Source organism: Salmo salar, chromosome 15, assembly GCF_965601325.2.
Source record: "Salmo salar chromosome 15, fSalSal1, whole genome shotgun sequence".
Lineage (NCBI taxonomy): Eukaryota > Metazoa > Chordata > Actinopteri > Salmoniformes > Salmonidae > Salmo > Salmo salar.
In genome coordinates, this window is record NC_138305.1 from 50898424 (window position 1) to 51022196 (window position 123773).

At 42.0% G+C, this 123773-nt stretch overlaps 5 protein-coding genes and 1 long non-coding RNA gene across 10 annotated transcripts; 2 read left to right on the top strand and 4 right to left on the bottom strand.

The window, feature by feature from the left end:
• Positions 1-2634: 2634 nt before the first annotated feature.
• si:dkey-177p2.18 (phospholipase B1, membrane-associated) lies at positions 2635-29519 on the bottom strand. Its single transcript, XM_014145136.3, has 15 exons — positions 29124-29519; positions 27853-27943; positions 26372-26430; positions 21411-21478; positions 21123-21166; positions 20348-20468; positions 18734-18785; positions 18159-18239; positions 17989-18054; positions 14948-15039; positions 12643-12724; positions 10991-11092; positions 9140-9235; positions 8595-8666; positions 2635-3862 (listed from the first exon to the last, which is right to left on the bottom strand). Exons 2-15 carry the CDS (start codon positions 27881-27883, stop codon positions 3701-3703), a joined length of 1128 nt encoding a protein of 375 aa, XP_014000611.2. The 5' UTR covers positions 27884-27943; positions 29124-29519; the 3' UTR covers positions 2635-3700.
• A 582-nt stretch (positions 29520-30101) lies between these two features.
• LOC106571722 (protein sel-1 homolog 1-like) lies at positions 30102-31515 on the top strand. The gene is made up of 4 exons (XM_014145125.3): positions 30102-30108; positions 30306-30478; positions 30563-30691; positions 30968-31515. The coding sequence occupies exons 1-4, from the start codon at positions 30102-30104 to the stop codon at positions 31202-31204; spliced, it is 546 nt and encodes a 181-aa protein (XP_014000600.1). The 3' UTR covers positions 31205-31515.
• A 19550-nt stretch (positions 31516-51065) lies between these two features.
• On the bottom strand, positions 51066-71491 carry sel1l (SEL1L adaptor subunit of SYVN1 ubiquitin ligase). 2 transcript variants are annotated; one of them, XM_014145051.3, is made up of 21 exons: positions 71062-71491; positions 70759-70802; positions 70244-70448; positions 69450-69617; positions 68583-68688; positions 66640-66802; positions 64594-64647; positions 64057-64116; positions 63857-63938; positions 62842-62996; positions 61957-62013; positions 61532-61600; positions 61301-61378; positions 60829-60891; positions 57886-57973; positions 56728-56876; positions 54207-54372; positions 53499-53573; positions 52273-52445; positions 52060-52188; positions 51066-51785 (listed from the first exon to the last, which is right to left on the bottom strand). In XM_014145051.3, the coding sequence occupies exons 1-21, from the start codon at positions 71114-71116 to the stop codon at positions 51531-51533; spliced, it is 2394 nt and encodes a 797-aa protein (XP_014000526.2). In that variant the 5' UTR covers positions 71117-71491; the 3' UTR covers positions 51066-51530. The 2 variants fall into 2 exon arrangements, with proteins under 2 accessions (XP_014000526.2, XP_014000525.2); XM_014145050.3 differs by having other exon boundaries at positions 53499-53576.
• Positions 71492-77344: 5853 nt separating this feature from the next.
• ahsa1a (activator of HSP90 ATPase activity 1a) lies at positions 77345-88165 on the bottom strand. The gene is made up of 9 exons (XM_014145049.3): positions 87336-88165; positions 82712-82902; positions 81008-81090; positions 80709-80826; positions 80508-80599; positions 79839-79964; positions 78375-78476; positions 78227-78278; positions 77345-77830 (listed from the first exon to the last, which is right to left on the bottom strand). Exons 1-9 carry the CDS (start codon positions 87413-87415, stop codon positions 77658-77660), a joined length of 1017 nt encoding a protein of 338 aa, XP_014000524.1. The 5' UTR covers positions 87416-88165; the 3' UTR covers positions 77345-77657.
• Positions 84152-87329, bottom strand: LOC106571687 (uncharacterized). 2 transcript variants are annotated; one of them, XR_001320978.3, is made up of 5 exons: positions 86227-87329; positions 85578-85617; positions 85357-85468; positions 85049-85172; positions 84152-84895 (listed from the first exon to the last, which is right to left on the bottom strand). It is a non-coding gene; the product is annotated as an uncharacterized LOC106571687 (long non-coding RNA). The 2 variants fall into 2 exon arrangements; XR_014380632.1 differs by having other exon boundaries at positions 85357-85617.
• Positions 88166-88482: 317 nt separating the features above from the next.
• On the top strand, positions 88483-113800 carry vipas39 (VPS33B interacting protein, apical-basolateral polarity regulator, spe-39 homolog). 3 transcript variants are annotated; one of them, XM_014145047.3, is made up of 19 exons: positions 88483-88565; positions 93294-93386; positions 100190-100295; positions 101072-101212; positions 101541-101579; positions 101683-101747; positions 101902-101958; positions 102218-102310; positions 103763-103796; positions 104124-104226; positions 107406-107433; positions 107796-107869; positions 108284-108359; positions 108761-108895; positions 109426-109467; positions 109829-110005; positions 110362-110451; positions 110911-111015; positions 113210-113800. In XM_014145047.3, exons 2-19 carry the CDS (start codon positions 93294-93296, stop codon positions 113228-113230), a joined length of 1479 nt encoding a protein of 492 aa, XP_014000522.1. In that variant the 5' UTR covers positions 88483-88565; the 3' UTR covers positions 113231-113800. The 3 variants fall into 3 exon arrangements, with proteins under 3 accessions (XP_014000522.1, XP_014000523.1, XP_045551745.1); XM_014145048.3 differs by lacking the exon at positions 88483-88565 and adding an exon at positions 89093-89161; XM_045695789.2 differs by lacking the exon at positions 88483-88565 and adding an exon at positions 93068-93214.
• The last annotated feature ends 9973 nt before the right edge of the window (positions 113801-123773 follow it).

Here is a 123773-nt window from a genome sequence, read left to right on the forward strand (position 1 = left end):
AGACATCTCATTGTGTTAGGAGATGGCACTGTCATAAGATTTATTGTTGGTTATTAGTAGCAGACACTCTTATCCAGAGCAATTTACAATCAGAAGTCTGTAATACAACACACAGAGTATAGTAGATTTACTACAACAATAAACAGGAGGTCAAAGGTCATTCTCCAATCTCCATGGTAAATCATCAAGAATCTGATGCATCCTTCTGGAGTATAAATGCGTGATTATGTTTTCATCCTGTTTAGTAAGTATAATCATCTTTTTGTTCCTTACTTAAAGATACACTTAATTATATTATTTAAATAATGTTTCATATTACAGTGGGAGGGGAAGTTGTCAAAAGTCCTTTATGAAATGACAGCAGATATTTTCAGAACAATCATTTTTATGGATGTATATTTTAATGTATTGTTGGTGGCTGCTGTGTTAGGTAGGTACAATACACTATATCATTTGGAGGAAGAACAAACCTGATGAAACAACAACTTTTCTCCTTGTCTCGGCTTCCGCCGAAGTTGGTTCCTCTCCTTGTTCGGGCGGCGTTTGGTGGTTGGCGTCGCCGGTCTTCTAGCCATCATCAATCCACTTTTCATTTTCCATTTGTTTTGTCTTGTCTTCCCACACAGCTCGTTTCAATTCCATCATTACATGTTGTGTATTTAACCCTCTGTTCCCCCCATGTCCTTGTCCGGAATTGTTTGTTGTAAGTGCTTGCGCACGTTAGTTATGGTGTGCGACGGGTTTTGTTCCCATTGTTTGATTGTTCTGTTTCCTGTGGTTTTTGATTATTAAACTGCGCCGTTGTAAACACAGTTTTTGCTCTCCTGCGCCTGACTTCTCTGCCGCCAGTACGCACCCCTTACACTCCTGTCTTCTTCAATCTTAGAATGGATTTTAAATTTGCTTTAATGATTTTTAAAGCAGTTCCTGGCCTTGCACCTAAATATGTGCCTGGTCGGTCCGTCAGATCCTCTGGCACTGACCTTTTAGTTGTTCCAAAGGTCAGAACCAAAACGTTTGAGGCTGTATTCAGCCACGATGGTGGTCCTGGCCTTTGGAAAAGCCTGCCGGAGGACCTGAGGGCCTAGGTAACTGTAGACATTTTTAAGAAAGATCTTAAGACGCACCTTTTTATCCATGCTTTTACTTATGGTGCAATACTATACAGATAGTATTACTATCTGCTTTTACCGGAAACTATTTTCTGTACATGGGACATTGCCCCGAGGCCTGTAATGCATTTTATGTTCTGAAGGAAGTAGGTCTACCTAATTTTTGAAATAACTCAGCTAACGCCCCCTTCTGGCTCAGCAGCCTGGTCTCATAGACTAGACGTAGCATAGTAAAATAAATACGGACACTCAAATTAATATAATATGTTATGTTTGGTATGGTATGGTAACATCAGACAGATGGTTACATAAGGCAAAATTGAAAGTAGGTTGGTTGGTCAGGGTGGATGGGTAGGTGTATAATGTAAATGTATAGCAACCAAAAGGTTGCGAGTTCAAATCTCATCACGCACAATTTTGGCTAATTAGCAACTTTTCAACGACTTACTATTTTTAGCTACATTGCAACTACTTAGCATGTTAGCTAACCCTTCCCCTAATCTTAACCCTTTTAGCTAACCCTTCCTCTGTCCCTAACCTTAACCCTTTAACCTTACTCCTAAACTTAACCCTAACCCTAACTCCTAGACTTGCTAAAGTTAGCCAGCTAGCTAACGTTTGCCACCTATCAAGAATTTCTAACATATCATACATTTAGCAAATTCATAACATATTGTATGTTTTGCAAGTTCGTAACATATAATGCAAATTGTAATTCATAACATATCATTGGAAATAGGTGATGGACATCCGCAAATGAATACATACCATACGAAAGTAACATATCACACTAAATGGAGTGTCTCGGGATCTACATACAGAATAATACAAAATGCTCTGAGACCAGGTTGGGCTCACTGGCAGTATTTTTAAGAGTGGGAAGGGGATAATGAAGTGCATTTTATATAGGCCTCCAACATACGGTATACAAGTCCATACATCAATTACAAATATTTTGCACTGTTTCGACCTCTTCACCGTTCCTGCTGCATGACTAAAATCTTTGATGATCTGGGTGCTCAGATTGTGAATCCTGTTACTCTTTCCACCTCTTTCACCAGAAAAGAAGGACAATTTCATGAGAAGCGAGAAATAGACGTACGGACATTCAGCAGTATTTGCAGGCTCAAATTTCCTATTGCACAGCACTCTGAGAGCTCAATCGGGGTGCTTTCTTAGAACTAATAAAGGCAGTTTTGCGTCAGAGGTGGACCTGTGTTTGTCCTGTATCAAATGATTGTAAGGTTGTGTTTGCACAAAAACAGGGTTTACAATGAACGCAATGACAAAGTCATTATTAAATCCACTGAAACACTTACGCTGATGGCAATGACAGTTACGTAGAACCAACCAAGATAAATTGTCAAAAAGGTCAGTTACAAAGAAGGCTATTAGGCCTAATAATCATGGAAAATATGAGAAATACATCAACCTTTATTCATTTTACCAAATTAAATGTAGTATTTGTTATACTAATGTTATAGAAATGACCAATAAGACACTTTCTATGAGTTTAATTGCCAAACTGTTTATTGTCCTTTAAAACAGATACACAAAGTTAAGTTTGAATATGTATGAATATGTCTCAGTCAGGAAATAGGAAAAATATCATTAATTAAATTCACTGTGCACGGTCAAAAGCAGTGACTGCAAACTGTCCTTCTGTAAAAGGCTTTTTGGGGGGGGGGGACAAAAAGTGTTTCTCAGGTTTCCCGTCGAAAAACCAATTATCTCATGCCTATAGTCTATGGAAGACCTCACAGTTCACATGTTCACCTAAATACGCTATTTTCAAAGCCAGCCCATTATACTCTCAATGCAACTCAATGTTTATTATGCGGTTCTTGCTATTCTAGTCTAAAGGAACCAGAAAATGCTAAAATAATTCGCCTCAGAGCAAACCCATTGAAACAACATGAGATGAGCTAAATTTAGCCATCACCTGGTCTTTTTGTTTGGTGTGGATTGTTATTGTAGAAGGGGTTCACAATTAGATGAATGATGAACAGGCTCTGCCAAAGCACAGGGGAAAAGCACAATGCCTATTGACAGTCCCATCCCCCTCTCAATGATAGATAGATTTGTAAAGCAGCTTGTGTCATTCTGTGTGTATCGGACGTCACCAACACGCACACATTACACTGACATATCGAGTCCATCTCCAAGATCCGATTTCAATTGTTGGTCTTTTTGTTTTCTCAGTCACAGCCATAGAGATAGATAGAGAACTTATATTTGTATCTGTGCCATTATAGTGTCTGTGACAGCATGGGCATCTCCATTTTGAAGTAGTCAATTTTCTTCTTCACAATTAGCTTATTCCTCCTGATGACCCGGTTGGACATGACTCCAACAGGGTCACCAGGAGGGATCAGCCAGTTGTCTACATGAAAATGGTAGAAGACCTCAATGGCGCTGCCCATGCTTATAAGGCCTTTTGGCCACTAGAGGCCTCTATCATTCTCTATGGTCACAGAACACAGGGGTTGGTAGAGGCCCAGGTTCAGTGGGCCCTCTTGTGTTCAATACTTGACAATATTGCCTATATTCACCCCACATAGAAGTTTATTACAGTATTATAGAGAGTGTTATAGAGAGGCTAAAGCAGTGATGGCCCAGGACAGAATACCAGCCAGGACAACAAGAGGAGACAGAAGAAGGGTTTCCCGCGTTGGAATAGCCGACCTGGGGACAACGGGTTTGGTGGACTGGCCTCTTTTGGCAGGTCGAGTGTAGATGTAGGGGTGATCCTAAACATCCAAAACAGCTTTAGTCACGAAAGAAACTGGTCAACAATAAATTTGAGGTTACTGATAAACAGCTTCTATCTCCAGGCCATCAGACTGTTAAACAGTCATGACTAGCCGGCCTCCTCCCAGTAGCCTGCCCTGAACCTTAGACACTGTCACTAGCCGGCTACCACCCGGTACTCAACTCTGCACCTTAGAGACTGCTGCCCTATGTACATATAGTCATTGAACACTGGTCACTTTAAACATCTTTACATGTTATTTTACCCACTTTATACAGTGCATTCGGAGAGTATTCAAACCCCTTGACTTTTTCCACATTTTGTTGCGTTACAGCCGTATTCTAAAATGTATTAAATATACACAACCGTTCAAAAATTTGGGGTCACTTAGACATTTCCATGTTTTTGAAAGAGTTGCAAAGAAAAAAGCCATATTTCATACTGGCTAATAAAAATAAAAGATTAAGATGGGCAAAAGAACACAGACACTGGCAGAGGAACTCTACCTAGAAGGCCAGCATCCACGGAGCTGCCTCTTCACTGTTGACATTGAGAATAGTGTTTTGCAGGTACTATTAAACGAAGCTGCCAGTTGAGGACTTGTGTGGTGTCTGTTTCTCAAACTAGACACTCTAATATACTTGTCCTCTTACTCAGTTGTGCACTGGGGCCTCCCACTCCTCTTTCTATTCTGGTTATAGCCAGTTTGCGCTGTTCTGTGAAGGGAGTAGTACACAGCGTTGTATGAGATCTTCAGTTTCTTGGCAATTTCTCACATGGAATAGCCTTCATTTCTCAGAACAAGAATAGACTGACGAGTTTCAGAAGAAAGTCCTTTTTTTTTGGCCATTTTGAGCCTTTAATCGAACACACAAATGCTGATGCTCCAGATACTCAACTAGTCTAAAGAGGGCCAGTTTTATTGCTTCTTTAATCAGGACAACAGTTTTCAGCTGTGCTAACATAATTGCAAAAGGCTTTCTAATGATCGATTAGCCTTTTAAAATGATAAACTTGGATTAGCTAACATAACGTGCCATTGGAACACAGGAGTGATGGTTGCTGACAATAGGCCTCTGTACGCCTATGTAGATGTTCCATTACAATTCAGCCGTTTCCAGCTACAATAGTCATTTACAACATTAACAATGTCTACACTGTATTTCTGATCAATTTGATGTTATTTTAATGGACAAAAAAAATGCTTTTCTTTCAAAAACAAGGAAAATTCTAAGTGACCACCATTTTGTTAACGGTAGTGTATATTTTTCTACACACAATACCCCATAAAGACAAAGCAAAAGTTTTGCAAATGTATACAAAATAAAAATCGTATTTATATAAGTGTGCAGACCCTTTGCTATGAGACTCGAAATTGAGCTCAGGTGCATCCTGTTTCCATTGATCATCCTTGAGATGTTTCTACAACTTGATTGGAGTCCACCTGTGGTAAATTCAATTGATTGAACATGATTTGGAAAGGCACACAACTGTCTATATAAGGTCCCACAGTTGACAGTGCATATCAGAGCAAATGCCAAGCCACGAGGTCAAAGGAATTGTCCGTAGATCTTAGAGACAGGAGTGTGTCAAGGCACAGATCTGGGGAAGAATACCAAAAAATGTCTGCAGCATTGAAGGTCCCCAAGAACACAGTAGCCTCATCATTCTTAAATGGAACCACCAAGACTCATCCTAGAGCTGGCCACCTGACCCAATGGAGCAATCGGGGAGACGGGCCTTGGTCAGGGAGGTGACCAAGAACCCGATGGGCACTCGGACAGACCTCCAGAGTTCCTCTGTGGAGATGGGAGAACCTTCCAGAAGGACAACTATCTCTGCAGCACTCCACCAATCAGGCCTTTCTGGTAGAATGGCCAAACGGAAGCCACTCAGTGGAAGGCACATGACAGCCCTCTTCAAGTTTGCCAAAAGGCACCTAAAGACTCTCAGAGCATGAGAAACAAGATTCTCTTGTCTGATGAAACCAAGATTGAACTCTTTGACCTGAATGCCAAGAGTCACGTCTGGAGGAAACCTGTCACCGTCCCTACGGTGAAGCATGGTGGTGGCAGCATCATGCTGTGGGGATGGATTTCAGAGGCAGGGACTGGGAGACTAGTCAGGATCGAGAGAAAGATGAATGGCGCGAAGTACAGGGAGATCTTTGAAGAAAACCTGCTCCAGAGTGGTCAGGACCTCAGACTGGGGGTGAAAGTTCACCTTCCAACAGAACAACGACCCTAAGCAAGTCTTTGAATGTCCTTGAGTGGCCCAGCCAGAGCCTGGACATCGAACATCTCTGGAGAGACTTGAAAATAGTTGTGCTGCGATGCTCCCCATCCAACCTGACAGTTTGAGAGGATCTGCAGAGAAGAAATGGGAGAAACTACCCAAATACAGGTGTGTCAAGTTCTAAAACCCTTTTTTTTGCTTTGTAATTATGGGGTATTGGGTGTATATTGATGAGGAAAATGTTTTCTTTAATCCATTTTAGAATAAGGCTGTAACGTAACAAAGTCAAGGGGTCTGAATACTTTCTGAATGCACTGTATGTATATACTGTATTCTTGTCATGGCTCATCCTATGCAACTACTACTGTACACACCTTTCTATTCAAAAAACTATCCATACTGTCTATGCACGCCATTCACATACATATGCAGTGGCAAGAAAATGTATGTGAACCCTTTGGAAATACCTGGATTTCTGCATAAATTGGTCAAAATGTTATCTGATCTTCATCTACGTCACAACAAACACAGTCTGCTTAAACTAATAACGCACTAACAATTATACGTTTTCATGTCTTTATTGAACACACCGTGTAAGCATTCACAGTGCAGGGTGGGAAAAGTATGTGAACCCTTGGATTTAATAACTGGTTGACCCTCCATTGGCAACAATAACCTCAACCAAATGTTTTCTGTAGTTGCGAATCAGACCTGCACAACAGTCAGGAGGAATTTTAGACCATTCCTCTTTACAAAACTGTTTCATTTCAGCTATATTCCTGGGATGTCTGGTGTGAACTGCTCTCTTGAGGTCATGCCACAGCATCTCAATCAGGTTGAGGTCAGGACTCCATAAGGTGTATTTTCTTCTGTTGAAGCCATTCTGTTGTTAATTTACTTCTGTGCTTTGGGTCGTTGTCCTGTTGCATCACCCAACTTCTGTTGAGCTTCAATTGGTAGACAACCTTCTCCTGCAAAATGTCTTGATAAACTTGAATTCCTTTTTCTGTCGATGATAGCAAGCTGTCCAGCAAAGCAGCCCCAAATCATGATGCTCCCTCCACCATAATTTACAGTTGGGATGAGGTTTTGATGTTGGTGTGCTGTGCCTTTTTTTCTCCACACAGTGTTGTGTGTTCCTTCCAAACAACTCAACTGTAGTTTCATCTGTCCACAGAATATTTTGCCAGTAGCGCTGTGGAACATCCAGATGCATTTTTGCAAACTTCAGACGTGCAACAATGTTTTTTTTTTGGACAGCAGTGGCTTCTTCCGTGTTGTCCTCCCATGAACACCATTCTTGATTAGTATTTTACGTATCGTAGACTCGTCAACAGAGATGTTAGCATTTCTGTAAGTCTTTAGCTGACACTCTAGGATTCTTCTTAACCTCATTGAGCATTCTGCGCTGTGCTCTTCCAGTCATCTTTGTAGGACCGCCACTCCTAGGGAGAGTAGCAACAATGCTGGACTTTCTCCATTTATAGACAATTTGTCTTACCGTGGACTGATGCACATCAAGGCTCTTAGAGATACTTTTGCAGAACTCTGGAAAGGGTTACAAGTCAACAATTCTTAATCTTAGGTCTTCTGAGATCTCTTTTGTTCGAGGCATGGTTCACATCAGGCAATGCTTCTTGTGAATAGCAAACACATTTTTATGAGTTTTTTATAGGGCAAGGCAGCTCTAACCAACATCTCTAATCTCGTCTCATTGATTGGACTCCAGGTTAGCTGACCACTAGGGGTTAACATACTTTTTCCAACCGACACTGTGAATGTTTAAATGATGTATTCAATATAGACAAGAAAAATACAATACTTTGTTATTAGTTTAAGCACACCATGTTTGTTTGTCTATTGTTGTGACTCAGATGAAGATCAAATTTGATAACCAATTTATGCAGAAATCCAGGTAATTCCAAAGGGTTCACATACTTTTTCTTGACACTATATATTTATATTCTCTGGTCTGGAAGCTAAATCCCTACAATTCTATCCATTTTGCCATGGGGTTTTGTACTGTGTATTTAAATGCTGTATTCTCGACATGCTCATTCTATTTCTACTACTGTACATTGCATTTTAGTTACACTACATTTGTGTATATACTGTACTCATTTATATACTGGATACCTCAATCTAATATATCTACTATTGTACATATCATTCTTAATATATCTTGTGTAAATTAATCCGGTGTATATACATATAGATTGCATTTGGCTTACTGTTACAGTGCTACAGTATTTTGGTTAATTGGATTCATTCCGAAATTTCTCTTTTTTTTGCATTATTATTAGTGTAATTGACATTTCACTGCATTTTTAAGAGCTAGTAACATCTGCTAAACTGTGTACGTGACCAATAAACTTTGATTTGAGTTGTATCCTATTCCTACATCCATTCCCCTATCATAATATATAGTCTGTTATATTTATATGTAATAGTATCAAATACAAAGAAAGGACACTCAGTCACAGCTCAAGTCTTACCATGGGTGGGCAGATGAGCTCGATGGGGTCAGAAAAGCTTGACACCATAAACTTCCCTCCCTCTGGCTGGAACTGGGGAAATTAGATAAGAAACATCGCTAATGTTTAAACTATTGTACCTTTCTGTTATTTCTTGTCATGCTCACTTCCAAATACTCCATGAACAATTACAACATTCCTCACATATGCAGTGTATGGAGTTACAATCAGCATGTATATAAAAGGGTGTTGGGATAATTCTGACCTTTCAAAAGAAAGGCTCACAATTCAGAATCTGCTACTGTCCCTCTTTTTTGATGTGTCATGGTTTTGGATAGTAGTATGTTTGACAACAGGATCATGGCATCTTTCATTTTTACACCTTTCCAGGAGTGAAACATCTGCAGTAGGACTAATAACCAGCCTTCACTCAGCCAAAGTGACATAACAGTCATTAGCGGCAGACTGAATGGAGAAATTGAATTAGCAATGCTCATGACCTTTGACCCTGCTAGCTAGATATTAGCATCTTGTTAGCATCCTGTTTAGCATTATGTAGCGCTCACCATGTTGTTCCACAGCCCCTTAGCTAGCTCCTCATGGCCCTTTATGGTGAAGTGAAAGCAGTCATGGGTGAAAAAGGTCATGTCGATCTTGCCATTCTGTACGGAGAGACACAAACATCACAACAGTGACAGGTCATGAAATGATTCCCAACTATTCACACATAAATGTCTCTGTGAGTGTGTTACCATGCATGATTATCTCACATAGTCTTATATACAGTATCAGTCAAAAGTTTGGACACACCTACTCATTCCAGGGTTTTTCTTTATTTTTTACTATTTTCTACATTGTAGAATAATAGTGAAGACATCAAAACTATGAAATAACACATATGGAAGTATCCAAAAAAGTGTTAAACAAATCAAAATATATTTTATATTTGAGATTCTTCAAAGTAGCCACCCTTTGCCTTGATGACAACTTTGCACACTCTTGGCTTTCTCTCAACCAGCTTCATGAGGTAGTCACCTGGAATGCATTTCAGTTAACAGGTGTGCCTTGTTAAAAGTTAATTTCTGGATTTTTTACACAAATTAGTTGTTGTGACAAGGTAGGGGTGGTATATAGAAGATAGCTCTATTTGGTAAAATACCAAGTCCATATTATGGCAAGAACAGCTCAAATAAGCAAAGAGAAATTACAGTCCGTAATTTATTTAAGACATGAAGGTCAGTCAATGCAGAAAACTTCAAGAACTTCTTAAAGTGCAGTCGCAAAAACCATCAAGCGCTATGATGAAACTGGCTCTCATGAGGACCACCACAGGAAAGGAAGACCCAGTGCAGATTATAAGTTAATTAGAGTTAACTGCACCTCAGATTGCATCTCAAATAAATAGCTTCACAGAGTTCAAGTAACAGACATATCTCAACATCAACTGTTCAGAGGAGACTGCATTAATCAGGCATTCATGGTCAAATTGCTGCAAAGAAACCACTACTAAAGGACACCAATAATAAGAAGACTTGCTTGGGCCAAGAAACACGAGCAATGGACATTAGACTGGTGGAAATCTGTCCTTTGGCCTGATTAGTCCAAATGTGACATTTTTGGTTCCAACCGCCATGTCTTTGTGAGACACAGAGTAGGTGAACGGATGATCTCCTTATGTGTGGTTCCCACCGTGAAGCATGGAGGAGGTGTGATGATGTGGTGGTGTTTTGCTGGTGACACTGTCTGTGATTTATTTAGAATTCAAGGCACACTTAACCAGCATGGATACCACAGCATTTTGCAGCGATACGCCATCCCATTTGGTTTGCGCTCAGTGGGACTATCATTTCTTTTCAACAGGAAAATTACCTATCACACCTCCAGGCAGTGTAAGGGCTATTTGACCAAGAAGGAGGGTGATGAAGTGCTGCATTAGATTACCTGGCCTCCACAATCACCCGACCTCAACCCAATTGAGAGGTTTGGGAAAGCAGCCAATGAAAAGCAGCCACAAGTGGTCAGCATATGTGGGAGCTCCTTCAAGATGGTTGGAAAAGCATTCAAGGTGAAGCTGGTTGAGAGAATGCCAAGATTGTGCAAAGCTGTCATCAAGGCAAAGGGTTTCTACTTTGAAGAATCTAAAATCTAAAATATATTTTGAAATGTTTAACACTTTTTTGGTTACAAAATGATTCCATATGTGTTATTTCATAGTTTTGATGTCTTCACTATTATTCTATAATGTAGAAAATAGTAAAAATAAAGAAAAACCCTGGAATAGTAGGTATGTCCAAACTATTAACTGGTACTGTATATATAAACTATGTGAGATAATCACACATAGCTCATAAATAAAAATATATTGAAACATGCTTGAAACAGCAAAAGGATTCCAGGTAAAAGTCAAGAGACTTTACCGGGAGGCGAGGAGGGTCTGCTTGTTTCATGAAGGGCTGGAGAACAACGGCAAAGTCCTCCCTGAAGAAGCTATCGCTGTGGAGGAGCTGCTCCAGCCGTTTCTGGATAGTTAATGAGGTGTGTGTTAGTGTAGGGCTAGAACAGAAATATGCACACTGCTGTGAGGTCAGACATTGTAAAGACGTCTTTTCCAGACGTTGAAAATAAGTTTTTTCCGGACATTCAAAATAAGTATTTTCCGGAAGTTGACATTGATAAAACTACATGTCAATGAAGAAATCATTATTTCACATTCCAAAATGTTCATTCAAATTTAAATAGGAATATGGAGCCAACTGAAGATTGCAGTACAGAATATTTATTATTGCTCCCATCTGTCACATGTATCTATGTTCGCTTTTTCAAAAGCTTAAGAACTGGCAGTGGTCATGTTTAAAGTTTCCAGACCAACAGAAAGAAACAACAGAAGAACACTTCAACTACATTAACAATCTCAGTAACGGTTTCAGAAACATTTTTCTTCTTATGACTGTGATATGTGGTTGTTTAACTACCTTAGTAGAATGTCACTCTGGATAAGAGTGTCTGCTAAATGACAAATGTAAATGCAAAAATTAACACTGGGTATTATTTTAATGAGGTCCGCTCTCCAAACAAGACCAAATTTGGTCAGTCCGGACCTTATCTGAACCAATCATAGACGTCTACGTTTCACAAGTTTGGACAGCATAGCACAGTACAGTAGAGCACAGTAGAGTACAGTAGGGTATAGTCAGGTACAATACATTACATTATACTGTACTATACTCTATTGAACTATACTACTTTTCTTTACTGTCCTGTACTCTGCTGTGGTCTACTGTTTTGTACTATAGAATACTGTCCTGTACTCTGCTGTGGTCTAGTGTTTTGTACTATAGAATACTGTCCTGTACTCTGCTGTGGTCTACTGTTTTGTACTATAGAATACTGTCCTGTACTCTGCTGTGGTCTACTGTTTTGTACTATAGAATACTGTCCTGTACTCTGCTGTGGTCTACTGTTTTGTAATATAGAATACTGTCCTGTACTATGCTGTCCAAACTTGTTTATGTTTGGTCAAAATCAAGTCCAGTCCGAACAAATCTGAACCAATTATGGACTTCTATGTTTGGGCCAAATCAAGGCCAGTCCGGACCAAATCTTAAACAACTATAGATGTCTGTTTGGGCCAAATCAAGTCTGGTCCATCCCAGACATCTGTAGATGGTGGAATTAAATTGGATCAGATTTGGTCCGGTCCGAATCGGACCAGAAATGAACGGCTGGGGATGTTGAAAACACGCCTGTGAATGGGGTGGAAATCAAGGCCAGGGCAGACAAAGCAAATTTACACGACTTTTCAACGTCCATGGACATCGGTCAGTGCCCTTGGGGTAGGTTTCAAATACTCAAAAAAACTGTTAAAATACTTTTAACGAGTCTGCCTGGAGTGCCAGATAGGAGGGTTTTGCAGGTTTGGGTCTTTTCTATGAGTTTATTAAGCCAGACAGGTTCAAACAGGCACAGATAAAGTACATTAATAGATTTTTTTCGTTTTTGAAACCCAGGTCTGCCGACACTGATTGGTTTGTGTGCTGTAGGTGGTGGCATTAACTGCTAGGCCACCCACCTGAAACTCTAGGTTGATCTCCACTAGCTCCTTCAGTTCAGGGGAACCAGCCCCGGGCTTAATCAGGCAGGAACAGAATGATCTGGAACAAATTATGGGTCAAGAATCAAGGTCATGTTCAATAGGCCCGAAATGTGGTACCTTCTAAACTTCTACCAATAAGAAACGCTGTGAAACATTTTGCTACAGTGTGTTCTAATGAGGACGACCCTAGGATCCAACTCAGTTACATAACAATTCAGGGCATCCTACGGAGATTTAAAATTTTAACGTGGGGTTCCACATTTTTATTTATTTTTTCACCTTTATTTAACCAGGTAGGCAAGTTGAGAACAAGTTCTCATTTACAATTGCGACCTGGCCAAGATAAAGCAAAGCAGTTCGACAACATACAAAAACACAGAGTTACACATGGAGTAAAACAACATACAATCAATGATGCAGTAGAAAAAGAAATAAATAATAATAATAATAAAAAATAAATAAATAAATAAGATTATATACAATGTGAGCAAATTATGTGAGATAAGGGAGGTAAAGGCAAAAAAATGCCATGGTGGCAAAGTAAATAAAGTATAGCAAGAAAAACACTGGAATGGTAGATTTGTAGTTTGAAGAAAGTTCAGAGATAAAATATAAATAATATGGTGCAAAGGAGCAAAATAAATAAAATAAATAAATACAGTAGGGGAAGAGGTAGTAGTTTGGGCTAAATTATAGATGGGCTATGTACAGATGCAGTGATCTGTGAGCTGCTCTGACAGCTGGTGCTTAAAGCTAGTGAGGGAGATAAGTGTTTCCAGTTTCAGAGATTTTTGTAGTTCGTTCCAGTCATTGGCAGCAGAGAACTGGAAGGAGAGATGACCAAAGGAGGAGTTGGCTTTAGGGGTGACCAGAGAGATATACCTGCTGGAGCGCGTGCTACAGGTGGGTGCTGCTATGGTGACCAGTGAGCGGAGATAAGGGGGGACTTTACCTAGCAGGGTCTTGTAGATGACCTGGAGCCAATGTGTTTGGCGACGATTATGAAGCGAAGGCCAGCCAACGAGAGCGTACAGGTCGCAGTGGTGGGTAGTATATGGGGCTTTGGTGACAAAACGGATGGCACTGTGATAGACTGCATCCAGCTTGTTGAGTAGGGTATTGGAAGCTATTTTGTAAATGACATCGCCGAAGTCGAGGATTGGTAGGATGGTCAGTTTTACGAGGGTATGTTTGGCAGCATGAGTGAAGGATGCTTTGTTGCGAAATAGGAAGCCGATTCGAGATTTCACTTTGGATTGGAGATGATTGATGTGAGTCTGGAAGGAGAGTTTACAGTCTAACCAGACACCTAGGTATTTGTAGTTGTCCACAAATTCTAAGTTAGAATCGTCCAGAGAAGTGATGCTGGACAGGCGGGCAGGTGCAGGCAGCGATCGGTTGAAGAGCATGCATTTAGTTTTACTTGTATTTAGGAGCAGTTGGAGACCACGGAAGGAGAGTTGAATGGCATTGAAGCTCGTCTGGAGGGTTGTTAACACAGTGTCCAAAGAAGGGCCAGAAGTGTACAGAATGGTGTCGTCTGCGTAGAGGTGGATCAGAGATTCACCAGCAGCAAGAGCGACATCATTTATGTATACAGAGAAAAGAGTTGGCCCAAGAATTGAACCCTGTGGTACCCCCATAGAGACTGCCAGAGACATAAGCGACATCATCATACCCAATAGAGCGAGTTGATCACACCAATATTTAAAATCTGCCACGATTGTCATTATTGGCTCGTCTTAATTTGTGCGCTCCTTAGAGGAACATAAACATTGGGAAGAGACAATAATATCATCAGAAGTTGCCCTGCCATAACCTGACAATGCCATATTGCGTAGTCTACCTTTGATGCTTATTCCCCATAAGCCCCTAGAGCCCTCAAACTCAACTCTGGACCTCGAAGCCAGTCCCACTCCATTATGTTTGTTGTTGCCCTCTAATCAGGGACTGATTTAGACCTGGGACACCAGGTGGGTGCAATTAATTATCAGGTAGAACAGAAAACCAGTAGTCTCCAGACCTAATAGGGAAAGAGTTGAATACCCCTGCCCTAGAAAATATTTTCAAGATGATGTAGGTGCAAGGGAAGAGTGACTGTGTTCATTATGGTTTACATTTCAAGGAGATTTGACAATTGGCTCAAGGAGGGGTGAGGCGAGAGGCTTGAGGGTGCTGAGGGTGTCCTAAATTTACACCGTAATAGGCTGAGGGTGTCCTAAAATGTACACCATAGTGCGTAGTGGTTGCAAGGTCAAAGGGTCAAAGCCAGGTCACTCACCGTTGGAGCAGGCAGCCTGGGGTGGGCCTCTGGACCTGCCTCAAGGTTTCCATGGGCAGGATTTGAACTACATTCACAATCATACGTGGAACCTAGACCGCAACCATAGAATTAGAATCATTCTATTTCTATGACCGCAACAAAGAGAAATGCAAATGTTGCCATGGTAACACACACTATAATGCATTACACAACGGGTGGGTCTAATCCTGAATGCTGAATGCTGGTTAAAACCACATTCCAGCCAGTTACAGAACAAAAAGACTGAACGACTGGGTCGCGTCTCTGGCAACCGAACCAATAGAACGAACGACCAGCCGGCTTGGGTAGCAACCCTAGATTTGTGTCGGGATAATTTATTGTGGAAGGATGAAATAGTATGAATAAATTAATCCAAATAACGTATTTAATGAAAATATGTCAATCATTATTTGAATATGTTGTATAAAAATGATAATGCCCTCAAAGCCGGTGTTTGGAGGAGATATTGGCACAGTTTAGTCATGGACTTAACAACACCCGTGCCAATATATCCTCCAAACACCGGCTTCGAGGGCATTAGCACTTAATTGTACCATGGCATTGTTGAATACTTGTTTCTGATTGGCTTGAAGGGCATTATAGAGCGTGAATTATTTAAGTGATAATGTCCGAGAAGCCAGTGTTTGGAGGATATATTGGCTTTGTCTCGGGCCGGCAAAGAGTGCCAATATATCTTCCAAACACCAGCTTCGAGGGCATTATCAGTTATTAATAAAAAATAAAAAAGGTATCCTTTTTTCTCCCCAATTTTGTGGTATCCAATTGGTAGTTACAGTCTTGTCCCATTGCTGCAACTCCCGTACGGACTCGGGAGATGCAAAGGTTGAGAGCCGTGCATCCTCCGCACCAATGTGTCAGAGGAAAGTACACCTGGCGACCGTGTCAGCGTGCATTGCGCCCAGCCCGCCACAGGAGTCGCTAAAGCGCGATGGGACAAGGATATCTCTGCCGGCCAAACCCTCCCCTAACCCAGACAACGCTGGGCCAATTGTGCGCCACCCCATGGGTCTCCTGGTCGCGGCCAGCTGCGACAGAGCCTGGACTAGAACCAGGATCTCTAGTGGCATAGCTAGCACTGCGATGCAGTGCCTTAGACCACCGTGCCACTCGGGAGGTGTTATCACTTTTATACAATGGTTTACCAACATATTCAAATAGTGATTGATATGTTTTCATTAAAAATGTTATATTCTTATCCCTTGCTTGCTAGCTAGCCAACTACGACTAATTTACAGTCACATCAAATAGTGCAGCCAGAATAACAGCAAAGTAGCTGCATTTGCAGCTGTTTAAGCTGTTTTCTAGTGACATTTATTTGGATAAATCCATAACAATGAGCTAATGAGGCACAATTTTACCTGGCACAGAAAATGTGCTCACTCGTCAGGACACTGTTGTTCAGTGTCCAAGCCAACAACACACTAACACAATCACTTCAAACTGAAGCTGGAAAGACTGCAAATTAGCTGTGTTTAGTTTTTACCTTTTTTCAAGTAATTCTTTTTTGTATCCATAAAAATTATGCCAGCTGATTCATGAAATCGATTGGCTGAGAAAAGCTGCCTGCCTGACTGTCTCATCCTGACTCCCGACACATTCATTACTATGGTACAGCAGGAGATCGAATTAGAATATTGTAACAATGTTGCAAATGTCGGAGTGACAGACTGCAAGGTTTAAACAAATCTCCACTGTTGAAAACAAAATGTTAGTCTAAAAGAAATGTGAGATGACATCTAGACGCTTTTTATAGTGGAGATCAAGTTAATAATTTGCCTGGCTGGGCTGATGAGACAGTGGATTGCGCAGTCAGATGGAACAGCGTAAATAGGCATTTTAACCTCATAGATTTAGCCGGTGGCAACTTGTGGAATAAACACAGACTAGAATGTGGTTTTAACCAATCAGCATTCAGGATTAGACCCACCCATTGTATAATTCCCTTTATAAACTGGGTGGTTCGAGCCCTGAATGCTGATTGATTGACAGCTGTGATATATCAGACCGTATACCATGGGAATGACAAAACATTTATTTTTACTGCTCTAATTACGTTGGTAACCAGTTTATAATAGCACCTCGGGGGTTTGTGGTATATGGCTGATATACCACGGCTAAGGGCTGTATCCAGGCACTGCGCATTTATAGCAAGCTAGGACTGATGGTTTGGTTAGCTAAACTAGCAAGTCTGTTTGTTTAGCTATCAAGGCAACTAATGTAGTTATCTAGTAAACTTGCCAGCTACTTCAGTGGATGTTGAACAAATTTCTACCTGCAAATCAACACATTTCTAGCCGTACATGTGCTAAATTATAGCCATGGTATAAAACGGATAATGCTTTCTCTGGAAAATAATGCAACTCTGTGGAAGGTTAGTTCCACTCCGCTAGTGCATCTTGGAACACACCTTCCACGTCATTCATTATTTTCCAGAGAACGCATAGCCCCTCGTTGATTATCCCTTACCTATACTCTACCATTCTGAGTGTTAAGTGTTGTAAATCGTAGTTCATAATGTGATAAAACAGTATTCTATGTATTTTCCCTATTTATTCAGGGAAGACCCATTGAGAAGTATACTTTAAAGGGGCAATCTGCAGTTGCTACGTCCAATTAATGATATGTACCCATTTATTCTTGAAGAATATAACTTATAAATGCCTCATGAGCTTAGTTCAACTGTCACACCCCATCAGAAGCCAAAAAATGAGCTTGTTTATAAACGTTGGAGAAAAACAAAGTAAATGTAAACAAACACTATAGCCTCAAAACATCGTTAAAACTATCATTTTTATATCATAGATGGTCAGTACTGGCATCCATAGCTCTTGTCTATGAATTTGAGAGTGATGCCATTTCTCCACCGCCATCCCTCATCTTTTTACCAAAACAGGGGCGGGGAGTAAGCTTTGTTTGTTGTTTCAACTGCCGATTGCAGCTTTAAGGGATTATTTAAAAAAATATGAATAGAAAATATTTGTGAGCTCTCCCGATGTTACCTCATTCATTAGCATTTCCAAGGAGTTCGTCATGTAGTGAATGTAATTGTCCACTGAGAAAAGAACCTGGGAAGGAGAGTGTTGAAACAAGCGCCAAAGTAAACACCTTTGCTCTTTCTTTATGATATACACATGAAGTTGCATAGCCTGCATATTATAATGACACAGACCTTATCCTTGCAGTAATCACAGATGTCGTTCATGCCTATGAGAATGGTCAGTAGCTTCCAGTCCGCATCAAAGTTCAGGCCCTGGGTAAAGAAAGGGATGAAAGAGGGGATACAGTAGTCAGTCAGTACTTAATTTACCACTGTAATAAAATTGCTCTTCAAATCAATAAAGCATTCTTAGACATTGGTTTGAAAAGAGAGTTGCTGATCTCAAACGTAATCATAATCAAATCCCGGGTGGGTGCCAGTCTGTTTGTCTAGCTGTTTTATTTTGGCAAGATAATGATTCCCCAAAGCTTTGGTTTGGTATTGAAATGTATTTATTACCAATTTCACATGTGTTTATGGTATTTCCAAATGTAGTACTACCATAATCTCCATAACCACATAGAGCACTGATGAGATCGAGTGGTACACACTTCCAAACACCTGATGTCATTTTTGAGTTCTACACTCACCTATGCTACCCTTTTTTCAGTGATAAGGTCTAAATAGCATATGTTCTTATCAGACGAGTTTGAACATGACAGGGTTTTATCCTATACAGTATGTTGGAAACCTAGTGGGGTTCTTACCTCATAGTTTCTCAGTGTGTCGATGAGATGTCTGGTCTGCCCTGGTAGATTACTAAGGGACAGTTACGCAACATTACAATACACATCATAACACTGAGGCAAAAAGCACCAGCTACGGTCTGCAATTGGTACATTCATTTTTGGACTTTAAATTGATGATAGCCATTGATTCTTGCGGGAATGTAACTTATAAACACTCATGAGTTTAGTTTAACTGTCTTACCCCATCCGAACACCAAATAGAAGCTTGTTTTAACGTTATTGTATGCAAACACTGTATAGTTTCAAAACTAGGTAAACTATCATTTTGAACTCAAGGATGGTCAGTCTTGGCATTCATAACTCCAACTCCATGAGTTTCAGAGTGGTTACATATCTCCAGCCCCATCCCTCAGCTGTTAACCAAAACAAAGGGCAGAGTGGTCAGTTTGTTGTTGTTTTTTTAATCCCAGACTGTAGCTTTAAGCATGTTAAATGTGAAATACGTCTCCAATAGTATTAATGACGTGAATTAACATTTGCACATTTTATTGAATACCAGAAATACTGAATTTACAAGTGGCTGAATCAGACAAAATGTGTTTGTTTGTAAAATGTGTTTGTTTTTTAAAATTACCAGCATTTTGTTATTTCGTGAGTTGTGCAGAACATAAAAATAATATTGAGTGTGTCATAAAATAATTTTGATTCTGATATTATTGAAGCTCAAAACGGTGACATCTTAGCATGGAATAGGCAGATAATATTATCAGGAGGAACACTGGGAAATATGAGTCTTTCAGAACATTATCAGAGAAGGGTTAGTCAAGGCTAGTGTCACCATAGAGTTGGATAGAGAGTAACCCTGGACAGTGCCTTAATTCCAATCAGGTCAGCAGGAGGGGTCAGCCAATTAATTATACTCCTGAGCAAACATTCCATAAATGCAGGTGGCAGTAAATCACCAACCTTGGCTTTATACCGGTTCAGACAATACACAATCCAGCACAACAGGTGGTGATATGCACCTTTTCAGTTTATTTACAAACTGCCAATACACTGTCTCTGTCAATGTCTCTGTCCATGCCATCACAGAAGACACCATTGCAAGGATAGGAGGTGTGGCATCTTTCCATATCTAGGATTGTCACATTCATTACTTATTTTCAAAAGTCTAAATAAAAAACTTTAAAACGAACAGCCCAAATATCAGATTATTTTGAGCTGTTACAGAATGAAATGAACAATAAGTACACAGACAGAAATTAGTCATGAAACAAAATAAATGAGTGTAGCACAGGCAGCTACACATAATATCGTTGAAATCGTCAGATTGTGTATGCAACTCTGGCCTCATGGAGAAACGAGGTGTGACAACAACGTGATTTCGAGGTATGGCTACACGAGACAAGTGTAACTCAAATGTGCAGTGTCATTTAACTCAAATCTGCAGTCACTTAAAAGTTAGTTTAGATATGCTATGAGACATCAGACCACTGTGTTATACAAGCATTGTGCCAGTAGCATGGCACAAACTAGCTTTTTAGTGCACGCAACTCTATGCATCACTTTCATTGGTTAAATCTCTGGCAGACAGACAGTATATTTGCATATTTCACCATTGTGGTTTCTTACAAGGTGTTGTGTCCGGTCACGGCCAGGTTGAATCCTGTTTCGCTGAGGGGGGCTGAGGTTCCATGGACAGTCTTGGCCGGTGCAGCACCAAGCACATTGGGATTGAAAAGCCTTACGATATCTAGAGCACATGCCAAGGAGGGTTCACACAGGGAAAAAATATCAAATATGTATATATAAGTGAGTGCTGGCCTTTTTTATTTGATTGATTTTTGGTTCCAAGCACCCTTTCTATTGGGTTACACAAGAGGATTTAGAGCTGAGCACATTCTCTTCCTTTGTCTCCATCTCTGGGGTGAAGTTTACCCTACATACAGATCTAGGATAAGCTTTCCCTCGCCAATTCTAACCTTAACCATTAGTGGGGGAAATGAAAAACTGACCCCAGATCAGCATCTAGGGGCAACTTCCCCCTACACCTTACGCTCACACAGGTAGAACATGAAGGATGATAGGTCACTGTGCATTCTATCGTCAAGGTAGATGTTGCCTCTAACCATTGATCAAGGATCTGCTATTACTTCAAACCTAACCATAACCAGGCAAAAACAATGCAAGATAAAGCCTGAGTGCCAGTATTGCTGTTCTATTATGACCACTCCTTGTCACTCATTGCCATCTATGGCTTTACAATTATCGAAATTAAGTTGGCAAGAGCACAAACAGATCTGGGACCAGGCTGCCCAAGATCAGTCTGGTTAGAATTAATTTGTGCCAATGAATGACTAATGTTCCTACAAAGCTCAAGGTGCTATTTGAGTCAAAAGACACTTACTTGCCAGTGTAATGACATCTTGGTATGATCCATGGCCCCCGATGCTGCAAGGTACAAGACATTTTCCACTATAGTGTCAGTGTCATTAGGTCGTCATTCAAAAACAATTGCATTACTTCCAAATTATGACAATAATTGACTGATTATTATTAGACAGAGAACTATCATTCAGAATACCCAAATAACGGACAAGAAAGCATACATTACTATGTAAAGTTGTCATCTTGATACAATTCTTATTCTCATCATTCTTGTCATATTCTCATCTAAAGACAATTAATTGGGTACCTCCATGACACGTGACGGAACTCGATAGGAATCCCAAGGACGTTGGTGGCATTGGCACCAATGGCGGTCTGAATAGAGAGGGCAAGACGGTCCATGTAGCAATTCATCAAACAATCAACCAAAAGGTGAGTCATATGTATTAGTAACAATTTCCTTTCCAGTGAGACAGTAACCACAAAACTGTTAATAGCAAACCACAGTATGTTAATCGAAACAGTATAATAGAGCCATGACTGCGATGAATGGTCAAAGATTATTCAACTATGACATTGACATACAGTCCCTTGGGAGAGTACTCAGAACCCTTATTCTAAAATGGATTAAGAAAAATCTGCAATCTACACACAATACCCCATAATGACAAAGCGAAAACAGGTTTTTCAAATTTTGGGGAAATGCTTTAAAAATAAAAACCAGAAATACCTTATTTGAATAAGTATTCAGACCCTTTGCTATGAGACTCGAAATTGAGCTCAAGTGCATCCTGTTTCCGTTGATCATCCTTGAGATGTTTCTACAATTTGATTGGAATCTACTTCTGGTAAATTAAATTGATTGGACATGATTTGGAAAGGCACACACCTGTCTAAATAAGGTCCGACAGTTGACAGTGCATGTCAGAGCAAAAACCAAGCCATGAGGTTGAAGGAATTGTCCGAAGAGCTCCGAGACAGGATTGTGTCGAGGGACAGATCTGGGGAAGGGTACCAAAAAATGTCTCCAGCATTGAAGGTCCCCAAGAACACAGTGGCCTCCATCATTCTTAAATGGAAGAAGTTTGGAACCACCAAGACTCTTCCAAGAGTTGGCCACCCGGCCAAACTGAGCAATCGGGGGAAAAGGGCCTTGGTCAGGGAGGTGACCAAGAACCTGATGGTCACTCTGACAGAGCTCTAGAGGTCCTCTGTGGAGAAGGGAGAACCTTCCACAAACATCTCTGCAGCACTCCACCAATTAGGCCTTTATGGTAGAGTGGCCAGACGGAAGCCACTCTTCAGTAAAAGGGACATGACAGCCCACTTGGAGTTTGCCAAAAGGCACCTAAAGACTCTCAGACCATGAGAAACAAGATTCTCTTGTCTGATGAAACCAAGAGTGAACTCTTTGGCCTGAATGCCAAGCGTCACGTCTGGAGGAAACCTGGCACCATCCCTACGGTGAAGCATGGGGGTGGCAGCATCTTGCTGTGGGGATGTTTTTCAGCGGCAGGGCCTGGGAGACTAGTCAGGATGGAGGAAAAGATTAAAGGAACAAAGTACAGAGAGATCCTTGATGAAACCCTGCTCCAGAGAGCTCAGGATCTCAGACTGGGGAGAAGGTTCACCTTCCAACCAAACAGCAATCCTAAGCACACAGTCAAGACAGCGCAGGAGTGGCTTTGGGTCAAGTCTCTGAATGTCCTTGAGTGGCCCAGGCAGAGCCCGGACTTAAACCCGATCTAACATCTCTTGAGATACCTGAAATAGCTGTGGAGCAACACTCCCCATCCAACTTGACAGAATTTGAGAGGATCTGCAGAGAAGAATGGAAGAAACTCCCCAAAAACGGGTGTGCCAAGCTTGTAGCATCATACGCAAGAAGACTCGATGGCTGTAATCGCTGCCAAAGGTGCATCAACAAAGTACTGAGTAAAGGGTCTGAATACTTATGTAAATGTGATATTGTATTTTTTCATAAATTAGCAACAATTTCTAAAAACCTGTTTTTGCTTTGTCATTATTTTAGGTTGTGTGTAGATTGAGGGGAAAAAACGATTAAATCCATTTTAGAATAAGGCTGTAACGTAACAAAATGTGGAAAAAGTCAAGGACTCTGATTATTTCCGAAGGCACTATACGTGCCAAAGATTAGCAAATTCAACTATTATGATTAAAGCAATCTGCCATTCTGAGTTCAATGTTAACTTTTTTTCTCTCACTGGCCTGAACAGAATTTCTAATGGCCCTGACCTGTGGTGGTTTAATGGTTTAAATGCATTGAGGTCTTGAGCCCACAATAGCTTTAAATTAATTGGTTAGTTGATTTGGTCCAGTCCAGACAGTTCAGTTAAACTCATTACAGTAACTACTTCCCATATATTTCCATGCAGCATTGAGTGAAACTGCTCCAAAATGCTAGACGTGGATGCATGTGTCACGGTTGCAGCGGATGTTGAGTTCCACATATTTATTACAAAGTGAAACTTTAAGCAAAAACAATAAATCAATAAACGAACAACGAAACATGACTACGTGGTGCACATGTACAAACACAAAACAATATCCCACAAACACAGGTGGGAAAAATAGCTACTTAAATATGATCCCCAATAAGAGACAACAATTACCAGCTGCCTCTAAATTGGGAACCATACAAAACACCAACATAGAAAATAAAACCAGAACACAACATAGACATTTTAAACTAGAATACCCCCTAGTCACACCCTGACCGCCTACACCATAGAGAAACAAGGGCTCTCTATGGTAAGGGCGTGACAGTACCCCCCCCCCCCCCCCCCCCCAAAGGTGCGGACTCCAGCTGCAAAACCTTAAAGCAAATGGGAGGGTAGGGGGGGTGATTAGTGTCGGTGGCGGCTCCGGTGTAGGTCGTAGCCCCCGCCCAGACCCCGGATCCGGCCATCGCGCCGGGCTGAACGCCATGCCAGGACTGGGCACCGGCACAAAGAAAGGCTCCGGCTTTGGAGCTGGGTTGGACGCCGTGCCTGGACTGAGCACCGGTGCAGAAGAAGGCTTTGGCGATGGAGCGGGACTGGACGCCGTGCCTGGACTGGGCACCGGCACAGAGGAAGGCGCCGGCTTTGGAGCTGGACTGGACGCCGTGCCTGGACTCTCCAGACCGTTGACCGTCGCCAGAGGTTCCGGACCGTGGAACCGTCGCCGGAGGCTCCGGACCGTGGAACCGTCGCCGGAGGCTCCGGACCGTGGAACCATCGCCGGAGGCTCCGGACAGTGGAACTGTCGCTGGAAGCTCCGGACTGTGAATGCGCACTGGAGGCCTGATGCGTGGGGCCGGTACAGGTTGCACCGGACTGGTGACACGCTCTTCAGGACGAGTGCGAGGAGCAGGCACATGACGTACCGGACTGGGGACACGCACTTCAGGGCGAGTGCGAGGAGGAGACACAGGACGTACCGGACTAGGGAGGCGCACTGGAGGCCAGAAGTGTGGAGCCGGCCCAGGTTGCACCAGACTGCTAACCGAATCATCTGGTCGGATGTTGAGCAGAACACACTTGCACAACATCTCTCTCATCTCTCTCTCCCAACTTCCCCATTGCCTCCCTGACAGTCTCTGGCTCTTCAGGGCGAGTGCAGGGAGCAGGCACAGAACGTACAGAGCTGGAGAGGCGCACTGGAGATCTGATGTGTGGAGCCGGCACAGGTTTCACCGGACTGATGACACGCTCCTCCAAACGCCTGCGTTGCCGCATACTCCTAGCTAACTCCATTCTCCGGTATCCTTCCTCACACTGTTCCATCGATTCCCAGGCGGGCTCTGGCAATCTCCTTGGGTCGACCGACCACTTCTCTATCGCCTCCCTGACGGTCTCTGGCTCTTCCCTCTGCTCAGCCGCCAGCTCCATGTGCCCCCCCCAAAAAAAATCTTGGGGTTTCTGTGGCCGCCGACACCGGCGTTGTCGCTGTCCCCCTATGCTCCTTGGCGACTCCCGCCAAGGAAGCGTCTCATGTCCTCTCATGTCCTCCCAAGTCCAAAACTCCCTTACCTCATTTTCACGCTGCTTGGCCCTTTGTTGGTGGGATATTCTGTCACGGTTGTCGTAAGAACGGGACCAAGGTGCAGCGGATGTTGAGTTCCACATATTTATTACAAAGTGAAACTTTAAGCAAAAACAATAAATCAATAAACGAACAACGAAACCTGACATGCACAAACACAAAACAATATCCCACAAACACAGGTGGGAAAAATAGCTACTTAAATATGATCCCCAATTAGAGACAACAATTACCAGCTGCCTCCAATTGGGAACCATACAAAACACCAACATAGAAAATAAAACTAGAACAAAACATAGAAATGTTAAACTAGAATACCCCCTAGTCACGCCCTGACCTACTACACCATAGAGAAACAAGGGCTCTCTATGGTCAGGGCGTGACAGCATGGTTTTGCATTTACTAGTTTCAGTTTTGAAAAGGTGACACACCAGTTGCTTTAAAGGGGAAATATAAGATTTGAAGAACAACAAAGCAGCCACCCCATCACTTGTTTTGGTAAACAGCTGAGGGATAGGGCTGGAGAAATGTAACCACTCTTTAAATTCATAGACTGTGCTGTGGATGCAATGACTGACCATCCATGACATCAACGTTATAGTTTTAAAGGCCCAGTACAGTCAAAAACGTGATTTGCCTGTATTTCATATACATTTCCACACTATGAGGTTGGAATAATACTGTGAAATTGTGAAAATGATGATAATGTAAGTAACTAGTGTAAGATAAAATAATGGTTTTGTTGAGATGGAGTTTTTCCACACCTCTGCCAATAACAGCTAGTTTTCAGTTTTCCCGTCCTCACTCAGACCACTCTCAGACAGTACTAGCAACATTTTTATTACATTCAAAACCATCACAGTAAAGTACAGAAATGGTACCCAGAAATGATTTGATATTGAGATAAAAATGTCTGCATTGGACCTTTAACCGTGGTTTGAAGCTATACAACGTTTGTTTATCATTTCATTGTTTAGAAACAATGAAGCAAAATGAGCTTATATTATGGGTTTTGATGGGGCACGGCTGTTAAACTAAGCTCATGAAGCACTTGTAAATTATATTCTTAAAGAATCAATGGCTATTTATCATTAATTGCAAAGTCCAAAATGGGATATACCAATCACGTCCCCCTTTAACTTACACCCACAGCCCCAAAAACTCTGGTCAAGAGTCAAGTGTAAAGTGTTTGTGTTAAGACAAACTCAACGTTGAACTCACCGTCAGAGAATCCCCAAGGGCAGCAATGACTTTAATGTCCGCTGCCTTTACCAACTCAACTAAAGAGCAAGAAGAGAGACAAAGTCAAGAGAAAGGACACATTGGTGGATATTGAGAGAGAGAGAGAGAGAGAGAGAGAGAGAGAGAAAGAGAGAGAGATTTATAATGACCAGCCATAATGCACACATTGCTGACCAAGGTGGCCTCCTACACTGTCCACATATCATATTAGGTTGTAGAGGGCTAATATAAGAGGTGTGTCACTGTGCTTGCTTCCTTTTTTGTCCCTCACTGGGCTTGGACCAGGAACCATCTGCCTGGCAAACATACGTGACTGCCTGCTTGACAGGCGGTCACATCTTTATTTATTACACTAGAAAAGCTAGCAATACAATAGCGTGATTCGATTTCAAGCTAGCAATACAATAGCGTGATTCGATTTCAAGCTAGCGATTCGATTTATAGCTGGGGAAGGAGGTTACGAATCCAACACCATTAGACTAACAACATTGATTCAATTGTTCAACTCCAACAAGGAAAACATACAACAGGGTTTCCCAACTGGCGGCCCGCGGATGATTTTATTTGGCGCCCGAAGTTTTCTGTGCAAAAACAATAATAATAATAAAAAAATATATATTCAAATATTGCTTTACACAAAAGACTAAAACTCCAGCAAATAAGCTCCAAGTGATAAAAATTTTGGAATCTGTTCCAAAGTATTTCCAAGTATACATACATAGCAGATAGATATACAGTGCATTCGGAAAGTATTCAGACCCTTTGAATTTTTCCACATTTTGTTACGTTACAGCCTTATTCTAAAATTGATTAAATCATTTTTTTCATCTCATCAATCTACACACAATACCCCTTAATGACAAAACAAAAACTGTTTTTATACATTTTTGCAAATGTATAAAAAAAAAAAATGAAATATTACATTTACATAAGTATTCAGACCCTTTACTCAGTACTTTGTTGAAGCACCTTTGGCAGTGATTACATCCGAGAGTCTTCTTGGCACACCTGTATTTGGTCTGAATACTTTCCGAATGCACTATAGGTGATCATATACAAATGCAAGCAAGGTTTGAAATTATTACGTTTTAGTCAAATATAATATCTGTTGGGCGTCTTGCAATCAATTTAGTCTACAAATTATTTGTAATTATGTTCCGGCCCCATGACCATCCGCTCAAGAAAATCTAGTTGATGATCTCTAACATACAGTATTTTCTCAGAGAGAAGGCAGTTGAAGATGTCTCTAAGGACTGGTCTAGGATCTACCCCCAAAACCCTGTTCCCAGGGCTGGACATTATGGTGCTGTTTCCTAGCCTTACAAAGCTGCCTGATTCCACAAGCTTACATTAATACCATGTCTGGGAAACCACACCTTTGCGTTAGAGAATAAGACTGGCCTGGAATCAGTTCACATATTGACTTTCTAAATCAACTCTCAAGGATGGTTCCATCTTACCTGATGCGGGGACAGTGGGCGAGCGACTCATGTCAGGACATTGGAAAGGAGAATGTGTGAAGTTCACCGGTCTGGTTTTCTCTGGAAACTCCTGAAACAAGAATGAGAGTGAAGGAGAGAAAAGAATAGATATACAGATAGAAGGTAAAACGCAGTAAATATGTCTGTACATATTTCTGATTATAATGGGGAAAACGATGGTCCCCTGGTACCAAGACGAGTTGCAAGGGAACAAGAATCCACATCAGACGAGAAAGATGTTCCAACCTCTAAGATACAACTGCGTGTGCGTGTACATGTGTGTGCGCGTGTGTGTGTGTGTGTGTGTGTGCGTGCGTCAATTGCTATCAATACCGAACAAACAGCTACAAACATTCAGATAACCTGACATGACACTGAAAATATTAACTTGAATAACAAACAACCAAGGTCATGTAGTCATAGCAGAATCAGTCAGTCATGTCATTAAAGAGACAGTTCACCCAAATTACAAATCTGGTTTTCCTAACCTGTAAGCAGTCTATGTACAAGTTATGACAGCAATCCATGCTTTGGTGTAGTTTCCCTGGCAGTGGCTGGCACTGTTTCCAAAATGCTAATGTTTTAGCATGTGGCAAAAATCCCATTCAAGTCATGGGACCAAAATGAGCATTTTTCACACATCAGGTTCTGCTAAAATGTAAGCACGTGGAAACAGTGCCAAGGAAACAAACCAAAGCATGGATTGCTGTCATACCTTGTCCATAGACCGCTTACAGGGCAAGGAAACCAATGTCATTTTGTAATTTGGATGAACTATCCCTTTAACTGTAGCATGCTGTACATCTACACATACCAATGTGTAAGTGATGTACACACAGACCAATGAAGTATCTTCAGGTAATTCAAGTCAGGTAACAAATGCTTAATTAACATAATGTAGATCAATATTTAGCATAGGTCCCCTTGATGTGAGACGACATAACACATTTATAAGCACTAAATAACCATTCAATAAAAATGCCATTGATGAAAGAGAATTTAAACTTGTTACTATCATTGCTATGAATGTGTTATGAAGGCCTCTACATTACCAATGGTTACCAAAGGCGCATACTGAAGATAAAAGCTCTGGGGTGAAGTTTCCCCTAGGTGCAAATCTAGGATCAGCTTCCCCACCCCCAATCCTAACCTTAACCATTAGTTAAGAAATGTAAAACTGCTCCAACATCAGCGTCTAGGGGCAACTTCACCCTACACCAAGATGATAAAAGGGTCAAAGGGGACAGTACCTTGTGGAGAGCCTCCTGGCTATAGTGTCGTATGCCTTCCTCATACTGCCACCACCACTTGTTGCCTTAGAAGGAGACAGTATCCATGAAGGGGTATCTTCCCAGCAGGCAAAACTGGTTGGAATGATGTCATTACAACAACCAGAAACTGGTTAAAATGACATCATTATGATGTCATTACAACCAGTTTTGCCTACTGAGTATGTCCTGGTGCTTACATAACCCAGCCAATACAAAAGACCAAGAGAAACTGAAGTCAGGTTATGCGGAAAGCATATTTTTTCTGTTGTGATTACGATCTACTTCTGTAGTCTTCATTATCATCGCTGCGGGCTGCCAAACTTTTATATGTCTAACTTTTGAAACCAAAAATCCCTGATGTTCCTTTGTGAACAGGTCCTCCATTATCTAAACCAACATCGACCTACCCAAGCCAGGCCCCTTTCAGAAAAAACTGCTCGCCCCAACAATGTGGCCACAGCAACTGACATGTGTGTGGAATGTGTGTGGAATGTGTGTGTGTGTGTGTGTGTGTAAAATGTGAAATATGCACAGATAGGGACTCTGTGCAGGCCGTTCTCCTGCTGGTTCCAGCACTTACCTTTGGCAGAGGAGGCTAGCGCACAGGTTGCCACGGCAATCAAAAGCCACCCCATAGTGGCGTGTGGTGTGTGGGGACAGCACAATGTGATGCACGGCCAGAGGGCACGGCCATTATATGAGGCCAACCTTATCTCCCCCACCCAAAACAGCTGAGTGACAAAGTCCGGGCCCAGTTATACAGAAAGCATAAAGGATCGGTCATAGAGCTAGTAGCACAAGGGAACTGACCTCCACACACAGCCAATTAGCCATTATTATAGACAGGACCGGCTTTAGTCTTTTGGGGGCCCTTAGCGCAATTTGGTTTCGAGGCCCCCCCACCAAGGGGATAACATTTTTTTTTGTGCATTTCCTGCAATTCTACACATTTTTGCCATGGAGTGTAAAGAAAATGTTGCACTGTTAAAGCAAGCTTTCTGCAGTTCTACACATTTTGCCATGGGGCACAGAGACATTTTTGCAGTTTTAAAGCAAATGTCGTGCAATTCTACACATTTTCCAACATATCCCATTATATAAGCTACAACAAAGATCATGTTATATGATCCCATGACATTTGGTTTGAAAAACTGGGCCCAGATTATACAGTGGCTAGGATAAAGCTGGGGGACTACCACTTCTACGGGTACAGTACTGACGTGGACTACGAGACCGCTGTCATCCACTATAGGCTGGCCTCGGAGCAGCAGCACAGCGCTCAAGCCATGTTCAACTTGGGTTACATGCACGAGAAAGGCCTGGGCATCAAACAGGTGGGCACACGCACATAAACAAACTCATTCATACACACATGCAACCCTATAAGTCTAACCCCTTACTCTTTCCCCGTCCTGTAGGATATCCACCTGGCTAAGCGTTTCTATGACATGGCTGCCGAGGCTAGTCCCGAAGCCCAGGTGCCTGTCTTCCTGGCTCTGTGTAAATTGGGCCTGGTCTACACTCTGCAATACCTGCACGACCTCAACGTGAGTGTACAGTACAGAGCGCTTCCTGGATCCGGTGCCTCTGGGAGTTTCATTTCCCTGGTCGTTTCCATTTCAACTCACGGGGGCCAGGCTCAATGTTTGAGGCTAACTTAATTTATTACATTTGTACAGGATTCATGGGATTGTACTATGTTTGTTCAATGTAGTCAATGCTCTCTCTCGCTCTTTCTGCTCCCTCCGACCTACCCTCTCTCTTTCTCACCTGCCACCCTGTATCATCTCGCTCCCTCTCCATCCTCCCTCCCCCTCCACCAGATGAGTGAGGTGGTCAGTCAGGTGGACCTGGACCAGCTCCTGGGCCCTGAGTGGGACCTCTACCTAATGACGGTAATCGCCCTGCTGCTAGGCACCGTCATCGCCTACCGCCAGAGACAACACCAGGCAATGCCCCCTCCTCCCCCAGCCAGGCCTCCTCAGGAGCAGGCCCAACCTGAGGCCCAGGCCCAACCTGAGGCCCAGGCCCAGCCCCAGGCCGAAGAGGCACAGCAGTGAGCGATAGAGATGGAGTGGGAAGAGAGGAAGGGAAGGCGATATCACGACCCATACCCTCTAACTCTTCTCTGGGGGGTTGGTGGGTAAAGGCAGACTAACTTGCTCCCATCTTGGGCACCACCTTTTCCCTCCTGACTCCGGCATGTTGACCACAGACTGTAGGCTACTGAATAGGCCAGACTCGCCCTACTTAACTCTCCGTCTCTGTCAATGCTCTCAGACCTCCCAAGTTGAAGAATGAAGAAAGGAATCGGTGAGGGGGCAGTGGAGCAGGTTGATGGACAAGGCCAATAAATAGAGGCTGTAGAAAAGACAGTATAGACTCAAAACCTCTTAGTGTGTGACTCAGGGTACCGGCAGCAGAATCACTTCTCAGAACTAGCCACGTGGGGCGATCGAGGCATCTTCTTAATTATCATCCGATCTGCGAATTAAACGGTCTTGTTTTGTGGGCTCTAGTAGTGATTGGGCTTTGGAAACAATGGCCAGATTTTTTTTCTGGTTTTATGTAAGTGTTTAAGGTTACAACTCTCCTTATCGGAAAATAAGATTCCAGATGTCTACATAAACCTTGCAATACCAACATATTCGTCAGGTGGCAGCAATCAGAACTGGGCATGTGAAGTCATCTTCATCTCCTTTTGTCTTTAGCAAAATATTTTTCACGAATACGCTTTGTTAGCAACATGTTTTGTAAGAATGTTCTGTTCATAAACAGTGATTCTTTATCAAGCTAGTTTTTTCCAGCATGCTTTTGTCAGCACATTTGCTTGATTAGCAAGCGTGAAAGCTTTTTATGAGCAAATATTTCTTTAGCAAACGTGTTGTCTTTCAATGCAGACATTTTCTTCAGGATTTATTTTGTTAGCGAATATGCTTTGTTAGCACATATGTTAAACTAAGGAAGTAAACATAAACCTGTCATTTATTTGAAGTCCAGTTCAAAACCTTTCACTACGTAACTGAGCGTTGGTCAACTTACTTGTTTAAGTGGACCAAGTAATGAAATATATTGTTGTCAGTCATTTCAGCTTTGCTATGCTATAGTCAAGCATCAGAATGAAGGATAAAGAATCCTTTGCTACCCCTTCACTAGCTCCCCCATTTCCTTCCTCAGTGCAGCGCATGATTTTGTGTCTCAGGTAAGGTTTGATTCTTGAGATATTATCCATATAGCCTAATACGGATAATATCCTTGAGATAATATTATAGGGATATTGTAGAATGCTTATCCCCACCGTAGATGCTCCCTTACACCAAAATCCCGAGTGAATGCTATGTTGAAGAAATCTGTTGAAGAAACCCTTCAGTCTCTACACTGTATGTGCCTGATGGTGGTGCACACTGCTAAACTCTTAAAGGTACACTTAGCAAGATGACATCATCAACAGAACAACATTAAACAACGGCAACAACAGAATTCAAATCTGCCAAGAATACAGTTATTAAACCTACGTAACAATTTGCATCTTCCCTTGTAGCACGCCCACATTGGGAATAGCCAATAATTTCATTCTTGGCAGATTTGTATTCTCTTGATGATGTTGGTCACGTTCCCCTGCTCTGACATTGCATGCCTCAACCAATGGTTGCGTACCACATCGTCGACTGTGCCGTTGGGCACCAAATTTCTATCCAGGCATTGTAAGATCTGGCATGTGTCAGAAACGTCTGAGTATAAGGAACACGACCGTCGGCTGTAAGTAATACGTTTCCCCATTTTGTATGGTGATGTCAACTTGCTGAGTGTAGCTTTAACCCTTTGTGGCATTTTATTTTATTTTACAATTCTCTGTGTTTGTTTGTAGTCGGTCTACATTGACAATTTATTATGTTATTGTAGGTACATTTTCGGGTGGTTCCATCTACTAGTAATTGGTAGTTTGTGGCACCATGGTTAATTTTCTCCTGTTTAAACTGTTTGATTTGATAAGTTGAACTGCAACAGGAAGAGAGATGGCGGCCTTTTTGTCAAGACTCATTAGAAGAAAGCAGTGACTTTTTCCAGACTATTTGACTTTGTTAGACGTGGTTCCACTCAGGGTCATAATCGGGGTGTGACTATAGGCCACACCCCCTCACCAATAGAGCAGGTCATTGCTTCTCCAGCTTCTGCTTGCCTCGGCTCAGGGGCTCTGTATCAAAGTTATCAGAGTAGGAGTGCCGATCTAGGATCAGTTTAGCCTTTTAGATCATAATGAATAAGACTATTATGAACAGGAGGGATCTGATCTGATCCTATATCAGCAATCCTACTCTAAGAATCTTAACACATATGGCCTCAGATCTTCGTATTTGAGTGTATGGTGGCAATGGGAAATGCTGTGTGCCAAGGTAAAAATCATTAGAGTACTTTCAGCAAGATGGGGTATAATACCACTGATAGAAAGATTTTTGTCACAGGTGTCGTAAAATGGAGACCAAGATGCAGCGTGGATAGTGCTCATTATCAAACTCTTTAATGAACACACTTGACAAAATAACAAACGACCAACACAGTCCCGTCAGGTACACAAGACTAGAACGAAAAACAACTACCCACAACCCCAAAGGAAAAACAGGCTGCCTAAGTATGGCTTCCAATCAGAGACAACGAAAGACACCTGCCTCTGATGGGAAACCATACCCGGCCGAACATGAAAACCAACACATAGAAAATGATAACTAGAACAAACCCACATAGAAACAGAAATCCCAAAATACCTACAAAACAAACCCCCCTGCCATGCCCTGACCAATCTACAATGGCAAATGACCTCTTTCACTGGTCAGGACGTGACAGTACCCCCCCCCCCCCCCCCCCGAAGGTGCAGACCCCGACTGCACACCAAACCAAAACCCCACAAAAACAACCCTAAACAAAAAGGGAGGGAAGGGAGGGTGGCCACTGTCCGTGACGGCTCCTGTGCTACACCCAGACCCTCCACCAATCCTCCAGCTTCGGAGGTGGCTCCGGCTCTGGGCGTAGCCCCCGTTCTGCCTGCAGATCCCTCTGCTTCTGGAACCCTGACCTGTGGATCATTACCAGAGGTTCTGCGCTACCGACCACCGCTGAAGGCTCTGGGTTGCAGACCACCGCTGAAGGGTCTGGGCTGCAGACCACCGCTGAAGGCTCTGGGTTGCAGACCACCGCTGCAGGCTCTGGGCTGCAGACCACCGCTGAAGGCTCCGGACTGAGAGGCGTCGCCGGAGTCTCCGGGCTGAGGGGAGTCGCCGGAGGCTCCGGGCTGAGGGGCGTCGCCGGAGGCTCCGGGCCGAGGGGCGTCGCCGGAGGCGGCGGGCTGAGGAGCGTCGCCGGAGGCTCCGGGCTGAGGAGCGTCGCCGGAGGCTCCGGACTGAGGAGCGTCGCCGGAGGCTCCGGACTGGAGAGCGTCTCTGTAGGTTCCGGACTGGAGACCTTCGCTGTAGGCTCTGTGCCATGGATCATCACTACTGGTTACGCGCCATGGATCATCACTGGAGGCTTCGTGTCATGGATCATCCCTACAGGCTCCGGGCCATGGGTCATCCCTACAGGCCCCGGGCCATGGATCATCACTGGAGGCTTCGTGCCATGGATTAACACTACAGGTTCTGGGCCATGGATCATCACTGGAGGCTTCGTGCCATGGATTAACACTACAGGTTCTGGGCCATGGATCATCACTGGAGGCTTCGTGCCATGGATTATCGCTGGAGGCTTCCTACGGGGAGCTGGAACAGGTCTCACCAGACTGGGGAGACACACTGAGGACCGCGTGCTCAAAGCAGGCACCGGCCGTACTGGGCTATGGAGGCGTACTGGAGGAAGAGTGCAAGAAGCAGGCACAGGACGTACTGGGCTATGGTGACACACTGGAGGGAGAGTGCGCGGAGCAGGCACAGGGTACACTGGGCCTTGGAGGCGCACTGGAGGTCTGGCGCTTAGGGCTGGCACAACCCGTCCTGGCTCGATGTTGATTATAGCCTGGCAAGGGCGGAGCGCTGGTACAGGACGAACTGGGCCGTGCTGGTGAATGGGGGGTACCGTGCGTAGAGCAGGTGCAGGATAACCTGGGCCGAAGAGACGCACTGGAGACCAGATACGTTGGACCGGTGCACTTCTCCCTGGCTGCCGGCCAACTCTAGCACGGCAATGGTGAGGAGCTTGTACCGAGCGCACTGGGCTGTGAGTGCGCATGGGCGACACCGTGCGCACCACCGCATAACACGGTGCTTCTACCGTCACTCGCTCCCCACGGTAAGCACGGGGAGTTGGCTCAGGTCTTAACCTCGCCTTCGCCAATCTACCCATGTGACCCCCCCCAAAAAATGTTGGCGCTGCCTCTCGGCCTCTTCTTGTCTGCCTAGCCGTTCCTCCCAGTATCGTCGTTCCACCTTCGCTGCCTCTATCTCCCACTGCGGACGGCGATACTCCCCAGGGCTTGTCCAGGGTCCTGCCCCATCTAAGATCTCCTCCCAGGTCCACTCCTCTGAACCACACTGCTTGGTCCTGTTCTTCCTCCTCGAGAATGCACGCTGCTTGGTCCGTTGTTGGTGGGTAGTTCTGTCACAGGGGTCGTAAAATGGAAACCAAGACGCAGCATGGATAGTGCTCATTATCAAACTCTTTAATGAACACACTTGACAAAATAACAAACGACCAACACAGTCCCGTCAGGTACACAAGACTAGAACGGAAAACAACTACCCACAACCCCAAAGAAAAAACAGTCTGCCTAAGTATGGCTTCCAATCAGAGACAACGAAAGACACCTGCCTCTGATTGGAAACCATACCCGGCCGAACATGAAAACCAACACATAGAAAATGATAACTAGAACAAACCCACATAGAAACAGAAAACCAAAAATACCTACAAAACCATCCCCCCTGCCACGCCCTGACCACTCTACAATGGCAAATGACCTCTTTCACTGGTCAGAACGGGACAATTTTCACCATGCATGTACTATTTCCAATGGAATATGACCCCTATTTTAATTGCCTATGGAGGATCTACCCTTTGCATAATGTACAGAGAAATACATGTTTATGTAGCAATACATAACATTCAATGTATGAACTTGTATAAGATGTAAAGAGAATGATTCCGATTTTTTATGAGATGTTTCAAATAAGATCACTCACCATAACATACCAGTGATGTTCTCCATGCTCAGTTTGGTTTGAATATTATATCAACACAAGGTACGATATAATAGGTTACACACTATTTCCTTCTCTGCAATGAAACATTGGCCCAGGTTGTCGAAAGACTACATTTGGCTAATGGGGATCTAATACATACCAAAACTCTCAGCTATACACTGAGTGTACAAAACATTAAGAACACCTGCTCTTTCATGACAGACTCAACAGGTTAAAGCTATGATGCTTTATTGATGTCACTTGTCAAATCCACTTCAATCAGTGTAGATGATGGGGAGGAGACAGGTTAAAGAAGGTTTTTTGAGCCTTGAGACAACTTAGACAAGGATTGTGTATTATATGCCATTCAGAGGGTAAAAAGATTTAAGTGCCTTTCAACGGGTATGGCAGCAGGTGCCAGGCGCACCGGTTTGTGTCAAGAACTGCAGCGCTGCTGGGTTTTGCACACTCAACAGTTTCCTGTGTGTATCAAGAATGGTCCACCACCGAAAGGACATCCAGCCAACTTGACACATCTCTGTGAAGCATTGTAGACAACATGGGCTTGTATCCCTGTGGAATGCTTTCGACACCTTGTAGAGTCCAAGCGAATTGAGGCTGTTCTGAGGGCAAAAGGGGGAGAACAACTCAATATTAGGAAGGTGTTTTTAATGTTTTGTACAATCAGTGTATGTTATGGTTATAGTGACTTTTAACTTGACTTTTCTGTCTTGGCTGACATAGCACTGTCATAATAATGACATTACAGGTTATAAACACATTGAGAAGTTGATGACAACTGACTATACAGCTGTTACAAAAACCAATTTAGGAAAATGTGTTTGCTTTTGGTATTCCTTAGCCATTTGCTTAAGTGTAATGTCCTGGGCTTGGGGTCATTTTTTTTCAACAAGGAGTTTTCTATTCCTGAATTAAATTCCAATCCACTCCCTGAATTGAAAGAAGTGAAATAAATTGAGCCCCCAACCCTAGTGGCTATGTCATGCTCATGATATTGCGGGTTAGACCTGAGGACATTGGTGTCAGGCAATTTATTTTTGGACAGTGTATAAGGAAGTTATTTACTTCATTTCATATCAATAATATTTGAATTTAGTATACATTTTTGTTTTGGGTTAAACAGTTGGGAATGAAATTGACATACTGTACTTCTTAAACGTATGGACTGAACAATGATTCAACCCCCCAGACATATGTACATTACTTTATAATCAGGCATAAGCGGTCACTTAGGGCCCCTAAATAGTCTGGGTGGCCATTTCATTAATTGTTCAGCAGTCTTATGGCTTGGGGTAGAAGCTGTTAAGGAGCCTTTTGGATCTAGACTTGGCACTCCAGTACCGCTTGCCGTACGGTAGCATAGAGAACAGTCTATGATTTGGGTGACTGGAGTCTTTGACCGTTTTTTTGGGCCTTCCTCTGACACTGCCTAGTATATAGGTCCTGGAAGGCAGGAAGCTTGGCCCCAGTGATGTACTGGGCCGTACGCACCACCCTCTGTAGCGCCTTACGGTCAGATGCCGAGCAGTTGCCATACCAGGCGGTGATGCAACCATTCAGGATGCTCTCGATGGTGCAGCTGTATAACTTTTTGAGGATCTGGGGACCCATGACAAATCTTTTTAGTCTCCTGAGGGGGAAAAGGTGTTGTCATGCCCTCTTCACGGCTGTCTTGGTGTGTTTGGACCATGATAGTTTGTTGGTGATATGGACACCAAGGAACTTAAAACTCTCGACCAGTACAGCACCGTCAATGTTAATGGGGGACCTGTTCGGACCTCCTTTTCCTGTTGTCCACGATCAGCTCCTTTGTCTTGCTCACATTGAGGGAGAGGTTGTTGTCCTGGCACCACACTGCCAGGTCTCTGACCTCCTCCCTATAGGCTGTCTCATCATTGTCGGTGATCAGGCCTACTGTTGTGTTGTCAGCTAACTTAATGATGGTGTTAGAGTTGTGTTTGGCCACGCAGTCGTGGGTGAACAGGGAGTACAGGAGATGACTAAGTATACACCCTGAGGTGCCCCAGTGATGAGGATCAGCGTGTCAGATGCGTTGTTGCCTACTCTTACCACCTGCGGGCGGCCCGTCAGGAAGTTCAGGATCCAGTTGCAGAGGGAGGGGTTTAGTCCAAGGGTCATTAGCTTAGTGATGAGCTTCGTGGGCATTATGGTGTTGAATGCTGAGCTGTAGTCAATGAACAGCATTCTCACATAGGTGTTAATTTTGTCCAGGTGGGAAAGGGCAGTATGGAGTGCGCTTGAGATTGCGTAATCTGTGGATCTGTTGGGGCGGTATGTGAATTGGGTCTAGGGTTTCCAGGATGATGGTGTTGATGTGAGCCATGACCAGCCTTTTAAAGCACTTCATGGCTACAGACATGAGTGCTGTTTTGGTAGGTTATCTTTGCTTTCTTGGGCACAGGGACTATGGTGATCTGCTTGAAACATGTTGGTATTACAGACTCGGTCAGGGAGAGGTTGAAAATGTCAGTGAAGACACTTGCCAGTTGGTCCTTGCATACTCTTGAGTACAAGCCCTGGTAATAGGTCTGGCCCCACGGTCTTGTGAATGTTGACCTGTTTAAAGGTCTTGACCTCATATGGAGGATCTACTCCAGGGATCATCATCTAGATTAAGCTGTGGGTACGGATGTTGATTTGATGGATTTTCAAGGGGACGGAACATTATTACAAATCATTTGTAGACTGCAAGAAGCCCAAAGACATATAATCACATGATCACATATCTCTCTCTATTATACATGGGAATACCTTGGAACAGATTTCCTCAAATAAAATCAGATTTACTAGTGGGAGGGTTTTTCTGAGAAAACTTGGGGGGGGGGGGCAAATAAAGTCACCCGCTGGCCGCGAGTTGAGGAACCCTGATCTACTCGTTGCTACCGAGTTTGTATGCTAGCTTGGTAGCTAGCTCAAGTTGGCTAACAATAGCCACACCTCATGAACAAGGTAAAATTACTTTTATATTGGATATTTGGTGGATATTCTGTTTTCAATCTTCAATAGCTCTTAAGCAAAGCGCGCCATAACTATGAAGACACTATACTCTGAATTAGGGGAGGATGGACAAAAATCCACAGCTTTCTTTTTTCTTATATACATTTTGATGTTTTGTTGTTGCTTTAAATCTTCAACAGCTCTTACACAGAGTGCCATCACTATGGAAATTATATATTCGGAGGGGGGGGCACTGGATTTTTGACCATCCTTATCTAATCAGCAGAAGACAATTAAGTGGTAATGCCTGAGAAGCCTGTGTTTGGAGGATATATTGGCATGGGTGTTGTTAGGCCCGAGAAGAAGTCGAGGGCCGGCAAACCGTGTCAAGATATCCTCGAAACACTGTCTTTGAGGGCATTATCACTTTTATACAACGGGTTACCAACATATTCAAATAATGATTGACATATTTTCATTAAAATGTTATTTTCATGAATTTATTCATACCATTTCATCCTTCCACAAGATATAGTCCCGACACAAATCTATGGTTGCTACCCAAGCCGGCTGGTCGTTCGTTCTACCGATTCAGTTGCCAGACGCGATCCAGTTGTTCAGTCTTTTTGTTCTGTATCTATGGACGCGACCCAGTTGTTCATTCGAAATGTTCATTTGCGATAATGGCTGGCAACTCACGCTGGTATAAATGATTCGGGAGACAGGCGCAGGAAAATCGTAATAGGGTTTTTTATTACGCCCAAAATTACAGCGTGCCGTGTAAAGGCACGGGGACAAAGACCAAACAAACACGTAACAAAAACACAGGGTTGAAACCCAAACAGAAGAGCGAGGAGTACCTTGAATAAATAACACACGCGCACAATGATTATCACATGGGACGAGACCCGTAATCATCTGCGCAATCCACAATGGCACGAAAGCCCAAAACACACAGCACAGGTACTCACACGCACCAAAGGACATAGTAACAATAATCGACAGCACCATGGTGAACAAAGGGCACATATATACAAATACAATCAGTGGGAATAGGGGCCAGGTGTGCGCAATGAAAGTTCCAGAGGGATACGTGACAGCAACGTTCATGTCCCTTGCTTACAGTCAGAATTACAAGTAGCTGCATTTGCATTTGTTTAAGCTGTTTTCTAGTGACATTTATTTGGATACATCCATAACAATGAGCTAATGAGGCGTGCTTTCGCCTGGTATAGAACATGTGCTCACTTGTCAGGACACTGTTGTTCAGAGAAGCTAGTCAACAACACAATCACTTCAAACTGAAGCTGGAAGACTGCAAACTAGCTGCACTTCCTTTCGTTTTACCTTTTTTCAATGATGCCAGCTGTTTCATGATTTCGACTGGCTGAGAAACGCTGCCTGTCTGTCTTGTCCCGATTCCCGACACGTTCGTTACTATGGGACAGCTGGAGATCGAATTTGAATATCGAAACAATGTTGAAAATGTCAGAGAAACAGACAGGTTTATACTAATCTTTGCTGTTGAAAAAAATTGTTAGTCTAAAAGAAATGTGAAATAATGTCTAGATGCTTTTTATAGTGGATATCAGGTGGAACAGAGTAAATAGGCATTTTAACTTCATGGATTTAGCGGGTGGTAACGGCTGAAATGCGGGTTTAACCAATCAACATTCAGGATTAGACCCACCCGTTGTATAATATTCAATAAACCATATTCTAGAATATCACACAATGTCTTGCAGACATACTGCTTGCAATTCCGAAAAATTCGTACATGTTTTCTATGTTGCTGCAGTCCTATGTAAATACAGTGAAATAACGTAACACACATTACATTACCATCCCAAGCCATTCCCTGGGAAAATCATTAAATTAGGTCATACATTACATGCACCCAGTCATTTATTCAGTTATTAACAATATACAGTTGAAGTCAGAAGTTTACATACAACTTAGCCAAATACATTTAAACTCAGTATTTCACAATTCCTGACATTTAATCCTAGTAAAAATTCCCTGTCTTAGGTCAGTTAGGATCACCACTTTATTTTAATAATGTGAAATGTCAGAATAATAGTAGAGAGAATGATTTATTTCAGCTTTTATTTATTTCATCACATTCCCAGTGGGTCAGAAGATTACATACACTCAATTGGTATTTGGTAGGATTGCTTTAAATTGTTTAACTTGGGTCAAACGTTTCGGGTAGCCTTCCACAAGCTTCCCACAATAAGTTGGGTGAATTTTGCCCATTCTTCCTCACAGAGTTGGTGTAACTGAGTCAGGTTTGTAGGCCTCCTTGCTCGCACATGCTTTTTCAGTTCTGCCCACAAATTTTCTGTAGGATTGAGGTCAGGGCTTTGTGATGGCCACTCCAATAACTTGACTTTGTTGTCCTTAAGCCATTTTGCCACAACTTTGGAAGTATTCTTGGGGTCATTGTCCATTTGGAAGACCCATTTGCATCTAAGCCTTAACTTCCTGACTGATGTCTTGAGATGTTGCTTCAATATATCCACATAATGTCCATCCTCATGATGCCATCTATTTTGTGAAGTGCACCAGTCCCTCCTGCAGCAAAGCACCCCCACAACATGATGCTGCCACCCCCGTGCTTCACGGTTGGAATTGTGTTCTTCGGCTTGCAAGCCTCCCCGTTTTTCCTCCAAACATAACGATGGTCATTATGGCCAAACAGCTCTATTTTTGTTTCAACAGACCAGAGGACATTTCTCCAAAAAGTACGATCTTTGTCCCCATGTGCAGTTGCCAACCGTAGTCTGGCTTTTTTATGGAGGTTTTGGAGCAGTGACTTCTTCCTTGCTGAGCAGATTTTCAGGTTATGTTGATATAGGACTCGTTTTACTGTGGATATAGATACTTTTGTACCTGTTTCCTCCAGCATCTTCTCAAGGTCCATTGCAGTTGTTCTGGGATTGATTTGCACTTTTTGCACCAAAGTATGTTCATCTCTAGGAGAGAGAACGTGTCTCCATCCTGAGCGGTATGACGGCTGTGTGGTCCCATTGTGTTTATACTTGCGTACTATTGTTTGTACAGATGAACGTAGTACCTTCAGGCGTTTGGAAAATGCTCCCAAGGATGAACCAGACTTGTGGAGGTCTACAATTGTTTTGGCTGTCTTGGCTAATTTCTTTTGATTTTCCCATGATGTCAAGCAGAGGCCCTGAGTTTGAAGGTAGGCCTTGAAATACATCCACAGGTACACCTCCAATTGACTCAAATCATGTCAATTAGTCTATCAGAAGCTTCTAGAGCCATGACATCATTTTCTGGATTTTTCCAAGCTGTTTAAAGGCACAGTCAACTTCGTGTATGTAAACTTCTGACCCACTGGAATTGTGTTACAGTGAATTATAAGTGAAATAATCTGTCTGTAAACAATTGTTGGAAAAATTACTTGTGTCATGGTCAAAGTAGATGTCCTAACCAACTTGCCAAAACTATAGTTTGTTAACAAGACATTTGTGGAGTGGTTGAAAAATGAGTTTTAATGACTCCAACCTAAGTGTATGTAAACTTCCGACTTCAACTGTATCTACCTCAATTGCCTCGTACCCCTGCACATCAACGTGTATACAGCCAAGTTATGGTTACCCATTGTGTATTTATTATTACTTTTACCATTCTTTTTTAAGTGTTCCATTATCTCCTTTATTTGATTTCTCTCACTGTTCAAATAAACCTACCATTAAAATGATAGACTGATCATTTCTTTGTCAGTGGGCAAATGTACAAAATCAGCAGGGGATCAAATACTTTTTTCCCTCACTGTAGGTATGGTCATCATTTATTTTAATTTATACCTTGATGAAGGCTGCTTGTCTGTCGAAATGTTGGACATAAATATTTTAGCATCTGAGCTCCTAGAGTGTGCTGCTCTCCTTTATTTTTTTTAGGGGTGGGGCCATGCGCCTTCTCCGATCGACTCTTCTGCCAGTTATCAGGAAAGCTGACCCCACCGCGCACACTGGCAGAGGTGGATGATGAGGAGCTGCGTGCAATCTTTATGGGTAGTGCCCACTGCTGTATGAAGTGTTGTACTAAAACATGCTCTTCATTGGCAGCCTCTAACTCTGTTGGTCATGCATTGTGTGATAGATGCCAAGCCCAGAAACGGCACCTTCAAGCTTAGCGTCAGTTTCATATCAACATGGCGCAAGCAGTGGTGGGGCAGCAATGTTTGTATTCTGTTAATTATGGATAGCAATTGGCTGTCAGTGGAACACAAAATTACCTTGCTGTCCTTGTATTGTAAAATGTCACACTTAACAGTGATTCTGCTTTGTTAACATGCAATATGATTGAGGTGGCCAAGTTCCATTTAGAATCACATTTTGAATAACAAATTCTTAATTGTACTTCTCAATCACAGTTAAAACTGACTAAATGACTCAATGGTGGATCATAGTGTAATCTCAGGTATTTGTGGAGAATTGCATTCTGCAATTTGTTTGTTATCTATGCTAATGATCACATTTGCTCTTTTTAAAAGGTTTAGAGGGACTAATGACCATTGGTGTCCTCGACATGTTACAGTCCAACACCGCCGCAATGAGAACCATGTTTGTTCGTGGGGCAAACAGACTGACTGTGAAGGACCTCTACAATCCGTTCGTGGTGATGTACGCAGAGGAAGGAAGTAACAGGAGGAACGAAGAGGAGTTGGTGGTGGGCTTCTGGAGGGACTGGCTGATCGATGTCGAAGGTGAGTTTACCTTGAAGAAGTAATAGTAGTAGGTTTTAATGGTAAGTTCGCTGTCAGACTTAATTGTATGCCAATTTACAATCATAGATAATAGTGAAAAAGTTAAATTCTACACTAGCACAAATCTTGTAAAGAGATGCTATGGGAGTTTGGCGACTACGTAAGTATTTTTTAAACTCCCGCTTTGGGCTGGATGTGTCAATGTGTAGTTCATACATGCATAATCTATGAGCATAATGACTGTTTTACCTCAGTTGGCCACAAAATCCCAAGTTTTAAAGGAACTACTTCCTGAAAGATGGGCAGCGCAATTTTCAGTACATTTTCCCCATCGTGGGCCAGCCCCCTAGCAATTCAAGTTCCTTCCAATGAGCTTCAGCCCCATGCCATTTGAGTGACAGTTAGTAAGATGCACACACACCAGAGCAATGACGTCTTGCACATATAAGACGTAATATGCCATTTTCGGGGACACATTTAGGCTCTTGGGCGCTACTTTCAGAACTACAGGCAAAAAAAGTATGCAAATCTGACAGAGAATGTCTTAATATAATGTAGTTTAAAATAAGCAATATATACAAAACAACAATAAAAGTTTGGAAAATGCAATAGTACTTGGGTAGACATTAACCTTACATTCTTGTCATTTAGCAGACACTCTTATCCAGAGCGATTTACAGGAGCAATTAGGTTTAACTGCTTTGCTCAAGGGCACCGATTCTATTTTTCACCTTGTCGGCTCAGGGAATTGAACCGACAACCTTTCTGTTACTGGCCCAATGCTCTAACCGCTCGGCTACCTGTAAGGCTTAAGCCCCTGTGGTAAATGGTGTGTGCATTGATTCGTTTAGTGATAGCAGCCTGTCCAGATACCTTCTGTCTGGTTGGAAGAAGCCAGTCTACAAACTAGGAACTATGCAGGGACATTGCTCACAAGGGACATGATTGGGTTTTGAGGGCTTCACGATAGCTGGTGTATGACACGCCCAGGATTATTATTCCACTCCCGTTGAGCAGTCACGGTTTGAGCGAGGCCAGAGTACCAGGCAGGGATTATGTATATTTAATTAAAACACAAATCTGGCTCACATTACGGTTTGAAGTTGTGTGTCTCAGCCATGCGGCATGTGATTATAATTGAGATACTGACTACAAGCAGAGTGTTTAAAAAATAAATACATCTCAGCACTTGAAAGTGTATGTTTTGTACCTCAAAAACACTTTGTACTTACACAGACTGAATGGTGGCTTTAAAACAGCTTTGTTTAAGACATGTATAGGCATTCATCTAGGTTGTTTAGTTGGAGCATTTAAAAAGTAAAAATGGCTTAATTTATCATTTTTATTTCGTAGGGAGAGATGCATTTATCAAGCCAGAGGAGGAGGGGGGAGAAACTATCCCTCTTTCTCTCTTGAAGATGTACTGGTTTTTGCCACTGGGGCATCAAAGTTTGGTTTTGATGACAAGCCAACCATCGAGTTCCTACACAAAACAGTGTTACAGGAACAAAAAAAGGATCTTCCCAGAGGCCAACACATGTGCGTTAAAGTTGTGGCTCCCTGTGCATGCCACTTATGAGGACTTTATGAAGTGGATGACCTCCGGTATCCAACAGTCACCAACTTTTGGAAAGGCCTGAAAGAGGCACAGACAATCTGGTGAGTAGTTGCTGTGTGTCTTTCAATATCTGGAAATGTTGTTCCAAAAACAGACAGCAGAGGGAGTTATTTGCTTGTATCTACATCTGTTGTTTTGTTGATGGGAAAAATAGCAGAGTGAACAATATGTGAATGCTTGGTCAAATAGAAAACGGGAAGAAAAATGCTCTAAGGAACATAATATACACTGTGTACAAATCAAGGACACCTTCCTAATATTGAGTTGCACACCCCCACCACCCTTTGCCCTCAGAACAGCCTTAACACTTTTCTTAAATGCTGTGTTTCCACAAAACAGCAACATCACGGACAGCAGAAGTCTTAGCATAGACCAATCTGTAATCACGCACCGAGAAGTCACTTGTTTTTCTTATCTGTCTTGAAGATATGTTGTATCATGTGGTTACGTTTTAACTGATTTGTGTCATTGTTGTGTCACTAAGATATCCTGGCATTTCCAACCTGTAGTGTGTGATCTTCTTTGAAATCGTAAAAAGAAACAGGATGTAAAAAACGTATTTGTTATTCCACAAAGAAATATGGGGTATGTTCAACCCGGTATGTTCAACCCATCATTTTACAAGATTGAAGGAGTTCAGCACTGATTATGTCAGTGTGGTTATGTTGACCCATATACCTACACTGCAGACAAGAATGTTTATGCTTGGTCATTTGTCTGCTTGGAGAGGAATAGAGATGTCTGCCAAGTGAATGTTGTTAAAGTAAGAAATATTGATGCCGTTTATCTTTAAGGGAGTCGATCAGTTTATCACCAGCCTCCTGTCCCTACACCCTTTACAGAACTGTTATGTAAACGGCCTTAAATTGTGTTTAGTCCTTGTTATTGCTATAAGGGATACATTTGAAGTTTACTGAGTTAGATCAAATGGTACAACGTTTATAATGAATGTAAACCACTACGGAATTTATGTATGTCCACAGAAGTGATATTTCCTTTTGCCAGAGATCTTTGCCTTGGCTTTTGTTGTTAAGCAGGACAATTCTTTTTAGCTCTGTCGTATCTGTAAATATAGTACAGATACAAGTTGTGTTTGAGGAGTTATCAAAATTTGCAAAAGCAAAAAAAATTGAACAAACATTGAAGTATTATTACAAAAGGTAAAATGTATGCAGTCAAATGTTTCCTTTGGTTTTTGTTCATACCACAAATGTCACTATTACAGTTGTAATGTTGTAAACATTATACTGTAATCCAGTCCTTGTATTTGTACAGAAATACTCAAATTGCATGTTTTACAAGGGACATGTAGTTGTGCTTGGAAGCCCTGTGAACAACCATGTAATGCCAGCATACTCAAAGTATTTCAACTTAAGTATGTCCGACCTCAGTTCTTATAAGCATAAGTAATCAAACATAAAGAGGGATGTTATAACAGTGAGGAATGATATTCAATGCACAAATGTGGAGAGCTACATTTCTAGAACATAGCTGAGGAAAGCCAATTCTTTGTCAGATTGGTGCCAGAGCTGACATGCCCACTAATCCCGAGCCAGGATCAATCTAATCCCAGATAATGAGTTCACGCCATTGCCAGAGCACTAGAAAACACACTAACCCTCATGAATTGTCACAGTACTGAACAAGGATGCTGTACTGTTATCTTTCCACTGTTTCTGCCCCCCCCATATCTAGTTTTCATTCTCTTCCCTCAGATTCCCTGTAGAGAGGAGGGAGAGAGGCAGCAGCTGGCAAATGTAATCCATTCCCATGTAATAAAAAGTGACCTTGGGGTCAGCGGTGCACTGAGGGTAGCTACGTGTTCTACTGAATGCATCACCCTCCACCCAGGTCACCGCTACATTATCCACTGTATTGTGTTTTGGCACTTTACCTTTTTCACTTTGACAATCTATTTTAATCTCTTTCTCTCCAACTGATGTCTGATGAATTCCATGGCTCCAAATGTCATTACATATTACCCAGGTGGGCGCTTCGCATTGGTGGTGAACGCGGAGAGTTTATGCTGCATGCGATGTAAAAGCCATTTGAGCACCTGGTGAAAGATCACTACGTAAATCCAATCCATTATTGTCTGAATGTTTAGGAAGTGTAACTCCAAGGTGCACTACAACACCACCACTTGGTCTACCGGTATATTGAGAAATTACAGAAAAACATTTTTTTTAATTAAATAATTCAGTTTTATTTAGTGGCTATTATTAGAGCATGCTTCTTGAATTAGTTTTTTACAGAAAATTGCTTCTTATAGGAAACACTGGCTCAACCTTTTACTGGTGAGAGCGTTTCAAAATTGTTGATGTAGTCCTGTGTGTGACTGTCAGATTATTTATGGCAGGGGTACTCAAGTACTATTTAAGAAGGTCCAGTCACAAACTTCCTAGGTCACAAAAAGGTGTCAATTAACGGCATAGTAACAACCCCCCACCTCGCAATTCATGCGACCCAAAACTTCACACCCCTCTTGTTGGCGAATAAAACATTTTGCAGTTGTAAAGCTAATTTCCAGAAATCGACACATCCATGTCTTGTGTGTTTATTTGATACCAGGGGTCGAAGCTCTACCGAGTTCCATATTGACCCCGTTCTGGGTCCGGACCACGGTCCGCCAGTTGGGTATGGGGGGGGAAATTTATGGTAGGTCTTATTTAGTTTAGATGATTCAATTATTATACTTATATGGAGGCTGTAAAACGGTCTGAGGCCCATTCATTGCCCTCTGTCACACATCCGAGTAATGCTCAGATGTAAAAATAAAACATTTAATCCAATACAAATGGATCTACTCCCTTCACAGCAGAAATAAGTGCCTCATGGAATTGTTTTCCAAACAAGGATAGACAGATTCCTCATCTCATAGAGCATCATTATTTTAATAGGAGCCTTGCTGGGGAGAGATAGTGGTGGAGTAGTTATTGTGATGGCCAAATACCGACCGGACACGTGCTATGATTACTACAAGTTTTAATAACTGGCTAGAATAATTTACCTAACAAAAATGTTTAGGCCGACATGGGTAATTGAGTGACTGACAGAGTAAACTGCTGATGCACAACCACATTTTGAACTTCCACCTCGTGTACTATTCTAACTTAAACAGTAAGTTGAGACCCCGACTGGTCGGGGCCCCTATAGCATGACATAACAGAATTCTCATGTCCAACAGCTGACTTTACCATTGTCCTTAACAGGGTTGGGTGGATTGGAACTCGATCAGGAATCTAAAAATACTTGTTGGAAAAAAATGTATCCCACCAAATCTGGTCATGGTCATTCCACTTAAGTAGATGGCTAAGGAATACCAAAAGCAAACACATTTAACTAAATTGGTTTCTGTAACAGCTGTATAGTCAGTTGTCATCAACTGCCCAATGTGTTTATAACCTGTTATGTCATTATTATGACAGAAAAGTCAAGAGTCACTATAACCATAACATACACCGAGTGTACAAAACATTAAGAACACCTTAATATTGAGTTGCACTCCCCCTTTTGCCCTCAGAACAGCCTCAATTCGCTTGGACTCTACAAGGTGTCGAAAGCTTTCCACAGGGATACTGGCTCATGTTGACAACAATGCGTCACAGAGTTGTGTCAAGTTGGCTGGATGTCGTTTCGGTGGTGGACCATTCTTGATACACACGGGAAACTGTTGAGCATGAAAAACCCAACACCGTGGCAGTTCTTGACACAAACCAGTATCTTGCCCATTTAACCTCTGAATGGCACAAATACACAATCTGTCCAGTACCGGCAATCCTTCCGAGAACTGAGAAATGTGTAAAACTTATTTGAAAATATAATAAATCAGATTTCACTTAACACCGTAGCTGACTGTACTGGAAATCCATAGAAATACTGGAAAAATTAAACCATTAAAAGGGTTGTACTTCCTCTACTCTTCCCTTACAAATGAATGTAGAGTCTGGCCCTATTACTGATAACATTGATAGAATGAATTTAACCACAATTTTATTTCTGCAGGTTCTCGGTCTCTCTCACTGTGACAATGTACTGGATGTTAATGGGGGAATTTTACAGAATCATTTTGAAAAACGTCAGTCAGGGTTTTTCCTTTCGACAATTGACAGACAATGAAGTCCTTGATGTGTTGTTGACATTAGACATGAAGAATTATACAAGAGCCCACTATTTGGATCCAGGTCTGCTCAAGTGTACAGCGTCCCTCATTGTTGGCTCAATAACCCACAACTTTAATTTAACACTTATCAGGAAATCTTCCTAAAGTGCGGAAATCAGCTTATGTGACGCCACTACATAAGCGAGGTGATTGCTGCGATCTTGACAACTTAAAGCCTGAGCCGAGGCAAGCAGAAGCTGGAGAAGCAACGACCTGCTCTATTGGTGAGGGGGTGTGGCCTATAGTCACACCCCGATTATGACCCTGAGTGGAACCACGTCTAACAAAGTCAAATAGTCTGAAAAAGTCACTGCTTTCTTCTAATGAGTCTTGACAAAAAGGCCGCCATCTCTCTTCCTGTTGCAGTTCAACTTATCAAATCAAACAGTTTAAACAGGAGAAAATTAACCATGGTGCCACAAACTACCAATTACTAGTAGATGGAACAATGCATTCACTCAGGATTTTGGTGTAAGGGAGCACCTACGGTGGGGATAAGCATTCTACAATATCCCTATAATATTATCTCAAGGATATTATCCGTATTAGGCTATATGGATAATATCTCAAGAATCAAACCTTACCTGAGACACAGAATCATGCGCTGCACTGAGCAAGGAAATGGGGGAGCTAGTGAAGGGGTAGCAAAGGATTCTTTATCCTTCATTCTGATGCTTGACTATAGCATAGCAAAGCTGAAATGACTGACAACAATATATTTCATTACTTGGTCCACTTAAACAAGTAAGTTGACCAACGCTCAGCTACGTAGTGAAAGGTTTTGAACTGGACTTCAAATAAATGACAGGTTTATGTTTACTTCCTTAGTTTAACATATGTGCTAACAAAGCATATTCGCTAACAAAATAAATCCTGAAGACGTCTGCATTGAAAGACAAACAATGCATGTTAGCTAAAGAAATATTTGCACACAAAACGCTTTAACACTCGCCAATCAAGCAAATGTGCTGACAAAAGCATGCTAGAAAAAACTAGCTCGATAAAGAATCACTGTTTATGAACAGAACATGCTTACAAAATGTGTTCTTAACAAAAACTTCTTTGTGAAAACATTTTGCTAAAGACAAGGAGATGAAGATGACTTCACATGCCCAGTTCTGATTGCTGCCACCTGACGAATATGTTGGTATTGCAAGGTTTATGTAGACATCTGGAATCTTAATTCGTAACCTTAAACTCGTACGTAAAATCTGAAAAGGAAAAGCAGAAAAAAAATCTGGCCATTGTTTCCAAAGCCCAATCACTACTAGAGCCCACAAAACAAGACCGTTTCATTCGCAGATCGGATGATAATTAAGAAGATGCCTCGATCGCCCCACGTGGCTACTTCTGAGAAGTGATTCTGCTGCCGGTACCCTGAGTCACACACTAAGAGGTTGAGAGTCTATACTGTCTTTTCTACAGCCTCTATTCATTGGCCTTGTCCATCAACCTGCTCCACTGCCCCCTCACCGATTCCTTTCTTCATTCTTCAACTTGGGAGGTCTGAGAGCATTGACAGAGACGGAGAGTTAAGTAGGGCGAGTCTGGCCTATTCAGTAGCCTACAGTCTGTGGTCAACATGCCGGAGTCAGGAGGGAAAAGGTGGTGCCCAAGATGGGAGCAAGTTAGTCTGCCTTTACCCACCAACCCCCCAGAGAAGAGTTAGAGGGTATGGGTCGTGATATCGCCTTCCCTTCCTCTCTTCCCACTCCATCTCTATTGCTCACTGCTGTGCCTCTTCGGCCTGGGGCTGGGCCTGGGCCTCAGGTTGGGCCTGGGCCTCAGGTTGGGCCTGGGCCTCAGGTTGGGCCTGCTCCTGAGGAGGCCTGGCTGGGGGAGGAGGGGGCATTGCCTGGTGTTGTCTCTGGCGGTAGGCGATGACGGTGCCTAGCAGCAGGGCGATTACCGTCATTAGGTAGAGGTCCCACTCAGGGCCCAGGAGCTGGTCCAGGTCCACCTGACTGACCACCTCACTCATCTGGTGGAGGGGGAGGGAGGATGGAGAGGGAGCGAGATGATACAGGGTGGGAGGGGAGAAAGAGAGAGGGTAGGTCGGAGGGAGCAGAAAGAGAGAGAGAGCATTGACTACATTGAACAAACATAGTACAATCCCATAATTTATTACATTTGTACAGGATTTAAGTTGGCCTCAAACATTGAGCCTGGCCCCCATGAGTTGATATGGAAACGACCAGGGAAATGAAACTCCCAGAGGCACCGGATCCAGGAAGCGCTCTGTACTGTACACTCACGTTGAGGTCGTGCAGGTATTGCAGGGTGTAGACCAGGCCCAATTTACACAGAGCCAGGAAGACAGGCACCTGGGCTTCGGGACTAGCCTCGGCAGCCATGTCGTAGAAACGCTTGGCCAGGTGGATATCCTACAGGACGGGGAAAGAGTAAGGGGTTAGACTTATAGGGTTGCATGTGTGTATGAATGAGTTTGTTTATGTGCGTGTGCCCACCTGTTTGATGCCCAGGCCTTTCTCGTGCATGTAACCCAAGTTGAACATGGCTTGAGCGCTGTGCTGCTGCTCCGAGGCCAGCCTATAGTGGATGACAGCGGTCTCGTAGTCCACGTCAGTACCGTACCCGTAGAAGTGGTAGTCCCCCAGCTTAATCCTAGCCACTGTATAACCTGGGTAACACAGTTGAACATGCAGTACACACAAGTCAGTACTGGAACCATACACATGTTAGTACCAGTGGTGTAAAGTACTTAAGTAGTACTTTAAAGTATTTTTACTTAAGTAGTTTTTTGGGGTATGTGTACTATTTATATTTTTTAACAACTTTTACTTTACTACATTCCTGAAGAAAATATTGTACTTTTTACTCCATAAATTTCCCCTGACAACCAAAAGTACTCATTACATTTTGAATGCTTAGCAGAACAGGAAAATTGTGAAATTCACACACTTATCAAGAGAACACGTGGTAATTCCTACTGCTTATGTTCTGGTAGACTCACTAAAGAAAAATGCATATTTTGTGAATCATGTCTGAGTGTTGGAGTGTGCACATGGCTATCCTTACATTTTTTAAAGAAGAAAAGGGCACCGTCTATATTAAACCCTTTGCTTAATAAGGAATTTGAAATGATTTATACATTTTACTTTTGATACTGAAGTATATTATAGCAATTACATTTACTTTTGATACTTAAGTATATTTAAAACCAAATACTTTTACTCAAGTAGTATTTTACTGAGTGACTGTCACTTGAGTAACTTTCTATTAAAAAGGTATCAATACTTTTACTCAAGTTTGACAATTGGGTACTTTTTCCACCACTGGTTAGTACCATAACCGTAGAAGTGGTAGTCCCGAAGCTTTATCCTAGCCACTGTATAAACCAGGCCCAGTTTTTCAAACCAAATGTCATGGGCTCATATACCATGATCTTTGTTTTAGCATATAAATGGGATCCTTCCATTTTGTCTTAAAACTGCATCTAAAAATGAGGGACCACATCTGAAGGGGAAACAGAATTTAACACAGCTCAGGATAATTTTGATCTGGATGAAATGTTTTGAAAAGCTTGGCCCTGGGCAACACAGTTGAAGATAGAGTATCCCCCTAGCTTCATCCAACTATCCTCCCCTACAATTACTGAAGGGTAGAAAGACAAGGTGGCCGCTCAGTACAGCAAAAATATGGAAGGGTGATTTATGAAGGAGGCTCAACCAACCCTGTGCTGCTGCTCTGGTCCAATGGAGGAGGGCTCGAGGGTATGTCTCATTCTCGTTGAAGATCTGCGCCTCCTCTACTTAAAACGAAACACACACGCACACACAATTCAAATACAAAATGGTACCAACTGGTTTAATATCATCGGAAGTGCTTATTAATCACATTCAAAGGTCATGTCTGTAAATAGATATCAGAAGAGCTGCACAAAGAAATTGATTGTTTTGACATGGTGTAGCAATTTCTTCATATCTTAACAACCACAGGGGATTCATTGCCTTCCAGTGATTAGTGTTCTGAACACATTACAACAGATGGCGGGGCCACAGACAGTCCCCAGGCCATATGCTTGGTTCACATGTTATAGGGTCACAGTGCTCTCTGGTGAGAGAGGTAAGTGGAAGCACTGGTGTCTTACCAATGTACATAGAAACAAATTTTCTCCCGAAGCGTGTAGTTGTTCCCCTCCCCTCATTCATTTAAAAAGGAAGGATCATGGCTCCCTTTTGCCCATGCTTACCGCAATCCAAATGCTTTTGAAGCCATGCGGGGGAGTGAACAAGCGCACACTTCAGGGAGAAAGGGGAGAAACAGAACTAGGCTGAGGAGGTTCTAAGATGGTTGCTGCTAAACAGTACGGAACTCAAAACAGTTCCCCTGTCAGCTATCTAGGGGATTCTTATGACAAATACTGTGTATTTGTTCTTACTCTGGTCCAGGATGAAGGCCACGTTGCTCTGCGCCACCTCGTAGCCCTGCTCGGCCAGCAGCAGGTACTGCACCAGCGCCCCGTCCATGTCGCCGTCCTTGAAGTTGCCGTAGGCTGCCATCAGCCTGTCCGACCAGCGCCCACGCTCACACACATTCTTGAAGAGCTGCCCGCAGACACACATAAAGACAGAGACACATTCAGTTAGAAACACAGAGAGACAAGAACAAAAAAGGGTCTGTTAAGACAATTCGAGGTAGAAATTGCCCATAATCACAGATCTAGGATCTGATTACACAACCCCTGATTTGAACTTTTACCATTGGGAGGATAAAAATGTACCCGAACCTGGTGGTGGATCAATGGCTAAGGAATGGGTAAGTAGGTTGTGGCTAGACAATGACTGACACTGAGTAGCAAATGTCTAAATAATTAACTAATGGATGGCTGAATGATGGCTAATGGAGGACAATATATTGCTAAAAAGGTGGTTAATTGGTTCATGCCTAGCTAGAAGATGGCTAACTGGTGATTAATGCATTGATCTAATGGATAAAGGTTAACAGATGGCTTATTTAAGCAATTAAGCCCCGAGGGGGTGTGGTATATGGCCAATATACCACGGCCAAGGGCTGTTCTTAGGGACAACGCAATGCGGAGTGCCTGGATACAGCCCTTAGTTGTGGTATATTGGCAATATACCACAAACCCTGGGATGCCTTATTGCTATTTATTATAAACTGGTTACCAATGTATTAAGAGCAGTAAAAACAAATGTTTTGTCATACCCATGGTATATGGTCTGATATACCATGGCTATCAGCATTCAGGGCTTGAAACACCCAGATTATAATGACGATTAATGCACAGCTAACGAAAAGCTAATAAACTGTGAAAGGCTAGCTAACGGCTAGCTCCAAGGTGGCTAGTGTAGCAGGGTTGCTTGATACTTAAAGGCTAATTAACTGAAGCGCTGGGCCTCTGAACTAGCTAGCTAATTGCTAATCCTACAGCTTTCCAATTATAGAGCGCTATCTAAATGGCTAGTTAATGGCTAATGCTGTAGCTTGCCAATTACAGTGCATTTGGAAAGTATTCAGACCCATTGACTTTTTCCACATTGTGGTTACAGCCTTATTCTAAAATTGATCAAATATTTTTTTACTCAGTGTACAAATGTATTAAAAATAAAAAAACAAATAACTTATTTACATAAGAATTCAGACCCTTTCCTATGACACTCGAAATTGAGCTCAGGTGCATCCTGTTTCCAATGACCATCCTTGAGATGTTTCTACAACTTGATTGGAGTCCACCTGTGGTAAATTCAATTGATTGGACATGATTTGGAAAGGCACACACACCTGTCTATATAAAAAGGTCCAACAGTTGACAGTGCATGTCAGAGCAAAAACCAAGCCATGAGGTCGAAGGAATTGCCCGTAGAGCTCCGAGACAGGATTGTGTCAAGGCACAGATCTGGGGAAAGGTACCAAAAAAATGTCTCCGGCATTGAAGGTCCACAAGAACACACTGGCCTCCATCATTCTTAAATGGAAGAAGGGCCTTGGTCAGGGAGGTGACAAAAAACCTGATGGCTCTTACAGAGCTCGAGAGTTTCTCTGTGGAGATGGGAGAACCTTCCAGAAAAACAACCAACTCTGCAGCACTCCGCCAATCAGGCCTTTATGGTGACGGAAGCCACTCCTCAGTAAAAGGAACATGACAGCCCGCTTGGAGTTTGCCAAAAGTCACCTAAAGACTCTCAGACCGTGAGAAACAAGATTGAATGCCAAGCGTCACATCTGGAGGAAACCTGGCACCATCCCTACGGTGAAGCATGGTGGTGGCAGCGTGGGGATGTTTTTCAGCGGCAGGGACTGGGAGACTAGTCAGGATCAAGGAAACGATGAACGGAGCAAAGTACAGAGAGATCCTTGATGAAAAACTGCTCCAGAATGCTCAGGACCTCAGACTGGAGCGAAGGTTCACCTTCCAACAGGACAACAACCCTAAGCACACAGCCAAGACAACGCTGGAGTGGCTTCGGGACAAGTCTCTGAATGTCCTTGAGCGGCCCAGCCAGAGCCCGTACTTGAAACCGATCTAACATCTCTGGAGAGACCCAAAAATAGCTGTGCAACAACGCTCCCCATCCATCCTGACAGAGCTTGAGAGGATCTGCAGAGAAGAACGGGAGAAACTCCCCAAATACAGTGGTGACAAGCTTGTAGTGTCATACCCAAGAAGACTCAAGGCTGTAATTGGTGCTTCAACAAAGTACTGAGTAACGGGTCTGAATACTTATGTAAATGAAATATTTCTGTTTATCAAATTTGACAAAATGTCTAAAAAACAATTTTTGCTTTGTCATTATGGGGTATTGTGTGTAGCTTGATTAGGGGGAAAAAAACGATTGAATCAATTTTAGAATAAGGCAGCAATGTAAAAAGTCAAGGGGTCTGAATACTTTCTGAATGCACTGTATGTACAGCAGCTAGCTAATGGCTAGCTAGCTCACCTCCACGGCGGTGTGGCAGGAACGCAGCACGCCGGTGCCTGTGGCGTGCATCTGGGCCAGGTTGTAGAATGCCAGAATGTGCCCTGCCTGCGAGGCCAGATTGAAGAACTTGAAGGCCTGCTTGTAGTCACGCTTCACCCCGATGCCATCTGGGGAAGAAGAGGAATGGATAGACAAAAGTGAGTGAGATGCACACCATTTTTTTGTTGGGTAAGAAAATAAAAATAGCGTTTCTAGGATTTGTTTAATGGGGTGGCCAAGGGGGGACCAAAACCAGTCATGGGTGGCATGAGAAATCAGCAAATTGTATCACAAATAGCATTTAAAATTGGCTTAAACTACGATGCATTTTATTTAATAGTCTAGGGGCCTACTTTGTTTCATGTTTAACAAAAGGCCGCCCACCAAATTTAAGCTCACAAATCAAATACAGGGCAAAAGAAAATGTGTCAAATGGGGGTATGTACTGGTTAAAAAAAGGAAAGACTTTTAGCTGTTTAATGTTGTTACTGTAGGTCTCAACTCTCATTAGAAAGGGAATAACACCCTGTTGGAACAGTGGTATTGAGGAGAAAGATACCCATTTCAGTAGTGCGAGACGCGGCTCATAATGGAGAACGCAGTCTTTCTTTTAGAAAATGACCTCGCAACTCAAGTAGACAATTGACAATGACTGCATATCAACAGCAATAACTTCTGTAATCAGCTGTTAACGATGATGTGCGGAGCGCTTTATATCCGTAGAAAATCATTTGAAAAGGTGCATATCCCTTCTTACTAAACTTTACAGCATTGTTGCGTTAGATGGGCGTATTTGTTCAAATGTTTCCCATTTATGATGATCAGGACCTGTTAGTGGTAGTTTTGTGAAGAGAAGAACAAGACATCGTTTTCCAGTGAGGGATTTTTTTCCGAACCAGATTGACAGCGCTCTGACCCAATGAGAATGGGCTGGCCAATCATATTTCATGAGTGGCCGTTGACACCCCGCTGATTACACCCCTGTTGCGGAGAGTGCAGAGTTGGGAGCAGAATGTTGGTGGGCAACTAAGATTGCACTTCCAGGAAACAAAAAGGGGTGAGGCTGCTTTACACTATCCGACAGAAAAAAAGGGGTGGTCTATACACACACACACAGTCCCACATGCACACACTCACTGTAGTACATGGTGCCCAGCTGAAGCTGTCCATCCACCCAGCCCTGCTCCGCTGCTTTCTGGAAGTACTTCAGTGCCAACTCGTAATTCTGGAGGATGGACACACACACAAAATTGTGTAAATCACACAGGAAATACTGACATTCAGTGCATTCTGACCCTTTCACTTTTTCCACATTTTGTTACGTTACAGCCTTATTTGAAAATTGATTAAACTGTCCCCCCCCCATCAATCTATACACAATACCCCATAATGACAAAGCAAAAACAGGTTCAGAAATTTTAGCAAATGTATATATAAAAAAAAGGAAATATCACATTTACATAAGTAGTCAGACCATTTACTCAGGTCTTTGTTGAAGCACCTTTGGCACCAATTACAGCCTCGAGTCTTCTTGGGTATGACGCTACAAGCTTGGCACACCTGTATTTGGGGATTTCTCCCATTCTTCTCTGCAGATCCTCTCAAGCTCTGTCAGGTTGGATGGAGAGCGTTGCTGTACAGCTATTTTCAGGTCTCTCCAGAGATGTTCGATCGGTTTCAAGTACGGGCTCTGGCTGGGCCACTCAAGGACATTTAGAGACTTGTCCCGAAGCCACTTCTGCGTTGTCTTGGCTGTGTGCTTACGGTCGTTGTCCTGTTGGAAGGTGAACCCTCACCTCAGTCTGAGGTCCTGGAGCAGGTTTTCATCAAGGAGCTCGCTGTACTTTGCTCATCTTTTCCTTGATCCTGACTAGTCTCCCAGTCCCTGAAAAACATTCCCACAGCATGCTGCTGCCACCACCATGTTTCACCATAGGGATGGTATTGGCCAGGTGATGAGCGGTGCCTGCTTTCTTCCAGACGTAACGCTTGGCATTTAGGCAAAAGAGTTCAATCTTGGTTTCATCAGAACAGAGAATCTTTTTTCTCATGGTCAGAGTCCTTTAGGTGCCTTTTCGTAAACTCCTAGCTGGCTGTCATGTGCCTCTTACTGAGGAGTGGCATCCATCTGCTCACTCTACCATAAAGGCCTGATTGGTGGAGAGCTGCAGAGATGCTTGTCCTTCTGGAAGGTTCTCCCATCTCAACAGAGGAACTCTGGAGCTCTGTCAGTGCCCATTGGGTTCTTGGTCACCTCCCTGACCAAGGCCCTTCGCCCCCAATTGCTCAGTTTGGCTGGGCGGCCAGCTCTAGGAAGAGTCTGGGTGGTTCCAAACTTCTTCCATTTAAGAATGATTGAGGCCAGTGTGTTCTTGTGGACCGTCAATGCTGCAGAAATCCTGTCTCGGCACTCTACAATAATTCCTTTAACCTCATGGCTTGGTTTTTGCTCTGACATTCACTGTCAACTGTGTGACCTTATATAGACAGGCGTGTTCCTTTCCAAATCATGTCCAATCAATTGAATTTACCACAGATGGACTCCAATCGAGTTTTAGAAACATCTCAAGGATGATCGATGGAAACAGGATGCACCTGAGCTAAAATGTCAAGTCTCATAGCAAAGGGTCTGAATACTTAGGTAAATAAGGTATGTTTTTTTATACATTTGCAAAAAATTCAAAAAACCTGTTTCTGTTCTGTCATTATGGGGTCGTGTGTGAAAAAAATGTAATTTAATCCATGTTAGAATAAGGCTGTAAGCTAATAAAATGTGGAAAAAGTGAAGGGGTCTGAATACTTTCCGAATGGACTGTAAACCTACAGTACACAGTTGCTGGATTCTATTGTCTATGCCAATGTCTACAAAAGATCAATTTAGGAATGTAACTACAGTGCAAAGCAGAGATGGGTAACTGGCGGCTCGATCAAGTCCACCCCCAAATTTTTTTTAAAATTTAAGTGGGGGTCTCAACTTACTGTTGAGAGTTAGAATAGTAAAATACAAAAGAAGGTGTAAATTTGGTTGTGCATCAACAGTTCTCTCGCTATGTCAGTCAGTAGGCAGGTTTCCATTGACCCAGGTTTATTTTGACAAAAGCAATGTCGCAAAAATAATAATTGAGTCATGGTAACAGCAGATATGAGAAATTTTGTAAATATCAACAGCATTTTTATTCATTCGACAGGGGGTGTACTTTTCTTTTGTTAAACTTGCGACAAATGGAAAGTACACCGAATAAATTATTGCTGAATACTTTTGAAGGTACGCAGGGCACGTGATATCATTGAACTGTAAGCTACACTCCACATTTCATTCTAAATGCCTACTGCTTGCAAATTAAAAATGTAACTATAAAAATAATGTTTCTTTGCAGGACAAGGATTATCCTGACTTTCAAGAACGCCTGAATTGCTTCGCCTTGCTTTTCTGAATGCAAGTTTCAACATCCAATTATTACAGATCTACAGAAGTACAAGTTCATGGCACGGACCGTGGCAATACGTTGGCACATGATAATGATTAGAATATGGCAAATATTGGTCAATTATTGTATTCTATCCATGCCGGCTTTCGCAGGTTACCTGAGACATGAAAGATCGGTGGGAGGGCACACAGGCAGTCGCCAATTTATTAATACGCAATATGACTAATGGCAAACACTTCACCTACTCCATTTTTATTTAAAACTGTTTTGTTTTTGGGTTTGACGTTATTACATCCAGCTGTTTTTATCAACACAAGTTAGTTAAATGGAAACGCACCCTAGCAGGCAATTGTCGCCTACATTCTCTATGCAAACGTTCTAAATGTCTACAATGACAAAAAATTATATTGGACAAGTTCATGGAAACATAGCTACTGACAGCTAATATTTTTTTAGATTGGTTATGTTAGCTGGTTAAGTTAGTCTAGTGGCCAGCTATCTACTTCAAGTTTAAATCATAGCCGAATTACCAACCGGGGGCCCCGATTGATTTTGTTAGACACTCTCATGCAGATATCATTAAAAACTGCAAATATTTGTCTCCACCCCATAGCAAAATGTGTAGAATTGCAGAGGGAGATCGGTCACTCACCACTGGCACACCTCTCCCGTACAGGTACGCCATGCCCAGCCCACTCTGCCCAACAGGGTTACCCTAGGGGACAAGAACAGGGAGTAACGACATCAAAAAAAGAGACAGAAACCACCCAAGACAACAATAAGTATTGAAAATAATAGTGCACTCTTGAAAGAACCACATATATAAACCTGTTAAATTTGACTATTAATATAACAGATTGATCCTGAAATAGCATGTGCATTGAAAATCTATGTACAGTATAGGAATGTTTCTGTCCAACAGTTTGACCACTATAAGAAGTGGATTCTTAAATTGGTAATTGATACATTCAGTACAGGCAATGTGGGCTATGTGCAAGATATCCATAGGAGTGAATAGTAAAAAGGAACCAAACAGAGCTATATAGATATTATTATGGATGCAGAACAATCCATAGTTGGACCACAGAAATAGAATGTCCATTCTAGTCAAGGTTTGGACTCACAAGGTCAGAGGCCTTCTTGAAGTACTGCAGGGCCGTCTCATTGTTCTGAGACAAGTACTCACTGCCCTCCGAGTACATCTGAAAAATAGTGAGAGAAAAAGAGAGTGAAGAGAACAAATGAAAACAGTAAGAGAAACCACTGAATGGTTGCACAGCCACAGAGTAAGGGTAGAGTTACTTGCTTATTTCTCCACAGTGCTACAGGCCTATAAGATCATGTAATAATCTTACCTTCCCAAGGAAAGCCATGGCGTGCGTGTTCCCAGCATTCGCGGCCTGGTTGAAGTAATCGTAGGCCCGCTGTCGACAAAAAAAACCATTTCATTTGCGGCCATCTCCACACATGAACTTCACACCAAATACAGGAGTGAGCATGACAGAGCTAGATGTAGGATCTTAATTTGAGCCAGTTTGCTACAGCATGAAAACAATCATGCAGTCACAGAAAATGTGAATTATAACTTTTTTAGCATTGATACATTTTTTTGTAAGGGAAAATCAAGTCTGAAATTTCAAAATGGATATGACAAACTTCAGAAGCCTTTTTAAACTTCAAATACACTACAAGTTTTACATTTCCTGCACAGGGTGATCAAATTAAAATCCTACATCTGTAGTGTTTGAACAAGGTTGAAAATGGATCAGGGAAACGTTACCTGGTGGTTCTGCTCCACCCCCCGACCACCGTGCAGATGCAGCTGGCCCAGTCCCACCTGTTAGGAGCAAAGCATGGGGTCATAGCACGAAACACCACGTCGGAGTACCAAATGGCCCCCTAATCCCTACATAGTGTACCACTTTTGACCAGGGCCCAGCTTTTCAATCAATACCCGCGTACTCATTATCATGCTATATTCATGCAAGCACCAGAGAAACTTTAAAATGAGATAATTAGAATATTTCCATTATCTCCCACGAGGAACGGTATAATGCCATGCTGCCAAATATACTCCTGAACTCATCATTTACGGAATTTTCTATTCTCCCTGACTGTCTAGCTCACATGTCAGACACGAGGCCCGCGGGCCATCTGGCTAGTGACATTTATATCATTGCGCAGGCTGGATTTGGGTTGTCAATTCATTTTGGCCCACTTCCATACAGCCCCCAACACACTGTACAACAAGTCCCAGCAAGCACTGCCAACATGCTGCACACCAAATGGAAGTGTATTGCCACATACCCCTCCTCCCAGACCCACCCACCTATGAGCGTTCATACTGTACGTTTGTAAGTGGACATTTTTTTTTAAACAATGTCCAGTTTGGGTGGTATTTATATGCATGTTGTTTTTTCCCCCAATATGGCCCGTGCTGCGATTGAATTCGACACCCTTGGTCTAGTTATTTTATATAGTTAATTCTTAAATATCACATATACATATACATACATATATAATGTTTTTCTACATACTTTATACTTAGTTTTAGTCATTCAAGTTGATACGGAATACCTTTCCCCATCGCAAAGAATCCTAAAGAATTTCCTATGCAGAAGAAGAAAAACCTCATAAGAGCAGTGTGCCCCATCTTAACCCTAACCTGGGCCTGGATGTCTCCCTTCTCAGCCAGGAATTGGTAGTACTGGATCAGGTCTTCCTCCAGCATTCCGCTGGTAGAGCCCGGATTTTCCACCTCATCCAGCAGACGCACCCTCTGCACCGCACTGCCCCCAGTCAGGGACACGTCACTGGCCACTGGAGGTTAAGGAGAGAAAGAATGAAAAAGAAAAAAACTCACTGCTCTTTGCATAACCCCTAAAGAAAGCCTCAGGACTAAAATCTTGCTGTGAATCAAAAAGGTAACTTTTTGAATGCAGCCTTTCCTTTAGTCAGTTTGCAGCACCTACAATTTAGGGCTTTTCAAATGCAGGTCTTCCCAATTCAAAACACTAACCAGGTTTCCATCCAACCTTTTTATGTCGGATAAAACATTTCACGACAGGCCTGATGGAAACAGAAAATCTGTCTGTAAACACGCCAAATGTCGACAAAATACTTTAGACAAGATGGGATCTTTTTGTGTCTGTAAAATGTATTATGTTAATAAGTAATAGGAAATAAACAGAAAGTCACAGGGTGGTGAAAGTGCACAGTGATGAGCTTGATGCTCCCAGACAATAAATAGAGGTTATTATTCTGGTGACATGATGATCAATGCTTGCCTGCCATTTGACAAAAATAATCTCATCATGTAGGCTATACCCGCACTGAATCCATTAGCTGTTGGCTAGAACACACGTGCCAAGACCCTAGTGAGCACATTTGTTAAATTACGCAACATTTTTGGCGGCAGAACCATCAGTAGAGTTGAAAATGCGATGGAAACCCAGTTAACTTGTATTTGGTACATGGGAATTTAACTGCAACAGTAATTTTTTTTATGCACTACGTTTTATCCGCAACAAGTCAATATGATGAAAACAAACTGTTTTCAAGCCGAATTTAGAATATTCACATGAAAATCTGTCACCTATTGTATAGAAACCTAGCTACTGAGACAAACTCATCTGAGACAGTGAAAGACGTTCGTTGGTTGAGAGGGGGTGGCCTCCTACCGTGATTGGCCACCAGTCTGTAGTGCGTCAGTGCTGATTCGCAGCTCTGGGGTACGCCCACACCACCCCAGTATCGGTATCCCTAAAGAGAGAACGGTAGCAAAGGACAGAAAGTAAATCATTATTCAGTATATCCACAAGGAAGAACAACAGACATAAGGCTTCTCTACTCAATGATACAAACAGCAGAAGTAGCTCACCAGAATCATATGAGCCACCAGGTTTCCGCCCAAAGCCCCAAAGGTATAGTAAACCAACGCCTGAAACAGAGTTGGAGGGTTATGCTTTACATTCCAGGCTTAGCAGCCAACTTTGACATCATCTAGGAAATAGAGCTGGGAAGATAATCAACACCGACCAAACTGACAACTTATTGTGGACTTCCTGCTGATGTCGTTCATTACGATAAATAACCTATAGGGCCCTACTAGAGTAATGTGAAGTAAGTTTGCTAATATCAGTGATTGTTAAATGGGACAATTGATAGCTACAACATTTAAAATAGTAGTAATAGTTAAGGGTAATATAAAAAAATGCGGTGCACTGTAATGTTATAAACTCATGATTCTACTTATTATAATTCAGTCAATTTATCATAATATGGATGTGTCCATGTCGCCCTGCTCTACTACAAAAGCTACGTCTGAACAAACAGAGCTTTTGATCAGTATATAGGCTACATGGAAAAAAGAGAGAGAGGTTTGGGGAGAGAAAGTGGAGAGGCTGGGTGTTGGTACCTTTGCTTGACTGGAGTTCACTCCTAACCCGGCAGCGTACAAGAAGCCAAGTGCCTATAGGAAGAACAGGGTAGAACGTTAGGCTACCTACAACCACAGAGACGCATAAACACGGATGAAATCATATATGCATTCATCAATTGTCCGTTTTTGTCCGTCAAAAGTTAAATTCAAGTCTGTCAACTTCTTTTAAGCGAGTTGCATACGTAAAAAGACTGTCATTGTGCTGTCTTTGATGGGCAATCAACTGTTGTTCATCGTCCATCAACGAATGACTCCCATTGAAAAACAAGGTCAATCAGTAATTTTAACACAAAATCTACATGGCTGTGGCCTTAAGCAGCAACAGAGGATGTGTAAATGTCCCAATAGGACTAAAGTTGTAGGGATAGTGCGAGATTTGCGCAATTAAAAATGGTAGGAAGCATGAGGTTTTACTCACCAAAGTAACAGTGTGGTCAAAGACTTAGTAACTTAGTTGTAGTCACAATCTGGTTACCTATAACTTTTTTTTTTATTTGTATATTAATTAACTTATTTCCCGACACCTTCTAAACTACCCACAATGCACTATTTCTCAACATCATATGGAGAATTTTCTCTGCATTAGCTAGCCATGCAGACCAATTGTTGGCAGTGGTGCGCTACAATCGACCAAATCACGTGGTGGTGTGATGTAAACAACAATCAGATCCCCCACACGTGAGGGCCGCATGATCTCCGCATGATCTAGCGTTACACAATGACTGGAAGCCAAAGGGATCAGTTAACAACGTAGACTTCCAGTCATTGTGCCAATGCCAGTTAGCAATCTCCACAGAAACTACCTTCAACTTACCTCCAAACTGCATGGACACTAAAAATGGTATATTCACGTGTTCATCTGACTGTGGATAAGTAGAAAAAGTTTTAATTGCCCAAGTCTCTCACTGTCCCATAAGGGGCATGTTGACATCTTAGACAATGCCTGGAGACAACCTGAAACCCCATTGTCTCAATGACCACGTTTACATGCAGACCAATATCTTCTTATTGTGATGTTTTCATCTTTGTCAAACAAATCACAAAAAAAAAAAAGTAGGCTACTTACGTAGTTCGATCCACCATAATTCTATAATATATTTTGCTCATGCTCCGTACAGCCTACTTTTAGCCTAATTTCCGACAACTTATATTTTCCGACATTTGGTAGGCCATATTATATTTTCCGACATTTGGTAGGCCATATTATATTTTCCGACATTTGGTAGGCCATATTATATTTTCCGACATTTGGTAGGCCATATTATATTTTCCGACATTTGGTAGGCCATATTATATTTTCCGACATTTGGTAGGCCATATTATATTTTCCGACATTTCGTAGGCCATTTGTTTGGCAACTATAGTTAGATACATGCAGCTTCTCTTCTGTCAACGTGTTGCCCTAGAAGACTAAATAAAGTAGTGCTCACCAGAATGTCTTAGAATGAATGCATTAGTAACCTATTTAACACAGCTAAATTTGCCTTTTTCCATTTAGGGACCAGGGAGAAAAATGCAATAACTCCAAAACAATGGAAAGCTGGGTTCTGTGCAAAATGTCCAAATGTCATCAGTTGACGGTTAAGGAAATGAAAAGCTGAATAAACAATGAAACACATTTCTGATAAAGACTTCAGTTCATCTTGGACGCAAATACTGTCTGCTTGCATAACAGTGTCAAAGAAAACACATTACATTGGCATTTCAAGTGATGCTGAATGGGGAAAAAAACATTTATCTTCTGTTGTATCATTTTACTGCAAGAAATAATTCAGTAGGAGTTAATATTATATAACGCTACATGTGAGAGGTTATAGACCTAGTCAGTGTCCATATTTCAGTAACTATTCCATTTAACCCATATGAATGTCAATTACGAATATTCATGGATACTTTAACAGCTTATTCCGAATAAGACATTAAGCAAGATATGAGCTACAACCTGGAATACGATGCACATGTAAAACCTGGTCAATGAGACTACACTGGATCCATTAAGTTTAAATAGGAATGTTCCATTACCATCTGAGCTTTGGGGGAGCCCTCCAGGGCCAGTTTCTCAAACAGCTCCTTGGCCTTTGGGATGTTCTGGGCCATGTAGTCCCCAAACAGCATGGCATAGGCCACCTTCTCCATGGCCTTGTGGTGGCCCTTGCCGGCAACCTTCAATAGCTTCTCATACAACCTGGTGAGGAATAAGATGAAGAATAGGAGGAAGGTTGAGTAAATAAAAAGGTGTTGTGGATGTACAGAGCCTTCAGAAAGTATTCACACCCCTTGACCCTTTCCACATTTTGTTGTATTACAGTCTGAAATTAAAATATATTAAATTGGTATTTTGTGTCACTGGACAGAGACAACACCCCATAATGTTAAAGTGGAATTATGTTTTTAGACATTAAAAATTAAAAGCTGAAATGTCTAGAGTCAATAAGCATTCAACCCGTTTATGGCAATCCTAAATATATTTAACAAAGATATAAACTAAACATGTAAAATGTTGGTCCCATGTTTCATGAGCTGAAATAAGAGATCCCAGAAATGTTTCACATGCACAAAGGCACCAATTTGTTTACATCCCTGTTAGTGAGCATTTCTCCTTTTTCAAGATAAATCCATCCACCTGACATGTGTGGGATATCAAGAAGCTGATTAAACAGCATGATCATTACACAGGTGCACCTTGTGCTAGGGACAAAAAAAAGGGACACTAAAATGTGCAGTTGTCACAACACAATGGCCACAGATGTCTCAAGTTGGAGGAGCGCGCAATTGGCATGCTGACTGCAGGGATGTCCACCAGAGCTGTTGGCAGAGAATTGAATCTTCATTTCTCTCTCCATAAGCCGCCTCCATCGTCATTTTGGAGTATTTGGCAGTATGTCCAACCGGCCTCACAACCGCAGAACATGTGTAACCACGCTAACCCAGTATCTCCACATTCGGCTTCTTCACCATGCGGGATTCTCTGAGACTAGCACCCGGACAGCTGATGAAACTGGGTTTGCACAACTGAAGAATTTCTGCAAAAACTGTCAGAAACCATCTCGGGGAAGGTCATCTGCACGCTTGTTGTCCTCACCAGGGTCTTGACCTGACTACAGATTGGCGTTGTAACAACTTCACCTTCAATGGCCACTGGCAAGCTGGAGAAGTGTACTCTTCACAGATTAATCCTTATTTCAACTGCACCGGGCAGACTGTGTGTATGGTGTCAGGAGGGCGCGCGGTTTGCTGATGTCAACGTTGTAAACAGAGTGCCCCATGGTGGCAGTGCTGTTATGGTATGGGCAGGCATAAGCTATGGACAACGAACACAATTGCATTTTATTGATGGGAATTTGAATGCAAAGATATACCGTGACGAGATCCTGAGGCCCATACCGTGACGAGATCCTGAGGCCCATTGTCGTGCCATGTACACAATTCTTCCATGGCCTGCATACTCACCAGACATGTCACCCGTTGAGCATGTTTGGGATGCTCTGGATCGACGTGTACGACAGCGTGTTCCAGTTCCCGCCAATATCCAGCAACTTCGCATAGCCACTGAAGAGTGGGACAACATTCCCACAACCAACAGCCTGATCAACTCTTTGCGAAGGAGATGTGTCGCGTTGCATGAGGCAAATGGTGGTCACACAGATGGTTCTGATCCATGGCCCTTACCCTTTCGCCCCCCCCCCCCCCCCATCTTTTTTTTTTTTAAGGTATCTGTGACCAACAGATGCATATCTGTATTAGCAGTAACTTGAAATCCATAGATTAGGACCTAATGACACTAACCAGCTACACAGAAGTCATAGCTGTATTGAAGTGGGGTGTTTTAAGGGAATCTCTTAAGCAAGAGGAAGAACGATAAGACTGTGGGATTTCAAGAGTGTTCTTGCTGTCAGCAAGTGCACTTATGAACATTAAAGGTGAAGACTGTAGATGAGACAATGAAGAGGAGAAGGAGAGCTCACTCTTTCTTCTGGCTCTTCCGGTTGGTTCCATTGATCATGCGGAGGGCTGCCTGGTACTCCTTTTCGGTCTCCTCCGCTAGATGCCTCTGCTCCACCTGCTCCTCCGCTACAATATAAAACACAACTAGAGTTGCAAAGGGAGGGTATATTTCTGGTAACTTCCTAAGTTTACCAGTAAACTACAAACATTTTATGTAACTTTCAATGTTTTGGGGGGAATTTTATCAAATGGCATCTAGTGGCCTTTTTGGGTACTTCAGATTATCACAAGCATCTTAATTCCGTCCCGCTGTGTGGCCTTATCACATGTAAAATATATAATAAAATGATTCTTAAAAAAATAGAATGGCAAAGCTGTAAAACATCCTAAATATACCATTGGTGTTGAATACGAGGGTTTCATTATGAAATATCCCTTATATTTACACTTATTGTACTATGTCAATATGTCTTTGTAAATGTTTTGGCGCCAAACTGGTGGCAGTTATGAAAAATTACAATAGCTGGAAGAGTTGCTTGATTGAAAAGTAAATTGAAAATAATTTGGCTATTTACTCTTTAAGAATAAGGTATTTCCACTACAAACTCAGACAATATGGACAGATATAATAAAAATGAACACACACGAATGCATTATTGTAAAAGTTATTCAACTATAAAATCACCAAAGTTAAAGATTCTAGTAACTTTGGTAAATTGCAGGTAGTTTTGCAACCCTAAACACAAAGCAACTTTATTCATCCGTCAAGGACAATTTTCTTCAGCCACGTAAGTGGTGTGTCCATGTGCGAGTCCCTCTAAGGCAGAGAAACAGGGTGGGTAAAATAAAACTTTTTTAAACACGTGTATGCTTTAAGGGAGACTTACTCTCACAGAAGCCCCATCTCTTGTCCCTGTCGTAGTCGTAGGTGGTGGCGCACCACAGGCGGTCGTCCCCCCGTCCATCGGTGGTACAGTCCACATACTCCTTCCCCAGGAAGAGGAAGGGGAAGAGACAGGGGTTCCCATTGGCTGTGCCGCCATTCACCACAGGAACTGCGGTGAACCAAAAATCAGATGGTAGGGGCAGGGTGGTATGTAAGCAAAAACAATGACAGGAAGCAGATGGACGGTGATGAACGTGTGTGTGGCAAACAAATTGAAGCTCAAATCTGTTTTAAGTAAGCTAAAGATTGAACCATTCTGGTTAAATTATGAAAGAAACCCTACAGTACAGTGGCCAAATGGTGCATATACCCTTCACCAGAGTACTTTTAGAGATGTCACAAGCGCAAGCGTGTTTTAATTTCCCACGAGGGCCAACCGTTACACTGAGCGCAAGTTCAAAAAGACATCGCATTGATGCTATGCTCAAGGCCAGCTGTCAGCAAAGCTTAGTTTGTCCCAATTTCTCAAAATGCTTCCTCAATGTTCTCAGCCAAGATATTGTCACTACATGTTCCCAGTTCTAGATGTATAAATGTGGGGTAGCTGAAATCTATGGAGTTAAACTTTCAGTGGATTGCAGACAGATATCATAATTAATTTCTACATAGATATGACACTTCTCCATGTAACATTCCGCAATTATTTTATTAGTCAAGACAGACAAGTCATAGAAATCAAACTGCAATGGCCACTAGTGACACCTGGCCAATAAAGGCTATCTTAAGGCTCCTTACCCTCTTTAGGCCTTTCCTCGACGGGAGGAGGTTGAGTGGGCAAGTCCTCCTTCTCTTCCCCCTCCAGCCCACCTTCCTGGACGCCACCATCGAGTCTTCTCTCTCCCTCGGCATGCGAGGCCTCCCTGGGGGAAGTCACCATTCCTGCTACAATCCTGGCGCCTACTGGGACCTCATCCTCCTCAGAGTTGGGCTCGTGGTAAGACTAGAAGGGGAAAACAAGCAATATGAGGAGATGGAGGGGTTACATGATGTAATAACTTCAGTTTTTATATTGTCATTAGCTTGAAGGTTAATGGATTTGAGTGAGACCAAGGCTATACACGTTTTCTTATGGTTGGTTCTTTGCAAAGCAAATCTGCTTTTGCCAATTATAATGCTAACCTATATTTTGCTTGCATGATACCAAACAGCTTCTTATATAAACATTGAAAAAGATAGGTAGGCCTACTTCCACGTCTAAATGCAATAGAAAAGGGCACAGCAGGTTCATATTTAAAGTTCCAGCTAGCTACCTTCAATTCAGGAGTATGATCATTATTCCCCTCTGGCTCTTCATCTTCAGAAAGACAACATCAAAGAAAAAAGTAATTGATTAGGTATTGTGCATCAGTCAGCTGACAAACAATATTCATCCAAAGAACACGACTCCGTAGAATAAAGGACTTTCCTGCTGCCAGTAATGATAACTAACGTTAGTGCCTCAGAAAATGACAAGCTTGCTAGCTAATGCAATGCTAGCCAACACTAGCGTTACACGATCTGTCAAATAGTTTCAACGTTGACATCTACCTGGCTGACTTTTTATTTTTACTTACCAGCTGTTGTTCCGTGTGAGAAAACTATTAGGAGAATCACCATAGGCAAAATCATCCTCGTAGAATTTAATGACCCTTTAGATAACAAGCTAACGATTGCTAGCCAGCTAATTAACAAAATGAGCTCCGTGGCTAATGTTAAACATTAAATTACAGGATTATTCTTCTCGTGCATACGCCGCTAACTAACATTCATCAGGACAAAGCCCACGAAATAAATAATAATTGAAAGGAAGGTGCAGTTTAAAAAAACTAAAAACTAAAAAAACGAATGATTTCTAACAGCTAAAGTTAACATGCTAGCGAAACAAAAGCTACAACGTTAACGCCTATTGGCTTTGATATAAATATTTCGTCAGCTAGTTATATGTAAGTGTTCCTGGTCTTTGAAGCTTGTTAATAAATAGCAACAATCAGCTGTACTTAGCTAATATTGTTCGCCGTTTAAGACAACAGCTAGCAACCCCTGACCCTTAAACACCACTTCCTAATCCCTCCGATAGACCAATCCTAGACCACGATGACTGACATTGACCAATCGTTGATGGTAGAGGACATGTCATCCAATCGGGTGTGCACACACACGTTTCTTGCTTGTACAGTAGACAGGTTCGTCCACGACAGCCGAAACGCCTTCTGACACATATTGGGATCATCTCTCATGTAAATTTGTGTGGCAAGCAATACAATGTATTTGGTAGCCCCCAAAGAGCAAGTATTGAAGTACTACTAGCAAATCAACACATTTTAGCATAATGGGTATAGTAAGCTACTGTTAACTGCCAAACTTAAGGAAACACTAAGTAAATGAGGGATACAAAGTATATTGAAAGCAGGTGCTTTAATCCACACAGGTGTGGTTCCTGGGTTAATTAAGCAATTAACATCCCATCATGTTTAGGGCCATTGCTGTACAGCAGGATCTTGTTGCCATCTGATGCACATTCAGATGGCATAAATCAGCACTGCAGAACTCTCCCTGTCCTATGCCCTGCCTTGATTGTATTACTGTTGATGATATCTGGAAATGTGCATGTACACATTTGTTAACACTAGAAGATTATTACCTAAAATGGATCAATTGAAAGTGTCGGTTCACAGCTCCAATCCAGATGTGTTGGTCATTACTGAGACATGGTTAAGGAAGAGTGTTTTGAATACTGATGTTAACCTTTCTGGTTATAACCTTTTTCGGCAAGACAGATGTTCCAAAGGTAGGGGAGTGGCAATCTTTACCAAGCAACACCTTCAGTGCTCGGTTGTCTCCCAAGATTGTCCCCAAACAATTTGATTTGCTTGTTTTAAGTATTAAACTTTCAAATAGCTCTTTGTTGCCTGTTGCTGGGTGCTATTGTCCTCCATCAGCACCAGCCTGTACCCTACCTGCCCTAAGCTCTATACTAAGTCTGAATTTGTCCTGCTAGGTGACCTAAACTGGAACATGCCTAAACCACCTGACCAAGTCCTAAAGCAATGGGACTCCCCAAATCTTTCTCAGATTATTACCAATCCCACAAGGTATGACTCCAAACACCCAGAAAAGGCTACTCTTGATGTTATCCACACAAATAATCCTGATAGGAATCGGTCTGGTGATTTCTGTAATGACCTTAGTGATCACTGTTTCACAGCCTGTGTTTAGAATGGCTGTTCAGTGAAACAACCTGTCATGATCTGTCATAGACGCTTGCTAAAAAAACTTTAGTGAGCAAGCCTTCCTTCATGAACTGGCCTCTGTAAAATGGTATAGAATCAGCCTGATCCCCTCTGTCGAAGATGATTGGACCTTCTTTTTTTATGTTTTCAGTGGTATTGTTAACAAACATGACCCCATAAAGAAAATGAGAATTAAAAACAGGTTTAGCCCCTGGTTCAACCATGATCTTGCAGAGTTACTCCACCTCAATAATTGCATTTGGCGAAAGACTCGGCACACACATACTCAGACTGACTGGCTCTCGTTCAGGAAAATGAGAAATAAGTGCACTCAGGCTATCCGTAAGGCCAAAGTTTGTTACTTTAAGGAGCAGTTCTCTCTCTGTGGGTCTAACCCCAAGAAGTTCTGGAAAACAGTTAAATACCTGGAGAATAAACTCTTCTCCTCACAGCTGCCCATGTCCCTTAAAGTTGACGTGGTTGTTATTGACAAGAAGCACATGGCTGAGCTCTTTAATCACCACTTCATTAAGTCAGGATTCTTATTTGACTCAGACATGCCTCCTTGCCCGTCCAACATTTCCTCATCTCCCACCCGTTCTAATGCGACGATCCCTGATGCTTCTCCCTCTTTTTACCCTGCCCTGCTACAAAGTTTCTGCCTGCAGGCAGTCACTGAGTCCGAGGTGCTAAAGGAGCTCCTTAAACTTGACCCCAAAAAAAGATGTTTTAGACCTTTTCTTCTTTAAGGTTGCTGCCCCTATCATCGCCAAGCCTATCTTCAACCTTTTTAACCTGTCTCTCCTCTCTGGGGAGGTTCCCATTGCTTGGAAGGCAGCCACCGTTCGTCCTTTAGTTAAAGGGGGAGATCAAGCTGATCTTAACTGTTATAGGCCTATTTCTATTTTGCCCTGTTTATCAAAAGTATTGGAAAAACTTGTCAATAATCGACTGACTGGCTTTCTTGATGTCTATAGTATTCTCTCTGGTATGCAATCTGGTATCCACTTAGGTCATGGATGTGTCGCTGCAACCTTAAAGGTCCTCAATGATGTCACCATTGCCCTTGATTCTAAGCAATGCTGTGCTCTTATTTTTATTGACTTGGCCAAAGCTTTTGATATGGTAGACCATTCCATTCTTGATGGCCGGCTAAGGAGTATTGGTGTCTCAGAGGGGTCTTTGGCCTGGTTTGCTAACTACCTCTTTCAAAGAGGGCAGTGTACAGTTGAAGTTGGAAGATTACATACACCTTAGCCAAATACATTTAAAATCAGTTTTTCAAAATTCCTGACATTTAATCCTAGTAAAAATTCCCTGTCTTAGGTCAGTTAGGATCACCACTTTATTTTAAGAATGTGAAATATCAGAATAATAGTAGAGCGAATGATTTCTTTCAGCTTTGATTTCTTTCATCACATTCCCAGTGGGTCAGAAGCTTTCTTACACTCAAATAGTATTTGGTAGCATTGCCTTTAAATTGTTTAACTTGGATCAAACATTTTGGGTGGCCTTCCACAAGCTTCCCACAATAAGTTGGGTGAATTTTGGCCATTCCTCCTGACCAAGCTGGTGTAATTGAGTCAGGTTTGTAGGTCTCCTTGCTCGCACATGCTTTTTCAGTTCTGCCCACAAATTTTCTATAGGATTGAGGTCAGGGCTTTGTGATGGCCACTCCAATACCTTGACTTTGTTGTCCTTAAGCCATTTTGCCACAACTTTGGAAGTATGCTTGGGGTCATTTTCCATTTGGAAGACCCATTTGCGATCAAGCTTTAACTTCCTGACTGATGTCTTGAGATGTTGCTTCAATATATCTGCATAATTTCCCTTCCTCATGATGCCATCTATTTTGTGAAGTGCACCAGTCCCTCCTGCAGCAAAGCACCCCCCACAACATGATGCTGCCACCCCCGTGCTTCACGGTTGGGATGGTGTTCTTCGGCTTGCAAGCCTCCCCCTTTTTCCTCCAAACATAACGATGGTAATTATGGCCAAACAGCTCTATTTTTTTTTCATCAGACCAGAGGACATTTCTCCAAAAAGTATGATCTTTGTACCCATGTGCAGTTGCAAACCGTAGTCTGACTTATTTATGGCGGTTTTGGAGCAGTGACTTCTTCCTTGCTGAGCGGCCTTTCAGGTTATGTCAATATAGGACACGTTTGACTGTGGATATAGACACTTTTGTACCTGTTTCCTCCAGAATTTTCACAAGGTACTTTGCTGTTGTTCTGGGATTGATTTGCACTTTTCGCACCAAAGTACGTTCATCTCTAGGAGACAGAATTTGTCTCCTTCCTGAGTGGTATGACGGCTGAGTGGTCCCATGGTGTTTATACTTGCATACTATTGTTTGTACAAGGAATGTGGTACCTTCAGGCGTTTGGAAATTGCTCCCAAAAATGAACCAGACTTGTGGAGGTCTACAATTGTTTTTCTGAGGTCTTGGCTAATTTCTTTTGAGTTTCCCATGATGTCAAGCAGAGGCACTGAGTTTGAAGGTAGGCCTTGAAATACATCCACAGGTTCACCTCCAATTGACTCAAATGATGTCAATTAGCCTATCAGAAGCTTCTAAAGCCATGACATTTTCTGGAATTTTCCAAGCTGTTTAATAAAGGCACAGTCAACTTAGTGTATGTAAACTTCTGACCCACTGGAATTTTGATACAGTGAACTATAAGTGAATTAATCTGTCTGTAAACAGTTGGAAAAATTACTTGTGTCATGTACAAAGTATATGTCCTAAACGACTTACCAAAACTATAGTTTGTTAACAAGAAATTTGTTGTGAGGTTGAAAAACAAGTTTTAATGACTCCAACCTAAGTGTATGTTAACTTGCGACTTCAACTGTATAAAGTCAGAAAATCTGCTGTCTCAGCCACTGCCTGTCACAAAGGGAGTATCCCAAGGATCAATCCTAGGCCCCATGCTCTTCTCAATTCACATCAACAACATAGCTCACACAGTAGGAAGCTCTCTCATCCATTTATATGCAGATGAACAGTCTCATACTCAACTGGCTCCTCCCCAGATTTTGTGTTGCTCTACAACAAAGCTTTCTTACTGTCCAACAAGCTTTCTCTGCCCTTAACCTTGTTCTGAACACCTCCAAAACAAAAGTCATGTGGTTTGGTAAGAAGAATGCCCCTCTCCCCACAGGTGTTAAAAATGTGTTATTGCTACCTCTGAGGGTTTAGAGCTTGAGGTAGTCACCTCATTCAAGTACTTGGAAGTATGGCTAGACAGTACACTGTCCTTCTCTCACCACATTTCAAAGCTACAGGCTATAGTTAAATCTAGACTTGGTTTCATCTATCGTAATCGCTCCTCTTTCACCCCAGCTGCCAACTAACCCTGATTCCAATGACCGTCCTACCCATGCTAGATTACAGAGACATAATTTATAGATCGGCAGGTAAGGGTGCTCTTGAGCAGCTAGATGTTCTTTACCATTCGGCAATCAGATTTGCCACCAATGCTCCTTTTGATACATCACTGCACTCTATCCTCCTGTGTAAACTGGTCATCTCTGTATACCCGTTGCAAGACCCACTGGATGATGCTTATTTATAAAACCCTCTTAGGCCTCACTCCCCCCTATCTGAGATATCTACTGCAGCCCTCATCCTCCACATACAACAGCTGTTCTGCCAGCCACATTCTGTTGAAGGTCCCCAAAGCACACACATCCCTGTGTCGCTCGTCTTTTCAGTTCGCTGCAGCTAGCAACTGGAACGAGCTGCAACAAACACTCAAATTGGACAGTTTTATCTCAATCTCTTCATTCAAAGAATCAATTATGGACACTGACAGTTGTGGCTGCATTGTGTGATGTATTGTTGTCTACCTTCTTGGCCTTTGTACTGTTATCTGTGCCCTATAATGTTTGTACCATGTTGTCATGTGTTGCTGCCATGCTATGTTGTCGTCTTATGTAGCGTTGTCCCTCATCGTGATGTGTGTTTCGTCCTATATTTATTTTTTATGTTTTTATTTTTAATCCCAGCCCCAGTAGGCCTTTTGGTAGGCCATCATTTTGGTAGGCCAGCGTTTTCCACCACCATTGACAAAACATCAAATTATATTATTTCTCATGGAAGAATGGTGTCGCATCCCTCCGATAGAGTTCCAGACATGCCAAGGCGCATTGAAGCTGTTCTGGCAGCTCGTGGTGGCCCAACACCCTATTAAGACGCTTTATATTGGAGTTTCCTTTATTTTGTCAGTTACTTGTATATCCAGTGGGATAATATATCCCCATCTATCCATCCGTCTCGATCTTGTATGATCGTATCCAAAGGACTGTCTTCTGGATGTGTTAGCTGAACTACATTATTGATGCCAAAACCTTTTAATTAAATTTAAATGTATCCCTTGCTGTCCATATTTCATGTGTAATGCAATTTGTTTGACATCTTCATTTTGTTTAAATATGCATGCTTTCTATTTATTCAGACTAATATCACTAAGAATATCAGGCTTGAGCAACTGCGTTTCCATACAATTTTTTCCAGAGAAACATCACTGGATATAGGGTAGCCATCGAGCAACAATATTAACAAGCATTCTTTTGATCATTCGTCTTGCAGTTAGTCGTCATTAAACCCCCAAAACATAAATCAGTAAAAATGTCATTTATTTCAGCATGACACACTTCAAATGCGCAGAATAGGAGATTGAGAATGCTAATAGTTAATTCCAAATATACTGTCGTTTGAGTAATTGTTTCTACATCTCATTTTGCCTATAGACTCAGTAAGGTAAGCACAGACATCAAAGAAAGCCTTGAACCACGGACCGCCAGTCTTCCAAGTGGAAAAGGCACCGTTTGTCTACACACGATGTAGGGCTGGTGCTACAAGAGAGACTGTACTAAAGAGTATTCATCCACATTAAATAATCCGTTTTTTTTTGTTTTTTTTATTACATTATTCAGTAGAGTCGGGCCCCGAATCCAAAAGTCTGTTTGATGGCTTCAAAGTAGTGTCTCTTCCAACCCTCCTTTGTCCGATCCTCCTCTACGGTCGGGACTCCTTTACATTCTACCTTCAGCTCAGTCTCATTGCCTCGATCCTTCATGTTCAGGGTAATAGTTGCATAGTGCTCTGGAAAAGGGAAATCAGAGCCAGCTTTAGAATAATTTGTTGCTAAAACAATAATATATCCAAGCCAGTTATGTTACTATCCAAGGTTTCTCAAGTCCAGTTGTGGGCACCCAACAGGGTATGCACATTTTTGTTCCTGCCCAGTATCAACACACTGGATCCAACTAATCATCATGCCTGTAATTAGTTGAATCAGGTGTGTTTGTTGTAGGATGGACCAAATCCTGTATACCCTGTGGGTGCCCAGGAGCAGAGTTGAGAAAGCAGTTAAGAATTGTAGAAATTACCCGTATAAAAAAAAATACTTAAGTAGAGAAATGCTGAAATTGACATGCCAAAGTTGCCAAAGAACACACACAAATCAAGAGCACCACTGGGGAAGGTGGGGAAACCTACCACACGGCCAGGTCTTGAACCTCCATTTCATAACTATCTTTTCATCTGGGACCTAAGAAGTGGAAACCAAAACCAGTTAGATTTGGTATTTCTCCACCAATGGGTCATGATCAACAGAACATGATCTCAAGCAGATGCGTGTCCTCACCAGCTCCAGAAACTCTCCGTTGACACTTCCCTCTAGCAGCTGAAACTTCCCTCCTTTGTCTCCGTCAACCACTGCTGCAGTATGGGTGAACGCCTGGACCATCTGCATTACGAGAGAGGAGACCATAGATTAGTCAAATCAGCACTGATTCCTATGCCTTCAGCCAGTTGTAATCATGATTCAAAAGAGTTATGGGACGACAATTTAAAAAGTAGGTTGGCGTTATATTATAATAGGCAACATTTTTAAAGGGGAAATAATCCACAGAGAGTTAAAGTCTAGTCTATTGAGGTTGCTCTTCGTTCCCTATTAAAAGCAACAGATGCAGTAAAATCCAACATAAGGGTATTTGTGTGAATAAAAAACATTTGCACTGATAAAATTATTTGCATTGGTGAAATTAATTGCAGTAGTGAAGTACAGGAGAAAAACAATCGCAAATCAAAATCTTGGTAGAACACTTTCCATTGAAGGCAAACACATGCACTCAAATATATACTTACTGGTTTTCTGTGCATAGTGTATTTATGCAAATTGTGTCATAATTCAGCTTTGTTACTACTGATACTTTGTAATGCCAAATTTGTGAAATAAACCATTCTCTACTTCCTCAGTGACTGGGAAATTTCTGCACACTGTAGAAAAACATTTTGCAATGGGAATGTTTTGCAAAGAAAACCAAGTTAGAGTTTATTTCCAAAATGCTATTAAACTTGTGTTTTTCATCAGAAATGATTGCCTATGGGTACCTTCATGTGTGTGAAATATTACGCTTCTCATTTATAGATTTTAGATAAATTAAACAATTGTTTTTGCAAAACACTATCATTGTTAGCTGGAATGGAATGTTTGTATCCTGTAAATTTGACTCTGATATGTGGTTGTCTCACCTAGCTATCCTAAGATGAATGCACTAAGCTAAGTCGCTCTGGATAAGAGCATCTGCTAAATGACTAAAATGTGAAATGTAAATGTTTTAAATACAGATCTCATATGACAGTATTTCATAATTTTTTGTCACAAATGTATAATTTGTACAGCTGAATTTGTTATGTTTGACTGTAAACCCTGAGGCGGATATACAGCATTTTGCTAAAAATCATGATTTGTCTTTCTCAAATGAAAACATCAAGTGATAGATTTTAAACAAACACATGTTTGTCATTACACAACCCAATGCCATGATTAGATTGTGAAAAAACAATCTCTTTCATAAAATCTTTAAACGATAAATGTTAATTTACCAACATTTCTGAAAATGGATATAAACTCAAGTGTTTATTGGACAAGTTCAGGTTAGTCCCTCCAGTTTCTGCCCTTACACGTTCGTTTGGTTCCTAGTGAATTCACCCCTGGATTGGTTTCCAACCATATTACTTCAGCCTGTATGTCTGGCCCAATCAGTGATGTTGGAGGAAAGGACACAAGGAAGGGAAGCTAGTATTTGACTACTTTACTACTCACGTCCTGGTTGATGAAGGTTCTGTACAGCTCGTCAGGTGAGGTGAGGAAGGTCTCCTTGAGACTAAACTTGCAGGTGGGGATCTTGACCCCTGTGCTAGGAGAGGGGGCCGATACGGAGGAGCCAATCTGGGGACGTAGACAAGCGTGATCATCCTGTTATTCATAAATTCTATGATTATGTACATTAGGTGAAGCTCACGTGATGCTCAATAAGCTTGAATACTTAAAATCCAGAACATGGGAAATTCAGTAGATGGATTATGTATTGGATTCATTATGTGGCGCTTTACATCAATAAGGGGGATGGGGAAATCACTTAATTCACTACCTATGTTGGAATTCTACTCGAACGGAAACTTATCAGTTGAATTCTTGCCAATAAAAAAAAGCATTCTCTAATTTATTTTTTCTTGAACATACAACATGTATGGAACATTTCCCACACGGTTTGTTATTGCTAGTAGGGTTTTAATCATGCTCATTAGCCCTTTGATACAATGATTCTTTGATTGTGTCTCAATTCTTCCCCCTTCTCCTTTTTGTGTGTATTGGATTGACGTAAATATTAGCTGGAGAGTTTCCACCATTGTTAAATCCATGACAGAAGTGAAATAGAAAGGAGAAAGGTAGATAATGGAGACGTAAGTTAAGAAGGCAACTGCCACCCACCTGGGTTTTGTCCACTTTGACCTTTGTCTGCGTCTGCTGTGGCTTGCTCGCCACCCCATTCGCCGTTGGGAGGATCATGCCCTGAGTGAACTCTACAGTCATCGGAAAAGTTCCATTTCAATCAGTATCAAGCTGAACTATTAATATCAGTATAAAGACAGGCACGAGGGTTAAATTGACTTTAATAAATAAATGCCTCACCGGATTTGAGGTGGTCCACATAGCTCCCCAGGGCAGCACGCACTTTCTTCGCTCCCTCCTTCTTCATGAGTTCGGTGAGGGTTGTGTTGGGTTCATCTTTGCAAAGTGACACACTGATCTGTGCCCGGGGGGGAGGGGGGAGGCAAAGATTATACCCAATGTTATGTTAGGTGTGGTCTTGTTTTTTACCATACAAAAGTAATGCAAAGAAATAAAATTACAACCAATAGCCATCACCGGTCAATGTGCAAATTAGCCTGACCAAACATGATCCTTAATGGCATTCTGTCATAACCTACATCTAGGTCGTCCATGTCATTTTCATCGGAGAGGTTGGGAACCTCGATGTTCCCTTTGTACTTGATTCCGGTTGTTGATGTTCCTGGGACAGAGCGAGAGAGAAAAAGATGTCATGAAGCCTACTTTGAACAGACACTATGACAACCCACCCACTTCTCACTGAACCCCTGGGGCTTTGTGTGCTGAAGAATAGAATTACAGTCTCATTGCCATGGAAACCAGGGCTATGCTGCTCTTTAGTAGGCAAAACCCTCTGCTTCAAACAAAATGTAGGATACATTTGGCAGAAAATACACTGGCAGAAAACCTAACATATCTTACCATATGTTCAACATGAGTTCCATATAGAGTGATGTGTGTGTGTCTGCTAGTGGTCACTATACCAACATTTTACTAATGATACAATACTAGGCCAAGTATCACAATACCGAGTTGTATCAGGATACCACGGTGAGAGAAAAATTCAGAGTAGCCTAGCCGTCCCGTTCGCCCTGTCCCCCGGACGCTTTTCTAAATCTTCTGAGCATGTGCTATGCAAAAACGTGTCAATTAAATTCACACTTCTACTTGTATAGAATACAGCATAGAATGGCTGTTTTGCTCATATTTGCAAAGACCTACCTTTGGCTGCAGGAATATACGTGCATGAGCTGCATGTCATTGTGGCAGAATTCAGTTAACACACCACCCTCCTTCACACTGTCTCCCTCAAACACACACCAGTATCTCTCCCACAAACACTGCTCCCAACTTTCAAAACACTAAGCACCAAACAGAACTTAAGGAGCACCAGAAAGAGATGGGTTTTTTATATATTTTAGGCTTCCATTAGGTCTATATGAATCCTACCTTTTGAATCACATCTCATGAGACCCTTTTCCTTTCTTCCTGGGCCAATCAAATTTGCCTAAATCTACTGTCAAGTTACCAGGTTGTTAGCTAGCAAGGTAACATGACTGAACATTGTTATCAAACCAATAATTAGCAACACTGGATTAGTTTAAAACGGCCCGCGACATGGTTTGTGAAATGATATAAAATGCGCGCGAATCCCCAAAAATAATAAAAGGCATCTATGGTAATATGAGTCTTCTTTTTTTAACCGTTTAGGCTAGAGACAAGACGTTTTCTTTGCTGTAAAGCATGCTTGTCAATTTCCCCTCTGGCACTCAGAGGCTGCGTGACAGCGAACTTGCAGTCTACTCAGACTGGCCTGTGCTTATGGCTTATAACAGCCGACTAAATGAAACAATATATATCTTGCGTGCTGCTCCAATCTGACAAATATAACAGAAGACTCATCAGGGTCTGTGCATCCCCACTCTCCACCACGTCTAAATTATATTAAAAAAAAAAAACTGATGGAGGAATAGATGTGCATGAAGAGCGGACGGAGAGAAGCGGTGAGCGAGGGCTGGAAGAGGTCGTGGCTGGCTGATTACAGCTACAACAAGTGATATGCGCATACAAGTGAAGTGGATATTATTGGACCGGAGCTTACTAGTGGCTGTTGCTTAAATTCCACAGAATTTATTAACAAAACTAGGTGCCAGCAGGTTCATTTGATCGGTAAGGCCGAAACATTCAGTAGTATTATATGAAACGGTACTACGGTATTCTAAAATGTTGGCATCATCAGTATCATAACGTTTTAGTGCCGTGATACCGGTACACCATGCAACACTAGTCTCTGCTGCACTCACCAGTCCACGTCGCCTTGACGTTCCACTCGTAGAAGTAGATGAGCTTCCCCTTGCGATTGTTGATGGATGCCTCGCCATCCAGCTTGGGGACGTCGGTGACCTCGCAGCTCCCCTCTGGGCCCTCCACGCGCAGCCCCAATAGGAGCTCCTTCAGCTTGTCTGTCGACCAGCCTGTCACATCTCGTTCGGTCCTGTAGACAGACAGACAGACACACACAGACAGACAGACAGACAGACAGACAGACACACACACACACACACACACACACACACACACACAATGAATATATTCAACTGTGTCGCGTTCAATGGGAAACACAGTCACTAACAGAAACAAGCATTTGTTATTGGATGATTTCCAATATCATTCTTACGCAAGTGAATTGTTTCCTGTAGAAATATATTTCAGTTGTAGTTAAGGGGATTCATTGACAGCGTTTACTTAGCTTGCACCATGATCACAGCGAGGCAGACCATAATGTAACTTCCCCTGAATAAAAGTAATGATCAGGTAGAGGAAACATTTCACTCTCACGCTTTTCGGTTCAGAGGGTTGTGATCATTGCTACCGTTCGGTGTCAAGTGTTATAAATATCCCCCATCTGCACCAGTTGTACCCTGTCCCTGGTGCTCCAGAAATAGCTTTGCTTAAAACCCTTCAGTCAGTGCCACCAACTAGAACATTCCAGAGGCCTCTGGACAGACCTGGGGCGGGGGGGGGGGGGGGAAACAAACACTCGGGAGCCTAACACTCAGAAAACATTTTGATAACCGTGTGAATCTCTCCGACAAGGTGACTTATCAATATAGCATGCTCTATTTACACAGATTAGAAAATGATAATTACCGTCAAAGTAGCTATCATGCAAGACTGCAAGTCCCTGCACATCCTCTCTAGCTGACACCTACGCTGTCAACTCACTAGCTACCTTAATCCAAAATGAAAAGATACTTTAGTGTATTTACTGTTCCATATCTTATAACTAATATTTTTTTATGCATTTGGTCTTGTATAGAACACCATCCTAGTAGCAGTCTAGTATTTATAACATGCCATGAATGCTAAGCTTCTCCGCAAAAAGAACTAGCCATCTAGTTGATATTAGCCTCATAACCTTACTTCAGCTAACCAGACCCTCTTCTCCTTCAGCCAGTGGCAGTCTTTCCTTAACTATATGAACAACGCAATATCTACTTCAATTCATGGTGTCAGAATGCACTGCGGTATTAAAAGCAATTCAGAACTAACTTGTTGATATGTTCTGTTGCAGATTCAAACCCAGATGAACTCATTGCAGAATGTATCCATTATGAATAAGGGTATTTGACAATGCACCAAGTCACGTCAAACACCTGAACTCCAACAATTACATTGATTTCTTAAACAAAATAGTAAACAATGCATACATATGCATAACATATAAACCGTTGAATTTAAGCCAACATTAAAAAATGATTTAATCATCAATGTCATAAACCTGGAACGTCAAAGAGCACAATATGAACTACTATTATCCGAGAGCACACAGATTCTGCTTTTCCATTTTAGGAATTAGACCAGTACAAATAACAGAATAGTGTGATTTTGGTAGGCAAGTTACACATTTTAATAGTATTTTTTATAAAACCTAGCCAACTCCAGGAGAATGAGAAACAAATGTATACTCAAAACAAGGAAGCCATGCCTAAACACAGCTATAACAACACCCTCCTTGTCAATTTAACAGGTCCATGTTGCTGCTGTCAATTGTGAGCAGATTATTTACCACTGCATTCAGTCTGAACCCCAGAATAAGCAGCAGGATGACAAAATTACACAGGTGAAAAAGAGGTAGCAAAAACAGTACACCACAACACTTTAACATGTTACTGAGTCTAGATGTTATCAAATCAGGAGAAGAACAAGTGAAGGAAGCAGCATAGGGAAAATGGGTGAAGGTAGGGTGGGTTTATAGAGATAAGATTGAAACTCTCGAAGTGTTGAAAGTTGAGGGACCATAAAAGGTATAGTGTGGAGTAATGGTTAACTAGAGAGATGGTTGACCATAGAATAAACATAAAATGGGGTGCTTGTGTGCTTCTGAAGCCCTTTTAGGCCCATGTCCAGTCATACTCGGGGTCTCAGTGTGTCCCTTGACGTCATTCCGTCTCAGTTGCAGCATTCAATTCGTGGTCATCATGTGTCTATGAATTACAACATTGAAGACAATGAGTGATTACAGCATTTCCACAAATTGAGCCATAGACAATACAACTTAAGCATTGAGGACAGAATTTTGTTGACAACATGGTGGTTTACACTATGTCTACTGTGTGTGAATGATGGAAGAATCTTACAGTCAAATGGACCTACAGCTGGTGTATGTGCTTCCTTGGACCTGCACATCAACCAGCACTGGGAACACTGGAGACTTGGAATGCTTGCTCTCAAAGTGCTGCTTGAACGACTTCGGGTCTGCATCTATAAACATCAAGTACAAAATGGAGGAAGTTAATCTGTGGCTTAGATTGAATTCAAAAGTTAACGAATTATAAACTAAGCAATACGATGCAAAAAACAACTACCCATATGAAAGACTGTACCACACAGGCCAGTACAATAGCCTACACATGGAGAGGAACCTAAAGGCACATACAGTACTAACCAATACTACTCAACCGACAGACAGGGCAGGAGTGGACCAGGGCTGCAGTCTTCTGGTTCGCAGCTGCTGCCGTCTTAGCAGCCGCCGCCACGGCATCAGTCAACAAGTTCAACTTGAGAGTGGAGCATGCGTTATATATCAATAAACCCATGCAACATCTTCCTACAATGTCTGAAACTGACCAAAGCAGGAGAATAGTGTTCCAGGTTGAAACAGCTTACCTAGTTGAGAGGTGGCAAGACTCAAGCACACCCACTGGTTCTGGAATAGAGAAGGTGCAAATAAGGTTTGCAGTTTGGCATCAATAACATGAGAGTAATTCTACCTCAAATAAACATGCGAGTACCAATTCATTTAAAAAACTATATTAGGTAGGACTAAATAAGGTTACATAACATTGCATACTAATGCAATGTCCAGAGGATAACAGCAAACAATGTTTTTCAACAGTAAATTAAGCACACTGTTGACTCAAGAGGATGCTAAAACAGTCCATCTCTGAAACCTCCCAAAAAGCCAGACTAAAATAATACAGCTAGCTAGGGTAGCTATAAGTCAAGTAGGCTACCCACAAACACACAAAGAATGCCTAGCCCTAGCTTTACCATTTAAGTTAAGTAGCAAGCTAGACTTAGTTTATAAAAGCCAAAAACAAGTTTAGTTTTAATTCATTTCTCATGCATTTAAATGGCTAGAGAAACAGACGGTTAATGTAGCCATCTAGCCAGGCTAATGTTGCTAACTAGATAACAGGCAATTTCAAATTTAAAACTTGCCCAAGACAGTTAACATAAATGTCCATTTAAAACTAACCAATTTATGATTTACTAAATGAGGCCAACATTAGATAGTTAATCCAGAGATTCTTACCTTTGCCTCGATTTGGCAGTATTGTCCAGATCTTCAAGGCCCCGGTGAGTGTTAAGCTTGAGACAGGCATTTGTAGTTCTAGATGATTGCCGCATTACACGGAACCCAAACCGGCAGCGCGCGTGCGCCATCGTGCATACATTTATTCTGTCCCCCCCACACCAAACACTATCAGACACGCAGGTTAAAATATCAAAACAAACTCTGAACCAATGACATTAATTTGGGGACAGGTCGAAAAGCATTAAACATGTATGGCAATATCAAAGCGTCCCGGCAAGGTAAACCTACATGAAAACACAGCCCTTAATTGAAGCGTTTCTAAAATCCACAATGGGTCAAACGAAAAGGTGGAAAAACGATTGGAACCATTTCTGTGTTATACCGCTAGGTTTATGTCCACCAAATTCACACAGGAATATGAGTTACAGATCTTTCACTCATTGAAAGCAAGTCTAAGAAGCAGTAGATATGTTCTATGTTCACTATCTATTGCTTCCATTACTTAGGTTTCGTTTTTTGCATCTTTTACTTTTGGTATTGTACACCAGCTTCAAACAGCTGCAAATACAATATTTTTGGTTATGGGAAATATATTTCATAGCGGTTTAGATAGTACAATGATTCTCTACACTATACTTACTTGTTTTGTCAGATTAACTGAAATGAGGTTAACTATTAGAATTTTAGCAACCAAGAAATGGCGGAGCTGCTTCTGCATAGTGCATCTTTAAAACTCAGAAATAGTCTAGGGAAGAGAGCGACGGAACGCTCAACTCCGATCTCATAAAAAAAACGTAGTTGAACGTTTCGTTCTCATAAGAAAACGTAGGTGAGCGTTCCTCGGCTACGGTGGATAGGGACAGTACAGCTCAGATGCTGCTGTAGCCTCTCTCAACCCCTTACTTGTTAACGACCTGCCGATAATCACCCTCACAAGAACATAAATGAAGATAGAAACGGAGGTTTAGGTTATGTAATGTATACAACAGCATAATCGAATCCCACAAAACATGCGATATTTGAAAAAGGCCTTTTGCCGAGGTCTTCTCAACTGGATCTGAGACAGTCTATCTAGCTGGGGAAAAAAGCACGCTAACGTTACTCACCAATGCCAGTTATTGACGTTTGTTGCATCGGCTCTCTCCTCCACGATCCAGCGTGGATCCCCTTCTCCCCATTTCGCCATGATGACAGCGGTGTCTAGTTAATGTGTTAGCTACAGTAACTAATATTACTTGATAGTTACTACCAAAAAACTGTTCAAATGATTTCCTAACGCTGGCTAACGTCAGCTAGCTAAATTAATTAAATGCCTATAACCAAAAAGGTTGAAACGTGACGACGAGCTACACAGCTAGCCACAGGCTAACGTTGGTAATATCAACCTAGATGGCAAAGTTTAGCTACTGTGTATTTTTAATTGACAAATAATTCAATTAATCGCTAACCAAAACATTAACTTTAGCTAAACCGACTGTAAATCCTTTGTATTTCATCTATCTAAAACTGCGTTATGGCCGTAGAAATGTACCTGACCGCCGGTGTGCTTGATTTTAGGACCCTGGTTTTTCTCGAAAACTCGTTTTGAAACGCAAGGAGCTTGCGCACTCGCCGTAGAAATTACTAGAAGCGGACTAGAAATTACTGGAAGAGAAAAGAAGCGGATGTAGCTACATGCGGAAGTTCCTGTCAAAAGAAATGTTCGTCACTAGTTCAAAGCCACACAGTCATACACCTCGCCTATTTGTACCATTTATCTAGTTTAACATTATGCCTTACCTTCAATTAAGACAAAATAATATTTGTTTGTTTTCATGAATTATTACGATATAGCGTCTTTGTGGCAACTAGTTGAAATCAAATAAAAACCCCGGTATTTATTTTTACATTTAAAACAAATAACGCCTATATTACAGTACTAACAGTATTTGATATCAAGACACGTCTTAATAAACATATTGCTTTGTTTGGAAAATGTGTGACAGGAAGGTGATTCCCCTCAGTCCCTCTACGATCCGTTGATTCCACAATAGGATTTTATTAAGAAATCATAATTGTCCTTTTTAAAATTAGTTATTGTAAATTATTAAAATGACAATCAGGTTGGCAGTAAAAATAATATTACTCGTGAATAAAAAAAACAATTTAGGGGACACGGAAGTAAAACAATTGAGGATACGTGAAGATATCACGTTTGTAGTCTTTTTGTAGTTATCCTTAATTCTTTAAAGCATACGGTAAATCACAAGCGCACTACATTTCCCATCAAAGGGTAGGGCAGATTGACCAAGAGACGTCTACTGCTACCGACCAGCTGTATAGCTACATTTCTGAAGGTAATTATTCGTTTATGAGCTTTTAGATCCATCATTTACTAATTATCCTTCACTCTTCCACAGCCCTGAAATATGTCGATATTTCCTGAGATGGTCATGATAGAACATTTTCCTTTCCCTCTCTGCCTCCCTCAAAAATACCTGCCATCAATCACCACAATCATAGCCTAGCTACAGGCTCACAAGAATAATATTTACCTGTTGTCTAGCAATCGAAAACCCTAATCTCCATAGGGTTTTTAGCGGTTAGCTTTCACACAGCTGGCCATGTGAACTACAATTCTAAACCGTCGCTGTGTTACAAAAATCAATAATAATCGCTTGTGAAACGGTTTTTAGAAACATGTGGCCCTTGTCTTCCATATCAGCAAGAAATAATCTTTCATAAAACTACACACTTACTCTAATTTTAGCAGATTTGCACAGATCCATAAACTGTGTGTGCCTCCAGTTGACAAACTACACTTCATCCCCAGTTAAGTTTACAGGAAACATACACACAGGTGTTCGACGATAGCTAATTAGAACAGGTGGTCATCTGTCTTCCGTAAACAAGCACTGAGACATGGCTGTGTGGGAACACTAACCCTAAAAAGGTGTGTAGTAATTGAACTTTTGTTTTTTGTTCTTATTATTTCTAGCTTATATGAAAAATAAGTTCCTTATTTCCAAAACCATACCGCAAACAACGCGTTTTAACGTTCAGAACACGCTTCGGGACTGTTAACAAAACTTTCCGTCCAGAATGTACTATCATCAATAGGCGCTTAAGGTAGTTGGTGTCTATTGCTTGCAATATATATATATATTTTTTACCATGTTTGTCATGAGTGTGCAAATCTAACAATAGTGTCAGAAGCAAAAGTAGCAGGGGAAAACATATCCCAATATGTTAGACCTCGGACTATTTAATGAATTAATAAGACAAGGTCTAAGGGAATTCCATAGCGACTGCGGTCGAGATAACTAATAGTCCAATGGCTGTAACGTTACCTGCTAGCAGCATGTGTCCAAAGCTACATACATAATCTATTGACGGTTCTGATTGTTTTTAGATGCACCCCCACCCACCCAAATCAAAATCTACACTGAACAAAAATATTAAACCAACATGTAAAGTGGTGTTTCATGAGCTGAAATAAAAGATTGCCGAAATTTTCCATATGCCCAAAAATATTATTTATTTCATATTTTGTGCACACATTTGTTTACATCCCTGTTAGTGAGCATTTCTCATTTGCCAAGATAATCCATCCACCTGACAAGTGTGGAATATCAAGAAGCTGATTATACAGCACGGTCATTACACAGGTGCATCTTGTGCTGTGGAAAATAAAAGGCTACTCTAAAATGTGCAGATTTGTCACACAACACAATGCCACAGATGTCTCAAGTTTTGAGGAAGTGTGCAATTGGTATGCTGACTGCAGGAATGTCCACCAGAGCTATTGCCAAATAATTTAATGTTCATTTCTCTACATAAGCCGTCTCAAACATCATTTTAGAGAATTTGGCAGTACGTCCAACCGGCCTCACAACCGCAGACCATATGTATGGTATCATGTGGGCAAGCGATTTGCTGATGCCAACGTTGTAAACCGAGTGCTCCATGGTGACAGTGGGGTTATGGTATGGGCAGGTATAGGCTACGGACAACAAACACAATTGCATTTTATTGATGGCAATTTGAATGTACAGAGATACCGTGACAAGATTCTGAGACCCATTGTCGTGCCATTAATTCATCGCTATCACCTCATGTTTCAGCATGATAATGCACGGCATAATGACACAAGGATCTGTACACAATTCCTGGAAACTGAAAATGTCCCAGTTCTTCCATGGCCTGCATACTCAGACATGTCACCCATTGAGCATGTTTGGGATGCTTTGGATCAACGTGTTCCAGTTCCCACCAATATTCAGCAACTTCACACAGCCATTGAAGAGGAGTGGGACAACATTCCACAGGCGACAATGAACAGCCTGATCAACTCTATGCGAAGGAGATTTGTCGCGCTGTATGAGGCAAATAGTGGTGACACCAGATACTGACTGGTTTTCTGGTCAGAACCATCTACCAATTATGGATGTGGCTTCACAGCTAGCAAGTAGTCATTGGACCAATGATAAAATTGAATGGAATTCTACAGTTTTCCAATTAAATGTTTATAGGACAAAGTCACATGTATTTAAGTATGTTTTTTTGTTGTAGTGGGGACAGTAACGTAAAAAAATAATAATTGTACTTTAAAGTAAATATATTTTTATGTTTAGCTCACATAATATAATTTAAAAGTATGCATTAAGGTGTCTGTAATATAATATATTTGCCAAAAACAAATGTAGACATTCATAAATGCATTTCTATTGCTTTTTTACAACGGTAGGGGAATGCCAAGATGGATAGCAGGCAAACACAGTACAGGTTCATCAAAGCTGGGACCGAGAGATTGAAAAATAGCTTTTATGTCCATCACTAGCCGGCCTCCGCCCAGTACCCTGCCCTGCACCTTAGACACTGTCACTAGCCAGCTACTACCCGTTACCCTACCCTGTACCTTAGAGACTGCTGCCCTATGTACATAGTCATTGACTATTTTAGTAATGTTTACATAATGTTTATTGTTCTGAAATCATTTCTGTAGTTAGAAACGGATAAGATTAGCATTCCTGCAACATTATTTTGTTGACATTTTAATTTGATCTCTGAGAAATTAAGCTAAATGTTTACTAATTTTATTAATACATACTGTATTCTCGACATACAGTAGCTCATCCTGTATAACTACTGCTGGGCATACATTTTCCTACTTATACAGTGCATTCGGAAAGTATTCAGAACCCTTGACTTTTTCCATGTTTTGTTAAGTTACTGCCTTATTTTAAAATGTATAAAATAAAAATAAAAATCCTCAGCAATCTACACACAATGCCACATAATGACAAAGTGAAAACAGGTTTTTAGAAATGTTTGTAGGTATTTCCATAAGTATTTAGACCCTTTGCTATGAAGACTCGAAATTGGTCCTACAGTAGACAGTACATGTCAGAGCAAAAACCAAGCCATGAGGTTGAAGGAATTGTCCGTAGAGCTCCGAGACAAGATTGTGTCGAGGCACAGATCTGGGGAAGGGTACCAAAACATTTCTGCAGCATTGAAGGACCCCAAGAACACAGTGGCCGCCATCATTCTTAAATGGAAGAAGTTTGGAACCACGAAGACTCTTCCTAGAGCTGGCCGCCCGGTCACACTGAGCAATCGGGGGAGAAGGGCCTTGGTCAGGGAGGTGACCAAGAACACGATGGTCACTCTGACAGAGCTCCAGAGTTCCTCTGTGGATATGGGAGAACCGTCCTGAAGGACAACCATCTCTGCAGCACTCCACCAATCAGGCCTTTATGGTAGAGTGAGCAGACGGAAACCACTCCTCAGTAAAAGGCACATGACAGCCATCTTGGAGTTTGCCAAAAGGCACCTAAAGCCTCTCAGACCATGAGAAACAAGATTCTCTTGCCTGATGAAACCAAGATTGAACTCTTTGGCCTGAATGCGAAGCGTCACGTCTGGAGGAAACCTGGCACCATCCCTACAGTGAAGCATGGTGATGGCAGCATCATGCTATGGGGATGCTTTTCAGCGGCAGGGACTGGGAGACTAGTCAGGATCGAGAGAAAGATGAACGGAGCAAAGTACAGCGAGAACCTTGATGAAAACCTGCTCCTTCCACCTCACCTTCCAACAGGACAACAACCTTAAGCACACAGCCAAGACAACGCAGGAGTGGCTTCGGGACAAGTCTCTGAATGTCCTTGAGTGGCCCAGCCAGAGCCTGGTCTTGAACCCTATTGAACATCTCTGGAGAGACCTAAAAATAGCTGTGCGGCAATGCTCCCTATCCCAGCTGACAAAGTTTGAGAGGATCTGCAGAGAAGAATGGGAGAAACTCCCCAAATACAGGTGTGCCAAGCTTGTAGCATCATACCCAAGAAGACTCAAGGCTGTAATCGCTACCAAAGGTGCTTCAACAAAGTACTAAGTAAAGGGTCTGAATACTTATGTTAATGTGATATTTCAGGTTTTTTTAATAGACAAGTTTGCAAAAATGTCTAAACCTCTTTTTGCTTTGTCATTATGGGCTATTGTGTGTAGATTGAAGGAAAAAACAAACAATTTAATCTAATTTTAGAGTAAGGCTGTAACGTAACAAAATGTGGAAAAAGTCAAGGGGTCTGAATACTTTCCCAATGCACTGTTAATTGTCCATACTGTCTGTACACAGTATTGTACTGTTAGACACTTACTGCACTGCTGAAGCTAGAAACATAAGCATTTCGCTGCACCTGCTTTAACATCTGCTAATCTGTGTAATACGACAAATGAACTTTGATTTGAAAGCCATTAGGCTATGCCAAGAAGTCTCAACTTTCTGATAGCATTCCTGGTGTTGTTCAAGACACCTCCCCTTCTGAAGCATGCCTCTATGTTTAACTACCTCATGTCTCCAAGGGATGTTTCCGCTGATCTCACTGTAGCACCATCCCACTTCTGAGACTAATGTAGCAAATTCTGGAGTATTCAAACCTGCAGCCTTATGTCTGAAACCGCTTGATGAGGTTGCTGTTGTACTAAGGACGCTGCCGCAATGGTTGTATAAACAATAGAGATATGATATATCCTTCTGTGGTATAAACAATGTGCAGTAAATGTAACTAACTCTGTTCCAGATGATAAGGAGTAAACCAGATGAGGACGAATACTGGAACAGTTCGAAGTTCAAAGCTTTCACATTTGATGATGAAGATGATGACTTTACCAGGGTAAATAACTTGAAAGTCTTAGGGGTGTCCCAAATGGCACCCTATTCCATATATAATGCCCTACAAGGTTTTTATAGTAAACTGAAATTAAAACCCATGAAATAAAATAATTCACAAACCGGTTTGAACTTTAAGGTAGCTGACTTGATTTTTCTTACATACTAAAGTTAACAATTGACCACAGCGGGGCCAATGTGTACAGCTGTCCTGACGCTCTGTCTAACTGTTAATAATCACTGTGTGCAATACAGTTATGGAACCTCAGAAATTCTACTATTATATCACCCTAAATAGATTTTACAAATACAAAAGATACATGTACTCAGTGGAAATCGCTGTTAAAACCGCTAACAGTAAGTGTATCTTTTGTATTTGTCAAGTCATTTTTGTATGATAATTAAGGTTTCCGATGGCATTCAAAGATAAATTGTTTCTAGATAGAGTGTTTCACACTTTACCAAATCACCTCAGCTAATCAAAAGGGACGTGGAATTAGTCATGAGAAGGGCTTACCTAACCTATGACCTGACCCACTGTTAAGGCTCCATGAATTGATGAGGAATTGGAAAACTGTATGGTTGAAAGAGATGGGGCAAAGGAGTGCCTAAAAAGTCTGGCTGCACATCTGACTGGCTGACTTACTGCAAATTGAGAAATGATGTGACTAAACAGTATGAAGAAAAAACTGTGTTATGAATCCAAGATCTATGATATGAAGAACTTTGGAGTACTTTAAATGAAATTATGGGCAGAAAGACAAATTCAACTCCCATCTTTCATCGAATAAAATTGTATTAGTCACATGCGCCGAATACAACAGGTGAAATGCTTACTTACAAGCCCCTAACCAGCAATGCAGTTTAAAATATACAAATAAAAGTAACAAGTAATTAAAGCGCGAGATTATATACAGGGGGTACCGGTACAGAGTCAATGTGTGGGGGCACTGGTTAGTCGAGGTAATATGTACATGTAGGTAGAGTTATTAAAGTGACGATGCATAGATAATAACAGAGAGTAGCAGCGGCGTAAAAGGGGGGGGTGCAAATAGTCTGGGTAGCGATTTGATTAGATGTTCAGGAGTCTTATGGCTTGGGGGTAGAAGCTTTTTAGAAGCCGCTTGGACCTAGACTTGGCGCTCCCGAACCACTTGCCGTGTGGTAGCAGAGAGAGCAGTCTATTACTAGGATGGCTGGAGTCTTTGACAATTTTTAAGGCCTTCCTCTGACACCGCCTGGTATATAGGTCCTGGATGGCAGGAAGTTTGGCCCCAGTGATGAACTGGGCCGTTCGCACTACCCTCTGTAGTACCTTGCAGTCGGAGGCCGAGCTGTTACCATAACAGGCAGTTATGCAACCAGTCAGGATGCTCTCGATGGTGCAGCTGTAGAACCTTTTGAGGATCTGAGGACCCATGCCAAATCTTTTCAGTCTCCTGAGGGGGAATAGGTTTTGTCGTGCCCTTTTCACAACTATCTTGGTGTGCTTTGGACCATGTTAGTTTGTTAGTGATGTGGACACCAAGGAACTTGAAGCTCTCAACCTGCTCCACTACAGCCCCGTCAATGAGAATGGGGGTGTGCTCGGTCCTCCTTTTCCTGTAGTCCACAATCATATCCTTTGTTTTGATCACATTGAGGGAGAGGTTGTTGTCCTGGCACCACACGGCCAGGTCTCTGACCTCCTCCCTATAGGCTGTCTCGTCGTTGTCGGTGATCAGGCCTACCACTGCTGTGTCATCGGCAAACTTAATGATGGTGTTGAAGTCGTGCCTGGCCATGCAGTCATGAGTGAACAGGGAGTACAGGAGGGGACTGAGCACGCACCCCTGAGGGGCCCTGTGTTGAGGATCAGCGTGGCAGATGTGTTGTTACCTACCCTTACCACCTGGGGGCGGCCCGTCAGGAAGTCCAGGATCCAGTTGCAGAGGGAGGTGTTTAGTCCCAGGATCCTTAGCTTATTGATGAGCTTTGAGGGCACTATGGTGTTGAACGCTGAGATGTAGTCAATGAATAGCATTCTCACATAGGTGTTCCTTTTGTCCAGGTGGGAAAGGGCAGTGTGGAGTGCAATAGAGATTGCATCATCTGTGGATCTGTTAGGGCGGTATGCAAATTGGAGTGGGTCTAGGGTTTCTGGGATAATGGTGTTGATGTGAGCCATGACCAGCATTTCAAAGCACATCATGGCTACAGACATGAGTGCTATGGGTCGGTAGTCATTTAGGCAGGTTACCTTCGTGTTCTTGGGCACAGGCACTATGGTGGTCTGCTTGAAACATGTTGGTATTACAGACTCGGACAGGGAGAGGTTGAAAATGTCAGTGAAGACACTTGCCAGTTGGTCAGCGCATGCTCTGAGTACATATCCTGGTAATCCGTCTGGCCCTGAATGTTGACCTGTTTAAAGGTCTTACTCACATCGGCTGCAGAGAGCGTGATCACACAGTCATTCGGAAAACCTGGTGCTCTCATGCATGTTTCAGTGTTATTTGCCTCGAAGCAAGCATAGAAGTAGTTTAGCTCATCTGGTAGGCTCGTGTCACTGGGTAGCTCTCGGCTGTGCTTCCCTTTGTAGTCTGTAATAGTTTGCAAGCCCTGCCACATCCGATGAGTGTCGGAGCCAGTGTAGTATGATTCGATCTTAGTCCTGTATTGATGCTTTTCCTGTTTGATGGTTCGTCGAAGGGCATAGCGGGATTTCTTATAAGCATCCGGGTTAGAGTCCCACTCCTTGAAAGCGGCAGCTCCAGCCTTTAGCTCAGTGCGGATGTTGCCTGTAATCCATGGTTTCTGGTTGGGGTATGTACGTATGGTCTTGTTGATGAAGCCAATGACTGATGTGGTGTACTCCTTAATGCCATCGGAATAATCCCGGAACATATTCCAGTTTTTGCTAGCAAAACAGTCCTGTAGCTTAGCATCTGCTTCATCTGACCACTTTTTTTATTGAAGGAGTCACTGGTGCTTCCTGCTTTAATTTTTTGCTTGTAAGCAGGAATCAGGATAGAATTATGGTCAGATTTGCCAAATGGAGGGCAAGGGAGAGCTTTGTATGTGTCTCTGTGTGTGGATTAAAGGTGTTCTAGACTTTTTTTCCCCCCTCTGGTTGCACATTTAACATGCTGATAAAAATGTGGTAAAACGGATTTAAGTTTCCCTGCATTAAAGTCCCCTGCCACTAGGAGTGCCGCCTCTGGGTGAGCGTTTTCCTGTTTGCTTATGGCGGAATACAGCTCATTGAGTGCGGTCTTAGTGCCAGCCTCAGTCTGTGGTGTTATGTAGACAGCTACGAAAAATACAGATGAGAACTCTCTAGGTAGATGGTGTGGTCTACAGCTTATCATGAGATACTCTACCTCAGGCGAGCAAACCCTCGAGACTTCCTTAGATATCGTGCACCGGCTGTTGATCGCAAATATAGATAGTCCGCCACCCCTTGTCTTACCAGACGCCGCTGTTCTATCCTGCCGATACAGTGTATAACCAGCGTATGTTGATGTCGTCGTTCAGCCACGACTCCGTGAAGCATAAGATATTACTGTTTTTAATGTCTCGTTGGTAGTTTAATCTTCCTCGTAGGTCATCAATTGTATTTTCCAATGATTGCAAGTTAGCTAGTAGATCGGAAGGCAGTGGGGGTTTATTCGATCGCCTACAAATTCTCACAAGGCAGCCCAACCTTTTCTCCGTCTTTTCTTCACGCAAATGACGGGAATTTGGGCCTGTTCCAGGGAAAGCAGTATGTCCTTTACATCGGACTCATTAAAGGAAAAAAAGCTTCTAGCAGTTCGTAGTGAGAAATCGCTGTTCTGATGTCCAGAAGTTATTTTCGGTCATAAGAGACGATAGCAGCAACATTATGTTCAAAATAAGTTACAAACAACGCAAAAACCCCCCACAAACACCCCCCCCCCTTAGATGGAAAGCTACTGAGGATGGTAGCTGACTATAGCCACTCCTATCTGTCATATCTTTAATCTGAGCCTATTGGAAAGTCTTTGTCCTCAGGCCCCCCCCCAAAAAAACACAGTTGGTTAGGAGCACGTAAATCGTCAGCCAGCTTCTCCGGCACCATGATACAGATGGCTTATTCATCACAAAACCATTTGATGTTACCAATTATTTTAATGATTACTTCATTGGCAAAGTGGGCAAACTTAGGCAGGAAATGCCAACAATGAACAGTGAGTCATCGTTCTCTTGCATAAAAAAAACTAATAATGAAAGAAAAGCATTGTAGTAAGTTTGAATTTTGTCAAGTTAGTGTGGGAGTGGTGAAAAAATTATTGTTGTAGATCGATAATGACAAACCTCCAAGTATTGACAACTTAGATGGAAAGCTACTGAGGATGGTAGCTGACTATAGCCACTCCTATCTGTCATATCTTTAATCTGAGCCTATTGGAAAGTCTTTGTCCTCAGGCCTGGAGGGAAGCCAAAGTCATTCCGCTACCCAAGATTAGCAAAGCAGCCTTTACTGGTTCTAACAGCAGACCTATCAGCTTGCTGCCAGCTCTTAGCAAACTGTTGTAAAACATGTATTGACCAAATACAATGCTATTTCTCTGTAAACAAATTAACAGACTTTCAGCATGCTCCTAGAGAAGGGCACTCAACATGTACTGCACTGACACAAATGACTGACTGGTTGAAAAAAAATGATAATAATAAGATTGTGGGAGCTGTAGTGTTAGATTTCAGTGCAGCCTTTGATATTATTGATCATAACCTGTTGTTGAGAACTTATGTGTTATGGCTTTTCAACCTCTACCATATCGTGGATTCAGAGCTATCTATCTAATAGAACTCTGAGGGTTTTCTTTAATGGAAGCTTCTCTGGTGTAAAGTGTGGTGTACCGCAGGGCAGCACTCTAGGCCCTCTTTTCTATTTTTACCAATGACTTGCCACTGGCATTACACAAAGCATGTGTGTCCATGTATGCTGATGATTAAACCATATAGACATCAGCTAATGTAGTTACTGAAACCCTAACAAAGATTTGCAGTCAGTTTTTGAATGGGTGGCCTGTAATAAACTGATTCTGAACATCTCTAAATCTAAGAGCATTGTATTTGGCACAAGTTCTAGACCTTAGCTGAATCTGGTAATGAATGGTGCGGCTGTTGAACAAGTTGAGGAGACTAAATTAATTGGTGTTACCTTAGATTGTAAACTGTCATGGTCAAAATATATAGATTCGATGGTTGTAAATATGGGGAGATATTAATATTAACATGTAGCATGTCAGTCTCTCTTGGCGAAGAGGTGAGGAAAGACTGACTGCATCACTAGTTTTTATTATAAACATTGTGTTGGACATTCCAAATTGTTTGCATAGTCAACTTACGCACAGCATTGACACACACACACTTACCTCAACAGACATGCCACCAGGGGTCTTTTCATAGTCTCCAGGTCCAGAACAAATTTAAGGAAACGTACAATATTATACAGAGCCATGACTGCATGGGACTCCCTTCCATGTTATATAGCGCAAGTGAACAGCAAATCAGGTTTAAAAAAATCTAATAAAGCAACACCTCACGGCACAACGCCTCTCCCCCATGTGAGATTTGTACTGACATGTATGTGTAACTCTCTCACACACACGCTACATGTTAATGTTTCTAAATGTATGTCAATTGTAAAGTCTTTTGTCAGTAATGTCTTTTAGGTTTTGTGTCGGACCCCAGTAAGACTAGCTTTCTCCATCGGCTAATGGGGATCCTAATAAATCAAATCAAAACCATTACCTTATGTATTACTGGCCCCCAGTTGCAAGAACTGACATCCCTAAAAACCAAACTATATAACCCAAATGGCTCCTTGCCTCCCACGCCCGCCTCCCACGCACGCTTTAATACTAAAATAAAATATATAAAACATTTAACTACATTAAAAAAAAAAATGCAAATCAGGTCTGAAAACTAACTGAAACTAAGCTGAATTGCTTATTTTTTGTGTGAAAAACTCATAGAAATAAAACACTAAACCATATAAACCTTGATGCACTACTTTTTACCAGGGTCCATAGGGGTGGTACTATGTAGGGCAGTGTTGCCCATCTCCGGTCCTCGAGTATCCCCAACAGTACATTTTTTTTAGTGGCCCCAGGCCGACAACAAAAATGTGGGCTGTTGGGAGTACTCGAGGGCCTGATTTGGGAAACACTGATGTAGGGAAGGGCTCTCCAAACCTGTTTCTGGAGAGCTAACCTGTAGGATTTCGCTCCAACCCTAGTTGTAACTAACCTGATTCAGCTGATCAACCAGCTAATTATTAGAATTGGGTGCGCTAGATTAGGGTTGGAGTAAACCTACAAGAACTTAGCTCTCCAGGAACAGGGTTGGAGAGCCCGATGTAGGGAATACGATGCCATTTGGGACGCAATACTTTTATGCCAGGCGGTTGGCCAATCCTCTTCCTGTTGAACTACTGAATATGCAGGCTTTTGCTCCAGCACACTTGATTCTATTAATCAGCTGCACATCAAACCGGTGTGTTTGAGCAGGGCTTGAGCAGAAACCTACATACCCTAAAGATCTCCAAGAGGAGGGTTGACCACCTCTTATATATGTTACATTTGGATACTTTAACTAGCTTACCCTATCACACAAGGGTAGGACACCAAAGAAAGACAATGGTGGAAACATTTAGCAAATTTTAACATGTAAACATGGCCAGCGGCTGGGTATGTGGCATCTGAAGTTTGGAAACATACTTGCTCACATTGGACTGTCAAGGTACAGAAATGTAGTGTGAACATAAACATGTTTTTTTCTATTTCGAATGTATTTAAGCTAAAGGAATCCAAGCGGGCTGTGAACAGTATCCGCAGCCTGGTAGAGGAAGAGGATGAAGAAGATGATGTGGAGAAGGTCAGCTGGAGTGGAGAGCCTGTTGGAAGTAAGAGAACATCATATGATGCAAAATGCATCATCAGTTTTTTTCTCTGTACTGAACGTGCCCTATAATGAAAACTTGACTGCTGAGTGACATACATTTTGGGGGATTGTATTAACCGTAGACTAATGAACAAAATATTAAAAGCTTTTTGATTGAACTATTCTTTTTTAAAAAGGTGCAGTATGTTCTCTTTCCTGTTAAAAAAAAAAAATAAAAAAAAAAAAAAAGTGGCGTGCTGACAATTAATGGGTCTTTACAAGTGCCAAGATGAGAAGATGAGGTTGGTGCAGTCATTGGTGTAAACCGAACAATAAAAAGTGCTACAATAGAAATATACACTGAGTGTATACAGAACATTATGAACACTTGCTCTTTCCATTATATAGACTGACCTGGTGAATCCAGGTGAAAGCTATGGTCCATTATTAATCCACTTCAATCAGTGTAAATGAAGGAGAGGAGACACGTTAAAGAAGGATTTTTAAGCCTTGAGACATGGATTGTGTATGCAACTCAATATTAGGAAGGCGTTCTTAATGTTTTGAACTCAATGTATTTTCCTAAGTGAAGCAACAGACACTTTATGTGTGTGTTTATAATTTAGGTTGATTCTTTGTAATTTGGTTCGTTGCCACAAGGAAAACAGAAAACGTATGGACTGTGCCTTTTTAAGTTTTGTGATAAGTTCACGTAGGACCAGTATGTTTGCTAGTAACTTGAATGGTTCTGGGCCTAAATGTTGTAAGTTGTGGCCCTAAATGTTGTTGTTCCCTCAGGTATCTCGTGGTCGGTCAAGGAGACAGAATCCAGCATTCGTTCCACAGGAGAGGTGCGGGACCAGAGCTTCCCCAAAATCCACACTGCCCCTTCGTTGCCCAAGAATAGTTCTGGCTACTCCTTAAGCTCCTTATTCAAAGGTACAACTCAATCCACCTCATGACAGATTTAAGGCCATTCTCGTTGGGTGTATTTAGATTGGAAGTGTTGTGTTGTGGGTCGATTTTTGAGTTTGGGATAACCGATCTTGTGACCGTTGCATTCGACCCAATCAAAATGGGTTCGCTTCATTCTGTCAAACAGATTTGCCCTCGGTACAGTTTTGAATCTATAACAAACACCAATGAGCTCTAGCTATACACCAACCATTGTCCCTAGTTTTGTAGTTTTGCACATTCTCAATGCGAATACTAATGTCAACATAAGTATTTCCTTATCAATTAACACACACTCACTCTCATTTTTTAGGAAAGGCCAAAACTGGGAACTTCCAGTCCTTCTCTGAGTGTGGGTAACATTTTAGCGAGAGTTGTTACTCAATTTTTGCCATATGTGTGTGAAAATTGCTATTTTGAAAAGCGTGGTTCTCAACTTTTATAGTATTTTATAGCTTTCGGTGATCCATCCATCCGAAATTACGCCCCGGAACTTCGGAAACCAAAATCTGAATACAAGGTAAGATATGTTTTATCTTACACATAATCAGTATATTTCAGAGCACTCTGAAAAGTTGTTCCACAAACTGAACTAACTGTTATTAACATCACTAATACTGTATTAACTGGACTGTCGTTGGTCTATTAATGATGACGTCATCTTGCTGTGGCAGGACTATGTCAGTGACTGGACCCCTGAGGAGACTGTGAAGAGGATGCAGCAGGGAAAGGTAGGATCAATGGTGTAAAATCAACATTTATTTGTCTTCAAACTGACTGTAAATTGTAAGCTGACTGTTGTTATGCCTACTGTTAGTCACTTTGGATAAAAGTGTCTGCTAAATGGCATACAGTTTATTAGGTTATTATCATCTGTTTTATAATGCTCCAGCAAATACTCTGCTTTATGTATTTTGCAATTCTATGGACTGTGATATAATATTAATATTGTATTATTCTAACTCAGTCCATGATTGTATTTTCTCAAAGGTCTACTCTTTGGAGAAGTTCCACTCCTTACAGGACAAACTGCTGCTATTGGATGAGGCTGTGAATGCACATGATGGAAACGTCATCACCGCGGTACGTTTTGATTTGACTCTAGTTGAAAGAAAACATCATTTTTATTACACTGAACAAAAATACAAATGCAACGTGCAACAATTTTAAAAGATTTTACCGACTTACAGTTAATTTAAGGAAATCAGTCAATAGAAATAAATTCATTAGGCCCTAATCTATGGATTTCACATGACTGGGAACACAGATATGAATCTGTTGGTCACAGATACTTTCTTTTTTTTTTTTTAAGTTATGGGTGTTGATCAGAAAACCAGTCAGTATCTGGAGTGACCACCTTTTGCCTCATGCAGCTCGACACATCTCCTTCACATAGAGTTGATCAGGCTGTTGATTGTGGCCTGTGAAATGTTGTCCCACTCCTCTTCAATGGCTGTGTGAAGTTGCTGGATGTTGGCGGGACCTGGAACACGCTGTTGTACACGTCGATCCAGAGCATCCCAAACATGCTCAATGGGTGACATGTCTGGTGAGTATGCAGGCCATGGAAGAACTGGGACATTTTCAGCTTCAAGGAATTGTGTACAGATCATTGCGACATGGAGCCGTGCATTATCATGCTGAAACATGAGGTGATGGCGGCAGATGAATGGCACGACAATGGGCCTCAGGATCTTTTCACGGTATCTCTGTGCATTCAAATTGCCATTGATAAGATGCAATTGGGTTTGTTGTCCGTAGCTTTTGCCTGCCCATACCATAACCCCACCGCCACCATGGGGCACTCTGTTCACAACGTTGACATCAGCAAACTGCTCTCCCACACGACACCATATACTCTGTCTGCCATCTGCCCGATACAGTTGAAACCGGGATTCATCCGTGAAGAGCACACTTCTCCAGCCTGCTAGTGGCCATCAACGGTGAGCATCTGCCCACTGAAGTCAGTTACGACGCTGAAATGCAGTCAGGTCAAGACCCTGGTGAGGATGATAAGCATGCAGATGAGCTTCCCTGAGACTGTTTCGGACAGTTGTGAGGCCGGTTGGATGTACTGCCATATTCTCTAAAATGATGTTGGAGACGGCTTATGGTAGAGGAATGAATATTCAGTTCTCTGTCAACAGTTCTGATTGACATTCCTGCAGTCAGCATGCCAATTGCAAGCTCCCTCAACTTGTGGCATTGTGTTGTGTGATAAAACTGCACATTTTAGAGTGGCCTTTTATTGTACCCTGCACAAGGTGCACCTGTGTAATGATCATGCTGTTTAATCAGCTTCTCGATATGAGACACCTGTCAGGTGGATTGATTATTTTGGCAAAAGAGAAATGCTCACTATCAGGGATGTAAACAAATTGGTGCACCACATTTTAGAGAAATAAGCTTTTTGTACGCGTGGAACATTTCTGGGATCTTTTATTTCAGCTCATGAAACATGGGACCAAGACTTTACATGTTGCGTTTATATTTTTGTTCAGTATACTTATACTGTTCTGTAACCTCTCATTGCAGGTTTTAATATATTTAAAGAAGTCATTAAGTAAAGGTAAGGTTTTTAATCCGTTTTTTTTTTGTCCATTAGATTGAACTTTTTTTTACCTCATTCTATTCTGGTTGAGTTACCAGGAATTTACACCAGTGCAAATTTTGCACCTTTTATTTTTCTATTTTCTTCGTCTTTTACATTCAGTTCTACCTTTTTTATTTATTATTCCCAGGTGTTGAAAATGTATGCATGCTGACAAAAGCATCTGCTAAATGGCATATATTATTCCTTTAGAACAATAACAGTTGCAAACTTTGGATGTTGCAAAAGTTAAGTGCACATGGCAATATTATGCAAGTAATGACAGTTCACTGTGTTTCTGTGCAGAGATTCTCTTCCGGGAGTTGATAACAAGAGAAATAGCTCTTAGGCATTATATCCACTACCTGAAGGAAATAGGAGAACAAAAGCTTTTGGTGGAGCTTTTCAAGTGAGTAACAATTCACAAAAATACAGTGCATTCGGAAAGTCTTAAGACCCCTTGACTTTTTTCACATTTTGTTATGTTACAGCCTTATTCTAAAATGGATTCATAATTTTTTCTCATCAATCTACACACAAAACCCCATAATGAGAAAGTGAAAACAAGTTTTGAAATTTTTGCAAATGAATTTAAAGCAAAAACTGAAATATCGAGACAGGATTGTGTCGAGGCACAGATCTGGGGAAGGGTACCAAAAAATGTCTCCAACATTGAAGGTCCCCAAGAATACAGTGGCCACCATCATTCTTAAATGGAAGAATTTTGGAACCACCAAGACTCCTAGAGCTGGCCGCCCGGCCAAAGTGAGCAATTGGGGGAGAAGGGCCTTGGTCAGGGAGGTGACCAAGAACCTGATGGTCAGTCTGACAGAGCTCTAGAGTCCTTTCTGGTAGAGTGGTCAGACGGAAGCCACTCTTCAGTAAAAGGCACATGACAGCCCACTTGGAGTTTGCCAAAAGGCACCTAAAGACTTTCAGACCATGAGAAACAAAATTCTCTGGTCTGATGAAACCAAGATTGATCTCTTTGGCCTGAATGCCAAGCGTCACGTCTGGAGGAAACCTGGCACCATCCCTACGGGGAAGCATGGGGGTGGCAGCATCATGCTGTGGTGATGTATTTCAGCGGCAGGGACTGGGAGACTTGTCAGGATCAAGGCAAAGATGAACGGAGCAAAGTATAGAGAGATCCTTGATGAAAACCTGCACCAGAGCGCCCCAAACTGTGGTGAAGGTTCACCTTCAACAGGACAACGGCCTTAAGCACACAGCCAAGACAACGCAGGAGTGGCTTCGGGACAAGTCTCTGAATGTCCTTGAGTGGCCCATCCAAAGCCTGGATTTGAACCCAATCGAACATCTCTGGAGAGACCTGAAAATTGCTGTGCAGTGACGTTCCCCATCCAACCTGACAGAGCTTGAGAGGATTTGCAGAGAAGAATGGGAGAAACTCCCCAAATACAGTTGTGCCAAGTTTGTAGCGTCATACCCAAGACTCGAGGTTGTAATCGCTGCCAAAGGTGCTTCAACAAAGTACTGAGTAAAGGGTCTGAATACTTATGTAAATGTAATATTGAAAAAAATATACTGCTCAAAAAAATAAAGGGAACACTAAAATAACACATCCTAGATCTGAATGAATGAAATAATGTTATTAAATACTTTTTTCTTTACATAGTTGAATGTGCTGACAACAAAATCACACAAAAATAATCAATGGAAATCCAATTTATCAACCCATGGAGGTCTGGATTTGGAGTCACACTCAAAATTAAAGTGGAAACCACACTACAGGCTGATCCAACTTTGATGTAATGTCCTTAAAACAAGTCAAAATGAGGCTCAGTAGTGTGTGTGGCCTCCACGTGCCTGTATGACCTCCCTACAATGCCTGGGCATGCTCCTGATGAGGTGGCGGATGGTCTCCTGAGGGATCTCCTCCCAGACCTGGACTAAAGCATCCTCCTGGATAGTCTGTGGTGCAACGTGGCGTTGGTGGATGGAGCGAGACATGATGTCCCAGATGTGCTCAATTGGATTCAGGTCTGCGGAACGGGCAGGCCAGTCCATAGCATCAATGCCTTCCTCTTGCAGGAACTGCTGACAAACTCCAGCCACATGAGGTCTAGCATTGTCTTGCATTAGGAGGAACCCAGGGCCAACGCACCAGCATATGGTCTCACAAGGGGTCTGAGGATCTCATTTCGGTACCTAATGGCAATCAGGCTACCTCTGGCGAGCACATGGAGGGCTGTGCGGCCCCCCAAAGAAATGCCACCCCACACCATGACTGACCCACCGCCAAACCGGTCATGCTGGAGGATGTTGCAGGCAGCAGAACGTTCTCCACGGCGTCTCCAGACTCTGTCACGTCTGTCACATGTGCTCAGTGTGAACCTGCTTTCATCTGTGAAGAGCACAGGGCGCCAGTGGCGAATTTGCCAATCTTGGTGTTCTCTGACAAATACCAAACGTCCTGCACGGTGTTGGGCTGTAAGCACAACCCCCACCTGTGGACGTCGGGCCCTCATACCACCCTCATGGAGTCTATTTCTGACCGTTTGAGCAGACACATGCACATTTGTGGCCTGCTGGAGGTCATTTTGCAGGGCTCTGGCAGTGCTCCTCCTGCTCCTCCTTGCACAAAGGCGGAGGTAGCAGTCCTGCTGCTGGGTTGTTGCCCTCCTACGGCCTCCTCCACGTCTCCTGATGTACTGGCCTGTCTCCTGGTAGCGCCTCCATGCTCTGGACACTACGCTGACAGACACAGCAAACCTTCTTGCCACAGCTCGCATTGATGTGCCATCCTGGATGAGCTGCACTACCTGAGCCACTTGTGTGGGTTGTAGACTCCGTCTCATGCTACCACTAGAGTGAAAGCACCGCCAGCATTCAAAAGTGACCAAAACATCAGCCAGGAAGCATAGGAACTGAGAAGTGGTCTGTGGTCCCCACCTGCAGAACCACTCCTTTATTGGGGGTGTCTTGCTAATTGCCTATAATTTCCACCTGTTGTCTATTCCATTTGCACAACAGCATGTGAAATTTATTGTCAATCAGCGTTGCTTCCTAAGTGGACAGTTTGATTTCACAGAAGTGTGATTGACTTGGAGTTACATTGTGTTGTTTAAGTGTTCCCTTTATTTTTTTGAGCAGTGTATATTATATAGAAATTTGCAAACATTTCTAAAAACCAAAAGGCTTTGTCATTATGAGGCATTGTGTATAGATTGATGAGTGGAAGAAAATCAATTTTAATCAATTTTAGAATAAGGCTGTAATGTTAACAAAATGTGGAAAAAGTCAAGGGGTCTGAATACTTTCCAAATGCACTGTATCCTTTAAGCCATAAGATTGTATCAATGGAGTTGTCATGTAACCTTGTTGGACTGGTTTTTACCACTTCTGTTCAAGGAGTGTAGCATCTGAGTTGTGTTTATAAGGCACCCAAGGAAATAAAACAGACTGAAACAGGGAGGAACTGTCAGGATTTCTCCATTTTAAGAATTATTTTGCAAAAGGTTTTAAATATTTTCCATTGCGTACCCAAATGATCGTACTGTGTGCTCAACTTGCTACTTGTATGTAGGCATTCTGATCAGTCCTCTTTTCTCTCGTGTCATCAAGGTCCCTGGACAGAACAGAAGACATGGCGGTATGTACTTCCCATGGTCTGCCAAGCCATTCTGGGGGGGACAGTTACCTCAAAAGTGTAATTCAGTTACATTTCAGTCCATCCTAAAATGTGTCAAACAAGTGCAGGGGCAGCACTTTTGAGTTGAAATAACCTAACGTAGCAGGTGTAAAATAAATGCATGAGCAGGGTCTCCACATCTGGTTTTCAGTGGAAAAGGAAGCTCGGTTGAAGATACTGTTTCCCTGAAAACTGTCTGTGGCACCGCTGACGGTGGAGTTGAAATGAACATTACAGATTGTGCCTTTAATGCTCTGCACTCATTGGTTGTTGATGGTTTTAAATCTCAATGCACCTTCCTCTGTTTCCATGTCCATATTCAGCTCATGCAGTACAGAGATCACCTCAATATCAGAGACGAGAACAAGAGGAGGGACTTTCTGAAGAACTGCCTCAGGTAAAGATCCACTCCACATTACTTCACGTCTCAGGGTCGTGTTTGTTAGGCACAAAACGGAAGAAATCGTACAGACACAGGAAGGCACTACGTGAACGCGTCCAAAAAGAAGTGCTGATTTTCGTTTTCTGTTGCAAAATGTTTTCTGTTGCGTACGCTAAGGAACAGAACCAAGGTAAAGAATCCTAAGTTTTCTCTCATGAACAGCATCTTTTTCTTTTCCCATTTTCTGCCACATTTTGATGTTGTTGATTGGGGTGTTTTTAAATCATACAAGGTCGTACAAACCTTTTTCCTGAAGTAAGGTCATTTAACACATTTGAATGTTACCTACTCCTGGAGTCAGAGATACTACACAGCAGTATTAGCTTTGGAGAACAGCGTTACTAACTAGCACCATGGACTTTGTTGCAGTCTCCCCTTCTCACCAGACGACGCCACTCACGTTCAAGACCACTACACACTCCTGGAAAGGCAGATTATCATCGAGGTGAGAAACCGCTGCTATTTTTGAAACATAGTTGACTGAAGAACACCAATGGCTGAATCTCGCTCATGGTACAGTAGTAACCTTTTATTTTGCGCTTTAAATAACATCTTGTTTGAAATCTGTTAAAAAGCATGGGGCACTAACATGGTCTCCATAAGGTTTCGATGTGTAATTTGGGAGAACAGTTTCGCCACAGATACCTGCGCTATGACATATTTTGCATAATATGTCAAATCCTATGTCATGTTTGACATGTTTATGTAGGCTTTAAAACCAAACATTCCAAACCTTCCCTTCTCTGTTTCTCCAGGCTAACCCTACATCATATCAAGCCATAAGTCAGGCTTATGACAGCCTTATGTAGGTTTTAAAACCAAAGATTCCATGTCTTCCCCGTTTAGGCGAACGACAAACAGGTGGAGAGTAGCGGCCAGGCGGACATCTTTAAGAAATACCCGCGGAAAGCCTCCATCCTCAACATGCCTATCATCACTACACTCTACTACTCCTGCTTCTACCATTATGGGGAGTCTGATGTGAGTCTGAAGTGGCCCTCAAACCTGGTCCTGGAGAACCACAGGGTGTGCAGGCTTTTGTTCCCGTATGAGCACGTGCTCCAGATTTTGCATGATGATAAGTTGATCAGGTGAATATGGTGCTAGTCCTGTTAGGGCTGGACTGGAGCCAGAGCCGGCACACCCTGTAGCTCTCAGAGTTGATGACCACTGTGCTACGGAGACAGTTTTTTTTCTGACTGTAATTCTCTATTGCGACCACAAGATGGAGACAGTGTCAGTTACCTGGCTGTAGTAGGAAACCTAGTGTTAACCAGTTGATGTAAAAATGCATGAATTTGTGCATTAATCTATCAATCTTTTATATTATAAATATTGCCATTATATCCAAACATTTAATAATTAGTTCTGTTGTTAATTGAAATAACATTATGGTTGGAGTTGATTAAGGTCTGTTTGTGTGTGTGTGTGTGTGTGTGTGTGTGTGTGCCTGGGTCTATATCTGTGTCTGTGTGCACAACATCAACTAACTAGCCCAGTCTCTCCCACAGGGCACGTTCAGCAGTCCAGCCAACATACGGAAGACCTTCAGGGTAAGAGAGAGAGAGCGAGAGAAGCTCGGACTACACATGAGTATTTGTCTGTCCATTTTGTTTTTGAATTAACTGGGCCTTGTCTTTATTACTAGGTAAATGTGTCTGGCTTGAGTCACTGTTGTGAATCTTTTCGTTCAACAATATTGTGGCTCCGTTTGCAATGAGACCATATGTATATTTTCGTTATTCATGCCAATCCATCTGTCCAACTATTTTAAGACCTTCATTGAGCTGAAGTTGTCAGAAAGACATCGATTTGCCTTCAACCCTATTTCCCAACAGAGTTAAGGAAACGTGTGTTTCCAGGTTAAACAACATTCAATGATTGTAATAACTCTCAAGTTTTGTCATCATCCAGATTTCAGATAAACAGTTTCTCCTCACATGTCTGGGTGCGAGGGCGAAGCTGAAAGCCTGGTTCGATGTGGATGCTCTGTTCACCACCAAGAACTGGCTGGGCTACACCAAGAAGAGGTCTCCCATTGGCTTCCATAGAATAGTGGACATCCTTCAGAAAAACAACGCACCAGTACAGGTAGGTAGGACAACTACAGCTGCACTTCCCCGGTCTGAACACCAGGTGGTACTGTGTTTTTAAAATCACCTGAAATAAGCACTGGTCTCTATTCCCATTTTTTTCAGTTTTCTGCAGATGTATATTGGGTGTGGCACATTACATGCAATGCAGTTGAATTGCACAATTCAAAATTCCATAAGCATAATAGCTAAAATTAAACCAGAAAATGGCACTAAATATAATTTTATTTCATAGCTAGATGCTGTGTGTTTTCATTTTTAGGGATTACACTGACTGTTATGCCACATCATGCAGATGTGTTGCCACATTTCTTTTAGTCGCTCATCCCTCTCTTTCTGTCCCTCTACTCCTAGGTGTTGCAGGATTACGTAAACCTGGTTGAAGACGCGGAGCAGAAGATCAGTTTGGCGCAGAAGTATAAGTGTCACGACGTCATCATCAATGTGAGACATCTGACAGACACACATCTTATAGCTCGATGGAGGAGTCACCCCTAACCACAAATCTAGGATCAGATTACGCAGTCACAAATCCTAACCTTAACCCTTAGAGGCATAGAAAAATGGGCTGACACTGGATCAGTGGTTAGCGGTAACTTCTACCAACTTCCATGTTTTAAAGCACTATAATGAGTATTGATCATATATTTATTTTATATTCTTATGTAGAACAACATCCTATGTCTCTAGCACTACTGTTACATTTTTTTGGCATAATTTACATCGGTAACAGTACTGCAGTTTAATACTATACCTACAATGCCTAGTGCGCAAGAACTCAAACAATTGTGGCAATTGATATCATTGACAGTACGGATAACATTTCATCTCTTATACTGGCATCACATGCTATTTATCATTATGTGGCATGATGATTGATTGGCGGTTCTTTTGCCTAATCAGACGTACAGGGACCTGAAGGACCGGCAGCAGTTGATTGTGTACCGGGGGAAGGTGGAGAGAGGCTCATCCGAGTACAGGAAGATCGAGGAAATCCTCAGCAACTCGGTAAGATAGGCTCTGGGGTGAAGTTTCCCCTAGGTACAGATCTAGGATCTGCTTCCCCTCCTCCAATCTTAACCTTAACCATTAGTGTTGGGAAATGCACCCTACACTGTAAGATATGGGTCATCACCACAAGTCGGCTTCAGTCACATAATCTGAGCGCTTTTTTGTTACGCCAGCGGTCACTAACCCTGGCCCTGGAGAGCTAAAGTGTGTGCAGGCTTTTGTTCCAGCCCATCACTAACACACATGAGTTTACAAATCGGTTACTCAAAGAAACTCAATGAGGTCAATCAGTGGTATAAGTATCCAAGTTGAAATAAAAAGCCATACACCCTTTAGGTCTCCAGGGTCAGAGTCAATGACCAATGAGTTACCCTGTACACTGGAGGGCAGACGTGTGCCGGCTTTTGTTCCAGCCCTGCACTAACACCCCCGATTCGGCTAATTAAAGTCTTGATTAGCAGTTCATATCAGGTGGTATAGGGCGAAGCTGGAAAGTACAGCCTGTACGTATAGTGACCCTCCCAGGTCCAGAAGTGAAGAACACTTACTTCTAAGCGTTATTACTAACGAGACAGAAAATCAACAATTAAAGTTGCTTTGATTGTAAAGCGCGAGGACATTAAGCAAAATGACGCCTTTCAACACCCAACAATACAAGACTCCTTTACATCAAAGGATTTCTTGAGAACAATGTTGTGCAGTAGATTGCCTAACTATGTGCAACAGACTGCATTTCCTATGTGAACTGGGTCATTTTCATTGTGGCACACAACGGAAACGTTTTTTAAACATTTTGCAATACAAAAATGTCCAGGTAGCCCCTCCCTGTTTCAGTCTGTTTTTCTTAAATTTGGTGCCTAATGAAAAAAAAACCTGTTTGAAAGTGTCACGTCTCCTCTAGCAAGACGGGAAGTCTGCTTGTGTAAGGAAGTGGTGAGGATCAGATAAGGTGCAAATTTAGTCTCTCGTCTGTTCCTCTTGTAATGATAAATATGACAATCATAAGACGATGGCTCATAATAAGACATTGTGATGTGTCTACTTCAACTGAAGTGGCTGGTCATTGTCAGTTTTAAGTGAAAGGCTAAAATTGACAGCCCTATTTCCTTATGGGGCATGTACTGTTGCGTTAACACAATCTGTTTTCTCAGTCTGGTTGTGTTTTCATGGAAAGACAGTAGTTCCTCTTCAACCTTGGTTCCTTTCTGTGTTGATACTCATGACCAGACAATGTATTTAATCTTCAAAAACACTTCCACTTCTCTTTTGTACATCTCAACAGAACTACACTTGTGCATTGTAAAATCTGAGTTACGTAATCAGATTAGTCATGTTGAAGGGACATTTTCACACACCCATATTCTCCAGCCTATTCTAAACTGCATTATAGCCAAGACTAATGATCATTTGGTCTTAGGACATGATCACTTGAATTGTGGGCTGGGTGGTCTAGCCCAGGGTTTCCCAAACTTTAGACAGGCAGCCCAATTCTGATCTGTTTCCACTAATTGGTATTTTGACCAATCACATCAGATCTTTTCACATCAGATGTTTTGCAGAGATGTATGTATGTATGTATGTATGTATGTATGTATGTATGTATGTATGTATGTATGTATGTACGTATGACGTAGTAATAAAGTAAAGTAACTATCTTCGAAGTGTTTTCATTTCTAAATGATAAAACCGATATGTATGAAAATACCCTCAAATAAAAGGTGACATTCTGTTCTGTCGCCTCATATAAAAATGTTGATATATATATTTTAAAAAAATAAGTTTGAGTCACAGAGTGACTTCCGGCGATGCAATGGCAGACTAGTTTGTCGCTCAGATGCACTCTGTGTGAACTTTTTGCATTTATTTGTGAAATTATCCTATAAAACTGTGTTAACCCACTTCGAAAAGTGAACTAAACCCTTGGTCTGAACAAACTCGTCTGAGCGTGGCAGGCAAGCTTCGAAAACAAAAGAAGTTAGTCACAGTATTTAGTCCAAGCTCTAGTCCAGAAGAATTCATCCAAGGGTAATCAACTTTGATGAAATCACATTTTTAGTTCTCCATTAAATAATTAGATCTGATCTTATTCAATCAGAATCTGTGAAACAATTAGATAGTTGTTTTATATCAATTCAACATGGTTAAAGTCAGTTTTATCATCACTAACAGGACTTTGGCTCTTTTCTTGCAGCAAATCCGATGGAAAAACTGACATCCACTGCTAGAAGACTATGACAACACTGCTTCAAATGGACATTTAAAACGATTTGTTTCAGATGAGAGATGATGTGTGGGACAAACTATTTTAAAGTAATGGCTCCTGGAGTGAAGATGCAGTTGACGGTTTGACTGCAAGACGAAGTTCACCTTCCATACTTTGTTAGCTCTGGTCCATGGCATTAGTTTGCATTCCTCCACTAACCGTTAGTAGAGGAACAGACACTAACGCCCTGGACCAGAGCTAACTTTAAGTTAGCAGAGAGAGCAGCAGAGAGAGCAGGTGGCCATACGAATGAATGAGCCAAAACCTTCCATTTTCATGACTTTTTTTTTGGTTTGCAGTCTTGTGTAATGCTTGCTCGACGTGCGTATCCATCTTTTTGCCAACCCTGTTAGCTGTGCTCTTTACACAAGCCGAAGCAGAAGGTGCAACAGCGGTAGTAAAAGTCTGAACAACAGTATATAGACATGTATTCCTCTGACCCCTGATCTAATTTGTGTTTTTATAAACATGAAAATAAAACTTTAATAAGAACGGCTGAAACACGTTCTTGACTTGCAACTGTGGTGGTACCTACATTTTAGAACTCATTTACCTTTTTGGTGTACAATTTCTTTAATCTAATTTGTTATTTTTCTTCAAAATTAGATATTTCAACAGAAGATTACCAAATTATTTACGAAATGGTGGTTTTTGCAGGTTTTACTATATAATTTATTCCATCCTAGCCACATTTCCTCAGCTGCTTGCATGGGCACCCCTATATCAAGGTGTTTTGGTACTTCCCTTATGCACTATGCTTTGCCGCACACTAACATGCTGACCAGACCGGACACATCGTGTGCACGAGCGTTGCTAAATAAATTTAGAAATCCATGTTATTCAATTATTGCACCCACACTGCTCGCTCGCGCGCGCCAACGGGCGTCTGCGTTGCCAAGGGCTAAAATAGAAGTCATTCCTATTTCTGATGCAGATCACGCTGTAAGGGTAATCGACCTGTCCCTCTCCCATCTCCTCAATGGTTTATAGCAGCAGGTACCCACGTGCCATCTCCTCATTGGTTATACCCACATGGGTGATTGAAAGATTAACTGTTTTGCTGGTCGTCGTGGTACTACTATGAAAGTTTAGATGCCGTTCAAAGATGAAAAAGGCTGGAAGGAAGAGAGATGACTAGAAACGATTCGGTTGACCATTTATTTGTGGATTAATTGTCAGAGTAGAGGACCTTGTGCATTTCAGGTAAAATAACAACTCAATGTTTATATCCCAGGACAAATTAGCTAGCAACAGCAAGCTAGCTAAATAGGACAAATTAGCTAGCATGGGCAAGCTAGCTAGCTAAATTGTCATACATGTTTAATGCTTTTCGACCTGTCCCCAAATTAATGTAATTGGTTCAGAGTTTGTTTTGATATTTTAACCTGCGTGTCGTGATCGCGTTTGGTGTGGGGGGACAAAATAAATATATGCACGATGGCGCACGCGTGCAGCCGGTTAGGGTTCCGTGTAACTATACCACAGGTCAATATAGTCTACCTGTCTGTCTATCCTGCCCTCTATCCACCATTCATAGTGGCAATAGTGATAGGTGGATCATTTGTCCAGATCTGCAATAGGCTAACTAGCAATCATACTGCACATAAAATCATTCAAAGCTGCACCAATTTTCTATATAAGCGGAGAGGCCAGGTGCATCATTGTGCATGAAAGAACAGTGAAGACAGGAGACACACAGCTCAAAAACTCCCCTATTGATCTTGTTCAGGGACAATACAATTATCCTACCTAGGCTAGCCTACAACACCAGTATGCAATCAATAATTAATTGACGACACGACGGTGATAGGCCTGATCACCGGCGACGATGAGCCTACAGGGAGGAGGTCAGTGACCTCTCCCTCAATGTCAGTGAGACCAAGGAGCTTATCGTGGACTACAGGAAATGGGGAGGGGGGGGGGCGAGTATGCCCCTACCCACATCAACGGGGCTACAGTGGAGCGGGTCGAGAGCTTCATTGGTGTCCAAATCACTAAGGACTTAAAATGGTCCACTTAAGCCCACAGTCATGAAGAAGGCACGACAGTGCCTCTTCCCCCTCGGGAAGTTGGAAAGGTTTGGCATGGTCCTTCAAAAAAGTTATAAAGCTACACCATTAAGAGCATCTTGACTGGCTGCATCACTGCTTGGTATGGCAACAGCACCGCCCTCGATCACATTGCGCTACAGAGTGTGGTGTGGTATGGACTGCCCAGTACATCACTGGGGCCATGCTCCCTGCCGTCCAGGACCTCTATATCGTCCCGCAAAACACCAGTCTCAACGTCAACAGTGAAGAGGTGACTCCGGGATGCTGGCCTTCCAGGCATTGTTCCTCTGTCTAGTGTCTGTGTTCTTTTGCCCATCTTAATCTTTCCTTTTTATTGGCCAGTCTGAGATATGGCTTTTTCTTTGCAACTCTGCCTAGAAGGCCAGCATCCCAGAGTCACCTCTTCACTGTTGCCGTTGAGACTGGTGTTTTGTGGGTACTATTTAATGAAGCTGCCAGGTGAGGACTTGTGAGGCATCTGTTTCTCAAACTAGACACTCTAATGTACTTGTCCTTTTGCTCAGTTGTGCACCGGGGCCTCCCACTCCTCTTTCTATTCTGGTTAGGGCCAGTTTGCTCTGTACTGTGAAGGGAGTAGTACACAGCGTTGTACGAGATCTTCAATTTCTTGGTAACTTCTCGCATGGAATAGCCTTAATTTCTCAGAATAAGAATAGAGTGACGAGTTTCAGAAGAAAGTCCTTTGTTTCTGGACATTTTGAGCTTGTAATCGAACCCACAAATGCTGATGCTCCAGATACTCAACTAGTCTAAAGAAGGCCAGTTTTATTGCTTCTTTAATCAGCACAACAGTTTTCAGCTGTGCTAACATAATTGCAAATGGGTTTTCTAATGATCAATTAGCCTTTTTTAAAATGATAAACTTTGATTAGCTAACACAACGTGCCATTGGAACACAGGAGTGATGGTTGCTGATAATGGGCCTCTGTACGCCTGTGTAGATATTCTATAAAAAAAAATCTGCCGTTTCCAGCTACAATAGTCATTTACAACATCAACAATGTCTACACTGTATTTCTGATCAAATTAGTGTTATTTTAATGGACACATATTTTTTATTTTCTTTCAAAAACAAGGACATTTCTAAGTGACCCCAAACTTTTGAAAGGTAGTGTACGTTTTTCCAGCAACAGACTATGATCAATAATGTCAAAAGCCACACTGAAGTCTAACAAAACAGCACCCACAATCTTTTAATCATCAATTTCTCTCAGCCAATCATTAGTCATTTGTGTAAGTGCTGTGCTTGCTGAATGTCCTTCCCTATAAGCGTGCTGAAAGTCTGTTGTCAATTTGTTTACCTTAAAAAAGCATTGTATCTGGTCAAATACAATTTCTTCCAAAAGTTAGTAACAGGCTGATTGGTTGCCTATTTGAGCCAGTAAAGGGGGCTTTACTGTTCTTAGGTAACGGAATAACTTTTGCTTCCCTCCAGGCCTGGGGGCTCACACTTTCTAGCATATATGATATTGAATTATAAATATAGCATCAAAATATGAAAATCTGATTTCTACCTATCTGAGCATTGTCTGCAGCCGGCTCTGATTGTAATGTAGCCTAATGAAGCAGGCAGGGAGAGTTATCTTGTCCGTGGTGGTCGGCGAACCGTCAACCTTCTGGCCTGTAGCCCTGCTTGGCATCGACTGTGCCACAAAAGCATGCTGAAGTGGCAAAATTGATATCCATGTTTATAAACACAGGGTCGCACCAGTTATTGTTATTTGTGGTTGTAAACATTAATTTTGAGTCAATTCTATGAGTATGGGGGTGGTGCTTTTTTATTTTTACCCCACACATACAGCTGAAGTTGGAAGTTTTCATACACCTTAGCCAAATACATTTAAACTCAGTTTTTCACAATTCCTGACATTTATTCCTCGTAAAAATTCCCTGTCTTAGGTCAGTTAGGATCACCACTTTATTTTAAGAATGTGAAATGTCAGAATAATAGTAGAGAGTGATTTATTTCAGCTTTTATTTCTTTCATCACATTCCCAGTAGGTCAGAAGTTTACATACACTCAATTAGTATTTGGTAGCATTGCCGTTAAATTGTTTATCTTGGGTCAAACGTTTCGGGTAGCCTTCCACAAGCTTCCAACAATAAGTTGGGTGAATTTTGGCCCATTCCTGCTGACAGAGCTGGTGTAACTGAGTCAGGTTTGTAGGCCTCCTTGGTCGCACACGCATTTTCAGTTCTGCCCACAAACTTTTTATAGGATTGAGGTCAGGGCTTTGTGATGGCCACTCCAATAAAGTGACTTTGTTGTCCTTAAGCCATTTTGCCACAACTTTGGAAGTATTCTTGGGGACATTGTCCATTTGGAAGACCCATTTGCAACCAAGCTTTAACTTCCTGACTGATGACTTGAGATGTTGCGTCAATATATCAACATCATTTTCCTCCCTTATGATGCCATCTATTTTGTGAAGTGCACCAGTCCCTCCTGCAGCAAAGCACCCCCACAACAAGATGCTGCCACCCCCGTGCTTCGCGGTTGGGATAGTGTTCTTCGGCTTGCATGCCTCCCCCTTTTCCCTCCAAACATAACGATGGCCATTATGGCCAAACAGTTCTATTTTTGTTTCATCAGATCAGAGGACATTTCTCCAAAAAGTCTTTGTCCCCATGTACAGTTGCAAACCGTAGTCTGGCTTTTTTTATGGCGGTTTTGGAGCAGTGGCTTCTTCCTTGCTGAGCTGCCTTTCAGGTTATGTCAATATTGGACCCGTTTTACTGTGGATATAGATACTTTTGTACCTGTTTCCTCCTGATTGTGGAGGTCTACAATTCGTTTTCTGAGGTCTTGGCTGATTTCTTTTGATTTTCCCATGTTGTCAAGCAAAGAGGCCCTGAGTTTGAAGGTAGGCCTCGAAATACATTCACAGGTACACCTCCAATTGACTCAAATGATGTCAATTAGCCTATCAGAAGCTTCTAAAGCCATTACATATTTTCAGGAATTGTCCAAGCTGTTTAAAGTCACAGTCAACTTAGTGTATGTAAACTTCTGAACCACTGGAATTGTGATACAGTGAATTATAAGTGAAATAATCTGTCTGTCTTGTTGGAAATATTACTTGTGTCATGCACAAAGTAGATGTCCTAACCGACTTGCCAAAACGAAACTTTGTTAACAAGAAATTTGTGGAGTGGTTGAAAAGTGAGTTTTAATGACTCCAACCTAAGTGTATGTAAACTTCCGACTTCAACTGTACAATTATCTGTAAGGTCCCTCAGTCAAGAAGTGAATTTGAAACACAGATTCAACCACAAAGACCAGGGAGGTTATCCAATGCCTCTCAAAGAAGGGCACCTATTGGTAGATGGGTAAAATATAAAAAAGCAGACATTGAATATCCCTTTGAACATGGTGAAGTTGTTAATTACACTTTGGAATGTGTATCAATACACCCAGTCACTACATAGATACAGGCGTCCTTCCTAACTCAGTTGCCGGAGAGGAAGGAAACCGCTCAGGGATGTCACCATGATGCCAATGGTGACTTTAAAACAGTTACAGAGTTTAATGGCTGTGATAGGAGAAAACTGAGGTTGGATCAATAACATTGTAGTCACCCCACTATACTAAACTAATTGGCAGAGTGAAAAGAAGGGAGCCTGTACAGTATAAAAGTGATTCCAAAACATGCATCCTGTTTGCAACAAGGCACAAAAGTAATTCTCCAAAGTAATTAACTTTTTGTCCTGAATACAAAGTGTTATGTTTGGGGCAAATCCAATACATTACTGAGTACTACTGTCCATATTTTCAATCATAGTGGTGGCTGCATCATGTTATGGGTATGCTTGTAATCGTTAAGGACTGTTTTTTTCAGGATAATAACAAAACTGAAGGGAGCTAAGCACAAGCAAAATCCTCGAGGAAAACCTGGTTCAGTTTGCTTTTCACCAGACAATAGGATATGAATTCACCTTTCAGCAGGACAATAACCTAAAACCCAAGGCCAAATCTACATTGGAGTTTGGCCAACAACCAATTTTGACAGAGCTTGAAGAATAATGGGCAAATATTGTACAATCCAGCTCTTAGAGGCTTACCCAGAAAGACTCACAGCTGTAATATCTGCCATAAGTGATTCTAATATGTATTGACTCAGGGGTGTTAATACTTATGTAAATGAAATATCTGCATTTCAAAAATGTCTAAGAACATGTTTTCACTTTTTCATTATAGGGTATTGTGTGTAGATGGGTGAGGAATATTTGTATTTTTAAATCCATTTTGAATTTGGGCCGTAGCATAACAAAATGTGGAATAAGTTTAAGAGTATGAATACTTTCTGAAAGCACTGTATGCTATTGCAATCTGGTGCCCGACGACACTGTCAATGACATGGTATTGGTTGATGCATGGAACACAACCACTGATGACGTCTAGTGTGCATCGGGATTTAAACAAATCACATGATGCACACCAGATGATGTCATCAGAAACATTTCTTCTTCCCTTTAATGCTAGAGACGTGGTTTTGTTTATCTGATACTGTAGCTCAGGGTTTCCCAAACTCGGTCCACAGCTGATTCAAATCTACATTTTTTTTAAATATTAACCTTTTATTTAACTAGGCAAATCAGTTAAGAACAAATTCTTATTTACAATGACAGCCTAATGGGGAACAGTGGGTTAACTGCCTTGTTCAGGGGCAGAACAAAATATTTTTACCTTGTCAGCTCGGGGATTCGATCCAGCAACCTTTTAGTTACTGGCCCAATGCTCTAACCATTAGGATACCTGCCGCCCCATATTGAAAGCTTGATGATGACTTGATTATTTGAATCACCTGTGTAGTGCTAGGGCAAAAAACTAAACGTGCACCCAGGGGGGACCCCAGTGCCGAGTTTGGGACACTGATGTAGGTCACCAGAAAATTCTGAAGTAACAACAGGTTTGAAACCACTGATGTACAGCCCTGTCAAGAACCCTTAGGCTCACTGCTTCCCCCTAGGCAATAGTGTTCAACTGAAAGAATTTGATAGGTATAGATAGGCAATTTAGTACTAGCTCCATCTTTTCCCCAAATGGGTTACAATTTTGTCATAGTTCCTCACATCTATCCAGTTATCTCAGATCTACAAAATTTCCCAGGGAAGTTCCACACCCACGGTTTTGGGTCAACAAGGGCAAAGGGAAGCTGGGTTGTGTTCATTAGGGCATACAACAAAAACCTTTTTCAAACTTTTTGAAACATAAAAAGTAAATAAGTGTTTAGAAGCCCACCCTGAGATTCCTGACATCCTATCCCTGGGTCGTATTTATTAGTGATCACCGTAGCAAAACATTTTGTAATGAAAATGAGCTTCTTTTTGGACAAGTTTAGGTAGTCCCTCCCCATTTTGGTCAGTTTATTTCTAGTGAATACAACCCAGGTCTCCCCTGTCCAGAGGGAAGATGAGAGAGAAGAACGCTATGGTTCTAAAATATGACTATTACACCCCTGAAACTATCACCTCACCTGAAGTCCCCCTTTTTTAGGGGGATTTGGATTCCCGATATCCTCACGATTATATTGATATTAATGAAGTTTTTCATATTTTTTTTATTTAACTAGGCAAGTCAGTTAAGACAAATTCTAATTTACAATGACGGCCTACCAAAAGGCAAAAGGCCTCCTGTGTGGACAGGGCCTGGGATGAAAAAATTATAATAAATACAATATAAATATAGGACTAAACACACATCACAACAAGAGAGACAACACTACATAAAGAGAGACCTAAGACGACAACATAGCAAGGCAGCAACACATGACAACACAGCATGGTAGCAACACAACATGGATCAGCACAAAACAAACATTATTGGGCACAGACAACAGCACAAAGGGCAAGAAGGTAGAGACAACTATACATCACACAAAGCAGCCACAACTGTCAGTAAGAGTGTCCATGATGGAGTCTTTGAATGAAGAGATTGAGATAAAACTGTCCAGTTTGAGGGTTTGTTGCAGCTCGTTAACTGCAGCGAACTGAAAAGACGAGCGACACAGGGATGTGTGTGCTTTGGGGACCTTTAACAGAATGTGACTGGCAGAATGGGTGTTGTATGTGGAGGATGAGGGCTGCAGTAGATATCTCAGATAGGGGGGAGTGAGGCCTAAGAGGGTTTTATAAATAAGCATCATCCAGTGGGTCTTGCAACTGGTATACAGAGATGACCAGTTTACAGAGGAGGATAGAGTGCAGTGATGTGTCCTATAAGGAGCAATGGTGGCAAATCTGATGGCCGAATGGTAAAGAACATCTAGCCGCTCAAGAGCAGCCTTACCTGCCGATCTATAAATGATGTCTCGGTCATCTGAATCAGGGTTAGTTTGCCAGCTGGGATGATAGAGGAGCGATTTACGATAGAGGAAACCGATAGATTTAACTTTAGCTTGCAGCTTTGATATGTGCTGAGAGAAGGACAGTGCACCATCTAGCCATACTCCCAAGTACTTGTTTGAGGTGACTACCTCAAGTTCTAAACCCTCAAAGGTAGCAATAACACCTGTGGGAAGAGGGGCATTCTTCTTACCAAACCACATGACCTTTGTTTTGGAGGTGTTCAGAACAAGATTAAGGATAGAGAAAGCTTGTTGGACACTAAGAAAGCTTTGTTGTAGAGCATTTAACACAAAATCTGGGGAGTGGCCAGCTGAGTATAAGACTGTATCATCTGCATATAAATGGATGAGAGAACTTCCTACTGCCTGAGCTATGTTGTTGAGGTAAATTAAGAAGAGCGAGGGGCCTAGGATCGAGCCTTGGGGTGCTCCGTTGGTGACAGGCAGTGGTTGAGACATCAGATTTTCTGACTTTATACACTAGCCTCTTTGAGAGAGGTTGTTAGGAAACCAGGCCAAAGACCCCTGAGAGACACCAATATTCCTTAGCCGGCCCACAAGAATGGAATGGTCAACCGTATCAAAAGCTTTGGCCAAGTCAATAAAAATATCAGCACAATAATGCTTAGAATCAAGGGCAATGGTGACATCAGTGAGGACCTTTAAGGTTGCAGTGACACATCCATAACCTGAGCGGAAACCAGATTGAATATCCGAGAGAATAATATAGACATTAAGAAAGCCAGTCAGTTGATTATTGACTAGTTTTTCCAACACTTTTGATAAACAGGACAAAATAGAAATAGGCCTATAACAGTTAGGATCAGCTTGATCTCCCCCTTTAAATAAAAGATGAACTGTGGCTGCCTTCCAAGCAATGGGAACCTCCCCAGAGAGGAGAGACAGGTTAACATTTTACATTTACATTTTAGTCATTTAGCAGACACTCTTATCATACATTGCTTTCCCGTACTGGTCCCCCGTGGGAATCGAACCCACAACCCTGGCGTTGCAAACACCATGCTCTACCAACTGAGCCACAAGGTTGAAAATAGGCTTGGCGATGATAGGGGCAGCAACCTTAAAGAAGAAAGGGTCTAAACGATCTGACCCAGATGTTTTTGGGGGGTCAAGTTTAAGGAGCTCCTTTAGCACCTCGGACTCAGTGACTGTCTGCAGGGAGAAACTTTGTAGCGGGGCAGGGTAAAAAGAGGGAGAAGCATCAGGGATATTAGAAGGGGTGGGAGATGAGGAAATCTTGGACGGGCAAGGAGGCATGGCTGAGTCAAATAGGAATCCTGACTTAATGCAGTGGTGATTAAAGAGCTCAGCCATGTGCTTCTTGTCAGTAACAACCACATCATCAACATTAAGAGACACTGGCAGCTGTGAGGAGGAGGGTTTATTCTCCAGGTCTTTAACCGTTTTCCAGAACTTCTTGGGATTTGACCCACAGAGAGAGAACTTCTTAAAGTAAGTAACATTGGCCTTCCGGATAGCCTGAGTGCACTTATTTCTCATTTTCCTGAACAATAGTCAGTCACCCTGAGTATGCGTGTGCCGAGCCTTTCACCAAATGCAATTCATGAGGTGGAGTAACTGCAAGATCACGGTCAAACCAAGGGCTGAACCTGTTTTTAATTATCATCTTCTTTATGGGGGTGTGTTTACAATACCACTGAGAATATCAAACATTTTACAGAGGCCAGTTCATGAAGGAAGGCCTGCTCATTAAAGTTTTTTAGCAAGCGTCTATGACAAATCAGGACAGGCTGTTTCACTGAGCAGCCATTATGAACACAGGCTGGAAAACAGTGATCACCAAGGTCATTAGAGAAAACACCAGACTGATAACTATCAGGATTATTTGTGAGGATAACATCAGGAAGAGTAGCCTTTTCTGGGTGTTTGGAGTCATTCCTTGTGGAATTGGTAATAATCTGAGAAAGATTTAGGGAGTCCCATTGCTTTAGGACTTGGTCAGGTGGTTTAGGTCACCTAGCAGGACAAATTCAGACTTAGTGTAAGGGGCCAGGAGAGAGCTTAGGGCAGGTAGGGTACAGGCCGGTGCTG

Bases quoted from the DNA above. Each gene is read 5' to 3' on its own strand.
- si:dkey-177p2.18 (XM_014145136.3), bottom strand. From the start codon at position 27,883: ATGAGTCGCTCGCCCACTGTCCCCGCATCAG. The intron at 18,055-18,158 runs GTCTGTGTCATT...TCTCCTTCCCAG, and splicing joins GTGATTACTGCAAGGATAAG to GTTCTTTTCTCAGTGGACAA. The intron at 11,093-12,642 runs GTGGGTGGCCTA...TTAACTATCCAG, and splicing joins AGATCAACCTAGAGTTTCAG to AAACGGCTGGAGCAGCTCCT.
- LOC106571722 (XM_014145125.3), top strand. The intron at 30,479-30,562 runs GTGGGCACACGC...CCCGTCCTGTAG, and splicing joins AAGGCCTGGGCATCAAACAG to GATATCCACCTGGCTAAGCG. The intron at 30,692-30,967 runs GTGAGTGTACAG...CCCCTCCACCAG, and splicing joins AATACCTGCACGACCTCAAC to ATGAGTGAGGTGGTCAGTCA.
- sel1l (XM_014145050.3), bottom strand. From the start codon at position 71,116: ATGATTTTGCCTATGGTGATTCTCCTAATAGTTTTCTCACACGGAACA. The intron at 62,014-62,841 runs GTTAGGGTTAAG...TGCTCCTAACAG, and splicing joins AGGGAGACATCCAGGCCCAG to GTGGGACTGGGCCAGCTGCA. The intron at 61,601-61,956 runs GTAACGTTTCCC...TTTTGTCGACAG, and splicing joins GGGTGGAGCAGAACCACCAG to CGGGCCTACGATTACTTCAA.
- ahsa1a (XM_014145049.3), bottom strand. From the start codon at position 87,415: ATGGCGAAATGGGGAGAAGGGGATCCACGCTGGATCGTGGAGGAGAGA. The intron at 79,965-80,507 runs GTGGGTGGCAGT...CTACGTCCCCAG, and splicing joins TCAAAGTGGACAAAACCCAG to ATTGGCTCCTCCGTATCGGC. The intron at 77,831-78,226 runs GTAGGTTTCCCC...TCCCTTTTCCAG, and splicing joins GTTCAAGACCTGGCCGTGTG to AGCACTATGCAACTATTACC.
- vipas39 (XM_045695789.2), top strand. The intron at 93,387-100,189 runs GTAAATAACTTG...AATGTATTTAAG, and splicing joins AAGATGATGACTTTACCAGG to CTAAAGGAATCCAAGCGGGC. The intron at 107,434-107,795 runs GTATGTACTTCC...GTCCATATTCAG, and splicing joins ACAGAACAGAAGACATGGCG to CTCATGCAGTACAGAGATCA.